Source organism: Schistocerca gregaria, chromosome 3 (genome assembly GCF_023897955.1).
Source record: "Schistocerca gregaria isolate iqSchGreg1 chromosome 3, iqSchGreg1.2, whole genome shotgun sequence".
Classification (NCBI taxonomy): Eukaryota; Metazoa; Arthropoda; class Insecta; order Orthoptera; family Acrididae; genus Schistocerca; species Schistocerca gregaria.
Genome location: NC_064922.1, coordinates 66,477,992 through 66,622,170, shown reverse-complemented (window position 1 = coordinate 66,622,170; position 144,179 = coordinate 66,477,992). Strand labels below are relative to the sequence as shown.

The 144,179-nt window shown below is 27.1% G+C and overlaps 5 protein-coding genes, 1 long non-coding RNA gene and 3 pseudogenes across 6 annotated transcripts; 3 read left to right on the top strand and 6 right to left on the bottom strand.

Moving 5' to 3' along the window:
* The first annotated feature begins 28,000 nt into the window (after positions 1-28,000).
* Positions 28,001-98,092, top strand: LOC126353970 (NADH-ubiquinone oxidoreductase chain 5-like; annotated as a pseudogene).
* Positions 40,970-42,383, bottom strand: LOC126353969 (NADH-ubiquinone oxidoreductase chain 5-like). The gene has a single exon (XM_050003275.1). It carries the CDS (start codon positions 41,848-41,850, stop codon positions 41,455-41,457), a length of 396 nt encoding a protein of 131 aa, XP_049859232.1. The 5' UTR covers positions 41,851-42,383; the 3' UTR covers positions 40,970-41,454.
* LOC126353973 (NADH-ubiquinone oxidoreductase chain 5-like) lies at positions 52,328-64,829 on the bottom strand. The gene is made up of 2 exons (XM_050003279.1): positions 64,540-64,829; positions 52,328-53,147 (listed from the first exon to the last, which is right to left on the bottom strand). Exons 1-2 carry the CDS (start codon positions 64,637-64,639, stop codon positions 52,897-52,899), a joined length of 351 nt encoding a protein of 116 aa, XP_049859236.1. The 5' UTR covers positions 64,640-64,829; the 3' UTR covers positions 52,328-52,896.
* On the bottom strand, positions 67,000-68,413 carry LOC126353971 (NADH-ubiquinone oxidoreductase chain 5-like). The gene has a single exon (XM_050003276.1). It carries the CDS (start codon positions 67,950-67,952, stop codon positions 67,602-67,604), a length of 351 nt encoding a protein of 116 aa, XP_049859233.1. The 5' UTR covers positions 67,953-68,413; the 3' UTR covers positions 67,000-67,601.
* LOC126353975 (NADH-ubiquinone oxidoreductase chain 5-like) lies at positions 72,027-73,242 on the bottom strand. The gene has a single exon (XM_050003281.1). It carries the CDS (start codon positions 72,976-72,978, stop codon positions 72,628-72,630), a length of 351 nt encoding a protein of 116 aa, XP_049859238.1. The 5' UTR covers positions 72,979-73,242; the 3' UTR covers positions 72,027-72,627.
* Positions 85,830-86,673, bottom strand: LOC126353983 (NADH-ubiquinone oxidoreductase chain 5-like; annotated as a pseudogene).
* Positions 97,878-99,064, bottom strand: LOC126353976 (NADH-ubiquinone oxidoreductase chain 5-like). Its single transcript, XM_050003282.1, has one exon. The coding sequence runs from the start codon at positions 98,834-98,836 to the stop codon at positions 98,486-98,488; it is 351 nt and encodes a 116-aa protein (XP_049859239.1). The 5' UTR covers positions 98,837-99,064; the 3' UTR covers positions 97,878-98,485.
* Positions 99,065-106,578: 7,514 nt separating this feature from the next.
* Positions 106,579-115,623, top strand: LOC126354180 (NADH-ubiquinone oxidoreductase chain 5-like; annotated as a pseudogene).
* A 9,005-nt stretch (positions 115,624-124,628) lies between these two features.
* On the top strand, positions 124,629-143,365 carry LOC126353984 (uncharacterized). Its single transcript, XR_007565249.1, has 2 exons — positions 124,629-125,120; positions 142,976-143,365. It is a non-coding gene; the product is annotated as an uncharacterized LOC126353984 (long non-coding RNA).
* The last annotated feature ends 814 nt before the right edge of the window (positions 143,366-144,179 follow it).

The following is a 144,179-nucleotide window of genomic DNA, read 5'->3' as shown; positions in this document are numbered from 1 at the left end:
TGGTTGAAATTATATTTATTATTATGATTTTATTTCTAATTCTTTTGAAATAAAGCTCATTACTATATTAATTGTTTTAGTAGCTATAACTAAGAGAGCTCAGATTCCTTTCTCTTCATGACTTCCTGCTGCTATAGCAGCTCCTACTCCTGCTTCTGCTTTAGTTCATTCTTCTACTCTTGTTACTGCTGGTGTTTATTTATTAATTCGTTTTAGACCAATATTGGATACTTATAATTGTGGTTGATTTTTACTTTTAATTGGTTGTATAACTATATTTATGGCTGGATTGGGCGCTAATTTTGAGTTTGATTTAAAGAAGATTATTGCTCTTTCTACTTTAAGACAACTTGGTTTAATAATAAGAATTTTGGCTATAGGTTATCCAAAGCTTGCATTTTTTCATTTATTGGCTCATGCTTTATTTAAGGCATTATTATTTATATGTGCAGGTTCAATAATTCATAATTTGAAGGATTCTCAGGATATTCGTTTTATAGGATCAATTGTTAATTTCATACCTTTAACTTCAGTTTGTTTTAATGTTTCTAGTTTATCTTTGTGTGGAATACCTTTTTTAGCGGGATTTTATTCAAAGGATTTAATTCTTGAGATGGTTTGTTTAAGATGAATTAATTGTTTATTTTTTTTTCTTTATTTTTTTTTCTACTGGTTTAACTGCTTCTTATTCTTTTCATTTGTTTTATTATTCAATATCTGGTGATAATAATTTTTATTCTAGATTTTCTTTTGATGATAAGGGTTATTATATTTCATTTGGAATAATTGGTCTATTGTTTGTTGCTGTTTTTGGTGGTAGTCTTTTATCTTGATTAATTTTTCCTATTCCTCATGTGATTGCTTTACCTTATTATTTAAAGTTTTTAACTATTACAGTTGTTATTTTAGGTGCTTATTTAGGTTATCTTATTTCTAATTTTGATTTTTCTCATAATTTATTTTCTTTAAGTATACTTTCTTTTGTTAGATTTGCTGGTTCTATATGATTTATACCTTTTCTTTCAACTAAGTTTATTAGATATATTCCTTTAAAAATAGGTTATATTCATCTAAGTCATTTGATTATGGTTGAGGTGAATTACTTGGTGGTCAAGGTTTATATAGATTATTTATTTATTTAATTGGTTATATTCAAGGTTGATATGATTCTAATTTCAAGATTTATCTTTTAACTTTTATTTTTTGAATATTTATTTTGGTAATATTGTTTTTCGTTTACTTAAATAGCTTATAATTAGAGCGTGACACTGAAGATGTTAAGGGAGTATTTTTACTTTTAAGTATTTATAAATATAGATATATTATTTTTACAGTGAAAATGTAATGTTTTATTTAAACTATATAAATTTTAGAAATGTTAACGGAGTTTAACCGCTAATATAAAAAGTTAGCAGCTTTCATATTGGCTTTACATTTCCTTAATTGGAACTATTATAGTTCAATTATATTATTAACAGTAATACGCCTCTTTTTGGCTTCAATTAATAAGAATAATGGTAGTACATACCAATCTTCCAGGTCGAAACTGACTGCAATATTTCGCTTCTTATTCTATTTAAGGTTGATTGATAATATCAATACTTTTTGAATGCAACCCAAATGTTATATTTAACTACAACCCTTTATTCTGCTCATTGTAATGCTCCTTGGTTTCATTCATGGTATAGTCCTCCTAATAGAACTAGAATAAAAAATATTGTTGATACTGTTCAGATTATAATGTCTGAAGTTTTAAAAATAATTACAATTGGTAGAATTAGTGCAATTTCTACATCAAAAATTAAAAAGATTACTACGATTAGGAAGAATCGTATTGAGAATGGTATTCGTGCTGATCTTTTTGGATCAAACCCACATTCAAATGGTGATCTTTTTCCTCGATCATTAATTAATTTTTTTGATAGTGTTGTTGCCAGGATTATAACAATTATTGGAATAATAAATCTAATGAAAACTCTTGTTGATAGAATTAGAATTGTTTTTCTTGATTTATATCAAGCTTTCTGATTGGAAGTCAAATGTACTATTTATACTAGAAAAACAATTATCTACCTCATCAATAAATAGAGATATATAAGAATAATCATACTACGTCTACGAAGTGTCAGTATCATGCTGCTGCTTCAAATCCAAAGTGATGTCTTGGTGAAAATTGATTTATTGAGTGTCGAAGTAGACATGTTGATAAAAAGATTGTTCCAATAATTACGTGTAAACCATGGAATCCTGTTGCAACAAAGAATGTTGATCCATAAACTGCATCTGCAATGGTAAAAGGTGCTTCTCAATATTCATATGCTTGAAGTATTGTAAAGTATAGTCCTAATAACACTGTGAAGAATAATCCTTGTAGTGCTTGAGTATGATTAGATTCCATTAAACTATGATGTGCTCATGTTACTGTTACTCCTGATGCTAAAAGAATAGCTGTATTAAGTAATGGAATTTGTATAGGGTTAAAGGGTTGAATTCCTATTGGAGGTCATAGTATTCCTAGTTCAATTGTTGGTGCTAATCTTCTTCTAAAGAATGCTCAAAAAAAAAGAAACGAAAAATAATACCTCTGATGCAATAAATAAAATTATTCCTCATCGTAATCCAATTGATACAAATCCTGTATGTAATCCTTGATATGTTCCTTCTCGTACTACATCTCGTCATCATTGAATTATAGTTAGTAGGGTAATTCCAAATCCAATTATGAATAAGTTAATATTAAATAGGTGGAATCATTTTGCTAGTCCTGATACTAGGACTATTGCTCCAATTGCTCCTGTTAATGGTCAAGGTCTATAGTCTACTAAGTGGAATGGGTGGTTTGAGTGAGTTGTTAACATAGGTTTAATATACTTCTCTAGAATATAGAGTTCTTAGAATTGAGAAAACATAGGCTTGAATTATTGCTACTGCTGATTCTAGAATTAATAGAAGTATTTGTCCAATAATTAGTAATGAGATTAAGTTTATTGCTATAGATGGTCCTGTGTTTCCTAATAAGGTTAATAATAAGTGTCCTGCAATTATATTTGCTGCCAACCGTACTGCTAATGTACCTGGTCGAATAACATTACTAATTGTTTCAATTAGTACTATAAATGATATTAATGCAGGCGGTGTACCTTGTGGTACAAGGTGTGTAAATATATGATTAGTATGGTTAATTCATCCAAATAATATAAATCTTAGCCATATAGGTAGGGCAATTGCAAATGTTAATGCTAAATGTCTTGTTCTAGTAAAAATATAAGGGAATAATCCTATGAAATTGTTAAATAATATTATAATAAAAATTGAGATGAAAATGAATGTTGTTCCATTAAATGATTTTGGTCCAAGAAGTGTTTTAAATTCATTATGTAAGGTTAAATTTAGTTTATTTCAGATAATGTTAATTTGTGATGGTGTAAGTCAAAATAGTGATGGGATTAATAATAGTCCTAGAAATGTTCTAGTTCAATTTAATGATAAATTAAAGATGTTAGTTGATGGGTCAAATGTTGAGAATAGATTTGTTATCATTTTCAATTTAAGTTTTTTATTTCAATTGTTCCTTTTTCTGCTCTTTTAATAAGGTTAGGTTTAAATGAGAAGAAGTTTATTTGATTAAACAAGATTAATGTAGCTGAAAATATAATGAATAGTGAGAATCATATAAGAGGGGATATTTGAGGGATTTGGATATAATTTCCCCATCAGAAGTAGTCGTTAATTTACTATTATTTGGTTTAAGAGACCATTACTTACTTTCAGTCATCTGATGAATTTCAAGGTGTACTAATTTTTTTTAGTTACTTTAGATTGACACTCTAATGTTATTTATTTTAACTAACTCCTTAAATTATCTTAGATAATCACTTAATAAATAAATTTACTGAAGTTCTTTCAATTACAATTGGTATAAATCTGTGGTTTGCTCCACAGATTTCTGAGCATTGTCCAAAGAATAATCCAGGTCGATTTATTGTGAATGTTCCTTGATTTAACCGACCTGGCGTTGCATCAATTTTAACCCCTAATGCAGGAACTGCTCATGAGTGTAGAACATCTGATGCTCTTGTTAATACTCGTACTTCTGGAGTGCAAGCTTTCACAGAAGTACGAGTCTTCAGTTAAAACTTCTGGGCTGAGAGGCCGTGGTCGATGTATAAAATTTCCACCTGACGTTTCGTCTCCAGTTGCGGGAGACATCTTCCGAGGTCGTCCGGCTACTGCCACTGAGGCTCCAGGTACTCTCGCATTTTGTTGAACACCGAAGATTATCACAAGAAGATTAGTGACCTTTTGGATCCCACTACGTATAAAAAGCTTCAGAAGGATCCTACAAACAAAATTTTGAGAAATACCAATCAACTGGTAAAACAATCTTCTCTTTCTTCGGATGATAAAAAACAACTCTGCAAAACGGAAGCTTATCCTCCCAGGCTATATGGACTCCCGAAGGTACATAAAGCACAGGTACCGTTAAGACCGATTGTGAGTGCTATAGGATCTCCAACACAAGAGGTGGCCAGATATCTCGCCTGCTTGCTGCAACCATACATTGGCAGAACTGACAGTTATATTAAAAACTCGGCACATTTTATTGAAAAACTGAGGGAGATTAACGTTAGCTCAAGTGATATTCTTGTGAGCTTCGATGTAGTGTCATTGTTCACCATGGTGCCTGTAAACGAAGCTATTTCATATATAGCAGATATTTTCCCGACTGACTTAGTGGCTTTATTTAGACACTGCCTGACGACAACTTATTTCCAGTACAACAACGAGTTTTACGAACAGATCGACGGGGTGGCGATGGGAAGCCCTCTCAGCCCAGCAGTTGCCAATTTATTTATGGAGATCTTCGAACAGCGAGCGCTGCAGACTGCCAGTAAAAAGCCAGCTAAATGGTACCGCTATGTTGATGACACATTTGTAGTGTGGACTCATGGTGAAGAAGAGCTGGATGTCTTCTTGGTGCACCTGAACAGTATTAACCCGAAGATACAGTTTACGATGGAGAAAGAGAGCAACGGTCAACTCAATTTCCTGGATGTGTCGGTAATTAAACGGGTGGATGGGACGCTGGGCCACAAGGTATATAGAAAGAACACTCACACGGATCGATACCTCCACAAGGAATCAAACCATCATCCTAGGCAAAAGAGAGGTGTCATGAAAACCTTGGTGGACAGAGCCAACAAAATCTGCGAGCCGGCTTACTTGCAAGACGAATTATATCACTTACGTTCGGCCTTCATGAAAAACGGATATACCAGCAAGGAAATTGATCGAGCGCTCCATCAAAGGAGAAAAGAAGCCAGAATTCCAGAGCAACAACGGTCACCTACTGGAAAAGTTTTCTTACCGTTCATTAATAAAGTCACGGACCGCATCGGCAAAGTTTTGGCTAAACATGGGATCGAAACTATCTTCAGACCCACCAAGAAGATTAAGGAATATTTAAGAACTGCAAAAGACGCTCGACACCCCCTAGCAACACCTGGGGTATACAAAATTCCATGCAGTTGTGGACAAGTATACATTGGAACAACAACAAGAAGTGTAAACACCCGCTTAGCCGAACATAAGAGAAACTGTCGCTTAGGACACATCGAAAAATCGGCCGTAGCTGAGCATGTTTTTCGAGATGGGAACCACGAAATTAAATTTAATGAGACTAGCGTTCTAGCACGAACATCCCATTATCATGCACGCATGTATAGGGAAGCAATAGAGATCCACAAACACCACAACAATTTTAATAGAAAAGAGGAAGTTTTAAAATTGGACAAAATATGGATGTCGACGTTGCGCAAGAAGAATGACAATCGATTACTCTTAATCGAGAATAATGACGCCTCCAAAGATAGGCATACTGTCGGCATCACGTGACGAATGGTGGTGCCCTCTATGCCCTCTATAAATGCGAGAGTACCTGGAGCCTCAGTGGCAGTAGCCGGACGACCTCGGAAGATGTCTCCCGCAGCTGCAGACGAAACGTCAGGTGGAAATTTTATACATCGACCACGGCCTCTCAGCCCGGAAGTTTTAACTGAAGACTCGTACTTCTGTATTTATTGGTAGGATTGTTCGGTTATCTACATCTAGTAGTCGGAATCCATCATTTTCTAGGTCTTGTTCTGGTGTTATATAAGTGTCAAATTCTACGTCTATGAAGTCTGAATATTCATATCTTTAATATCATTGTCGTCCTATGGTTTTAATTGTAATTATTGCATCTACTGAATCATCAAGTAAATATAATAGTCATAATGATGGAAGGGCAATAAAAATTAATGTAATTGCTGGTAAAGCTGTTCAGATTGTTTCAATTAAATGTCCATGAAGTATATTACGGTTAGTATAGGCAATAAATAATATATAACTTAGGGCATAACCTACAATTACTGTAATTAATAATAATACGACCATAGTATGATCATGAAAGAATGATAATTGCTCCATTAATGGTGAAGCTCCATCTTGAAGAGATAAATTTGATCATGTTGCCATTAATAAATATTTTCTAATAAAAGGTCAAACCTTTATTTGTAGAGCTTAAATCTACTGCACTAATCTGCCATATTAGAATCTAGAGATAAATGGTAATTCTGAGTAACTATGTTCTGCAGGAGGGTTATTTTGTAGTCATTCTGTTGATCTTCTTATGTTAGCTCTAAATATAATTGCTCGGTTTGTAATCATTCTTTCTCATATAATTACAATGAATATAATGATTCCTACAATAGAAATTGTAGACCCAATTCTCGATACTACGTTTCATGATGTATATGCGTCTGGGTAGTCAGAGTATCGTCGAGGTATTCCTGCTAATCCTAGGAAGTGTTGAGGAAAGAATGTTAAATTTACTCCAATGAATATAATTGTAAATTGGATTTTTAATCATGTATTATTTATAGTTAATCCTGTAAATAGTGGATATCATTGAATGACACCTCCTATAATTGCAAATACTGCTCCTATAGATAATACATAATGAAAGTGGGCTACTACATAATATGTATCATGTAATACAATATCAAGTGATGAATTTGCTAATACTAATCCTGTTAATCCACCAATTGTAAATAGGAAAATAAATCCTAGAGCTCATAATAATGGTGGATTGAACTTGAATTTAGTTCCATATAATGTAGCTAATCATCTAAATACCTTAATTCCTGTAGGTACAGCAATAATTATTGTTGCTGATGTAAAATATGCTCGTGTGTCAACATCCATTCCTACTGTAAATATATGATGTGCTCATACAATAAATCCTATTAGTCCAATTGATAGTATAGCATAAATTATACCTAATGTTCCAAATGATTCAATTTTTCCTCTTTCTTGACATACAATATGTGAAATAATTCCGAACCCCGGTAGAATTAAAATATAAACTTCTGGGTGTCCAAAGAATCAAAATAGATGTTGATATAGAATTGGGTCACCCCCTCCTGCAGGGTCAAAGAATGATGTATTTAAATTTCGATCTGTTAATAATATAGTAATAGCTCCTGCTAAAACTGGAAGTGAAAGAAGGAGAAGTAATGCTGTAATAGCTACAGATCATACAAATAAAGGTGTTTGATCTAAAGTTATACTTTCTGATCGTATATTAATTGCTGTTGTAATGAAATTCACTGCACCAAGAATAGACGATACACCTGCTAAGTGCAGTGAAAAAATAGCTAGATCTACAGATGCACCCCCGTGTGCAATAGCTCCTGCTAGAGGAGGGTAAACTGTTCATCCTGTACCAGCACCATTATCTACTATAGAAGATGTAAGAAGAAGGGTTAGTGAAGGTGGTAGTAATCAAAAACTTATATTATTTATTCGTGGAAATGCTATATCTGGTGCACCAATTATTAGTGGAACAAGTCAATTACCAAATCCACCAATTATAATAGGTATTACTATAAAGAAAATTATTACAAATGCGTGAGCTGTAATAATAACATTATAAATCTGGTCATCCCCAATTAGAGATCCGGGTTGGCCAAGTTCAGCACGAATAAGTATTCTTATTGATGTTCCTACTATTCCTGCTCATGCTCCAAATATGAAGTATAAAGTACCAATGTCCTTATGGTTTGTTGAGAATAATCATTTTTGCGGTAAGATGGCTGAATTTTAGGTGGTAGACTGTAAATCTACTTATGAGATGTTTTCTCTCTTATCATATTTAGGTCTTATATTCAATTATGATTCTAGACTGCAGTTCTAGAGGTGTAAAATTTTACTAAGGCCTAAAAGATTATTCTTTTAATTATAACTTTGAAGGTTATTAGTTTGATTAACTTAAGTCCTTAGTATAATGAAATTGAGGTTGATGTTGAAATCAATAGTATTGTTGAAATTATTACTGTTATAGGAAGAATGATTCTTGATTTTTGGGACTTTATCTTTATAGATCACGAATTTTCTGTGTATGATATAATTAGAGCTGAGAATCTAATACGTATATAGTAGTAGAGTGTAATTGTAGTTAATACAACTATAATAGTTATAATAGTTGTTATATTGTTTTCTATTAATGATTGTATTACAATTCATTATGGTAAGAATCCAAGGAATGGTGGTAGTCCACCTAAAGATAATAAAGATAAGAATATTATGAATTTAATTTCGGTTTTTATATTTCTGGCTGAATAAATTTGATTTATGAAAAATATATAGGAGGTATATATTTATAATAATATTAAATATTAAATTACATATTATTATATATATTATATTATAATAACCTATTTTAAGCTAAAAACATAAGTAGCTATAATCCTAGGTAAATAATTGCATTAAAATAATCAATTGATAATGGTAAGATGAACTTATAATACTTTAATTTCAATTAAATGTAATATATTAATATAAATTATTTAATATATATATATATATATAAAAAATAAAATTAGCAGGATAAATTAATCCTAATTAAACAAAATAATACATAAAAGAATTTCAAAAAATAACTTTCGATTTATATATTAAATAAATGAAGTGCCTGATTAAAGGGTTACCTTGATAGGGTAAATAAAGTAAATAAAATTACCTTCATTAAAATTACATAAGATAGAATTAATCTACCTCCTTTAGTATCAAAAACTAACGTGCATCATACACCTTAATGTAAAAAGGTAAGCTAAACAAGCTAATGGGTTCATACCCCATTTATAGAGGTATCAATCCTCTCCTTTTTAATGACCAACAACTCTACAAAACTTCTCTTCCTATCAACATTAATGATAGGAACGATCCTGTCCATTTCATCAAATTCCTGTTTTGGGGTTTGAATAGGACTTGAGATCAACTTACTTTCATTTATTCCGCTCCTAACAAGAAATAAAAATATAATAATAAATGAATCATCAATTAAATATTTTATTGTCCAAGCAATAGCATCGACAATATTATTATTTTCAATTTTGCTGATTCAAATAAAATATCCCATGGGATGGGAAACAGAATTTATCCCATCAATAATAATTAGATCTAGACTATTATTAAAGATTGGAGCTGCACCTTTCCATTTCTGATTTCCAGAAGTTATAGGAGCATCAAGATGAAATAATTGTTTAACATTAATAACATGACAAAAAATCGCCCCAATAATGGTCTTATCTTATTGTATTCAATTAAGAACTTTTATTTGAACAATTATTATCTTAAGAATTATTATTGGGGCAATAGGAGGTTTAAATCAAACATCCTTACGACAACTTTTAGCATATTCATCAATCAGACATCTAGGTTGAATAATTAGATCATTAACAGTCAGAGAAAACATCTGAGAACTATACTTCATTATTTACTCACTATTAAGATTAATTATAGTTTTATTATTTAAGCAAATAAATTTATTTTTCATAAATCAAATTTATTCAGCCAGAAATATAAAAACCGAAATTAAATTCATAATATTCTTATCTTTATTATCTTTAGGTGGACTACCACCATTCCTTGGATTCTTACCAAAATGAATTGTAATACAATCATTAATAGAAAACAGTATAACAACTATTATAACTATTATAGTTGTATTAACTACAATTACACTCTACTACTATATACGTATTAGATTCTCAGCTCTAATTATATCATACACAGAAAATTCGTGATCTATAAAGATAAAGTCCCAAAAATCAAGAATCATTCTTCCTATAACAGTAATAATTTCAACAATAGGATTGATTTCAACATCAACCTTAATTTCATTATACTAAGGACTTAAGTTAATCAAACTAATAACCTTCAAAGTTATAATTAAAAGAATAATCTTTTAGGCCTTAGTAAAATTTTACACCTCTAGAATTGCAGTCTAGAATCATAATTGAATATAAGACCTAAATATGATAAGAGAGAAAACATCTCATAAGTAGATTTACAGTCTACCACCTAAAATTCAGCCATCTTACTGCAAAAATGATTATTCTCAACAAACCATAAGGACATTGGTACTTTATACTTCATATTTGGAGCATGAGCAGGAATAGTAGGAACATCAATAAGAATACTTATTCGTGCTGAACTTGGCCAACCCGGATCTCTAATTGGGGATGACCAGATTTATAATGTTATTATTACAGCTCACGCATTCGTAATAATTTTCTTTATAGTAATACCTATTATAATTGGTGGATTTGGTAATTGACTTGTTCCACTAATAATTGGTGCACCAGATATAGCATTTCCACGAATAAATAATATAAGTTTTTGATTACTACCACCTTCACTAACCCTTCTTCTTACATCTTCTATAGTAGATAATGGTGCTGGTACAGGATGAACAGTTTACCCTCCTCTAGCAGGAGCTATTGCACACGGGGGTGCATCTGTAGATCTAGCTATTTTTTCACTGCACTTAGCAGGTGTATCATCTATTCTTGGTGCAGTGAATTTCATTACAACAGCAATTAATATACGATCAGAAAGTATAACTTTAGATGAAACACCTTTATTTGTATGATCTGTAGCTATTACAGCATTACTTCTCCTTCTTTCACTTCCAGTTATAGCAGGAGCTATTACTATATTATTAACAGATCGAAATTTAAATACATCATTCTTTGACCCTGCAGGAGGGGGTGACCCAATTCTATATCAACATCTATTTTGATTCTTTGGACACCCAGAAGTTTATATTTTAATTCTACCGGGGTTCGGAATTATTTCACATATTGTATGTCAAGAAAGAGGAAAAATTGAATCATTTGGAACATTAGGTATAATTTATGCTATACTATCAATTGGACTAATAGGATTTATTGTATGAGCACATCATATATTTACAGTAGGAATGGATGTTGACACACGAGCATATTTTACATCAGCAACAATAATTATTGCTGTACCTACAGGAATTAAGGTATTTAGATGATTAGCTACATTATATGGAACTAAATTCAAGTTCAATCCACCATTATTATGAGCTCTAGGATTTATTTTCCTATTTACAATTGGTGGATTAACAGGATTAGTATTAGCAAATTCATCACTTGATATTGTATTACATGATACATATTATGTAGTAGCCCACTTTCATTATGTATTATCTATAGGAGCAGTATTTGCAATTATAGGAGGTGTCATTCAATGATATCCACTATTTACAGGATTAACTATAAATAATACATGATTAAAAATCCAATTTACAATTATATTCATTGGAGTAAATTTAACATTCTTTCCTCAACACTTCCTAGGATTAGCAGGAATACCTCGACGATACTCTGACTACCCAGACGCATATACATCATGAAACGTAGTATCGAGAATTGGGTCTACAATTTCTATTGTAGGAATCATTATATTCATTGTAATTATATGAGAAAGAATGATTACAAACCGAGCAATTATATTTAGAGCTAACATAAGAAGATCAACAGAATGACTACAAAATAACCCTCCTGCAGTACATAGTTACTCAGAATTACCATTTATCTCTAGATTCTAATATGGCAGATTAGTGCAGTAGATTTAAGCTCTACAAATAAAGGTTTGACCTTTTATTAGAAAATATTTATTAATGGCAACATGATCAAATTTATCTCTTCAAGATGGAGCTTCACCATTAATGGAGCAATTATCATTCTTTCATGATCATACTATGGTCGTATTATTATTAATTACAGTAATTGTAGGTTATGCCCTAAGTTATATATTATTTATTGCCTATACTAACCGTAATATACTTCATGGACATTTAATTGAAACAATCTGAACAGCTTTACCAGCAATTACATTAATTTTTATTGCCCTTCCATCATTACGACTATTATATTTACTTGATGATTCAGTAGATGCAATAATTACAATTAAAACCATTGGACGACAATGATATTGAAGATATGAATATTCAGACTTCATAGACGTAGAATTTGACACTTATATAACACCAGAACAAGACCTAGAAAATGATGGATTCCGACTACTAGATGCAGATAACCGAACAATCCTACCAATAAATACAGAAGTACGAGTATTAACAAGAGCATCAGATGTTCTACACTCATGAGCAGTTCCTGCATTAGGGGTTAAAATTGATGCAACGCCAGGTCGGTTAAATCAAGGAACATTCACAATAAATCGACCTGGATTATTCTTTGGACAATGCTCAGAAATCTGTGGAGCAAACCACAGATTTATACCAATTGTAATTGAAAGAACTTCAGTAAATTTATTTATTAAGTGATTATCTAAGATAATTTAAGGAGTTAGTTAAAATAAATAACATTAGAGTGTCAATCTAAAGTAACTAAAAAAAATTAGTACAGCTTGAAATTCATCAGATGACTGAAAGTAAGTAATGGTCTCTTAAACCAAATAATAGTAAATTAACGACTACTTCTGATGGGGAAATTATATCCAAATCCCTCAAATATCCCCTCTTATATGATTCTCACTATTCATTATATTTTCAGCTACATTAATCTTGTTTAATCAAATAAACCTCTTCTCATTTAAACCTAACCTTATTAAAAGAGCAGAAAAAGGAACAATTGAAATAAAAAACTTAAATTGAAAATGATAACAAATCTATTCTCAACATTTGACCCATCAACTAACATCTTTAATTTATCATTAAATTGAACTAGAACATTTCTAGGACTATTATTAATCCCATCACTATTTTGACTTACACCATCATGAATTAACATTATCTGAAATAAACTAAATTTAACCTTACATAATGAATTTAAAACACTTCTTGGACCAAAATCATTTAATGGAACAACATTCATTTTCATCTCAATTTTTATTATAATATTATTTAACAATTTCATAGGATTATTCCCTTATATTTTTACTAGAACAAGACATTTAGCATTAACATTTGCAATTGCCCTACCTATATGGCTATGATTTATATTATTTGGATGAATTAACCATACTAATCATATATTTACACACCTTGTACCACAAGGTACACCGCCTGCATTAATATCATTTATAGTACTAATTGAAACAATTAGTAATGTTATTCGACCAGGTACATTAGCAGTACGGTTGGCAGCAAATATAAGTGCAGGACACTTATTATTAACCTTATTAGGAAACACAGGACCATCTATAGCAATAAACTTAATCTCATTACTAATTATTGGACAAATACTTCTATTAATTCTAGAATCAGCAGTAGCAATAATTCAAGCCTATGTTTTCTCAATTCTAAGAACTCTATATTCTAGAGAAGTATATTAAACCTATGTTAACAACTCACTCAAACCACCCATTCCACTTAGTAGACTATAGACCTTGACCATTAACAGGAGCAATTGGAGCAATAGTCCTAGTATCAGGACTAGCAAAATGATTCCACCTATTTAATATTAACTTATTCATAATTGGATTTGGAATTACCCTACTAACTATAATTCAATGATGACGAGATGTAGTACGAGAAGGAACATATCAAGGATTACATACAGGATTTGTATCAATTGGATTACGATGAGGAATAATTTTATTTATTGCATCAGAGGTATTATTTTTCGTTTCTTTTTTTTGAGCATTCTTTAGAAGAAGATTAGCACCAACAATTGAACTAGGAATACTATGACCTCCAATAGGAATTCAACCCTTTAACCCTATACAAATTCCATTACTTAATACAGCTATTCTTTTAGCCTCAGGAGTAACAGTAACATGAGCACATCATAGTTTAATGGAATCTAATCATACTCAAGCACTACAAGGATTATTCTTCACAGTGTTATTAGGACTATACTTTACAATACTTCAAGCATATGAATATTGAGAAGCACCTTTTACCATTGCAGATGCAGTTTATGGATCAACATTCTTTGTTGCAACAGGATTCCATGGTTTACACGTAATTATTGGAACAATCTTTTTATCAACATGTCTACTTCGACACTCAATAAATCAATTTTCACCAAGACATCACTTTGGATTTGAAGCAGCAGCATGATACTGACACTTCGTAGACGTAGTATGATTATTCTTATATATCTCTATTTATTGATGAGGTACATAATTGTTTTTCTAGTATAAATAGTACATTTGACTTCCAATCAGAAAGCTTGATATAAATCAAGAAAAACAATTCTAATTCTATCAACAAGAGTTTTCATTAGATTTATTATTCCAATAATTGTTATAATCCTGGCAACAACACTATCAAAAAAATTAATTAATGATCGAGAAAAAAGATCACCATTTGAATGTGGGTTTGATCCAAAAAGATCAGCACGAATACCATTCTCAATACGATTCTTCCTAATCGCAGTAATCTTTTTAATTTTTTATGTAGAAATTGCACTAATTCTACCAATTGTAATTATTTTTAAAACTTCAGACATTATAATCTGAACAGTATCAACAATATTTTTTATTCTAGTTCTATTAGGAGAACTATACCATGAATGAAACCAAGGAGCATTACAATGAGCAGAATAAAGGGTTGTAGTTAAATATAACATTTGGGTTGCATTCAAAAAGTATTGATATTATCAATCAACCTTAAATAGAATAAGAAGCGAAATATTGCAGTCAGTTTCGACCTGGAAGATTGGTATGTACTACCCTTATTCTTATTAATTGAAGCCAAAAAGAGGCATATTACTGTTAATAATATAATTGAACTATAATAGTTCCAATTAAGGAAATGTAAAGCCAATATGAAAGCTGCTAACTTTTTATATTAGCGGTTAAACTCCGTTAACATTTCTAAAATTTATATAGTTTAAATAAAACATTACATTTTCACTGTAAAAATAATATATCTATATTTATAAATACTTAAAAGTAAAAATACTTCCTTAACATCTTCAGTGTCACGCTCTAATTATAAGCTATTTAAGTAAACGAAAAACAATATTACCAAAATAAATATTCAAAAAATAAAAGTTAAAAGATAAATCTTGAAATTAGAATCATATCAACCTTGAATATAACCAATTAAATAAATAAATAATCTATATAAACCTTGACCACCAAGTAATTCACCTCAACCATAATCAAATGACTTAGATGAATAATAACCTATTTTTAAAGGAATATATCTAATAAACTTAGTTGAAAGAAAAGGTATAAATCATATAGAACCAGCAAATCTAACAAAAGAAAGTATACTTAAAGAAAATAAATTATGAGAAAAATCAAAATTAGAAATAAGATAACCTAAATAAGCACCTAAAATAACAACTGTAATAGTTAAAAACTTTAAATAATAAGGTAAAGCAATCACATGAGGAATAGGAAAAATTAATCAAGATAAAAGACTACCACCAAAAACAGCAACAAACAATAGACCAATTATTCCAAATGAAATATAATAACCCTAACATCAAAAGAAAATCTAGAATAAAAATTATTATCACCAGATATTGAATAATAAAACAAACGAAAAGAATAAGAAGCAGTTAAACCAGCAGAAAAAAAATAAAGAAAAAAAATTAAACAATTAATTCATCTTAAACTAACCATCTCAAGAATTAAATCCTTTGAATAAAATCCCGCTAAAAAAGGTATTCCACACAAAGATAAACTAGAAACATTAAAACAAACTGAAGTTAAAGGTATGAAATTAACAATTGATCCTATAAAACGAATATCCTGAGAATCCTTCAAATTATGAATTATTGAACCTGCACATATAAATAATAATGCCTTAAATAAAGCATGAGCCAATAAATGAAAAAATGCAAGCTTTGGATAACCTATAGCCAAAATTCTTATTATTAAACCAAGTTGTCTTAAAGTAGAAAGAGCAATAATCTTCTTTAAATCAAACTCAAAATTAGCGCCCAATCCAGCCATAAATATAGTTATACAACCAATTAAAAGTAAAAATCAACCACAATTATAAGTATCCAATATTGGTCTAAAACGAATTAATAAATAAACACCAGCAGTAACAAGAGTAAAAGAATGAACTAAAGCAGAAACAGGAGTAGGAGCTGCTATAGCAGCAGGAAGTCATGAAGAGAAAGGAATCTGAGCTCTCTTAGTTATAGCTGCTAAAACAATTAATATAGTAATGAGCTTTATTTCAAAAGAATTAGAAATAAAATCATAATAATAAATATAATTTCAACCACCAAAATTTAACATTCATGCAATAGAAATTAAAATAGCAACATCACCAATACGATTAGAAAGTGCAGTTAATATACCAGCACTATAAGATTTTACATTTTGATAATAAATAACCAAACAATAAGAAACTAAACCTAAACCATCTCAACCTAATAAAATTCTAATTAAATTAGGACTAATAATTAAGAAACCTATAGAAAGAATAAATATTAAAACAAAAATTTTAAAACGATTTATATTCTTTTCACCAGATATATAATCATCTCTATAATAAATAACCAAAGAAGAAATATATATAACAAAAGATATAAAAATAAGAGATATTCAATCCAAAATTAAAGTTATAACAACTATAGAACCATTTAAATTGAAAAGCTCTCACTCAACAAAAACTCTATAATCAATTATTAAATAATAAATACCTAAAATAAAAATTATAGTTCTCGAAATAAACAAAGAAAAAAAACTCAAAGAACAAACAGAAAATAAATTCACGGCCTAAGATGAAAAACTTCATATCATTGATTCCACAAAACAATATTTTTAATTAAAATACTTAAGCAAACTAAACAAAGAAATATTCACCCTTTAAACAGAGAATATTTAAAGGCAATCAATGTAAAAGTAAAAGATGATATTCACGAAAATAACCAAGAGGACAAGTATAAACACCAGAATAATAATTCCCATGCTGAGAATAAGAATATATATACAAAGTATAAACAGCTCTAAAAAAAGATAAAAAAACCAAAGCAAAGGATCTAAAAGAAGATCAAGATATAATTCTATTTAATAATCTAATTTCACCTACCAAATTTAAAGAAGGAGGAGCAGCCATATTTGATGATCTTAAAAGAAATCGTCATAAAGCCATTCTTGGCATCAAATTAATTATACTCTTGTTAATTAATAATCTTCGTCTACCTAAACGTTCATAAATAATATTAGATAAACAAAATAAACCAGAAAAACATAAACCATGACCAACCATTAGAGAAAGAGAACCTACACAACCTCATCAATTCATAGTCATCAATCCACCAATAACCATTCTTATATGAGCAACAGAAGAATATGCAATTAAAGACTTTAAATCAACCTGACGAAAACAAATAAATCTTACAATAACACCCCCAGATAAACCTAAAGACAATCAAAAATAATTAAACTTTAAACCCAAATAAGAAATAACCTTTATAACACGAAAAATACCATAACCACCTAACTTTAATAAAACACCAGCAAGAATTATTCTACCTGAAATAGGGGCCTCTACATGAGCCTTAGGAAGTCATAAATGAACCAAAAACATAGGTATCTTAACTAAAAGAGCCAAAATTATAAATACATAAAACATAAAATAATAAGAACCAAAATCAACCAATAAAGGAAAATATAAAGTATTAGAAAAATCATAAAACTAATAATAAAACTAATAATAAAGGTAATCTAGCAACCAAAGTATAAAAAATTAAATAAACACCAGCCTGCAAACGCTCAGGTTGATAACCCCAACCCAAAATTAAAAGTAAAGTAGGAACTAATCTAGCCTCAAAAAAAATATAAAAAGAAAGAAGACTTAATCTAGCAAATGAACAATAAAGCATAATTATTAAAATCAAAACCATAAAAACAAAAAAATTAGAATGATATGAACTTAAATAAACTGAACCTCTAGCAGTGATTATTAAAGAACAAATCCAAAAACTAAGTAAAATTAAACTAAAAGAAAAATAATCAATACCAAAATAATATCTAATTATATTCAAATCAGCATATGAATAAACACAAATTATAAAAACAAAACCCGACAGAAACATTAAAGAATGAACCAACCAACAACAATTATTTAATAAACAAAGAGGGATCAAAAAAAAAGTTATAAATAAATACTGTAACATAAAGATAAACCAAAAGAATTAAAAAAATCATTACCATGAGAACGAATTATTGAAACTAAAATAGAAAGACCTAAAGCACCCTCACAAACAGAAAAAACTAAAAAAATAACAGGAAAAAAATAATCATAATCAAACTCAATAAGAAAAACAATAACTAACATAAATAAAGAAAGAACAATATATTCTAATCTCAAAAGAACCATTAATAAATGTTTACGTTTAGAAGAAAAAACATAACACCAGCAAAATAAATCAATAAAGAAGTAAAAATAGAGAATATAAACATTAGTTTTAATAGTTTAAAAAAAACGCCGGTCTTGTAAACCGGAAATAAGTCCAGCCCCCACTTTTAAAACTTCAGAGGTGGAAAAGCTTCCATCATCGGTCCCCAAAACCGGTATTTTAAATAAACTAACCCCTGAAATGATCAAAATAATAATTATATCATTATCAAATGTAATAAATATTAATTTTTTAAATTAAGACACCCAATATCAATAATGCTTTTTATTATCCTTCAAACCTTCCTAGTTGGATTAATAACAGGAACAATAATAGAAAGATATTGATTATCATATATTTTATTTTTAACATTTCTTGGTGGTATACTAGTATTATTTATTTACATTACAAGAATTGCATCAAACGAAATATTTCAGCCTAAATCAATCACTATAATTATTACATTAATAATGTGAGTATTTATCATATTAATATTAATTATTCTAGATATATCTATATTTATTGACTTTTTCAAAAACACCGAAACTATAAATATTGATAATTCAATCAATTATCAAGAAATAACAAAATCTTTAGAAAAATTATATAATAGACCAACATTCATTATTACAATAATAATAATAATTTATTTATTTTTAGCACTACTAGCAGTTGTTAAAATCACCAATATTAATCAGGGACCAATCTGTAAAATAAGATAATTACTAATGAATAAACCCTTACAATTAAGACATCCTTTAATTAAATTTATTAATAACTCTTTAATTGACTTACCTGCCCCAACAAATATTTCATTTTGATGAAATTTTGGATCCGTATTAGGGTTATGTTTGGTAATTCAAATCGTAACTGGACTATTTTTAGCTATACATTATACATCAAATATTGAAATAGCATTCAGTAGTGTAGTACACATCTGCCGAGACGTAAATAATGGTTGAATTATCCGAACCTTACATCAAATGGAGCATCTATATTTTTTATTTGTATTTACTTACATGTAGGACGGGGAATTTACTATGGATCTTATATATATATATATATACATACCTGAATAATTGGTACAGTGATTTTATTTTTAGTTATAGCAACTGCATTTATAGGATATGTCTTACCCTGAGGCCAAATATCTTTTTGAGGTACAACAGTAATTACTAATTTATTATCAGCAATCCCATACTTAGGAACAGATTTAGTCCAATGAGTATGAGGAGGATTCGCTGTTGATAATGCAACATTAAATCGATTCTTCACATTCCATTTTGTATTACCATTTATTATTGCTGCTATAGCAGCAATTCATTTATTTTTTCTTCACCAAACAGGATCTAATAATCCTCTTGGACTAAATGGAGATATTGAAAAAATTCCATTCCATCCATACTTTACCTTTAAGGATTCTATTACATTTGTAATAATAACATCATTATTAATTATACTATGTTTAATTAATCCTTGCCTATTAGGAGATCCAGATAACTTTGTACCTGCCAACCCATTAGTAACACCAGTTCACATTCAACCAGAATGATATTTCCTATTTGCATATGCAATTCTACGATCTATCCCTAATAAGTTAGGAGGTGTTATTGCATTATTTTTATCAATTAGAATCTTAATAATTTTACCATTTTATAATAAAACACCATTCCGAGGCATTCAATTTTACCCTATTAATCAAATTTTATTCTGAATTATAGTAGTTGTTGTATGCTTACTAACGTGAATTGGTAAACGACCTGTTGAAGAACCTTATATTATAACAGGTCAAATCTTAACAATTATTTACTTCACATATTTCTTAATTAATGTCCATGTCGCAAACGCATGAGATAAATTAATTAAGGAATAAAGTTAATTAGCTTAGGAAAAGCATATGTTTTGAAAACATAAAATTAGAAGTTTAACTCTTCTATTAACTTTTCTCAAAAAATTTCACTAAACAAATGAGATAAATAAAATCTTTAAACCAACAAAGAAAATAAAAAAATTCAAAGATAAAGGTAAAAAACTTTTTCAAGCTAAGTGCATTAATTTATCATAACGGAACCGTGGTAATGTTCCACGAACCCAAATTAAACCAAAAGATATAATAGCAAGCTTAATAAAAAATATAAAAGAATAAAAATCACCGCCCAAAAAAATTAAAGCCAATAACATTCTTATGAAGACAATTCTAGTATATTCAGCTAAAAAAATTAAAGTAAAACCACCCGCACCATACTCAATATTAAATCCTGAAACTAACTCAGATTCCCCTTCAGCAAAATCAAAAGGAGTACGATTAGTTTCAGCTAAGCAAGAAGCAAAACAAGCTAAAGCTAAAGGAAAAGAAATAATAATAAATCAACAATAAAGCTGATAGTTTATAAAATCAAACATATTAAAACTACCAATTAAAATAATTAAAGACAATAAAATTAAAGCTAAACTAACTTCATAAGAAATTGTTTGAGCAACAGAACGAAGAGAACCTAATAATGAATAATTTGAATTAGAAGATCAACCAGCAATTATAACAGTATAAACACCTAATCTAGTACAACATAAAAAAAATAAAAATCCATAAGAAAAAGAACACATATAAGTTAAATAAGGAAAAATTACTCAAACGGCTAAAGAAATCATTAAATTAAAAACAGGGGAAAAATAATAAAGTAGGTAATTAGATATAATAGGAATTGGCTGCTCCTTACAAATTAACTTAATAGCATCTCTAAATGGCTGAGGAATTCCAACAAAACCTACCTTATTTGGACCCTTTCGAATCTGAATATAACCTAAAACCTTACGCTCTAATAAAGTTAAAAAGGCAACACTAATTAAAACACAAATAACCAATAAAAGAAAATTCAAAATAAATATAAATAAATCATAAAGTATCAATACTATTTGTAGAAAAAATCTACATAAATGAATTCTAAATTCAACACATTAATCTGTCAAAATAGTAAATAAATTAATATTAATCAATATAACAAAAAATATTTTAACCATATGGTCCTTTCGTACTAATATGGATTAACAATCTTAGGATAGAAACCGACCTGGCTCACGCCGGTCTGAACTCAGATCATGTAAGAATTTAAAGGTCGAACAGACCTAATCATTGGGCTCCTGCACCCAAAATTTTTCTTAATCCAACATCGAGGTCGCAATCTGCTTTGCCGATATGAGCTCTCAAAAACAATTACGCTGTTATCCCTAAGGTAACTTAATCTTATGATCATAAATTATGGATCAAAATAACAAACATAAATAAATGATATAATAATGAAGAGTTTATCTATTCTTCATGTCACACCAACAAAACATCATCATTAAATATAGAAAGACAAACAAAAAACTGTATAAAAGTAAAATGTCAAGCTCTATAGGGTCTTCTCGTCCTAAAGAAGAATTTAAGCCTTTTGACTCAAAAGTTAAATTCAAAAATTTATTAAGAGACAGTTGATTTCTCGTCAAGCCATTCATTCCAGCCACTAATTAAGAGACTAATGATTATGCTACCTTTGCACGGTCAAAATACCGCGGCTCTTTAAAAATACGCTCAGTGAGCAGGCCAGACCTCAAAATATAAACAAGAGGACATGTTTTTGATAAACAGGCGGAAATCAATTTTGCCTAGTTCCTTATAATAAGTTCACAAGGTAAAAATTTCACACAAATAAATATACTAATTCTATCATTATTACAAAAATTTTGAAATTAAATTAATAATCTTAATAAAAAACCTAAAATATTTATAAAATCAAAATAAAAAATAATGAACTAAAACGTAATCTTAAAGACAGCTGGTTTAAAGCTTACTATTATATTTCAATAAAATAAATTATAGGTTATTAACTTCAAAGCTTATCCCTTAAAGAATAAATAAGTTAATATTTTTACTTAAAAAATTAAATAAAAACAAATAACTTTAAAAAATTAAATTTTTTCTTAAGAAACTAGATATCTTGGGAAACGATTAACATCTCTTTTCTATAAATAATTTAATAATAATTATGATACATTAACTATAAATTATTTATAAATCAACCCAAATCGAGACAAGTAAAATAAATACTAAAATTTTGATAAACCCTGATACAAAAGGTACAATAAATAAAATCTACTTAAAAAAATGTAAAATAATATTTCATAAAACACTTACATTACCAATAAACTATAATTTAAAAAATCAATTCTATAAAATATACTAAGACAAAAATACAATAAAATTATTTATATTAAATAATTAAATAAACAAAAAATAAATATAATAAAATAAATAATCAAGATATCCTGATTTGCACAGAAAAATTTTCAGTGTAAATGAAACACTTTACTAATAAGTTATATCTTGAAACTCTTCCTAGATACACTTTCCAGTACATCTACTATGTTACGACTTATCTCATCTAAATTGAAGCTACTTTAAAATAAAATAGAATAATCAATAATGAGAGCGACGGGCGATGTGTACACATCTCAGAGCCAATATCAGTTAAATTAAATAAATTAAATTACTATCAAATCCACCTTCATTAACAGTATTTCACTATCAAATCCGTTATAAACAAAAATCTATTGTAACCCACCTCCTCTTAACTATAAGCTGCACCTTGACCTGAAATATTTTATAATTATAAATCTTGAGAATTATAACTCTAAAAAGATTCTCTGATAACGGAGATATACAAACAAATAAATTAAGTAGAGTAAATCGTGTATTATCAATCATGGGGTAGGTTCCTCTGAATGGAATGAGATACCGCCAAATTCTTTGGGTTTAAAGACCTTAACTAATAGTACCCTGGTAAATATAATTAACATTTAAAATAATAGGGTATCTAATCCTAGTTTATTATTTAAATTTCACAGATTCATAAAAAGGGCCACAAATAAATTTTAACATTTCACCTTACAAATTTATATTTCAACCCTAATAATATAAACAACTGTTTTAACCAATAATATTCACTTGTATCAATCGTATAACCGCGGCTGCTGGCACGAATTATGCCGATACTAAATCAATTGCTAAATCCAAAATCACTTGATAATTAAATCAAATTACTGCAAAAAGAACATTTAGTCTAACAAAACTTACATATAATACAAAGATAAAGTGAATAAACAAGCAAGAATAAAACTTTTAAAAATAAAAAATAAGAAAATTTTAAATCTATTAATTCAGGAAAAAATAAAAGATTCAAATATTTAAAGAAAAAAAAGAAAAAAACCACAAACATTAGCAAAAAATAAAAGAAACGCCCCTATGTATGACCACAACAACTTCTCTATTATGTATAATTAAAGATTAATATGGAACATGTATAGCAATAAATGTATTATATTCTTTCTTATTTAATCTTTCTTTTCACTAATAAATAAAGAAAGATTAAATAATATAATAAATATATTTTATACAATTATGTAATTTAATATAATATGTTATTAATATGAATTCTTTTTTTTATATTAGTTAACTTTCATATATATTAGTTAAATAATCTAATTATAGATAATTTACATAATTATATTATTATAATTAATATAATTAGATGTCTGATTGATGAATATGCTAAAAGTTGTCGTAAGGATGTTTGATTTAAACCTCCTATTGCCCCAATAATAATTCTTAAGATAATAATTGTTCAAATAAAAGTTCTTAATTGAATACAATAAGATAAGACCATTATAGGGGCGATTTTTTGTCATGTTATTAATGTTGAACAATTATTTCATCTTGATGCTCCTATAACTTCTGGAAATCAGAAATGGAAAGGTGCAGCTCCAATCTTTAATAATAGTGTAGATCTAATTATTATTGATGGGATAAATTCTGTTTCCCATCCCATGGGATATTTTTTTTGAATCAGCAAAATTGAAAATAATAATATTGTCGATGCAATTGCTTGGACAATAAAATATTTAATTGATGATTCATTTATTATTATATTTTTATTTCTTGTTATAACTAATAATAAAATCACTGTACCAATTATTCAGGTATGTATATATATATATAAGATCCATAGTAAATTCCCCGTCCTACATGTAAGTAAATACAAATAAAAAATATAGATGCTCCATTTGCGTGTAAGGTTCGGATAATTCAACCATTATTTACGTCTCGGCAGATGTGTACTACACTACTGAATGCTATTTCAATATTTGATGTATAATGTATAGCTAAAAATAGTCCAGTTATGATTTGAATTACCAAACATAACCCTAATACGGATCCAAAATTTCATCAAAATGAAATATTTGTTGGGGCAGGTAAGTCAATTAAAGAGTTATTAATAATTTTAATTAAAGGATGTCTTAATCGTAAGGGTTTATTCATTAGTAATTATCTTATTTTACGAATAGGTCCCTGATTAATATTGGTGATTTTAACAACTGCTAGTAGTGCTAAAAATAAATAAATTATTATTATTATTGTAATAATGAATGTTGGTCTATTATATAATTTTTCTAAAGATATTGTTATTTCTTGATAATTGATTGAATTATCAATATTTATAGTTTCGGTGTTTTTGAAAAAGTCTATAAATATAGATATATCTAGAATAATTAATATTAATATGATAAATACTCACATTATTAATGTAATAATTATAGTGATTGATTTAGGCTGAAATATTTCGTTTGATGCAATTCGTGTAATGTAAATAAATAATACTAGTATACCACCAAGAAATGTTAAAAATAAAATATATGATAATCAATATCTTTCTATTATTGTTCCTGTTATTAATCCAACTAGGAAGGTTTGAAGGATAATAAAAAGCATTATTGATATTGGGTGTCTTAATTTAATAAAATTAATATTTATTACATTTGATAATGATATAATTATTATTTTGATCATTTCAGGGGTTAGTTTATTTAAAATACCGGTTTTGGGGACCGATGATGGAAGCTTTTCCACCTCTAAAGTTTTAAAAGTGGGGGCTGGACTTATTTCCGGTTTACAAGACCGGCGTTTTTTTTAAACTATTAAAACTAATGTTTATATTCTCTATTTTTACTTCTTTATTGATTTATTTTGCTGGTGTTTATGTTTTTTCTTCTAAACGTAAACATTTATTAATGGTTCTTTTGAGATTAGAATATATTGTTCTTTCTTTATTTATGTTAGTTATTGTTTTTCTTATTGAGTTTGATTATGATTATTTTTTTCCTGTTATTTTTTTAGTTTTTTCTGTTTGTGAGGGTGCTTTAGGTCTTTCTATTTTAGTTTCAACAATTCGTTCTCATGGTAATGATTTTTTTAATTCTTTTGGTTTATCTTTATGTTAAAGTATTTATTTATAACAATTTTTTGATCCCTCTTTGTTTATTAAATAATTGTTGATGGTTGGTTCATTCTTTAATGTTTCTGTCGGGTTATGTTTTTATAATTTGTGTTTATTCATATGCTGATTTGAATATAATTAGATATTATTTTGGTATTGATTATTTTTCTTTTAGTTTAATTTTACTTAGTTTTTGGATTTGTTCTTTAATAATCACTGCTAGAGGTTCAGTTTATTTAAGTTAATATCATTCTAATTTTTTTGTTTTTATGGTTTTGATTTTAATAATTATGCTTTATTGTTCATTTGCTAGATTAAGTCTTCATTCTTTTTATATTCTTTTTGATGCTAGATTAGTTCCTACTTTACTTTTAATTTTGGGTTGGGGTTATCAACCTGAGCGTTTGCAGGCTGGTGTTTATTTAATTTTTTATACTTTGGTTGCTAGATTACCTTTATTAATAGTTTTATTTAAGGTTTATGATTTTTCTAATACTTTATATTTTCCTTTATTGGTTGATTTTGGTTCTTATTATTTTATGTTTTATGTATTTATAATTTTGGCTCTTTTAGTTAAGATACCTATGTTTTTGGTTCATTTATGACTTCCTAAGGCTCATGTAGAGGCCCCTATTTCAGGTAGAATAATTCTTGCTGGTGTTTTATTAAAGTTAGGTGGTTATGGTATTTTTCGTGTTATAAAGGTTATTTCTTATTTGGGTTTAAAGTTTAATTATTTTTGATTGTCTTTAGGTTGATCTGGGGGTGTTATTGTAAGATTTATTTGTTTTCGTCAGGTTGATTTAAAGTCTTTAATTGCATATTCTTCTGTTGCTCATATAAGAATGGTTATTGGTGGATTGATGACTATGAATTGAAGAGGTTGTGTAGGTTCTCTTTCTCTAATGGTTGGTCATGGTTTATGTTCTTCTGGTTTATTTTGTTTATCTAATATTATTTATGATCGTTTAGGTAGACGAAGATTATTAATTAACAAAGGTATAATTAATTTGATGCCAAGAATGGCTTTATGATGATTTCTTTTAAGATCATCAAATATGGCTGCTCCTCCTTCTTTAAATTTGGTAGGTGAAATTAGATTATTAAATAGAATTATATCTTGATCTTCTTTTAGATTCTTTGCTTTGATTTTTTTATCTTTTTTTAGAGCTGTTTATACTTTGTATATATATTCTTATTCTCAGCATGGGAATTATTATTCTGGTGTTTATACTTGTTCTCTTGGTTATTTTCGTGAATATCATCTTTTACTTTTACATTGATTGCCTTTAAATATTCTCTGTTTAAAGGGTGAATATTTCTTTGTTTAGTTTGCTTAAGTATTTTAATTAAAAATATTGTTTTGTGGAATCAATGATATGAAGTTTTTCATCTTAGGCCGTGAATTTATTTTCTATTTGTTCTTTGAGTTTTTTTTCTTTGTTTATTTCGAGAACTATAATTTTTATTTTAGGTATTTATTATTTAATAATTGATTATAGAGTTTTTGTTGAGTGAGAGCTTTTCAATTTAAATGGTTCTATAGTTGTTATAACTTTAATTTTGGATTGAATGTCTCTTATTTTTATATCTTTTGTTATATATATTTCTTCTTTGGTTATTTATTATAGAGAGGATTATATATCTGGTGAAAAGAATATAAATCGTTTTATTATTATTGTTTTAATATTTATTCTTTCTATAGGTTTTTTAATTATTAGTCCTAATTTAATTAGAATTTTATTAGGTTGAGATGGTTTAGGTTTAGTTTCTTATTGTTTAGTTATTTATTATCAAAATGTAAAATCTTATAGTGCTGGTATATTAACTGCACTTTCTAATCGTATTGGTGATGTTGCTATTTTAATTTCTATTGCATGAATGTAAAATTTTGGTGGTTGAAATTATATTTATTATTATGATTTTATTTCTAATTCTTTTGAAATAAAGCTCATTACTATATTAATTGTTTTAGCAGCTATAACTAAGAGAGCTCAGATTCCTTTCTCTTCATGACTTCCTGCTGCTATAGCAGCTCCTACTCCTGTTTCTGCTTTAGTTCATTCTTCTACTCTTGTTACTGCTGGTGTTTATTTATTAATTCGTTTTAGACCAATATTGGATACTTATAATTGTGGTTGATTTTTACTTTTAATTGGTTGTATAACTATATTTATGGCTGGATTGGGCGCTAATTTTGAGTTTGATTTAAAGAAGATTATTGCTCTTTCTACTTTAAGACAACTTGGTTTAATAATAAGAATTTTGGCTATAGGTTATCCAAAGCTTGCATTTTTTCATTTATTGGCTCATGCTTTATTTAAGGCATTATTATTTATATGTGCAGGTTCAATAATTCATAATTTGAAGGATTCTCAGGATATTCGTTTTATAGGATCAATTGTTAATTTCATACCTTTAACTTCAGTTTGTTTTAATGTTTCTAGTTTATCTTTGTGTGGAATACCTTTTTTAGCGGGATTTTATTCAAAGGATTTAATTCTTGAGATGGTTGGTTTAAGATGAATTAATTGTTTAATTTTTTTTCTTTATTTTTTTTCTACTGGTTTAACTGCTTCTTATTCTTTTCGTTTGTTTTATTATTCAATATCTGGTGATAATAATTTTTATTCTAGATTTTCTTTTGATGATAAGGGTTATTATATTTCATTTGGAATAATTGGTCTATTGTTTGTTGCTGTTTTTGGTGGTAGTCTTTTATCTTGATTAATTTTTCCTATTCCTCATGTGATTGCTTTACCTTATTATTTAAAGTTTTTAACTATTACAGTTGTTATTTTAGGTGCTTATTTAGGTTATCTTATTTCTAATTTTGATTTTTCTCATAATTTATTTTCTTTAAGTATACTTTCTTTTGTTAGATTTGCTGGTTCTATATGATTTATACCTTTTCTTTCAACTAAGTTTATTAGATATATTCCTTTAAAAATAGGTTATTATTCATCTAAGTCATTTGATTATGGTTGAGGTGAATTACTTGGTGGTCAAGGTTTATATAGATTATTTATTTATTTAATTGGTTATATTCAAGGTTGATATGATTCTAATTTCAAGATTTATCTTTTAACTTTTATTTTTTGAATATTTATTTTGGTAATATTGTTTTTCGTTTACTTAAATAGCTTATAATTAGAGCGTGACACTGAAGATGTTAAGGAAGTATTTTTACTGTTAAGTATTTATAAATATAGATATATTATTTTTACAGTGAAAATTTAATGTTTTATTTAAACTATATAAATTTTAGAAATGTTAACGGAGTTTAACCGCTAATATAAAAAGTTAGCAGCTTTCATATTGGCTTTACATTTCCTTAATTGAAACTATTATAGTTCAATTATATTATTAACAGTAATACGCCTCTTTTTGGCTTCAATTAATAAGAATAAGGGTAGTACATACCAATCTTCCAGGTCGAAACTGACTGCAATATTTCGCTTCTTATTCTATTTAAGGTTGATTGATAATATCAATACTTTTTGAATGCAACCCAAATGTTATATTTAACTACAACCCTTTATTCTGCTCATTGTAATGCTCCTTGGTTTCATTCATGGTATAGTCCTCCTAATAGAACTAGAATAAAAAATATTGTTGATACTGTTCAGATTATAATGTCTGAAGTTTTAAAAATAATTACAATTGGTAGAATTAGTGCAATTTCTACATCAAAAATTAAAAAGATTACTGCGATTAGGAAGAATCGTATTGAGAATGGTATTCGTGCTGATCTTTTTGGATCAAACCCACATTCAAATGGTGATCTTTTTTCTCGATCATTAATTAATTTTTTTGATAGTGTTGTTGCCAGGATTATAACAATTATTGGAATAATAAATCTAATGAAAACTCTTGTTGATAGAATTAGAATTGTTTTTCTTGATTTATATCAAGCTTTCTGATTGGAAGTCAAATGTACTATTTATACTAGAAAAACAATTATCTACCTCATCAATAAATAGAGATATATAAGAATAATCATACTACGTCTACGAAGTGTCAGTATCATGCTGCTGCTTCAAATCCAAAGTGATGTCTTGGTGAAAATTGATTTATTGAGTGTCGAAGTAGACATGTTGATAAAAAGATTGTTCCAATAATTACGTGTAAACCATGGAATCCTGTTGCAACAAAGAATGTTGATCCATAAACTGCATCTGCAATGGTAAAAGGTGCTTCTCAATATTCATATGCTTGAAGTATTGTAAAGTATAGTCCTAATAACACTGTGAAGAATAATCCTTGTAGTGCTTGAGTATGATTAGATTCCATTAAACTATGATGTGCTCATGTTACTGTTACTCCTGATGCTAAAAGAATAGCTGTATTAAGTAATGGAATTTGTATAGGGTTAAAGGGTTGAATTCCTATTGGAGGTCATAGTATTCCTAGTTCAATTGTTGGTGCTAATCTTCTTCTAAAGAATGCTCAAAAAAAAGAAACGAAAAATAATACCTCTGATGCAGTAAATAAAATTATTCCTCATCGTAATCCAATTGATACAAATCCTGTATGTAATCCTTGATATGTTCCTTCTCGTACTACATCTCGTCATCATTGAATTATAGTTAGTAGGGTAATTCCAAATCCAATTATGAATAAGTTAATATTAAATAGGTGGAATCATTTTGCTAGTCCTGATACTAGGACTATTGCTCCAATTGCTCCTGTTAATGGTCAAGGTCTATAGTCTACTAAGTGGAATGAGTGGTTTGAGTGAGTTGTTAACATAGGTTTAATATACTTCTCTAGAATATAGAGTTCTTAGAATTGAGAAAACATAGGCTTGAATTATTGCTACTGCTGATTCTAGAATTAATAGAAGTATTTGTCCAATAATTAGTAATGAGATTAAGTTTATTGCTATAGATGGTCCTGTGTTTCCTAATAAGGTTAATAATAAGTGTCCTGCAATTATATTTGCGGCCAACCGTACTGCTAATGTACCTGGTCGAATAACATTACTAATTGTTTCAATTAGTACTATAAATGATATTAATGCAGGCGGTGTACCTTGTGGTACAAGGTGTGTAAATATATGATTAGTATGGTTAATTCATCCAAATAATATAAATCTTAGCCATATAGGTAGGGCAATTGCAAATGTTAATGCTAAATGTCTTGTTCTAGTAAAAATATAAGGGAATAATCCTATGAAATTGTTAAATAATATTATAATAAAAATTGAGATGAAAATGAATGTTGTTCCATTAAATGATTTTGGTCCAAGAAGTGTTTTAAATTCATTATGTAAGGTTAAATTTAGTTTATTTCAGATAATGTTAATTCGTGATGGTGTAAGTCAAAATAGTGATGGGATTAATAATAGTCCTAGAAATGTTCTAGTTCAATTTAATGATAAATTAAAGATGTTAGTTGATGGGTCAAATGTTGAGAATAGATTTGTTATCATTTTCAATTTAAGTTTTTTATATCAATTGTTCCTTTTTCTGCTCTTTTAATAAGGTTAGGTTTAAATGAGAAGAAGTTTATTTGATTAAACAAGATTAATGTAGCTGAAAATATAATGAATAGTGAGAATCATATAAGAGGGGATATTTGAGGGATTTGGATATAATTTCCCCATCAGAAGTAGTCGTTAATTTACTATTATTTGGTTTAAGAGACCATTACTTACTTTCAGTCATCTGATGAATTTCAAGGTGTACTAATTTTTTTAGTTACTTTAGATTGACACTCTAATGTTATTTATTTTAACTAACTCCTTAAATTATCTTAGATAATCACTTAATAAATAAATTTACTGAAGTTCTTTCAATTACAATTGGTATAAATCTGTGGTTTGCTCCACAGATTTCTGAGCATTGTCCAAAGAATAATCCAGGTCGATTTATTGTGAATGTTCCTTGATTTAACCGACCTGGCGTTGCATCAATTTTAACCCCTAATGCAGGAACTGCTCATGAGTGTAGAACATCTGATGCTCTTGTTAATACTCGTACTTCTGTATTTATTGGTAGGATTGTTCGGTTATCTACATCTAGTAGTCGGAATCCATCATTTTCTAGGTCTTGTTCTGGTGTTATATAAGTGTCAAATTCTACGTCTATGAAGTCTGAATATTCATATCTTCAATATCATTGTCGTCCAATGGTTTTAATTGTAATTATTGCATCTACTGAATCATCAAGTAAATATAATAGTCGTAATGATGGAAGGGCAATAAAAATTAATGTAATTGCTGGTAAAGCTGTTCAGATTGTTTCAATTAAATGTCCATGAAGTATATTACGGTTAGTATAGGCAATAAATAATATATAACTTAGGGCATAACCTACAATTACTGTAATTAATAATAATACGACCATAGTATGATCATGAAAGAATGATAATTGCTCCATTAATGGTGAAGCTCCATCTTGAAGAGATAAATTTGATCATGTTGCCATTAATAAATATTTTCTAATAAAAGGTCAAACCTTTATTTGTAGAGCTTAATTCTACTGCACTAATCTGCCATATTAGAATCTAGAGATTAATGGTAATTCTGAGTAACTATGTTCTGCAGGAGGGTTATTTTGTAGTCATTCTGTTGATCTTCTTATGTTAGCTCTAAATATAATTGCTCGGTTTGTAATCATTCTTTCTCATATAATTACAATGAATATAATGATTCCTACAATAGAAATTGTAGACCCAATTCTTGATACTACGTTTCATGATGTATATGCGTCTGGGTAGTCAGAGTATCGTCGAGGTATTCCTGCTAATCCTAGGAAGTGTTGAGGAAAGAATGTTAAATTTACTCCAATGAATATAATTGTAAATTGGATTTTTAATCATGTATTATTTATAGTTAATCCTGTAAATAGTGGATATCATTGAATGACACCTCCTATAATTGCAAATACTGCTCCTATAGATAATACATAATGAAAGTGGGCTACTACATAATATGTATCATGTAATACAATATCAAGTGATGAATTTGCTAATACTAATCCTGTTAATCCACCAATTGTAAATAGGAAAATAAATCCTAGAGCTCATAATAATGGTGGATTGAACTTGAATTTAGTTCCATATAATGTAGCTAATCATCTAAATACCTTAATTCCTGTAGGTACAGCAATAATTATTGTTGCTGATGTAAAATATGCTCGTGTGTCAACATCCATTCCTACTGTAAATATATGATGTGCTCATACAATAAATCCTATTAGTCCAATTGATAGTATAGCATAAATTATACCTAATGTTCCAAATGATTCAATTTTCCCTCTTTCTTGACATACAATATGTGAAATAATTCCGAACCCCGGTAGAATTAAAATATAAACTTCTGGGTGTCCAAAGAATCAAAATAGATGTTGATATAGAATTGGGTCACCCCCTCCTGCAGGGTCAAAGAATGATGTATTTAAATTTCGATCTGTTAATAATATAGTAATAGCTCCTGCTAAAACTGGAAGTGAAAGAAGGAGAAGTAATGCTGTAATAGCTACAGATCATACAAATAAAGGTGTTTGATCTAAAGTTATACTTTCTGATCGTATATTAATTGCTGTTGTAATGAAATTCACTGCACCAAGAATAGATAATACACCTGCTAAGTGCAGTGAAAAAATAGCTAGATCTACAGATGCACCCCCGTGTGCAATAGCTCCTGCTAGAGGAGGGTAAACTGTTCATCCTGTACCAGCACCATTATCTACTATAGAAGATGTAAGAAGAAGGGTTAGTGAAGGTGGTAGTAATCAAAAACTTATATTATTTATTCGTGGAAATGCTATATCTGGTGCACCAATTATTAGTGGAACAAGTCAATTACCAAATCCACCAATTATAATAGGAATTCAACCCTTTAACCCTATACAAATTCCATTACTTAATACAGCTATTCTTTTAGCATCAGGAGTAACAGTAACATGAGCACATCATAGTTTAATGGAATCTAATCATACTCAAGCACTACAAGGATTATTCTTCACAGTGTTATTAGGACTATACTTTACAATACTTCAAGCATATGAATATTGAGAAGCACCTTTTACCATTGCAGATGCAGTTTATGGATCAACATTCTTTGTTGCAACAGGATTCCATGGTTTACACGTAATTATTGGAACAATCTTTTTATCAACATGTCTACTTCGACACTCAATAAATCAATTTTCACCAAGACATCACTTTGGATTTGAAGCAGCAGCATGATACTGACACTATATTAATTATAATATTTTATATTTAAATTAATAATTTTATTTATTATATCCAATTATAATAATATTTAATATTAAATTACATATTATTATATATATTATATTACAATAACCTATTTTAAGCTAAAAACATAAGTAGCTATAATCCTAGGTAAATAATTGCATTAAAATAATCAATTGATAATGGTAAGATGAACTTATAATACTTTAATTTCAATTAAATGTAATATATTAATATAAATTATTTATTATATATATATATATAAAAAATAAAATGAGCAGGATAAATTAATCCTAATTAAACAAAATAATACATAAAAGAATTTAAAAAAAAACTTTCGATTTATATATTAAATAAATGAAGTGCCTGATTAAAGGGTTACCTTGATAGGGTAAATAAAGTAAATAAAATTACCTTCATTAAAATTACATAAGATAGAATTAAACTACCTCCTTTAGTATCAAAAACTAACGTGCATCATACACCTTAATGTAAAAAGGTAAGCTAAACAAGCTAATGGGTTCATACCCCATTTATAGAGGTATCAATCCTCTCCTTTTTAATGACCAACAACTCTACAAAACTTCTCTTCCTATCAACATTAATGATAGGAACGATCCTGTCCATTTCATCAAATTCCTGATTTGGGGTTTGAATAGGACTTGAGATCAACTTACTTTCATTTATTCCACTCCTAACAAGAAATAAAAATATAATAATAAATGAATCATCAATTAAATATTTTATTGTCCAAGCAATAGCATCGACAATATTATTATTTTCAATTTTGCTGATTCAAATAAAATATCCCATGGGATGGGAAACAGAATTTATCCCATCAATAATAATTAGATCTAGACTATTATTAATGATTGGAGCTGCACCTTTCCATTTCTGATTTCCAGAAGTTATAGGAGCATCAAGATGAAATAATTGTTTAACATTAATAACATGACAAAAAATCGCCACAATAATGGTCTTATCTTATTGTATTCAATTAAGAACTTTTATTTGAACAATTATTATCTTAAGAATTATTATTGGGGCAATAGGAGGTTTAAATCAAACATCCTTACGACAACTTTTAGCATATTCATCAATCAGACATCTAGGTTGAATAATTAGATCATTAACAGTCAGAGAAAACATCTGAGAACTATACTTCATTATTTACTCACTATTAAGATTAATTATAGTTTTATTATTTAAGCAAATAAATTTATTTTTCATAAATCAAATTTATTCAGCCAGAAATATAAAAACCGAAATTAAATTCATAATATTCTTATCTTTATTATCTTTAGGTGGACTACCACCATTCCTTGGATTCTTACCAAAATGAATTGTAATACAATCATTAATAGAAAACAATATAACAACTATTATAACTATTATAGTTGTATTAACTACAATTACACTCTACTACTATATACGTATTAGATTCTCAGCTCTAATTATATCATACACAGAAAATTCGTGATCTATAAAGATAAAGTCCCAAAAATCAAGAATCATTCTTCCTATAACAGTAATAATTTCAACAATAGGATTGATTTCAACATCAACCTTAATTTCATTATACTAAGGACTTAAGTTAATCAAACTAATAACCTTCAAAGTTATAATTAAAAGAATAATCTTTTAGGCCTTAGTAAAATTTTACACCTCTAGAATTGCAGTCTAGAATCATAATTGAATATAAGACCTAAATATGATAAGAGAGAAAACATCTCATAAGTAGATTTACAGTCTACCACCTAAAATTCAGCCATCTTACCGCAAAAATGATTATTCTCAACAAACCATAAGGACATTGGTACTTTATACTTCATATTTGGAGCATGAGCAGGAATAGTAGGAACATCAATAAGAATACTTATTCGTGCTGAACTTGGCCAACCCGGATCTCTAATTGGGGATGACCAGATTTATAATGTTATTATTACAGCTCACGCATTCGTAATAATTTTCTTTATAGTAATACCTATTATAATTGGTGGATTTGGTAATTGACTTGTTCCACTAATAATTGGTGCACCAGATATAGCATTTCCACGAATAAATAATATAAGTTTTTGATTACTACCACCTTCACTAACCCTTCTTCTTACATCTTCTATAGTAGATAATGGTGCTGGTACAGGATGAACAGTTTACCCTCCTCTAGCAGGAGCTATTGCACACGGGGGTGCATCTGTAGATCTAGCTATTTTTTCACTGCACTTAGCAGGTGTATCATCTATTCTTGGTGCAGTGAAATTCATTACAACAGCAATTAATATACGATCAGAAAGTATAACTTTAGATCAAACACCTTTATTTGTATGATCTGTAGCTATTACAGCATTACTTCTCCTTCTTTCACTTCCAGTTTTAGCAGGAGCTATTACTATATTATTAACAGATCGAAATTTAAATACATCATTCTTTGACCCTGCAGGAGGGGGTGACCCAATTCTATATCAACATCTATTTTGATTCTTTGGACACCCAGAAGTTTATATTTTAATTCTACCGGGGTTCGGAATTATTTCACATATTGTATGTCAAGAAAGAGGAAAAATTGAATCATTTGGAACATTAGGTATAATTTATGCTATACTATCAATTGGACTAATAGGATTTATTGTATGAGCACATCATATATTTACAGTAGGAATGGATGTTGACACACGAGCATATTTTACATCAGCAACAATAATTATTGCTGTACCTACAGGAATTAAGGTATTTAGATGATTAGCTACATTATATGGAACTAAATTCAAGTTCAATCCACCATTATTATGAGCTCTAGGATTTATTTTCCTATTTACAATTGGTGGATTAACAGGATTAGTATTAGCAAATTCATCACTTGATATTGTATTACATGATACATATTATGTAGTAGCCCACTTTCATTATGTATTATCTATAGGAGCAGTATTTGCAATTATAGGAGGTGTCATTCAATGATATCCACTATTTACAGGATTAACTATAAATAATACATGATTAAAAATCCAATTTACAATTATATTCATTGGAGTAAATTTAACATTCTTTCCTCAACACTTCCTAGGATTAGCAGGAATACCTCGACGATACTCTGACTACCCAGACGCATATACATCATGAAACGTAGTATCAAGAATTGGGTCTACAATTTCTATTGTAGGAATCATTATATTCATTGTAATTATATGAGAAAGAATGATTACAAACCGAGCAATTATATTTAGAGCTAACATAAGAAGATCAACAGAATGACTACAAAATAACCCTCCTGCAGAACATAGTTACTCAGAATTACCATTAATCTCTAGATTCTAATATGGCAGATTAGTGCAGTAGATTTAAGCTCTACAAATAAAGGTTTGACCTTTTATTAGAAAATATTTATTAATGGCAACATGATCAAATTTATCTCTTCAAGATGGAGCTTCACCATTAATGGAGCAATTATCATTCTTTCATGATCATACTATGGTCGTATTATTATTAATTACAGTAATTGTAGGTTATGCCCTAAGTTATATAATATTTATTGCCTATACTAACCGTAATATACTTCATGGACATTTAATTGAAACAATCTGAACAGCTTTACCAGCAATTACATTAATTTTTATTGCCCTTCCATCATTACGACTATTATATTTACTTGATGATTCAGTAGATGCAATAATTACAATTAAAACCATTGGACGACAATGATATTGAAGATATGAATATTCAGACTTCATAGACGTAGAATTTGACACTTATATAACACCAGAACAAGACCTAGAAAATGATGGATTCCGACTACTAGATGTAGATAACCGAACAATCCTACCAATAAATACAGAAGTACGAGTATTAACAAGAGCATCAGATGTTCTACACTCATGAGCAGTTCCTGCATTAGGGGTTAAAATTGATGCAACGCCAGGTCGGTTAAATCAAGGAACATTCACAATGAATCGACCTGGATTATTCTTTGGACAATGCTCAGAAATCTGTGGAGCAAACCACAGATTTATACCAATTGTAATTGAAAGAACTTCAGTAAATTTATTTATTAAGTGATTATCTAAGATAATTTAAGGAGTTAGTTAAAATAAATAACATTAGAGTGTCAATCTAAAGTAACTAAAAAAAATTAGTACACCTTGAAATTCATCAGATGACTGAAAGTAAGTAATGGTCTCTTAAACCAAATAATAGTAAATTAACGACTACTTCTGATGGGGAAATTATATCCAAATCCCTCAAATATCCCCTCTTATATGATTCTCACTATTCATTATATTTTCAGCTACATTAATCTTGTTTAATCAAATAAACTTCTTCTCATTTAAACCTAACCTTATTAAAAGAGCAGAAAAAGGAACAATTGAAATAAAAAACTTAAATTGAAAATGATAACAAATCTATTCTCAACATTTGACCCATCAACTGACATCTTTAATTTATCATTAAATTGAACTAGAACATTTCTAGGACTATTATTAATCCCATCACTATTTTGACTTACACCATCACGAATTAACATAATCTGAAATAAACTAAATTTAACCTCACATAATGAATTTAAAACACTTCTTGGACCAAAATCATTTAATGGAACAACATTCATTTTCATCTCCATTTTTATTATAATATTATTTAACAATTTCATAGGATTATTCCCTTATATTTTTACTAGAACAAGACATTTAGCATTAACATTTGCAATTGCCCTACCTATATGGCTAAGATTTATATTATTTGGATGAATTAACCATACTAATCATATATTTACACACCTTGTACCACAAGGTACACCGCCTGCATTAATATCATTTATAGTACTAATTGAAACAATTAGTAATGTTATTCGACCAGGTACATTAGCAGTACGGTTGGCAGCAAATATAATTGCAGGACACTTATTATTAACCTTATTAGGAAACACAGGACCATCTATAGCAATAAACTTAATCTCATTACTAATTATTGGACAAATACTTCTATTAATTCTAGAATCAGCAGTAGCAATAATTCAAGCCTATGTTTTCTCAATTCTAAGAACTCTATATTCTAGAGAAGTATATTAAACCTATGTTAACAACTCACTCAAACCACCCATTCCACTTAGTAGACTATAGACCTTGACCATTAACAGGAGCAATTGGAGCAATAGTCCTAGTATTAGGACTAGCAAAATGATTCCACCTATTTAATATTAACTTATTCATAATTGGATTTGGAATTACCCTACTAACTATAATTCAATGATGACGAGATGTAGTACGAGAAGGAACATATCAAGGATTACATACAGGATTTGTATCAATTGGATTACGATGAGGAATAATTTTATTTATTGCATCAGAGGTATTATTTTTCGTTTCTTTTTTTTGAGCATTCTTTAGAAGAAGATTAGCACCAACAATTGAACTAGGAATACTATGACCTCCAATAGGAATTCAACCCTTTAACCCTATACAAATTCCGTTACTTAATACAGCTATTCTTTTAGCATCAGGAGTAACAGTAACATGAGCACATCATAGTTTAATGGAATCTAATCATACTCAAGCACTACAAGGATTATTCTTCACAGTGTTATTAGGACTATACTTTACAATACTTCAAGCATATGAATATTGAGAAGCACCTTTTACCATTGCAGATGCAGTTTATGGATCAACATTCTTTGTTGCAACAGGATTCCATGGTTTACACGTAATTATTGGAACAATCTTTTTATCAACATGTCTACTTCGACACTCAATAAATCAATTTTCACCAAGACATCACTTTGGATTTGAAGCAGCAGCATGATACTGACACTTCGTAGACGTAGTATGATTATTCTTATATATCTCTATTTATTGATGAGGTAGATAATTGTTTTTCTAGTGTAAATAGTACATTTGACTTCCAATCAGAAAGCTTGATATAAATCAAGAAAAACAATTCTAATTCTATCAACAAGAGTTTTCATTAGATTTATTATTCCAATAATTGTTATAATCCTGGCAACAACACTATCAAAAAAATTAATTAATGATCGAGAAAAAAGATCACCATTTGAATGTGGGTTTGATCCAAAAAGATCAGCACGAATACCATTCTCAATACGATTCTTCCTAATCGCAGTAATCTTTTTAATTTTTGATGTAGAAATTGCACTAATTCTACCAATTGTAATTATTTTTAAAACTTCAGACATTATAATCTGAACAGTATCAACAATATTTTTTATTCTAGTTCTATTAGGAGGACTATACCATGAATGAAACCAAGGAGCATTACAATGAGCAGAATAAAGGGTTGTAGTTAAATATAACATTTGGGTTGCATTCAAAAAGTATTGATATTATCAATCAACCTTAAATAGAATAAGAAGCGAAATATTGCAGTCAGTTTCGACCTGGAAGATTGGTATGTACTACCCTTATTCTTATTAATTGAAGCCAAAAAGAGGCGTATTACTGTTAATAATATAATTGAACTATAATAGTTCCAATTAAGGAAATGTAAAGCCAATATGAAAGCTGCTAACTTTTTATATTAGCGGTTAAACTCCGTTAACATTTCTAAAATTTATATAGTTTAAATAAAACATTACATTTTCACTGTAAAAATAATATATCTATATTTATAAATACTTAAAAGTAAAAATACTTCCTTAACATCTTCAGTGTCACGCTCTAATTATAAGCTATTTAAGTAAACGAAAAACAATATTACCAAAATAAATATTCAAAAAATAAAAGTTAAAAGATAAATCTTGAAATTAGAATCATATCAACCTTGAATATAACCAATTAAATAAATAAATAATCTATATAAACCTTGACCACCAAGTAATTCACCTCAACCATAATCAAATGACTTAGATGAATAATAACCTATTTTTAAAGGAATATATCTAATAAACTTAGTTGAAAGAAAAGGTATAAATCATATAGAACCAGCAAATCTAACAAAAGAAAGAATACTTAAAGAAAATAAATTATGGGAAAAATCAAAATTAGAAATAAGATAACCTAAATAAGCACCTAAAATAACAACTGTAATAGTTAAAAACTTTAAATAATAAGGTAAAGCAATCACATGAGGAATAGGAAAAATTAATCAAGATAAAAGACTACCACCAAAAACAGCAACAAACAATAGACCAATTATTCCAAATGAAATATAATAACCCTTATCATCAAAAGAAAATCTAGAATAAAAATTATTATCACCAGATATTGAATAATAAAACAAACGAAAAGAATAAGAAGCAGTTAAACCAGTAGAAAAAAATAAAGAAAAAAAATTAAACAATTAATTCGTCTTAAACAAACCATCTCAAGAATTAAATCCTTTGAATAAAATCCCGCTAAAAAAGGTATTCCACACAAAGATAAACTAGAAACATTAAAACAAACTGAAGTTAAAGGTATGAAATTAACAATTGATCCTATAAAACGAATATCCTGAGAATCCTTCAAATTATGAATTATTGAACCTGCACATATAAATAATAATGCCTTAAATAAAGCATGAGCCAATAAATGAAAAAATGCAAGCTTTGGATAACCTATAGCCAAAATTCTTATTATTAAACCAAGTTGTCTTAAAGTAGAAAGAGCAATAATCTTCTTTAAATCAAACTCAAAATTAGCACCCAATCCAGCCATAAATATAGTTATACAACCAATTAAAAGTAAAAATCAACCACAATTATAAGTATCGAATATTGGTCTAAAACGAATTAATAAATAAACACCAGCAGTAACAAGAGTAGAAGAATGAACTAAAGCAGAAACAGGAGTAGGAGCTGCTATAGCAGCAGGAAGTCATGAAGAGAAAGGAATCTGAGCTCTCTTAGTTATAGCTGCTAAAACAATTAATATAGTAATGAGCTTTATTTCAAAAGAATTAGAAATAAAATCATAATAATAAATATAATTTCAACCACCAAAATTTAACATTCATGCAATAGAAATTAAAATAGCAACATCACCAATACGATTAGAAAGTGCAGTTAATATACCAGCACTATAAGATTTTACATTTTGATAATAAATAACTAAACAATAAGAAACTAAACCTAAACCATCTCAACCTAATAAAATTCTAATTAAATTAGGACTAATAATTAAAAAACCTATAGAAAGAATAAATATTAAAACAATAATAATAAAACGAGTTATATTCTTTTCACCAGATATATAATCCTCTCTATAATAAATAACCAAAGAAGAAATATATATAACAAAAGATATAAAAATAAGAGATATTCAATCCAAAATTAAAGTTATAACAACTATAGAACCATTTAAATTGAAAAGCTCTCACTCAACAAAAACTCTATAATCAATTATTAAATAATAAATACCTAAAATAAAAATTATAGTTCTCGAAATAAACAAAGAAAAAAAACTCAAAGAACAAATAGAAAATAAATTCACGGCCTAAGATGAAAAACTTCATATCATTGATTCCACAAAACAATATTTTTAATTAAAATACTTAAGCAAACTAAACAAAGAAATATTCACCCTTTAAACAGAGAATATTTAAAGGCAATCAATGTAAAAGTAAAAGATGATATTCACGAAAATAACCAAGAGAACAAGTATAAACACCAGAATAATAATTCCCATGCTGAGAATAAGAATATATATACAAAGTATAAACAGCTCTAAAAAAAGATAAAAAAATCAAAGCAAAGAATCTAAAAGAAGATCAAGATATAATTCTATTTAATAATCTAATTTCACCTACCAAATTTAAAGAAGGAGGAGCAGCCATATTTGATGATCTTAAAAGAAATCATCATAAAGCCATTCTTGGCATCAAATTAATTATACCCTTGTTAATTAATAATCTTCGTCTACCTAAACGTTCATAAATAATATTAGATAAACAAAATAAACCAGAAGAACATAAACCATGACCAACCATTAGAGAAAGAGAACCTACACAACCTCATCAATTCATAGTCATCAATCCACCAATAACCATTCTTATATGAGCAACAGAAGAATATGCAATTAAAGACTTTAAATCAACCTGACGAAAACAAATAAATCTTACAATAACACCCCCAGATAAACCTAAAGACAATCAAAAATAATTAAACTTTAAACCCAAATAAGAAATAACCTTTATAACACGAAAAATACCATAACCACCTAACTTTAATAAAACACCAGCAAGAATTATTCTACCTGAAATAGGGGCCTCTACATGAGCCTTAGGAAGTCATAAATGAACCAAAAACATAGGTATCTTAACTAAAAAAGCCAAAATTATAAATACATAAAACATAAAATAATAAGAACCGAAATCAACCAAGAAAGGAAAATATAAAGTATTAGAAAAATCATAAACCTTAAATAAAACTAATAATAAAGGTAATCTAGCAACCAAAGTATAAAAAATTAAATAAACACCAGCCTGCAAACGCTCAGGTTGATAACCCCAACCCAAAATTAAAAGTAAAGTAGGAACTAATCTAGCCTCAAAAAAAATATAAAAAGAAAGAAGACATAATCTAGCAAATGAACAATAAAGCATAATTATTAAAATCAAAACCATAAAAACAAAAAAATTAGAATGATATGAACTTAAATAAACTGAACCTCTAGCAGTGATTATTAAAGAACAAATCCAAAAACTAAGTAAAATTAAACTAAAAGAAAAATAATCAATACCAAAATAATATCTTATTATATTCAAATCAGCATATGAATAAACACAAATTATAGAAACAAAACCCGACAGCAACATTAAAGAATGAACCAACCATCAACAATTATTTAATAAACAAAGAGGGATCAAAAAAATAGTTATAAATAAATACTTTAACATAAAGATAAACCAAAAGAATTAAAAAAATCATTACCTAGAGAACGAATTATTGAAACTAAAATAGAAAGACCTAAAGCACCCTCACAAACAGAAAAAACTATAAAAATAACAGGAAAAAAATAATCATAATCAAACTCAATAAGAAAAACAATAACTAACATAAATAAAGAAAGAACAATATATTCTAATCTCAAAAGAACCATTAATAAATGTTTACGTTTAGAAGAAAAAACATAAACACCAGCAAAATAAATCAATAAAGAAGTAAAAATAGAGAATATAAACATTAGTTTTAATAGTTTAAAAAAAACGCCGGTCTTGTAAACCGGAAATAAGTCCAGCCCCCACTTTTAAAACTTCAGAGGTGGAAAAGCTTCCATCATCGGTCCCCAAAACCGGTATTTTAAATAAACTAACCCCTGAAATGATCAAAATAATAATTATATCATTATCAAATGTAATAAATATTAATTTTATTAAATTAAGACACCCAATATCAATAATGCTTTTTATTATCCTTCAAACCTTCCTAGTTGGATTAATAACAGGAACAATAATAGAAAGATATTGATTATCATATATTTTATTTTTAACATTTCTTGGTGGTATACTAGTATTATTTATTTACATTACAAGAATTGCATCAAACGAAATATTTCAGCCTAAATCAATCACTATAATTATTACATTAATAATGTGAGTATTTATCATATTAATATTAATTATTCTAGATATATCTATATTTATAGACTTTTTCAAAAACACCGAAACTATAAATATTGATAATTCAATCAATTATCAAGAAATAACAATATCTTTAGAAAAATTATATAATAGACCAACATTCATTATTACAATAATAATAATAATTTATTTATTTTTAGCACTACTAGCAGTTGTTAAAATCACCAATATTAATCAGGGACCTATTCGTAAAATAAGATAATTACTAATGAATAAACCCTTACGATTAAGACATCCTTTAATTAAAATTATTAATAACTCTTTAATTGACTTACCTGCCCCAACAAATATTTCATTTTGATGAAATTTTGGATCCCTATTAGGGTTATGTTTGGTAATTCAAATCGTAACTGGACTATTTTTAGCTATACATTATACATCAAATATTGAAATAGCATTCAGTAGTGTAGTACACATCTGCCGAGACGTAAATAATGGTTGAATTATCCGAACCTTACACGCAAATGGAGCATCTATATTTTTATTTGTATTTACTTACATGTAGGACGGGGAATTTACTATGGATCTTATATATATATATACATACCTGAATAATTGGTACAGTGATTTTATTTTTAGTTATAGCAACTGCATTTATAGGATATGTCTTACCCTGAGGCCAAATATCTTTTTGAGGTGCAACAGTAATTACTAATTTATTATCAGCAATCCCATACTTAGGAACAGATTTAGTCCAATGAGTATGAGGATGATTCGCTGTTGATAATGCAACATTAAATCGATTCTTCACAATCCATTTTGTATTACCATTTATTATTGCTGCTATAGCAGCAATTCATTTATTTTTTCTTCACCAAACAGGATCTAATAATCCTCTTGGACTAAATGGAGATATTGAAAAAATTCCATTCCATCCATACTTTACCTTTAAGGATTCTATTACATTTGTAATAATAACATCATTATTAATTATACTATGTTTAATTAATCCTTACCTATTAGGAGATCCAGATAACTTTGTACCTGCCAACCCATTAGTAACACCAGTTCACATTCAACCAGAATGATATTTCCTATTTGCATATGCAATTCTACGATCTATCCCTAATAAGTTAGGAGGTGTTATTGCATTATTTTTATCAATTAGAATCTTAATAATTTTACCATTTTATAATAAAACACCATTCCGAGGCATTCAATTTTACCCTATTAATCAAATTTTATTCTGAATTATAGTAGTTGTTGTATGCTTACTAACGTGAATTGGTAAACGACCTGTTGAAGAACCTTATATTATAACAGGTCAAATCTTAACAATTATTTACTTCACATATTTCTTAATTAATGTCCATGTCGCAAACGCATGAGATAAATTAATTAAGGAATAAAGTTAATTAGCTTAGGAAAAGCATATGTTTTGAAAACATAAAATTAGAAGTTTAACTCTTCTATTAACTTTTCTCAAAAAATTTCACTAAACAAATGAGATAAATAAAATCTTTAAACCAACAAAGAAAATAAAAAAATTCAAAGATAAAGGTAATAAACTTTTTCAAGCTAAGTACATTAATTTATCATAACGGAACCGTGGTAATGTTCCACGAACCCAAATAAAACCAAAAGATATAATAGCAAGCTTAATAAAAAATATAAAAGAATAAAAATCAACGCCCAAAAAAATTAAAGCCAATAACATTCTTATGAAGACAATTCTAGTATATTAAGCTAAAAAAATTAAAGTAAAACCACCCGCACCATACTCAATATTAAATCCTGAAACTAACTCAGATTCCCCTTCAGCAAAATCAAAAGGAGTACGATTAGTTTCAGCTAAGCAAGAAGCAAAACAAGCTAAAGCTAAAGGAAAAGAAATAATAATAAATCAACAATAAAGCTGATAGTTTATAAAATCAAACATATTAAAACTACCAATTAAAATAATTAAAGACAATAAAATTAAAGCTAAACTAACTTCATAAGAAATTGTTTGAGCAACAGAACGAAGAGAACCTAATAATGAATAATTTGAATTAGAAGATCAACCAGCAATTATAACAGTATAAACACCTAATCTAGTACAACATAAAAGAAATAAAAATCCATAAGAAAAAGAACACATATAAGTTAAATAAGGAAAAATTACTCAAACGGCTAAAGAAATCATTAAATTAAAAACAGGGGAAAAATAATAAAGTAGGTAATTAGATATAATAGGAATTGGCTGCTCCTTACAAATTAACTTCATAGCATCTCTAAATGGCTGAGGAATTCCAACAAAACCTACCTTATTTGGACCCTTTCGAATCTGAATATAACCTAAAACCTTACGCTCTAATAAAGTTAAAAAGGCAACACTAATTAAAACACAAATAACCAATAAAAGAAAATTCAAAATAAATATAAATAAATCATAAAGTATCAATACTATTTGTAGAAAAAATCTACATAAATGAATTCTAAATTCAACACATTAATCTGTCAAAATAGTAAATAAATTAATATTAATCAATATAACAAAAAATATTTTAACCATATGGTCCTTTCGTACTAATATGGATTAACAATCTTAGGATAGAAACCGACCTGGCTCACGCCGGTCTGAACTCAGATCATGTAAGAATTTAAAGGTCGAACAGACCTAATCATTGGGCTCCTGCACCCAAAATTTTTCTTAATCCAACATCGAGGTCGCAATCTGCTTTGTCGATATGAGCTCTCAAAAACAATTACGCTGTTATCCCTAAGGTAACTTAATCTTATGATCATAAATTAAGGATCAAAATAACAAACATAAATAAATGATATAATAATGAAGAGTTTATCTATTCTTCATGTCACCCCAACAAAACATCATCATTAAATATAGAAAGACAAACAAAAAACTATATAAAAGAACTAATAATTGGTGCAGCAGATATAGCATTTCCACGAATAAATAATATAAGTTTTTGATTACTACCACCTTCACTAACCCTTCTTCTTACATCTTCTATAGTAGCTAATGGTGCTGGTACAGGATGAACAGTTTACCCTCCTCTAGCAGGAGCTATTGCACACGGGGGTGCATCTGTAGATCTAGCTATTTTTTCACTGCACTTAGCAGGTGTATCATCTATTCTTGGTGCAGTGAATTTCATTACAACAGCAATTAATATACGATCAGAAAGTATAACTTTAGATCAAACACCTTTATTTGTATGATCTGTAGCTATTACAGCATTACTTCTCCTTCTTTCACTTCCAGTTTTAGCAGGAGCTATTACTATATTATTAACAGATCGAAATTTAAATACATCATTCTTTGACCCTGCAGGAGGGGGTGACCCAATTCTATATCAACATCTATTTTGATTCTTTGGACACCCAGAAGTTTATATTTTAATTCTACCGGGGTTCGGAATTATTTCACATATTGTATGTCAAGAAAGAGGAAAAATTGAATCATTTGGAACATTAGGTATAATTTATGCTATACTATCAATTGGACTAATAGGATTTATTGTATGAGCACATCATATATTTACAGTAGGAATGGAAGTTGACACACGAGCATATTTTACATCAGCAACAATAATTATTGCTGTACCTACAGGAATTAAGGTATTTAGATGATTAGCTACATTATATGGAACTAAATTCAAGTTCAATCCACCATTATTATGAGCTCTAGGATTTATTTTCCTATTTACAATTGGTGGATTAACAGGATTAGTATCAGCAAATTCATCACTTGATATTGTATTACATGATACATATTATGTAGTAGCCCACTTTCATTATGTATTATCTATAGGAGCAGTATTTGCAATTATAGGAGGTGTCATTCAATGATATCCACTATTTACAGGATTAACTATAAATAATACATGATTAAAAATCCAATTTACAATTATATTCATTGGAGTAAATTTAACATTCTTTCCTCAACACTTCCTAGGATTAGCAGGAATACCTCGACGATACTCTGACTACCCAGACGCATATACATCATGAAACGTAGTATCAAGAATTGGGTCTACAATTTCTATTGTAGGAATCATTATATTCATTGTAATTATATGAGAAAGAATGATTACAAACCGAGCAATTATATTTAGAGCTAACATAAGAAGATCAACAGAATGACTACAAAATAACCCTCCTGCAGAACATAGTTACTCAGAATTACCATTAATCTCTAGATTCTAATATGGCAGATTAGTGCAGTAGATTTAAGCTCTACAAATAAAGGTTTGACCTTTTATTAGAAAATATTTATTAATGGCAACATGATCAAATTTATCTCTTCAAGATGGAGCTTCACCATTAATGGAGCAATTATCATTTCATGATCATACTATGGTCGTATTATTATTAATTACAGTAATTGTAGGTTATGCCCTAAGTTATATATTATTTATTGCCTATACTAACCGTAATATACTTCATGGACATTTAATTGAAACAATCTGAACAGCTTTACCAGCAATTACATTAATTTTTATTGCCCTTCCATCATTATGACTATTATATTTACTTGATGATTCAGTAGATGCAATAATTACAATTAAAACCATTGGACGACAATGATATTGAAGATATGAATATTCAGACTTCATAGACGTAGAATTTGACACTTATATAACACCAGAACAAGACCTAGAAAATGATGGATTCCGACTACTAGATGTAGATAACCGAACAATCCTACCAATAAATACAGAAGTACGAGTATTAACAAGAGCATCAGATGTTCTACACTCATGAGCAGTTCCTGCATTAGGGGTTAAAATTGATGCAACGCCAGGTCGGTTAAATCAAGGAACATTCACAATAAATCGACCTGGATTATTCTTTGGACAATGCTCAGAAATCTGTGGAGCAAACCACAGATTTATACCAATTGTAATTGAAAGAACTTCAGTAAATTTATTTATTAAGTGATTATCTAAGATAATTTAAGGAGTTAGTTAAAATAAATAACATTAGAGTGTCAATCTAAAGTAACTAAAAAAAATTAGTACACCTTGAAATTCATCAGATGACTGAAAGTAAGTAATGGTCTCTTAAACCAAATAATAGTAAATTAACGACTACTTCTGATGGGGAAATTATATCCAAATCCCTCAAATATCCCCTCTTATATGATTCTCACTATTCATTATATTTTCAGCTACATTAATCTTGTTTAATCAAATAAACTTCTTCTCATTTAAACCTAACCTTATTAAAAGAGCAGAAAAAGGAACAATTGAAATAAAAAACTTAAATTGAAAATGATAACAAATCTATTCTCAACATTTGACCCATCAACTAACATCTTTGATTTATCATTAAATTGAACTAGAACATTTCTAGGACTATTATTAATCCCATCACTATTTTGACTTACACCATCACGAATTAACATTATCTGAAATAAACTAAATTTAACCTTACATAATGAATTTAAAACACTTCTTGGACCAAAATCATTTAATGGAACAACATTCATTTTCATCTCAATTTTTATTATAATATTATTTAACAATTTCATAGGATTATTCCCTTATATTTTTACTAGAACAAGACATTTAGCATTAACATTTGCAATTGCCCTACCTATATGGCTATGATTTATATTATTTGGATGAATTAACCATACTAATCATATATTTACACACCTTGTACCACAAGGTACACCGCCTGCATTAATATCATTTATAGTACAAATTGAAACAATTAGTAATGTTATTCGACCAGGTACATTAGCAGTACGGTTGGCAGCAAATATAATTGCAGGACACTTATTATTAACCTTATTAGGAAACACAGGACCATCTATAGCAATAAACTTAATCTCATTACTAATTATTGGACAAATACTTCTATTAATTCTAGAATCAGCAGTAGCAATAATTCAAGCCTATGTTTTCTCAATTCTAAGAACTCTATTTTCTAGAGAAGTATATTAAACCTATGTTAACAACTCACTCAAACCACCCATTCCTCTTAGTAGACTATAGACCTTGACCATTAACAGGAGCAATTGGAGCAATAGTCCTAGTATCAGGACTAGCAAAATGATTCCACCTATTTAATATTAACTTATTCATAATTGGATTTGGAATTACCCTACTAACTATAATTCAATGATGACGAGATGTAGTACGAGAAGGAACATATCAAGGATTACATACAGGATTTGTATCAATTGGATTACGATGAGGAATAATTTTATTTATTGCATCAGAGGTATTATTTTTCGTTTCTTTTTTTTGAGCATTCTTTAGAAGAAGATTAGCACCAACAATTGAACTAGGAATACTATGACCTCCAATAGGAATTCAACCCTTTAACCCTATACAAATTCCATTACTTAATACAGCTATTCTTTTAGCATCAGGAGTAACAGTAACATGAGCACATCATAGTTTAATGGAATCTAATCATACTCAAGCACTACAAGGATTATTCTTCACAGTGTTATTAGGACTATACTTTACAATACTTCAAGCATATGAATATTGAGAAGCACCTTTTACCATTGCAGATGCAGTTTATGGATCAACATTCTTTGTTGCAACAGGATTCCATGGTTTACACGTAATTATTGGAACAATCTTTTTATCAACATGTCTACTTCGACACTCAATAAATCAATTTTCACCAAGACATCACTTTGGATTTGAAGCAGCAGCATGATACTGACACTTCGTAGACGTAGTATGATTATTCTTATATATCTCTATTTATTGATGAGGTAGATAATTGTTTCTCTAGTATAAATAGTACATTTGACTTCCAATCAGAAAGCTTGATATAAATCAAGAAAAACAATTCTAATTCTATCAACAAGAGTTTTCATTAGATTTATTATTCCAATAATTGTTATAATCCTGGCAACAACACTATCAAAAAAATTAATTAATGATCGAGAAAAAAGATCACCATTTGAATGTGGGTTTGATCCAAAAAGATCAGCACGAATACCATTCTCAATACGATTCTTCCTAATCGCAGTAATCTTTTAATTTTTGATGTAGAAATTGCACTAATTCTACCAATTGTAATTATTTTTAAAACTTCAGACATTATAATCTGAACAGTATCAACAATATCTTTTATTCTAGTTCTATTAGGAGGACTATACCATGAATGAAACCAAGGAGCATTACAATGAGCAGAATAAAGGGTTGTAGTTAAATATAACATTTGGGTTGCATTCAAAAAGTATTGATATTATCAATCAACCTTAAATAGAATAAGAAGCGAAATATTGCAGTCAGTTTCGACCTGGAAGATTGGTATGTACTACCCTTATTCTTATTAATTGAAGCCAAAAAGAGGCGTATTACTGTTAATAATATAATTGAACTATAATAGTTCCAATTAAGGAAATGTAAAGCCAATATGAAAGCTGCTAACTTTTTATATTAGCGGTTAAACTCCGTTAACATTTCTAAAATTTATATAGTTTAAATAAAACATTACATTTTCACTGTAAAAATAATATATCTATATTTATAAATACTTAAAAGTAAAAATACTTCCTTAACATCTTCAGTGTCACGCTCTAATTATAAGCTATTTAAGTAAACGAAAAACAATATTACCAAAATAAATATTCAAAAAATAAAAGTTAAAAGATAAATCTTGAAATTAGAATCATATCAACCTTGAATATAACCAATTAAATAAATAAATAATCTATATAAACCTTGACCACCAAGTAATTCACCTCAACCATAATCAAATGACTTAGATGAATAATAACCTATTTTTAAAGGAATATATCTAATAAACTTAGTTGAAAGAAAAGGTATAAATCATATAGAACCAGCAAATCTAACAAAAGAAAGTATACCTAAAGAAAATAAATTATGAGAAAAATCAAAATTAGAAATAAGATAACCTAAATAAGCACCTAAAATAACAACTGTAATAGTTAAAAACTTTAAATAATAAGGTAAAGCAATCACATGAGGAATAGGAAAAATTAATCAAGATAAAAGACTACCACCAAAAACAGCAACAAACAATAGACCAATTATTCCAAATGAAATATAATAACCCTTATCATCAAAAGAAAATCTAGAATAAAAATTATTATCACCAGATATTGAATAATAAAACAAACGAAAAGAATAAGAAGCAGTTAAACCAGTAGAAAAAAAATAAAGAAAAAAAATTAAACAATTAATTCATCTTAAACAAACCATCTCAAGAATTAAATCCTTTGAATAAAATCCCGCTAAAAAAGATATTCCACTCAAAGATAAACTAGAAACATTAAAACAAACTGAAGTTAAAGGTATGAAATTAACAATTGATCCTATAAAACGAATATCCTGAGAATCCTTCAAATTATGAATTATTGAACCTGCACATATAAATAATAATGCCTTAAATAAAGCATGAGCCAATAAATAAAAAAATGCAAGCTTTGGATAACCTATAGTCAAAATTCTTATTATTAAACCAAGTTGTCTTAAAGTAGAAAGAGCAATAATCTTCTTTAAATCAAACTCAAAATTAGCGCCCAATCCAGCCATAAATATAGTTATACAACCAATTAAAAGTAAAAATCAACCACAATTATAAGTATCCAATATTGGTCTAAAACGAATTAATAAATAAACACCAGCAGTAACAAGAGTAGAAGAATGAACTAAAGCAGAAACAGGAGTAGGAGCTGCTATAGCAGCAGGAAGTCATGAAGAGAAAGGAATCTGAGCTCTCTTAGTTATAGCTGCTAAAACAATTAATATAGTAATGAGCTTTATTTCAAAAGAATTAGAAATAAAATCATAATAATAAATATAATTTCAACCACCAAAATTTAACATTCATGCAATAGAAATTAAAATAGCAACATCACCAATACGATTAGAAAGTGCAGTTAATATACCAGCACTATAAGATTTTACATTTTGATAATAAATAACTAAACAATAAGAAACTAAACCTAAACCATCTCAACCTAATAAAATTCTAATTAAATTAGGACTAATAATTAAAAAACCTATAGAAAGAATAAATATTAAAACAATAATAATAAAACGATTTATATTCTTTTCACCAGATATATAATCCTCTCTATAATAAATAACCAAAGAAGAAATATATATAACAAAAGATATAAAAATAAGAGATATTCAATCCAAAATTAAAGTTATAACAACTATAGAACCATTTAAATTGAAAAGCTCTCACTCAACAAAAACTCTATAATCAATTATTAAATAATAAATACCTAAAATAAAAATTATAGTTCTCGAAATAAACAAAGAAAAAAAACTCAAAGAACAAATAGAAAATAAATTCACGGCCTAAGATGAAAAACTTCATATCATTGATTCCACAAAACAATATTTTTAATTAAAATACTTAAGCAAACTAAACAAAGAAATATTCACCCTTTAAACAGAGAATATTTAAAGGCAATCAATGTAAAAGTAAAAGATGATATTCACGAAAATAACCAAGAGAACAAGTATAAACACCAGAATAATAATTCCCATGCTGAGAATAAGAATATATATACAAAGTATAAACAGCTCTAAAAAAAGATAAAAAAATCAAAGCAAAGAATCTAAAAGAAGATCAAGATATAATTCTATTTAATAATCTAATTTCACCTACCAAATTTAAAGAAGGAGGAGCAGCCATATTTGATGATCTTAAAAGAAATCATCATAAAGCCATTCTTGGCATCAAATTAATTATACCCTTGTTAATTAATAATCTTCGTCTACCTAAACGTTCATAAATAATATTAGATAAACAAAATAAACCAGAAGAACATAAACCATGACCAACCATTAGAGAAAGAGAACCTACACAACCTCATCAATTCATAGTCATCAATCCACCAATAACCATTCTTATATGAGCAACAGAAGAATATGCAATTAAAGACTTTAAATCAACCTGACGAAAACAAATAAATCTTACAATAACACCCCCAGATAAACCTAAAGACAATCAAAAATAATTAAACTTTAAACCCAAATAAGAAATAACCTTTATAACACGAAAAATACCATAACCACCTAACTTTAATAAAACACCCTCAAGAATTATTCTACCTGAAATAGGGGCCTCTACATGAGCCTTAGGAAGTCATAAATGAACCAAAAACATAGGTATCTTAACTAAAAAAGCCAAAATTATAAATACATAAAACATAAAATAATAAGAACCGAAATCAACCAAGAAAGGAAAATATAAAGTATTAGAAAAATCATAAACCTTAAATAAAACTAATAATAAAGGTAATCTAGCAACCAAAGTATAAAAAATTAAATAAACACCAGCCTGCAAACGCTCAGGTTGATAACCCCAACCCAAAATTAAAAGTAAAGTAGGAACTAATCTAGCCTCAAAAAAAATATAAAAAGAAAGAAGACATAATCTAGCAAATGAACAATAAAGCATAATTATTAAAATCAAAACCATAAAAACAAAAAAATTAGAATGATATGAACTTAAATAAACTGAACCTCTAGCAGTGATTATTAAAGAACAAATCCAAAAACTAAGTAAAATTAAACTAAAAGAAAAATAATCAATACCAAAATAATATCTTATTATATTCAAATCAGCATATGAATAAACACAAATTATAAAAACAAAACCCGACAGCAACATTAAAGAATGAACCAACCATCAACAATTATTTAATAAACAAAGAGGGATCAAAAAAATAGTTATAAATAAATACTTTAACATAAAGATAAACCAAAAGAATTAAAAAAATCATTACCATGAGAACGAATTATTGAAACTAAAATAGAAAGACCTAAAGCACCCTCACAAACAGAAAAAACTAAAAAAATAACAGGAAAAAAATAATCATAATCAAACTCAATAAGAAAAACAATAACTAACATAAATAAAGAAAGAACAATATATTCTAATCTCAAAAGAACCATTAATAAATGTTTACGTTTAGAAGAAAAAACATAAACACCAGCAAAATAAATCAATAAAGAAGTAAAAATAGAGAATATAAACATTAGTTTTAATAGTTTAAAAAAAACGCCGGTCTTGTAAACCGGAAATAAGTCCAGCCCCCACTTTTAAAACTTCAGAGGTGGAAAAGCTTCCATCATCGGTCCCCAAAACCGGTATTTTAAATAAACTAACCCCTGAAATGATCAAAATAATAATTATATCATTATCAAATGTAATAAATATTAATTTTATTAAATTAAGACACCCAATATCAATAATGCTTTTTATTATCCTTCAAACCTTCCTAGTTGGATTAATAACAGGAACAATAATAGAAAGATATTGATTATCATATATTTTATTTTTAACATTTCTTGGTGGTATACTAGTATTATTTATTTACATTACAAGAATTGCATCAAACGAAATATTTCAGCCTAAATCAATCACTATAATTATTACATTAATAATGTGAGTATTTATCATATTAATATTAATTATTCTAGATATATCTATATTTATAGACTTTTTCAAAAACACCGAAACTATAAATATTGATAATTCAATCAATTATCAAGAAATAACAATATCTTTAGAAAAATTATATAATAGACCAACATTCATTATTACAATAATAATAATAATTTATTTATTTTTAGCACTACTAGCAGTTGTTAAAATCACCAATATTAATCAGGGACCTATTCGTAAAATAAGATAATTACTAATGAATAAACCCTTACGATTAAGACATCCTTTAATTAAAATTATTAATAACTCTTTAATTGACTTACCTGCCCCAACAAATATTTCATTTTGATGAAATTTTGGATCCCTATTAGGGTTATGTTTGGTAATTCAAATCGTAACTGGACTATTTTTAGCTATACATTATACATCAAATATTGAAATAGCATTCAGTAGTGTAGTACACATCTGCCGAGACGTAAATAATGGTTGAATTATCCGAACCTTACACGCAAATGGAGCATCTATATTTTTATTTGTATTTACTTACATGTAGGACGGGGAATTTACTATGGATCTTATATATATATATACATACCTGAATAATTGGTACAGTGATTTTATTTTTAGTTATAGCAACTGCATTTATAGGATATGTCTTACCCTGAGGCCAAATATCTTTTTGAGGTGCAACAGTAATTACTAATTTATTATCAGCAATCCCATACTTAGGAACAGATTTAGTCCAATGAGTATGAGGATGATTCGCTGTTGATAATGCAACATTAAATCGATTCTTCACAATCCATTTTGTATTACCATTTATTATTGCTGCTATAGCAGCAATTCATTTATTTTTTCTTCACCAAACAGGATCTAATAATCCTCTTGGACTAAATGGAGATATTGAAAAAATTCCATTCCATCCATACTTTACCTTTAAGGATTCTATTACATTTGTAATAATAACATCATTATTAATTATACTATGTTTAATTAATCCTTACCTATTAGGAGATCCAGATAACTTTGTACCTGCCAACCCATTAGTAACACCAGTTCACATTCAACCAGAATGATATTTCCTATTTGCATATGCAATTCTACGATCTATCCCTAATAAGTTAGGAGGTGTTATTGCATTATTTTTATCAATTAGAATCTTAATAATTTTACCATTTTATAATAAAACACCATTCCGAGGCATTCAATTTTACCCTATTAATCAAATTTTATTCTGAATTATAGTAGTTGTTGTATGCTTACTAACGTGAATTGGTAAACGACCTGTTGAAGAACCTTATATTATAACAGGTCAAATCTTAACAATTATTTACTTCACATATTTCTTAATTAATGTCCATGTCGCAAACGCATGAGATAAATTAATTAAGGAATAAAGTTAATTAGCTTAGGAAAAGCATATGTTTTGAAAACATAAAATTAGAAGTTTAACTCTTCTATTAACTTTTCTCAAAAAATTTCACTAAACAAATGAGATAAATAAAATCTTTAAACCAACAAAGAAAATAAAAAAATTCAAAGATAAAGGTAATAAACTTTTTCAAGCTAAGTACATTAATTTATCATAACGGAACCGTGGTAATGTTCCACGAACCCAAATAAAACCAAAAGATATAATAGCAAGCTTAATAAAAAATATAAAAGAATAAAAATCAACGCCCAAAAAAATTAAAGCCAATAACATTCTTATGAAGACAATTCTAGTATATTAAGCTAAAAAAATTAAAGTAAAACCACCCGCACCATACTCAATATTAAATCCTGAAACTAACTCAGATTCCCCTTCAGCAAAATCAAAAGGAGTACGATTAGTTTCAGCTAAGCAAGAAGCAAAACAAGCTAAAGCTAAAGGAAAAGAAATAATAATAAATCAACAATAAAGCTGATAGTTTATAAAATCAAACATATTAAAACTACCAATTAAAATAATTAAAGACAATAAAATTAAAGCTAAACTAACTTCATAAGAAATTGTTTGAGCAACAGAACGAAGAGAACCTAATAATGAATAATTTGAATTAGAAGATCAACCAGCAATTATAACAGTATAAACACCTAATCTAGTACAACATAAAAGAAATAAAAATCCATAAGAAAAAGAACACATATAAGTTAAATAAGGAAAAATTACTCAAACGGCTAAAGAAATCATTAAATTAAAAACAGGGGAAAAATAATAAAGTAGGTAATTAGATATAATAGGAATTGGCTGCTCCTTACAAATTAACTTAATAGCATCTCTAAATGGCTGAGGAATTCCAACAAAACCTACCTTATTTGGACCCTTTCGAATCTGAATATAACCTAAAACCTTACGCTCTAATAAAGTTAAAAAGGCAACACTAATTAAAACACAAATAACCAATAAAAGAAAATTCAAAATAAATATAAATAAATCATAAAGTATCAATACTATTTGTAGAAAAAATCTACATAAATGAATTCTAAATTCAACACATTAATCTGTCAAAATAGTAAATAAATTAATATTAATCAATATAACAAAAAATATTTTAACCATATGGTCCTTTCGTACTAATATGGATTAACAATCTTAGGATAGAAACCGACCTGGCTCACGCCGGTCTGAACTTAGATCATGTAAGAATTTAAAGGTCGAACAGACCTAATCATTGGGCTCCTGCACCCAAAATTTTTCTTAATCCAACATCGAGGTCGCAATCTGCTTTGTCGATATGAGCTCTCAAAAACAATTACGCTGTTATCCCTAAGGTAACTTAATCTTATGATCATAAATTATGGATCAAAATAACAAACATAAATAAATGATATAATAATGAAGAGTTTATCTATTCTTCATGTCACCCCAACAAAACATCATCATTAAATATAGAAAGACAAACAAAAAACTATATAAAAGAAATAATAATTGGTGCAGCAGATATAGCATTTCCACGAATAAATAATATAAGTTTTTGATTACTACCACCTTCACTAACCCTTCTTCTTACATCTTCTATAGTAGATAATGGTGCTGGTACAGGATGAACAGTTTACCCTCCTCTAGCAGGAGCTATTGCACACGGGGGTGCATCTGTAGATCTAGCTATTTTTTCACTGCACTTAGCAGGTGTATCATCTATTCTTGGTGCAGTGAATTTCATTACAACAGCAATTAATATACGATCAGAAAGTATAACTTTAGATCAAACACCTTTATTTGTATGATCTGTAGCTATTACAGCATTACTTCTCCTTCTTTCACTTCCAGTTTTAGCAGGAGCTATTACTATATTATTAACAGATCGAAATTTAAATACATCATTCTTTGACCCTGCAGGAGGGGGTGACCCAATTCTATATCAACATCTATTTTGATTCTTTGGACACCCAGAAGTTTATATTTTAATTCTACCGGGGTTCGGAATTATTTCACATATTGTATGTCAAGAAAGAGGAAAAATTGAATCATTTGGAACATTAGGTATAATTTATGCTATACTATCAATTGGACTAATAGGATTTATTGTATGAGCACATCATATATTTACAGTAGGAATGGATGTTGACACACGAGCATATTTTACATCAGCAACAATAATTATTGCTGTACCTACAGGAATTAAGGTATTTAGATGATTAGCTACATTATATGGAACTAAATTCAAGTTCAATCCACCATTATTATGAGCTGTAGGATTTATTTTCCTATTTACAATTGGTGGATTAACAGGATTAGTATTAGCAAATTCATCACTTGATATTGTATTACATGATACATATTATGTAGTAGCCCACTTTCATTATGTATTATCTATAGGAGCAGTATTTGCAATTATAGGAGGTGTCATTCAATGATATCCACTATTTACAGGATTAACTATAAATAATACATGATTAAAAATCCAATTTACAATTATATTCATTGGAGTAAATGTAACATTCTTTCCTCAACACTTCCTAGGATTAGCAGGAATACCTCGACGATACTCTGACTACCCAGACGCATATACATCATGAAACGTAGTATCAAGAAATGGGTCTACAATTTCTATTGTAGGAATCATTATATTCATTGTAATTATATGAGAAAGAATGATTACAAACCGAGCAATTATATTTAGAGCTAACATAAGAAGATCAACAGAATGACTACAAAATAACCCTCCTGCAGAACATAGTTACTCAGAATTACCATTAATCTCTAGATTCTAATATGGCAGATTAGTGCAGTAGATTTAAGCTCTACAAATAAAGGTTTGACCTTTTATTAGAAAATATTTATTAATGGCAACATGATCAAATTTATCTCTTCAAGATGGAGCTTCACCATTAATGGAGCAATTATCATTCTTTCATGATCATACTATGGTCGTATTATTATTAATTACAGTAATTGTAGGTTATGCCCTAAGTTATATATTATTTATTGCCTATACTAACCGTAATATACTTCATGGACATTTAATTGAAACAATCTGAACAGCTTTACCAGCAATTACATTAATTTTTATTGCCCTTCCATCTTTACGACTATTATATTTACTTGATGATTCAGTAGATGCAATAATTACAATTAAAACCATTGGACGACAATGATATTGAAGATATGAATATTCAGACTTCATAGACGTAGAATTTGACACTTATATAACACCAGAACAAGACCTAGTAAATGATGGATTCCGACTACTAGATGTAGATAACCGAACAATCCTACCAATAAATACAGAAGTACGAGTATTAACAAGAGCATCAGATGTTCTACACTCATGAGCAGTTCCTGCATTAGGGGTTAAAATTGATGCAACGCCAGGTCGGTTATATCAAGGAACATTCACAATAAATCGACCTGGATTATTCTTTGGACAATGCTCAGAAATCTGTGGAGCAAACCACAGATTTATACCAATTGTAATTGAAAGAACTTCAGTAAATTTATTTATTAAGTGATTATCTAAGATAATTTAAGGAGTTAGTTAAAATAAATAACATTAGAGTGTCAATCTAAAGTAACTAAAAAAAATTAGTACACCTTGAAATTCATCAGATGACTGAAAGTAAGTAATGGTCTCTTAAACCAAATAATAGTAAATTAACGACTACTTCTGATGGGGAAATTATATCCAAATCCCTCAAATATCCCCTCTTATATGATTCTCACTATTCATTATATTTTCAGCTACATTAATCTTGTTTAATCAAATAAACTTCTTCTCATTTAAACCTAACCTTATTAAAAGAGCAGAAAAAGGAACAATTGAAATAAAAAACTTAAATTGAAAATGATAACAAATCTATTCTCAACATTTGACCCATCAACTAACATCTTTAATTTATCATTAAATTGAACTAGAACATTTCTAGGACTATTATTAATCCCATCACTATTTTGACTTACACCATCACGAATTAACATTATCTGAAATAAACTAAATTTAACCTTACATAATGAATTTAAAACACTTCTGGGACCAAAATCATTTAATGGAACCACATTCATTTTCATCTCAATTTTTATTATAATATTATTTAACAATTTCATAGGATTATTCCCTTATATTTTTACTAGAACAAGACATTTAGCATTAACATTTGCAATTGCCCTACCTATATGGCTAAGATTTATATTATTTGGATGAATTAACCATACTAATCATATATTTACACACCTTGTACCACAAGGTACACCGCCTGCATTAATATCATTTATAGTACTAATTGAAACAATTAGTAATGTTATTCGACCAGGTACATTAGCAGTACGGTTGGCAGCAAATATAATTGCAGGACACTTATTATTAACCTTATTAGGAAACACAGGACCATCTATAGCAATAAACTTAATCTCATTACTAATTATTGGACAAATACTTCTATTAATTCTAGAATCAGCAGTAGCAATAATTCAAGCCTATGTTTTCTCAATTCTAAGAACTCTATATTCTAGAGAAGTATATTAAACCTATGTTAACAACTCACTCAAACCACCCATTCCACTTAGTAGACTATAGACCTTGACCATTAACAGGAGCAATTGGAGCAATAGTCCTAGTATCAGGACTAGCAAAATGATTCCACCTATTTAATATTAACTTATTCATAATTGGATTTGGAATTACCCTACTAACTATAATTCAATGATGACGAGATGTAGTACGAGAAGGAACATATCAAGGATTACATACAGGATTTGTATCAATTGGAGGAATAATTTTAGTTATTGCATCAGAGGTATTATTTTTCGTTTCTTTTTTTTGAGCATTCTTTAGAAGAAGATTAGCACCAACAATTGAACTAGGAATACTATGACCTCCAATAGGAATTCAACCCTTTAACCCTATACAAATTCCATTACTTAATACAGCTATTCTTTTAGCATCAGGAGTAACAGTAACATGAGCACATCGTAGTTTAATGGAATCTAATCATACTCAAGCACTACAAGGATTATTCTTCACAGTGTTATTAGGACTATACTTTACAATACTTCAAGCATATGAATATTGAGAAGCACGTTTTACCATTGCAGATGCAGTTTATGGATCAACATTCTTTGTTGCAACAGGATTCCATGGTTTACACGTAATTATTGGAACAATCTTTTTATCAACATGTCTACTTCGACACTCAATAAATCAATTTTCACCAAGACATCACTTTGGATTTGAAGCAGCAGCATGATACTGACACTTCGTAGACGTAGTATGATTATTCTTATATATCTCTATTTATTGATGAGGTAGATAATTGTTTTTCTAGTATAAATAGTACATTTGACTTCCAATCAGAAAGCTTGATATAAATCAAGAAAAACAATTCTAATTCTATCAACAAGAGTTTTCATTAGATTTATTATTCCAATAATTGTTATAATCCTGGCAACAACACTATCAAAAAAATTAATTAATGATCGAGAAAAAAGATCACCATTTGAATGTGGGTTTGATCCAAAAAGATCAGCACGAATACCATTCTCAATACGATTCTTCCTAATCGCAGTAATCTTTTTAATTTTTGATGTAGAAATTGCACTAATTCTACCAATTGTAATTATTTTTAAAACTTCAGACATTATAATCTGAACAGTATCAACAATATTTTTTATTCTAGTTCTATTAGGAGGACTATACCATGAATGAAACCAAGGAGCATTACAATGAGCAGAATAAAGGGTTGTAGTTAAATATAACATTTGGGTTGCATTCAAAAAGTATTGATATTATCAATCAACCTTAAATAGAATAAGAAGCGAAATATTGCAGTCAGTTTCGACCTGGAAGATTGGTATGTACTACCCTTATTCTTATTAATTGAAGCCAAAAAGAGGCGTATTACTGTTAATAATATAATTGAACTATAATAGTTCCAATTAAGGAAATGTAAAGCCAATATGAAAGCTGCTAACTTTTTATATTAGCGGTTAAACTCCGTTAACATTTCTAAAATTTATATAGTTTAAATAAAACATTACATTTTCACTGTAAAAATAATATATCTATATTTATAAATACTTAAAAGTAAAAATACTTCCTTAACATCTTCAGTGTCACGCTCTAATTATAAGCTATTTAAGTAAACGAAAAACAATATTACCAAAATAAATATTCAAAAAATAAAAGTTAAAAGATAAATCTTGAAATTAGAATCATATCAACCTTGAATATAACCAATTAAATAAATAAATAATCTATATAAACCTTGACCACCAAGTAATTCACCTCAACCATAATCAAATGACTTAGATGAATAATAACCTATTTTTAAAGGAATATATCTAATAAACTTAGTTGAAAGAAAAGGTATAAATCATATAGAACCAGCAAATCTAACAAAAGAAAGTATACTTAAAGAAAATAAATTATGAGAAAAATCAAAATTAGAAATAAGATAACCTAAATAAGCACCTAAAATAACAACTGTAATAGTTAAAAACTTTAAATAATAAGGTAAAGCAATCACATGAGGAATAGGAAAAATTAATCAAGATAAAAGACTACCACCAAAAACAGCAACAAACAATAGACCAATTATTCCAAATGAAATATAATAACCCTTATCATCAAAAGAAAATCTAGAATAAAAATTATTATCACCAGATATTGAATAATAAAACAAACGAAAAGAATAAGAAGCAGTTAAACCAGTAGAAAAAAAATAAAGAAAAAAAATTAAACAATTAATTCATCTTAAACAAACCATCTCAAGAATTAAATCCTTTGAATAAAATCCCGCTAAAAAAGGTATTCCACACAAAGATAAACTAGAAACATTAAAACAAACTGAAGTTAAAGGTATGAAATTAACAATTGATCCTATAAAACGAATATCCTGAGAATCCTTCAAATTATGAATTATTGAACCTGCACATATAAATAATAATGCCTTAAATAAAGCATGAGCCAATAAATGAAAAAATGAAAGCTTTGGATAACCTATAGCCAAAATTCTTATTATTAAACCAAGTTGTCTTAAAGTAGAAAGAGCAATAATCTTCTTTAAATCAAACTCAAAATTAGCGCCCAATCCAGCCATAAATATAGTTATACAACCAATTAAAAGTAAAAATCAACCACAATTATAAGTATCTAATATTGGTCTAAAACGAATTAATAAATAAACACCAGCAGTAACAAGAGTAGAAGAATGAACTAAAGCAGAAACAGGAGTAGGAGCTGCTATAGCAGCAGGAAGTCATGAAGAGAAAGGAATCTGAGCTCTCTTAGTTATAGCTGCTAAAACAATTAATATAGTAATGAGCTTTATTTCAAAAGAATTAGAAATAAAATCATAATAATAAATATAATTTCAACCACCAAAATTTAACATTCATGCAATAGAAATTAAAATAGCAACATCACCAATACGATTAGAAAGTGCAGTTAATATACCAGCACTATAAGATTTTACATTTTGATAATAAATAACTAAACAATAAGAAACTAAACCTAAACCATCTCAACCTAATAAAATTCTAATTAAATTAGGACTAATAATTAAAAAACCAATAGAAAGAATAAATACTAAAACAATAATAATAAAACGATTTATATCATTAAAAAGGAGAGGATTGATACCTCTATAAATGGGGTATGAACCCATTAGCTTGTTTAGCTTACCTTTTTACATTAAGGTGTATGATGCACATTAGTTTTTGATACTAAAGGAGGTAGTTTAATTCTATCTTATGTAATTTTAATGAAGGTAATTTTATTTACTTTATTTACCCTATCAAGGTAACCCTTTAATCAGGCACTTCATTTATTTAATATATAAATCGAAAGTTTTTTTGAAATTCTTTTATGTATTATTTTGTTTAATTAGGATTAATTTATCCTACACATTTTATTTTTTTTATATATATATGTAATAAATAATTTATATTAATATATTACATTTAATTGAAATTAAAGTATTATAAGTTCAACTTACCATTATCAATTGATTATTTTAATGCAATTATTTACCTAGGATTATAGCTACTTATGTTTTTAGCTTAAAATAGGTTATTATAATATAATATATATAATAATTTGTAATTTAATATTTAATATTATTATAATTGGATATAATAAATAAAATTATTAATTTAAATATAAAATATTATAATTAATATAATTATTTATATCCAATAGGAATTCAACCCTTTAACCCTATACAAATTCCATTACTTAATACAGCTATTCTTTTAGCATCAGGAGTAACAGTAACATGAGCACATCATAGTTTAATGGAATATAATCATACTCAAGCACTACAAGGATTATTCTTCACAGTGTTATTAGGACTATACTTTACAATACTTCAAGCATATGAATATTGAGAAGCACCTTTTACCATTGCAGATGCAGTTTATGGATCAACATTCTTTGTTGCAACAGGATTCCATGGTTTACACGTAATTATTGGAACAATCTTTTTATCAACATGTCTACTTCGACACTCAATAAATCAATTTTCACCAAGACATCACTTTGGATTTGAAGCAGCAGCATGATACTGACACTTCGTAGACGTAGTATGATTATTCTTATATATCTCTATTTATTGATGAGGTAGATAATTGTTTTTCTAGTATAAATAGTACATTTGACTTCCAATCAGAAAGCTTGATATAAATCAAGAAAAACAATTCTAATTCTATCAACAAGAGTTTTCGTTAGATTTATTATTCCAATAATTGTTATAATCCTGGCAACAACACTATCAAAAAAATTAATTAATGATCGAGAAAAAAGATCACCATTTGAATGTGGGTTTGATCCAAAAAGATCAGCACGAATACCATTCTCAATACGATTCTTCCTAATCGCAGTAATCTTTTTAATTTTTGATGTAGAAATTGCACTAATTCTACCAATTGTAATTATTTTTAAAACTTCAGACATTATAATCTGAACAGTATCAACAATATTTTTTATTCTAGTTCTATTAGGAGGACTATACCATGAATGAAACCAAGGAGCATTACAATGAGCAGAATAAAGGGTTGTAGTTAAATATAACATTTGGGTTGCATTCAAAAAGTATTGATATTATCAATCAACCTTAAATAGAATAAGAAGCGAAATATTGCAGTCAGTTTCGACCTGGAAGATTGGTATGTACTACCCTTATTCTTATTAATTGAAGCCAAAAAGAGGCGTATTACTGTTAATAATATAATTGAACTATAATAGTTCCAATTAAGGAAATGTAAAGCCAATATGAAAGCTGCTAACTTTTTATATTAGCGGTTAAACTCCGTTAACATTTCTAAAATTTATATAGTTTAAATAAAACATTACATTTTCACTGTAAAAATAATATATCTATATTTATAAATACTTAAAAGTAAAAATACTTCCTTAACATCTTCAGTGTCACGCTCTAATTATAAGCTATTTAAGTAAACGAAAAACAATATTACCAAAATAAATATTCAAAAAATAAAAGTTAAAAGATAAATCTTGAAATTAGAATCATATCAACCTTGAATATAACCAATTAAATAAATAAATAATCTATATAAACCTTGACCACCAAGTAATTCACCTCAACCATAATCAAATGACTTAGATGAATAATAACCTATTTTTAAAGGAATATATCTAATAAACTTAGTTGAAAGAAAAGGTATAAATCATATAGAACCAGCAAATCTAACAAAAGAAAGTATACTTAAAGAAAATAAATTATGAGAAAAATCAAAATTAGAAATAAGATAACCTAAATAAGCACCTAAAATAACAACTGTAATAGTTAAAAACTTTAAATAATAAGGTAAAGCAATCACATGAGGAATAGGAAAAATTAATCAAGATAAAAGACTACCACCAAAAACAGCAACAAACAATAGACCAATTATTCCAAATGAAATATAATAACCCTTATCATCAAAAGAAAATCTAGAATAAAAATTATTATCACCAGATATTGAATAATAAAACAAACGAAAAGAATAAGAAGCAGTTAAACCAGTAGAAAAAAAATAAAGAAAAAAAATTAAACAATTAATTCATCTTAAACAAACCATCTCAAGAATTAAATCCTTTGAATAAAATCCCGCTAAAAAAGGTATTCCACACAAAGATAAACTAGAAACATTAAAACAAACTGAAGTTAAAGGTATGAAATTAACAATTGATCCTATAAAACGAATATCCTGAGAATCCTTCAAATTATGAATTATTGAACCTGCACATATAAATAATAATGCCTTAAATAAAGCATGAGCCAATAAATGAAAAAATGCAAGCTTTGGATAACCTATAGCCAAAATTCTTATTATTAAACCAAGTTGTCTTAAAGTAGAAAGAGCAATAATCTTCTTTAAATCAAACTCAAAATTAGCGCCCAATCCAGCCATAAATATAGTTATACAACCAATTAAAAGTAAAAATCAACCACAATTATAAGTATCCAATATTGGTCTAAAACGAATTAATAAATAAACACCAGCAGTAACAAGAGTAGAAGAATGAACTAAAGCAGAAACAGGAGTAGGAGCTGCTATAGCAGCAGGAAGTCATGAAGAGAAAGGAATCTGAGCTCTCTTAGTTATAGCTGCTAAAACAATTAATATAGTAATGAGCTTTATTTCAAAAGAATTAGAAATAAAATCATAATAATAAATATAATTTCAACCACCAAAATTTAACATTCATGCAATAGAAATTAAAATAGCAACATCACCAATACGATTAGAAAGTGCAGTTAATATACCAGCACTATAAGATTTTACATTTTGATAATAAATAACTAAACAATAAGAAACTAAACCTAAACCATCTCAACCTAATAAAATTCTAATTAAATTAGGACCAATAATTAAAAAACCAATAGAAAGAGTAAATATTAAAACAATAATAATAAAACGATTTATATCATTAAAAAGGAGAGGATTGATACCTCTATAAATGGGGTATGAACCCATTAGCTTGTTTAGCTTACCTTTTTACATTAAGGTGTATGATGCATATTAGTTTTTGATACTAAAGGAGGTAGTTTAATTCTATCTTATGTAATTTTAATGAAGGTAATTTTATTTACTTTATTTACCCTATCAAGGTAACCCTTTAATCAGGCACTTCATTTATTTAATATATAAATCGAAAGTTTTTTTTGAAATTCTTTTATGTATTATTTTGTTTAATTAGGATTAATTTATCCTGCACATTTTTTTTATATATATATGTAATAAATAATTTATATTAATATATTACATTTAATTGAATTTAAAGTATTATAAGTTCATCTTACCATTATCAATTGATTATTTTAATGCAATTATTTACCTAGGATTATAGCTACTTATGTTTTTAGCTTAAAATAGGTTATTATAATATAATATATATAATAATTTGTAATTTAATATTTAATATTATTATAATTGGATATAATAAATAAAATTATTAATTTAAATATAAAATATTATAATTAATATAATTATTTATATCCAATAGGAATTCAACCCTTTAACCCTATACAAATTCCATTACTTAATACAGCTATTCTTTTAGCATCAGGAGTAACAGTAACATGAGCACATCATAGTTTAATGGAATATAATCATACTCAAGCACTACAAGGATTATTCTTCACAGTGTTATTAGGACTATACTTTACAATACTTCAAGCATATGAATATTGAGAAGCACCTTTTACCATTGCAGATGCAGTTTATGGATCAACATTCTTTGTTGCAACAGGATTCCATGGTTTACACGTAATTATTGGAACAATCTTTTTATCAACATGTCTACTTCGACACTCAATAAATCAATTTTCACCAAGACATCACTTTGGATTTGAAGCAGCAGCATGATACTGACACTTCGTAGACGTAGTATGATTATTCTTATATATCTCTATTTATTGATGAGGTAGATAATTGTTTTTCTAGTATAAATAGTACATTTGACTTCCAATCAGAAAGCTTGATATAAATCAAGAAAAACAATTCTAATTCTATCAACAAGAGTTTTCGTTAGATTTATTATTCCAATAATTGTTATAATCCTGGCAACAACACTATCAAAAAAATTAATTAATGATCGAGAAAAAAGATCACCATTTGAATGTGGGTTTGATCCAAAAAGATCAGCACGAATACCATTCTCAATACGATTCTTCCTAATCGCAGTAATCTTTTTAATTTTTGATGTAGAAATTGCACTAATTCTACCAATTGTAATTATTTTTAAAACTTCAGACATTATAATCTGAACAGTATCAACAATATTTTTTATTCTAGTTCTATTAGGAGGACTATACCATGAATGAAACCAAGGAGCATTACAATGAGCAGAATAAAGGGTTGTAGTTAAATATAACATTTGGGTTGCATTCAAAAAGTATTGATATTATCAATCAACCTTAAATAGAATAAGAAGCGAAATATTGCAGTCAGTTTCGACCTGGAAGATTGGTATGTACTACCCTTATTCTTATTAATTGAAGCCAAAAAGAGGCGTATTACTGTTAATAATATAATTGAACTATAATAGTTCCAATTAAGGAAATGTAAAGCCAATATGAAAGCTGCTAACTTTTTATATTAGCGGTTAAACTCCGTTAACATTTCTAAAATTTATATAGTTTAAATAAAACATTACATTTTCACTGTAAAAATAATATATCTATATTTATACATACTTAAAAGTAAAAATACTTCCATAACATCTTCAGTGTCACGCTCTAATTATAAGCTATTTAAGTAAACGAAAAACAATATTACCAAAATAAATATTCAAAAAATAAAAGTTAAAAGATAAATCTTGAAATTAGAATCATATCAACCTTGAATATAACCAATTAAATAAATAAATAATCTATATAAACCTTGACCACCAAGTAATTCACCTCAACCATAATCAAATGACTTAGATGAATAATAACCTATTTTTAAAGGAATATATCTAATAAACTTAGTTGAAAGAAAAGGTATAAATCATATAGAACCAGCAAATCTAACAAAAGAAAATATACTTAAAGAAAATAAATTTTGAGAAAAATCAAAATTAGAAATAAGATAACCTAAATAAGCACCTAAAATAACAACTGTAATAGTTAAAAACTTTAAATAATAAGGTAAAGCAATCACATGAGGAATAGGAAAAATTAATCAAGATAAAAGACTACCACCAAAAACAGCAACAAACAATAGACCAATTATTCCAAATGAAATATAATAACCCTTATCATCAAAAGAAAATCTAGAATAAAAATTATTATCATCAGATATTGAATAATAAAACAAACGATAAGAATAAGAAGCAGTTAAACCAGTAGAAAAAAAATAAAGAAAAAAAATTAAACAATTAATTCATCTTAAACAAACCATCTCAAGAATTAAATCCTTTGAATAAAATCCCGCTAAAAAAGGTATTCCACACAAAGATAAACTAGAAACATTAAAACAAACTGAAGTTAAAGGTATGAAATTAACAATTGATCCTATAAAACGAATATCCTGAGAATCCTTCAAATTATGAATTATTGAACCTGCACATATAAATAATAATGCCTTAAATAAAGCATGAGCCAATAAATGAAAAAATGCAAGTATGATTATTCTTATATATCTCTATTTATTGATGAGGTAGATAATTGTTTTTCTAGTATAAATAGTACATTTGACTTCCAATCAGAAAGCTTGATATAAATCAAGAAAAACAATTCTAATTCTATCAACAAGAGTTTTCGTTAGATTTATTATTCCAATAATTGTTATAATCCTGGCAACAACACTATCAAAAAAATTAATTAATGATCGAGAAAAAAGATCACCATTTGAATGTGGGTTTGATCCAAAAAGATCAGCACGAATACCATTCTCAATACGATTCTTCCTAATCGCAGTAATCTTTTTAATTTTTGATGTAGAAATTGCACTAATTCTACCAATTGTAATTATTTTTAAAACTTCAGACATTATAATCTGAACAGTATCAACAATATTTTTTATTCTAGTTCTATTAGGAGGACTATACCATGAATGAAACCAAGGAGCATTACAATGAGCAGAATAAAGGGTTGTAGTTAAATATAACATTTGGGTTGCATTCAAAAAGTATTGATATTATCAATCAACCTTAAATAGAATAAGAAGCGAAATATTGCAGTCAGTTTCGACCTGGAAGATTGGTATGTACTACCCTTATTCTTATTAATTGAAGCCAAAAAGAGGCGTATTACTGTTAATAATATAATTGAACTATAATAGTTCCAATTAAGGAAATGTAAAGCCAATATGAAAGCTGCTAACTTTTTATATTAGCGGTTAAACTCCGTTAACATTTCTAAAATTTATATAGTTTAAATAAAACATTACATTTTCACTGTAAAAATAATATATCTATATTTATAAATACTTAAAAGTAAAAATACTTCCTTAACATCTTCAGTGTCACGCTCTAATTATAAGCTATTTAAGTAAACGAAAAACAATATTACCAAAATAAATATTCAAAAAATAAAAGTTAAAAGATAAATCTTGAAATTAGAATCATATCAACCTTGAATATAACCAATTAAATAAATAAATAATCTATATAAACCTTGACCACCAAGTAATTCACCTCAACCATAATCAAATGACTTAGATGAATAATAACCTATTTTTAAAGGAATATATCTAATAAACTTAGTTGAAAGAAAAGGTATAAATCATATAGAACCAGCAAATCTAACAAAAGAAAGTATACTTAAAGAAAATAAATTATGAGAAAAATCAAAATTAGAAATAAGATAACCTAAATAAGCACCTAAAATAACAACTGTAATAGTTAAAAACTTTAAATAATAAGGTAAAGCAATCACATGAGGAATAGGAAAAATTAATCAAGATAAAAGACTACCACCAAAAACAGCAACAAACAATAGACCAATTATTCCAAATGAAATATAATAACCCTTATCATCAAAAGAAAATCTAGAATAAAAATTATTATCACCAGATATTGAATAATAAAACAAACGAAAAGAATAAGAAGCAGTTAAACCAGTAGAAAAAAATAAAGAAAAAAAATTAAACAATTAATTCATCTTAAACAAACCATCTCAAGAATTAAATCCTTTGAATAAAATCCCGCTAAAAAAGGTATTCCACACAAAGATAAACTAGAAACATTAAAACAAACTGAAGTTAAAGGTATGAAATTAACAATTGATCCTATAAAACGAATATCCTGAGAATCCTTCAAATTATGAATTATTGAACCTGCACATATAAATAATAATGCCTTAAATAAAGCATGAGCCAATAAATGAAAAAATGCAAGCTTTGGATAACCTATAGCCAAAATTCTTATTATTAAACCAAGTTGTCTTAAAGTAGAAAGAGCAATAATCTTCTTTAAATCAAACTCAAAATTAGCGCCCAATCCAGCCATAAATATAGTTATACAACCAATTAAAAGTAAAAATCAACCACAATTATAAGTATCCAATATTGGTCTAAAACGAATTAATAAATAAACACCAGCAGTAACAAGAGTAGAAGAATGAACTAAAGCAGAAACAGGAGTAGGAGCTGCTATAGCAGCAGGAAGTCATGAAGAGAAAGGAATCTGAGCTCTCTTAGTTATAGCTGCTAAAACAATTAATATAGTAATGAGCTTTATTTCAAAAGAATTAGAAATAAAATCATAATAATAAATATAATTTCAACCACCAAAATTTAACATTCATGCAATAGAAATTAAAATAGCAACATCACCAAGATATATAATCCTCTCTATAATAATAAATAACCAAAGAAGAAATATATATAACAAAAGATATAAAAATAAGAGATATTCAATCCAAAATTAAAGTTATAACAACTATAGAACCATTTAAATTGAAAAGCTCTCACTCAACAAAAACTCTATAATCAATTATTAAATAATAAATACCTAAAATAAAAATTATAGTTCTCGAAATAAACAAAGAAAAAAAACTCAAAGAACAAATAGAAAATAAATTCACGGCCTAAGATGAAAAACTTCATATCATTGATTCCACAAAACAATATTTTTAATTAAAATACTTAAGCAAACTAAACAAAGAAATATTCACCCTTTAAACAGAGAATATTTAAAGGCAATCAATGTAAAAGTAAAAGATGATATTCACGAAAATAACCAAGAGAACAAGTATAAACACCAGAATAATAATTCCCATGCTGAGAATAAGAATATATATACAAAGTATAAACAGCTCTAAAAAAAGATAAAAAAATCAAAGCAAAGAATCTAAAAGAAGATCAAGATATAATTCTATTTAATAATCTAATTTCACCTACCAAATTTAAAGAAGGAGGAGCAGCCATATTTGATGATCTTAAAAGAAATCATCATAAAGCCATTCTTGGCATCAAATTAATTATACCCTTGCTAATTAATAATCTTCGTCTACCTAATCGTTCATAAATATTATTAGATAAACAAAATAAACCAGAAGAACATAAACCATGACCAACCATTAGAGAAAGAGAACCTACACAACCTCATCAATTCATAGTCATCAATCCACCAATAACCATTCTTATATGAGCAACAGAAGAATATGCAATTAAAGACTTTAAATCAACCTGACGAAAACAAATAAATCTTACAATAACACCCCCAGATAAACCTAAAGACAATCAAAAATAATTAAACTTTAAACCCAAATAAGAAATAACCTTTATAACACGAAAAATACCATAACCACCTAACTTTAATAAAACACCAGCAAGAATTATTCTACCTGAAATAGGGGCCTCTACATGAGCCTTAGGAAGTCATAAATGAACCAAAAACATAGGTATCTTAACTAAAAAAGCCAAAATTATAAATACATAAAACATAAAATAATAAGAACCAAAATCAACCAATAAAGGAAAATATAAAGTATTAGAAAAATCATAAACCTTAAATAAAACTAATAATAAAGGTAATCTAGCAACCAAAGTATAAAAAATTAAATAAACACCAGCCTGCAAACGCTCAGGTTGATAACCCCAACCCAAAATTAAAAGTAAAGTAGGAACTAATCTAGCCTCAAAAAAAATATAAAAAGAAAGAAGACTTAATCTAGCAAATGAACAATAAAGCATAATTATTAAAATCAAAACCATAAAAACAAAAAAATTAGAATGATATGAACTTAAATAAACTGAACCTCTAGCAGTGATTATTAAAGAACAAATCCAAAAACTAAGTAAAATTAAACTAAAAGAAAAATAATCAATACCAAAATAATATCTAATTATATTCAAATCAGCATATGAATAAACACAAATTATAAAAACAAAACCCGACAGAAACATTAAAGAATGAACCAACCATCAACAATTATTTAATAAACAAAGAGGGATCAAAAAATAGTTATAAATAAATACTTGAAAATAAAGATAAACCAAAAGAATTAAAAAAATCATTACCATGAGAACGAATTATTGAAACTAAAATAGAAAGACCTAAAGCACCCTCACAAACAGAAAAAACTAAAAAAATAACAGGAAAAAAATAATCATAATCAAACTCAATAAGAAAAACAATAACTAACATAAATAAAGAAAGAACAATATATTCTAATCTCAAAAGAACCATTAATAAATGTTTACGTTTAGAAGAAAAAACATAAACACCAGCAAAATAAATCAATAAAGAAGTAAAAATAGAGAATATAAACATTAGTTTTAATAGTTTAAAAAAAACGCCGGTCTTGTAAACCGGAAATAAGTCCAGCCCCCACTTTTAAAACTTCAGAGGTGGAAAAGCTTCCATCATCGGTCCCCAAAACCGGTATTTTAAATAAACTAACCCCTGAAATGATCAAAATAATAATTATATTATTATCAAATGTAATAAATATTAATTTTATTAAATTAAGACACCCAATATCAATAATGCTTTTTATTATCCTTCAAACCTTCCTAGTTGGATTAATAACAGGAGCAATAATAGAAAGATATTGATTATCATATATTTTATTTTTAACATTTCTTGGTGGTATACTAGTATTATTTATTTACATTACAAGAATTGCATCAAACGAAATATTTCAGCCTAAATCAATCACTATAATAATTACATTAATAATGTGAGTATTTATCATATTAATATTAATTATTCTAGATATATCTATATTTATAGACTTTTTCAAAAACACCGAAACTATAAATATTGATAATTCAATCAATTATCAAGAAATAACAATATCTTTAGAAAAATTATATAATAGACCAACATTCATTATTACAATAATAATAATAATTCATTTATTTGTAGCACTACTAGCAGTTGTTAAAATCACCAATATTAATCAGGGACCTATTCGTAAAATAAGATAATTACTAATGAATAAACCCTTACGATTAAGACATCCTTTAATTAAAATTATTAATAACTCTTTAATTGACTTACCTGCCCCAACAAATATTTCATTTTGATGAAATTTTGGATCCCTATTAGGGTTATGTTTGGTAATTCAAATCGTAACTGGACTATTTTTAGCTATACATTATACATCAAATATTGAAATAGCATTCAGTAGTGTAGTACACATCTGCCGAGACGTAAATAATGGTTGAATTATCCGAACCTTACACGCAAATGGAGCATCTATATTTTTTATTTGTATTTACTTACATGTAGGACGGGGAATTTACTATGGATCTTATATATATATATATATATACATACCTGAATAATTGGTACAGTGATTTTATTTTTAGTTATAGCAACTGCATTTATAGGATATGTCTTACCCTGAGGCCAAATATCTTTTTGAGGTGCAACAGTAATTACTAATTTATTATCAGCAATCCCATACTTAGGAACAGATTTAGTCCAATGAGTATGAGGAGGATTCGCTGTTGATAATGCAACATTAAATCGATTCTTCACATTCCATTTTGTATTACCATTTATTATTGCTGCTATAGCAGCAATTCATTTATTTTTTCTTCACCAAACAGGATCTAATAATCCTCTTGGACTAAATGGAGATATTGAAAAAATTCCATTCCATCCATACTTTACCTTTAAGGATTCTATTACATTTGTAATAATAACATCATTATTAATTATACTATGTTTAATTAATCCTTACATATTAGGAGATCCAGATAACTTTGTACCTGCCAACCCATTAGTAACACCAGTTCACATTCAACCAGAATGATATTTCCTATTTGCATATGCAATTCTACGATCTATCCCTAATAAGTTAGGAGGTGTTATTGCATTATTTTTATCAATTAGAATCTTAATAATTTTACCATTTTATAATAAAACACCATTCCGAGGCATTCAATTTTACCCTATTAATCAAATTTTATTCTGAATTATAGTAGTTGTTGTATGCTTACTAACGTGAATTGGTAAACGACCTGTTGAAGAACCTTATATTATAACAGGTCAAATCTTAACAATTATTTACTTCACATATTTCTTAATTAATGTCCATGTTGCAAACGCATGAGATAAATTAATTAAGGAATAAAGTTAATTAGCTTAGGAAAAGCATATGTTTTGAAAACATAAAATTAGAAGTTTAACTCTTCTATTAACTTTTCTCAAAAAAATTCACTAAACAAATGAGATAAGTAAAATCTTTAAACCAACAAAGAAAATAAAAAAATTCAAAGATAAAGGTAAAAAACTTTTTCAAGCTAAGTACATTAATTTATCATAACGGAACCGTGGTAATGTTCCACGAACCCAAATAAAACCAAAAGATATAATAGTAAGCTTAATAAAAAATATAAAAGAATAAAAATCACTGCCCAAAAAAATTAAAGCCAATAACATTCTTATGAAGACAATTCTAGTATATTCAGCTAAAAAAATTAAAGTAAAACCACCCGCACCATACTCAATATTAAATCCTGAAACTAACTCAGATTCCCCTTCAGCAAAATCAAAAGGAGTACGATTAGTTTCAGCTAAGCAAGAAGCAAAACAAGCTAAAGCTAAAGGAAAAGAAATAATAATAAATCAAAAATGAAGCTGATAGTTTATAAAATCAAACATATTAAAACTACCAATTAAAATAATTAAAGACAATAAAATTAAAGCTAAACTAACTTCATAAGAAATTGTTTGAGCAACCGAACGAAGAGAACCTAATAATGAATAATTTGAATTAGAAGATCAACCAGCAATTATAACAGTATAAACACCTAATCTAGTACAACATAAAAAAAATAAAAATCCATAAGAAAAAGAACACATATAAGTTAAATAAGGAAAAATTACTCAAATGGCTAAAGAAATCATTAAATTAAAAACAGGGGAAAAATAATAAAGTAGGTAATTAGATATAATAGGAATTGGCTGCTCCTTACAAATTAACTTAATAGCATCTCTAAATGGCTGAGGAATTCCAACAAAACCTGCCTTATTTGGACCCTTTCGAATCTGAATATAACCTAAAACCTTACGCTCTAATAAAGTTAAAAAGGCAACACTAATTAAAACACAAATAACCAATAAAAGAAAATTCAAAATAAATATAAATAAATCATAAAGTATCAATACTATTTGTAGAAAAAATCTACATAAATGAATTCTAAATTCAACACATTAATCTGTCAAAATAGTAAATAAATTAATATTAATCAATATAACAAAAAATATTTTAACCATATGGTCCTTTCGTACTAATATGGATTAACAATCTTAGGATAGAAACCGACCTGGCTCACGCCGGTCTGAACTCAGATCATGTAAGAATTTAAAGGTCAAACAGACCCAATCATTGGGCTCCTGCACCCAAAATTTTTCTTAATCCAACATCGAGGTCGCAATCTATTTTGTCGATATGAGCTCTCAAAAACAATTACGCTGTTATCCCTAAGGTAACTTAATCTTATGATCATAAATTATGGATCAAAATAACAAACATAAATAAATGATATAATAATGAAGAGTTTATCTATTCTTCATGTCACCCCAACAAAACATCATCATTAAATATAGAAAGACAAACAAAAAACTATATAAAAGTAAAATGTCAAGCTCTATAGGGTCTTCTCGTCCTAAAGAAGAATTTAAGCCTTTTGACTCAAAAGTTAAATTCAAAAATTTATTAAGAGACAGTTGATTTCTCGTCAAGCCATTCATTCCAGCCACTAATTAAGAGACTAATGATTATGCTACCTTTGCACGGTCAAAATACCGCGGCTCTTTAAAAATACGCTCAGTGAGCAGGCCAGACCTCAAAATATAAACAAGAGGACATGTTTTTGATAAACAGGCGGAAATCAATTTTGCCTAGTTCCTTATAATAAGTTCACAAGGTAAAAATTTCATACAAATAAATATACTAATTCTATCATTATTACAAAAATTTTAAAATTAAATTAATAATCTTAATAAAAAACCTAAAATATTTATAAAATCAAAATAAAAAATAATGAACTAAAACGTAATCTTAAAGATAGCTGGTTTAAAGCTTACTATTATATTTCTATAAAATAAATTATAGGTTATTAACTTCAAAGCTTATCCCTTAAAGAATAAATAAGTTAATATTTTTACTTAAAAAATTAAATAAAAACAAATAACTTTAAAAAATTAAATTTTTTCTTAAGAAACTAGATATCTGGGGAAACGATTAACATCTCATTTCTATAAATAATTTAATAATAATTATGATACATTAACTATAAATTATTTATAAATCAACCCAAATCGAGACAAGTAAAATAAATACTAAAATTTTGATAAACCCTGATACAAAAGGTACAATAAATAAAATCTACTTAAAAAAATGTAAAATAATATTTCATAAAACACTTACATTACCAATAAACTATAATTTAAAAAATCAATTCTTTAAAATATACTAAGACAAAAATACAATAAAATTATTTATATTAAATAATTAAATAAACAAAAAATAAATATAATAAAATAAATAATCAAGATATCCTGATTTGCACAGAAAAATTTTCAGTGTAAATGAAACACTTTACTAATAAGTTATATCTTGAAACTCTTCCTAGATACACTTTCCAGTACATCTACTATGTTACGACTTATCTCATCTAAATTGAAGCTACTTTAAAATAAAATAGAAGAATCAATAATGAGAGCGACGGGCGATGTGTACACATCTCAGAGCCAATATCAGTTAAATTAAATATATTAAATTACTATCAAATCCACCTTCATTAACAGTATTTCACTATCAAATCCGTTATAAACAAAAATCTATTGTAACCCACCTCCTCTTAACTATAAGCTGCACCTTGACCTGAAATATTTTATAATTATAAATCTTGAGAATTATAACTCTAAAAAGATTCTCTGATAACGGAGATATACAAACAAATAAATTAAGTAGAGTAAATCGTGTATTATCAATCATGGGGTAGGTTCCTCTGAATGGAATGAGATACCGCCAAATTCTTTGGGTTTAAAGACCTTAACTAATAGTACCCTGGTAAATATAATTAACATTTAAAATAATAGGGTATCTAATCCTAGTTTATTATTTAAATTTCACAGATTCATAAAAAGGGCCACAAATAAATTTTAACATTTCACCTTACAAATTTATATTTCAACCCTAATAATATAAAAAACTGTTTTAACCAATAATATTCACTTGTATCAATCGTATAACCGCGGCTGCTGGCACGAATTATGCCGATACTAAATCAATTGCTAAATCCAAAATCACTTGATAATTAAATCAAATTACTGCAAAAAGAACATTTAGTCTAACAAAACTTACATATAATACAAAGAAAAAGTGAATAAACAAGCAAGAATAAAACTTTTAAAAATAAAAAATAAGAAAATTTTAAATCTATTAATTCAGGAAAAAATAAAAGAATCAAATATTTAAAGAAAAAAAAAAGAAAAAAACCACAAACATTAACAAAAAAAAAAGAAACGCCCCTATGTATGACCACAACAACTTCTCTATTATATATAATTAAAGATTAATATGGAACATGTATAGCAATAAATGTATTATATTCTTTCTTATTTAATCTTTCTTTTCACTAATAAATAAAGAAAGATTAAATAATATAATAAATATATTTTATACAATTATGTAATTTAATATAATAAGTTATTAATATGAATTCTTTTTTTATATTAAGTTAACTTTCATATATATTAGTTAAATAATCTAATTATAGATAATTTACATAATTATATTATTATAATTAATATAATTATTTATATTAATTATAATATTTTATATTTAAATTAATAATTTTATTTATTATATCCAATTATAATAATATTAAGTATGAAATTACATATTATTATATATATTATATTATAATAACCTATTTTAAGCTAAAAACATAAGTAGCTATAATCCTAGGTAAATATTTGCATTAAAATAATCAATTGATAATGGTAAGATGAACTTATAATACTTTAATTTCAATTAAATGTAATATTTTAATATAAATTATTTATTATATATATATATAAAAAAATAAAATGACCAGGATAAATTAATCCTAATTAAACAAAATAATACATAAAAGAATTTCAAAAAAAAACTTTCGATTTATATATTAAATAAATGAAGTGCCTGATTAAAGGGTTACCTTGATAGGGTAAATAAAGTAAATAAAATTACCTTCATTAAAATTACATAAGATAGAATTAAACCATCTCCTTTAGTATCAAAAACTAACGTGCATCATACACCTTAATGTAAAAAGGTAAGCTAAACAAGCTAATGGGTTCATACCCCATTTATAGAGGTATCAATCCTCTCCTTTTTAATGACCAACAACTCTACAAAACTTCTCTTCCTATCAACATTAATGATAGGAACGATCCTGTCCATTTCATCAAATTCCTGATTTGGGGTTTGAATAGGACTTGAGATCAACTTACTTTCATTTATTCCGCTCCTAACAAGAAATAAAAATATAATAATAAATGAATCATCAATTAAATATTTTATTGTCCAAGCAATAGCATCGACAATATTATTATTTTCAATTTTGCTGATTCAAATAAAATATCCCATGGGATGGGAAACAGAATTTATCCCATCAATAATAATTAGATCTAGACTATTATTAAAGATTGGAGCTGCACCTTTCCATTTCTGATTTCCAGAAGTTATAGGAGCATCAAGATGAAATAATTGTTTAACATTAATAACATGACAAAAAATCGCCCCAATAATGGTCTTATCTTATTGTATTCAATGAAGAACTTTTATTTGAACAATTATTATCTTAAGAATTATTATTGGGGCAATAGGAGGTTTAAATCAAACATCCTTACGACAACTTTTAGCATATTCATCAATCAGACATCTAGGTTGAATAATTAGATCATTAACAGTCAGAGAAAACATCTGAGGACTATACTTCATTATTTACTCACTATTAAGATTAATTATAGTTTTATTATTTAAGCAAATAAATTTATTTTTCATAAATCAAATTTATTCAGCCAGAAATATAAAAACCGAAATTAAATTAATAATATTCTTATCTTTATTATCTTTAGGTGGACTACCACCATTCCTTGGATTCTTACCAAAATGAATTGTAATACAATCATTAATAGAAAACAATATAACAACTATTATAACTATTATAGTTGTATTAACTACAATTACACTCTACTACTATATACGTATTAGATTCTCAGCTCTAATTATATCATACACAGAAAATTCATGATCTATAAAGATAAAGTCCCAAAAATCAAGAATCATTCTTCCTATAACAGTAATAATTTCAACAATAGGATTGATTTCAACATCAACCTTAATTTCATTATACTAAGGACTTTAGACGTAGAATTTGACACTTATATAACACCAGAACAAGACCTAGAAAATGATGGATTCCGACTACTAGATGTAGATAACCGAACAATCCTACCAATAAATACAGAAGTACGAATATTAACAAGAGCATCAGATGTTCTACACTCATGAGCAGTTCCTGCATTAGGGGTTAAAATTGATGCAACGCCAGGTCGGTTAAATCAAGGAACATTCACAATAAATCGACCTGGATTATTCTTTGGACAATGCTCAGAAATCTGTGGAGCAAACCACAGACTTATACCATTTGTAATTGAAAGAACTTCAGTAAATTTATTTATTAAGTGATTATCTAAGATAATTTAAGGAGTTAGATAAAATAAATAACATTAGAGTGTCAATCTAAAGTAACTAAAAAAAATTAGTACACCTTGAAATTCATCAGATGACTGAAAGTAAGTAATGGTCTCTTAAACCAAATAATAGTAAATTAACGACTACTTCTGATGGGGAAATTATATCCAAATCCCTCAAATATCCCCTCTTATATGATTCTCACTATTCATTATATTTTCAGCTACATTAATCTTGTTTAATCAAATAAACTTCTTCTCATTTAAACCTAACCTTATTAAAAGAGCAGAAAAAGGAACAATTGAAATAAAAAACTTAAATTGAAAATGATAACAAATCTATTCTCAACATTTGACCCATCAACTAACATCTTTAATTTATCATTAAATTGAACTAGAACACTCCTAGGACTATTATTAATCCCATCACTATTTTGACTTACACCATCACGAATTAACATTATCTGAAATAAACTAAATTTAACCTTACATAATGAATTTAAAACACTTCTTGGACCAAAATCATTTAATGGAACAACATTCATTTTCATCTCAATTTTTATTATAATATTATTTAACAATTTCATAGGATTATTCCCTTATATTTTTACTAGAACAAGACATTTAGCATTAACATTTGCAATTGCCCTACCTATATGGCTAAGATTTATATTATTTGGATGAATTAACCATACTAATCATATATTTACACACCTTGTACCACAAGGTACACCGCCTGCATTAATATCATTTATAGTACTAATTGAAACAATTAGTAATGTTATTCGACCAGGTACATTAGCAGTACGGTTGGCAGCAAATATAATTGCAGGACACTTATTATTAACCTTATTAGGAAACACAGGACCATCTATAGCAATAAACTTAATCTCATTACTAATTATTGGACAAATACTTCTATTAATTCTAGAATCAGCAGTAGCAATAATTCAAGCCTATGTTTTCTCAATTCTAAGAACTCTATATTCTAGAGAAGTATATTAAACCTATGTTAACAACTCACTCAAACCACCCATTCCACTTAGTAGACTATAGACCTTGACCATTAACAGGAGCAATTGGAGCAGTAGTCCTAGTATCAGGACTAGCAAAATGATTCCACCTATTTAATATTAACTTATTCATAATTGGATTTAAAAATTACCCTACTAACTATAATTCAATGATGACGAGATGTAGTACGAGAAGGAACATATCAAGGATTACATACAGGATTTGTATCAATTGGATTACGATGAGGAATAATTTTATTTATTGCATCAGAGGTATTATTTTTCGTTTCTTTTTTTTTGAGCATTCTTTAGAAGAAGATTAGCACCAACAATTGAACTAGGAATACTATGACCTCCAATAGGAATTCAACCCTTTAACCCTATACAAATTCCATTACTTAATACAGCTATTCTTTTAGCATCAGGAGTAACAGTAACATGAGCACATCATAGTTTAATGGAATCTAATCATACTCAAGCACTACAAGGATTATTCTTCACAGTGTTATTAGGACTATACTTTACAATACTTCAAGCATATGAATATTGAGAAGCACCTTTTACCATTGCAGATGCAGTTTATGGATCAACATTCTTTGTTGCAACAGGATTCCATGGTTTACACGTAATTATTGGAACAATCTTTTTATCAACATGTCTACTTCGACACTCAATAAATCAATTTGCACCAAGACATCACTTTGGATTTGAAGCAGCAGCATGATACTGACACTTCGTAGACGTAGTATGATTATTCTTATATATCTCTATTTATTGATGAGGTAGATAATTGTTTTTCTAGTATAAATAGTACATTTGACTTCCAATCAGAAAGCTTGATATAAATCAAGAAAAACAATTCTAATTCTATCAACAAGAGTTTTCATTAGATTTATTATTCCAATAATTGTTATAATCCTGGCAACAACACTATCAAAAAATTAATTAATGATCGAGAAAAAAGATCACCATTTGAATGTGGGTTTGATCCAAAAAGATCAGCACGAATACCATTCTCAATACGATTCTTCCTAATCGCAGTAATCTTTTTAATTTTTGATGTAGAAATTGCACTAATTCTACCAATTGTAATTATTTTTAAAACTTCAGACATTATAATCTGAACAGTATCAACAATATTTTTTATTCTAGTTCTATTAGGAGGACTATACCATGAATGAAACCAAGGAGCATTACAATGAGCAGAATAAAGGGTTGTAGTTAAATATAACATTTGGGTTGCATTCAAAAAGTATTGATATTATCAATCAACCTTAAATAGAATAAGAAGCGAAATATTGCAGTCAGTTTCGACCTGGAAGATTGGTATGTACTACCCTTATTCTTATTAATTGAAGCCAAAAAGAGGCGTATTACTGTTAATAATATAATTGAACTATAACAGTTCCAATTAAGGAAATGTAAAGCCAATATGAAAGCTGCTAACTTTTTATATTAGCGGTTAAACTCCGTTAACATTTCTAAAAATTATATATAGTTTAAATAAAACATTACATTTTCACTGTAAAAATAATATATCTATATTTATAAATACTTAAAAGTAAAAATACTTCCTTAACATCTTCAGTGTCACGCTCTAATTATAAGCTATTTAAGTAAACGAAAAACAATATTACCAAAATAAATATTCAAAAAATAAAAGTTAAAAGATAAATCTTGAAATTAGAATCATATCAACCTTGAATATAACCAATTAAATAAATAAATAATCTATATAAACCTTGACCACCAAGTAATTCACCTCAACCATAATCAAATGACTTAGATGAATAATAACCTATTTTTAAAGGAATATATCTAATAAACTTAGTTGAAAGAAAAGGTATAAATCATATAGAACCAGCAAATCTAACAAAAGAAAGTATACTTAAAGAAAATAAATTATGAGAAAAATCAAAATTAGAAATAAGATAACCTAAATAAGCACCTAAAATAACAACTGTAATAGTTAAAAACTTTAAATAATAAGGTAAAGCAATCACATGAGGAATAGGAAAAATTAATCAAGATAAAAGACTACCACCAAAAACAGCAACAAACAATAGACCAATTATTCCAAATGAAATATAATAACCCTTATCATCAAAAGAAAATCTAGAATAAAAATTATTATCACCAGATATTGAATAATAAAACAAACGAAAAGAATAAGAAGCAGTTAAACCAGTAGAAAAAAAAATAAAGAAAAAAAAATTAAACAATTAATTCATCTTAAACAAACCATCTCAAGAATTAAATCCTTTGAATAAAATCCCGCTAAAAAAGGTATTCCACACAAAGATAAACTAGAAACATTAAAACAAACTGAAGTTAAAGGTATGAAATTAACAATTGATCCTATAAAACGAATATCCTGAGAATCCTTCAAATTATGAATTATTGAACCTGCACATATAAATAATAATGCCTTAAATAAAGCATGAGCCAATAAATGAAAAAATGCAAGCTTTGGATAACCTATAGCCAAAATTCTTATTATTAAACCAAGTTGTCTTAAAGTAGAAAGAGCAATAATCTTCTTTAAATCAAACTCAAAATTAGCGCCCAATCCAGCCATAAATATAGTTATACAACCAATTAAAAGTAAAAATCAACCACAATTATAAGTATCCAATATTGGTCTAAAATGAATTAATAAATAAACACCAGCAGTAACAAGAGTAGAAGAATGAACTAAAGCAGAAACAGGAGTAGGAGCTGCTATAGCAGCAGGAAGTCATGAAGAGAAAGGAATCTGAGCTCTCTTAGTTATAGCTGCTAAAACAATTAATATAGTAATGAGCTTTATTTCAAAAGAATTAGAAATAAAATCATAATAATAAATATAATTTCAACCACCAAAATTTAACATTCATGCAATAGAAATTAAAATAGCAACATCACCAATACGATTAGAAAGTGCAGTTAATATACCAGCACTATAAGATTTTACATTTTGATAATAAATAACTAAACAATAAGAAACTAAACCTAAACCATCTCAACCTAATAAAATTCTAATTAAATTAGGACTAATAATTAAAAAACCTATAGAAAGAATAAATATTAAAACAATAATAATAAAACGATTTATATTCTTTTCACCAGATATATAATCCTCTCTATAATAAATAACCAAAGAAGAAATATATATAACAAAAGATATAAAAATAAGAGATATTCAATCCAAAATTAAAGTTATAACAACTATAGAACCATTTAAATTGAAAAGCTCTCACTCAACAAAAACTCTATAATCAATTATTAAATAATAAATACCTAAAATAAAAATTATAGTTCTCGAAATAAACAAAGAAAAAAAACTCAAAGAACAAATAGAAAATAAATTCACGGCCTAAGATGAAAAACTTCATATCATTGATTCCACAAAACAATATTTTTAATTAAAATACTTAAGCAAACTAAACAAAGAAATATTCACCCTTTAAACAGAGAATATTTAAAGGCAATCAATGTAAAAGTAAAAGATGATATTCACGAAAATAACCAAGAGAACAAGTATAAACACCAGAATAATAATTCCCATGCTGAGAATAAGAATATATATACAAAGTATAAACAGCTCTAAAAAAAGATAAAAAAATCAAAGCAAAGAATCTAAAAGAAGATCAAGATATAATTCTATTTAATAATCTAATTTCACCTACCAAATTTAAAGAAGGAGGAGCAGCCATATTTGATGATCTTAAAAGAAATCATCATAAAGCCATTCTTGGCATCAAATTAATTATACCCTTGTTAATTAATAATCTTCGTCTACCTAAACGTTCATAAATAATATTAGATAAACAAAATAAACCAGAAGAACATAAACCATGACCAACCATTAGAGAAAGAGAACCTACACAACCTCATCAATTCATAGTCATCAATCCACCAATAACCATTCTTATATGAGCAACAGAAGAATATGCAATTAAAGACTTTAAATCAACCTGACGAAAACAAATAAATCTTACAATAACACCCCCAGATAAACCTAAAGACAATCAAAAATAATTAAACTTTAAACCCAAATAAGAAATAACCATAAAAACAAAAAAATTAGAATGATATGACCTTAAATAAACTGAACCTCTAGCAGTGATTATTAAAGAACAAATCCAAAAACTAAGTAAAATTAAACTAAAAGAAAAATAATCAATACCAAAATAATATCTAATTATATTCAAATCAGCATATGAATAAACACAAATTATAAAAACAAAACCCGAAAGAAACATTAAAGAATGAACCAACCATCAACAATTATTTAATAAACAAAGAGGGATCAAAAAAATAGTTATAAATAAATACTTTAACATAAAGATAAACCAAAAGAATTAAAAAAATCATTACCATGAGAACGAATTATTGAAACTAAAATAGAAAGACCTAAAGCACCCTCACAAACAGAAAAAACTAAAAAAATAACAGGACAAAAATAATCATAATCAAACTCAATAAGAAAAACAATAACTAACATAAATAAAGAAAGAACAATATATTCTAATCTCAAAAGAACCATTAATAAATGTTTACGTTTAGAAGAAAAAACATAAACACCAGCAAAATAAATCAATAAAGAAGTAAAAATAGAGAATATAAACATTATTTTTAATAGTTTAAAAAAAACGCCGGTCTTGTAAACCGGAAATAAGTCCAACCCCCACTTTTAAAACTTCAGAGGTGGAAAAGCTTCCATCATCGGTCCCCAAAACCGGTATTTTAAATAAACTAACCCCTGAAATGATCAAAATAATAATTATATCATTATCAAATGTAATAAATATTAATTTTATTAAATTAAGACACCCAATATCAATAATGCTTTTTATTATCCTTCAAACCTTCCTAGTTGGATTAATAACAGGAACAATAATAGAAAGATATTGATTATCATATATTTTATTTTTAACATTTCTTGGTGGTATACTAGTATTATTTATTTACATTACAAGAATTGCATCAAACGAAATATTTCAGCCTAAATCAATCACTATAATTATTACATTAATAATGTGAGTATTGATCATATTAATATTAATTATTCTAGATATATCTATATTTATAGACTTTTTCAAAAACACCGAAACTATAAATATTGATAATTCAATCAATTATCAAGAAATAACAATATCTTTAGAAAAATTATATAATAGACCAACATTCATTATTACAATAATAATAATAATTTATTTATTTTTAGCACTACTAGCAGTTGTTAAAATCACCAATATTAATCAGGGACCTATTCGTAAAATAAGATAATTACTAATGAATAAACCCTTACGATTAAGACATCCTTTAATTAAAATTATTAATAACTCTTTAATTGACTTACCTGCCCCAACAAATATTTCATTTTGATGAAATTTTGGATCCCTATTAGGGTTATGTTTGGTAATTCAAATCGTAACTGGACTATTTTTAGCTATACATTATACATCAAATATTGAAATAGCATTCAGTAGTGTAGTACACATCTGCCGAGACGTAAATAATGGTTGAATTATCCGAACCTTACACGCAAATGGAGCATCTATATTTTTTATTTGTATTTACTTACATGTAGGACGGGGAATTTACTATGGACCTTATATATATATACATACCTGAATAATTGGTACAGTGATTTTATTTTTAGTTATAGCAACTGCATTTATAGGATATGTCTTACCCTGAGGCCAAATATCTTTTTGAGGTACAACAGTAATTACTAATTTATTATCAGCAATCCCATACTTAGGAACAGATTTAGTCCAATGAGTATGAGGAGGATTCGCTGTTGATAATGCAACATTGAATCGATTCTTCACATTCCATTTTGTATTACCATTTATTATTGCTGCTATAGCAGCAATTCATTTATTTTTTCTTCACCAAACAGGATCTAATAATCCTCTTGGACTAAATGGAGATATTGAAAAAATTCCATTCCATCCATACTTTACCTTTAAGGATTCTATTACATTTGTAATAATAACATCATTATTAATTATACTATGTTTAATTAATCCTTACCTATTAGGAGATCCAGATAACTTTGTACCTGCCAACCCATTAGTAACACCAGTTCACATTCAACCAGAATGATATTTCCTATTTGCATATGCAATTCTACAATCTATCCCTAATAAGTTAGGAGGTGTTATTGCATTATTTTTATCAATTAGAATCTTAATAATTTTACCATTTTATAATAAAACACCATTCCGAGGCATTCAATTTTACCCTATTAATCAAATTTTATTCTGAATTATAGTAGTTGTTGTATGCTTACTAACGTGAATTGGTAAACGACCTGTTGAAGAACCTTATATTATAACAGGTCAAATCTTAACAATTATTTACTTCACATATTTCTTAATTAATGTCCATGTCGCAAACGCATGAGATAAATTAATTAAGGAATAAAGTTAATTAGCTTAGGAAAAGCATATGTTTTGAAAACATAAAATTAGAAGTTTAACTCTTCTATTAACTTTTCTCAAAAAATTTCACTAAACAAATGAGATAAATAAAATCTTTAAACCAACAAAGAAAATAAAAAAATTCAAAGATAAAGGTAAAAACTTTTTCAAGCTAAGTACATTAATTTATCATAACGGAACCGTGGTAATGTTCCACGAACCCAAATAAAACCAAAAGATATAATAGCAAGCTTAATAAAAAATATAAAAGAATAAAAATCACCGCCCAAAAAAATTAAAGCCAATAACATTCTTATGAAGACAATTCTAGTATATTCAGCTAAAAAAATTAAAGTAAAACCACCCGCACCATACTCAATATTAAATCCTGAAACTAACTCAGATTCCCCTTCAGCAAAATCAAAAGGAGTACGATTAGTTTCAGCTAAGCAAGAAGCAAAACAAGCTAAAGCTAAAGGAAAAGAAATAATAATAAATCAACAATAAAGCTGATAGTTTATAAAATCAAACATATTAAAACTACCAATTAAAATAATTAAAGACAATAAAATTAAAGCTAAACTAACTTCATAAGAAATTGTTTGAGCAACAGAACGAAGAGAACCTAATAATGAATAATTTGAATTAGAAGATCAACCAGCAATTATAACAGTATAAACACCTAATCTAGTACAACATAAAAAAATAAAAATCCATAAGAAAAAGAACACATATAAGTTAAATAAGGAAAAATTACTCAAACGGCTAAAGAAATCATTAAATTAAAAACAGGGGAAAAATAATAAAGTAGGTAATTAGATATAATAGGAATTGGCTGCTCCTTACAAATTAACTTAATAGCATCTCTAAATGGCTGAGGAATTCCAACAAAACCTACCTTATTTGGACCCTTTCGAATCTGAATATAACCTAAAACCTTACGCTCTAATAAAGTTAAAAAGGCAACACTAATTAAAACACAAATAACCAATAAAAGAAAATTCAAAATAAATATAAATAAATCATAAAGTATCAATACTATTTGTAGAAAAAATCTACATAAATGAATTCTAAATTCAACACATTAATCTGTCAAAATAGTAAATAAATTAATATTAATCAATATAACAAAAAATATTTTAACCATATGGTCCTTTCGTACTAATATGGATTAACAATCTTAGGATAGAAACCGACCTGGCTCACGCCGGTCTGAACTCAGATCATGTAAGAATTTAAAGGTCGAACAGACCTAATCATTGGGCTCCTGCACCCAAAATTTTTCTTAATCCAACATCGAGGTCGCAATCTGCTTTGTCGATATGAGCTCTCAAAAACAATTACGCTGTTATCCCTAAGGTAACTTAATCTTATGATCATAAATTATGGATCAAAATAACAAACATAAATAAATGATATAATAATGAAGAGTTTATCTATTCTTCATGTCACCCCAACAAAACATCATCATTAAATATAGAAAGACAAACAAAAAACTATATAAAAGTAAAATGTCAAGCTCTATAGGGTCTTCTCGTCCTAAAGAAGAATTTAAGCCTTTTGACTCAAAAGTTAAATTCAAAAATTTATTAAGAGACAGTTGATTTCTCGTCAAGCCATTCATTCCAGCCACTAATTAAGAGACTAATGATTATGCTACCTTTGCACGGTCAAAATACCGCGGCTCTTTAAAAATACGCTCAGTGAGCAGGCCAGACCTCAAAATATAAACAAGAGGACATGTTTTTGATAAACAGGCGGAAATCAATTTTGCCTAGTTCCTTATAATAAGTTCACAAGGTAAAAATTTCATACAAATAAATATACTAATTCTATCATTATTACAAAAATTTTAAAATTAAATTAATAATCTTAATAAAAAACCTAAAATATTTATAAAATCAAAATAAAAAATAATGAACTAAAACGTAATCTTAAAGATAGCTGGTTTAAAGCTTACTATTATATTTCTATAAAATAAATTATAGGTTATTAACTTCAAAGCTTATCCCTTAAAGAATAAATAAGTTAATATTTTTACTTAAAAAATTAAATAAAAACAAATAACTTTAAAAAATTAAATTTTTTCTTAAGAAACTAGATATCTTGGGAAACGATTAACATCTCATTTCTATAAATAATTTAATAATAATTATGATACATTAACTATAAATTATTTATAAATCAACCCAAATCGAGACAAGTAAAATAAATACTAAAATTTTGATAAACCCAGATACAAAAGGTACAATAAATAAAATCTACTTAAAAAAATTTAAAATAATATTTCATAAAACACTTACATTACCAATAAACTATAATTTAAAAAATCAATTCTATAAAATATACTAAGACAAAAATACAATAAAATTATTTATATTAAATAATTAAATAAACAAAAATAATTAAATAATTAAATAAACGAAAATGAATTGTAATACAAACATTAATAGAAAACAATATAACAACTATTATAACTATTATAGTTGTATTTACTACAATTACACTCTACTACTATATACGTATTAGATTCTCAGCTCTAATTATATCATACACAGAAAATTCGTGATCTATAAAGATAAAGTCCCAAAAATCAAGAATCATTCTTCCTATAACAGTAATAATTTCAACAATAGGATTGATTTCAACATCAACCTTAATTTCATTATACTAAGGACTTAATTTAATCAAACTAATAACCTTCAAAGTTATAATTAAAAGAATAAATTTTTAGGCCTTAGTAAAATTTTACACCTCTATAATTGCAGTCTAGAATCATAATTGAATATAAGACCTAAATATGATAAGAGAGAAAACATCTCATAAGTAGATTTACAGTCTACCACCTAAAATTCAGCCATCTTACCGCAAAAATGATTATTCTCAACAAACCATAAGGACATTGGTACTTTATACTTCATATTTGGAGCATGAGCAGGAATAGTAGGAACATCAATAAGAATACTTATTCGTGCTGAACTTGGCCAACCCGGATCTCTAATTGGGGATGACCAGATTTATAATGTTATTATTACAGCTCACGCATTCGTAATAATTTTCTTTATAGTAATACCTATTATAATTGGTGGATTTGGTAATTGACTTGTTCCACTAATAATTGGTGCACCAGATATAGCATTTCCACGAATAAATAATATAAGTTTTTGATTACTACCACCTTCACTAACCCTTCTTCTTACATCTTCTATAGTAGATAATGGTGCTGGTACAGGATGAACAGTTTACCCTCCTCTAGCAGGAGCTATTGCACACGGGGGTGCATCTGTAGATCTAGCTATTTTTTCACTGCACTTAGCAGGTGTATCATCTATTCTTGGTGCAGTGAATTTCATTACAACAGCAATTAATATACGATCAGAAAGTATAACTTTAGATCAAACACCTTTATTTGTATGATCTGTAGCTATTACAGCATTACTTCTCCTTCTTTCACTTCCAGTTTTAGCAGGAGCTATTACTATATTATTAACAGATCGAAATTTAAATACATCATTCTTTGACCCTGCAGGAGGGGGTGACCCAATTCTATATCAACATCTATTTTGATTCTTTGGACACCCAGAAGTTTATATTTTAATTCTACCGGGGTTCGGAATTATTTCACATATTGTATGTCAAGAAAGAGGAAAAATTGAATCATTTGGAACATTAGGTATAATTTATGCTATACTATCAATTGGACTAATAGGATTTATTGTATGAGCACATCATATATTTACAGTAGGAATGGATGTTGACACACGAGCATATTTTACATCAGCAAAAATAATTATTGCTGTACCTACAGGAATTAAGGTATTTAGATGATTAGCTACATTATATGGAACTAAATTCAAGTTCAATCCACCATTATTATGAGCTCTAGGATTTATTTTCCTATTTACAATTGGTGGATTAACAGGATTAGTATTAGCAAATTCATCACTTGATATTGTATTACATGATACATATTATGTAGTAGCCCACTTTCATTATGTATTATCTATAGGAGCAGTATTTGCAATTATAGGAGGTGTCATTCAATGATATCCACTATTTACAGGATTAACTATAAATAATACATGATTAAAAATCCAATTTACAATTATATTCATTGGAGTAAATTTAACATTCTTTCCTCAACACTTCCTAGCATTAGCAGGAATACCTCGACGATACTCTGACTACCCAGACGCATATACATCATGAAACGTAGTATCAAGAATTGGGTCTACAATTTCTATTGTAGGAATCATTATATTCATTGTAATTATATGAGAAAGAATGATTACAAACCGAGCAATTATATTTAGAGCTAACATAAGAAGATCAACAGAATGACTACAAAATAACCCTCCTGCAGAACATAGTTACTCAGAATTACCATTAATCTCTAGATTCTAATATGGCAGATTAGTGCAGTAGATTTAAGCTCTACAAATAAAGGTTTGACCTTTTATTAGAAAATATTTATTAATGGCAACATGATCAAATTTATCTCTTCAAGATGGAGCTTCACCATTAATGGAGCAATTATCATTCTTTCATGATCATACTATGGTCGTATTATTATTAATTACAGTAATTGTAGGTTATGCCCTAAGTTATATATTATTTATTGCCTATACTAACCGTAATATACTTCATGGACATTTAATTGAAACAATCTGAACAGCTTTACCAGCAATTACATTAATTTTTATTGCCCTTCCATCATTACGACTATTATATTTACTTGATGATTCAGTAGATGCAATAATTACAATTAAAACCATTGGACGACAATGATATTGAAGATATGAATATTCAGACTTCATAGACGTAGAATTTGACACTTATATAACACCAGAACAAGACCTAGAAAATGATGGATTCCGACTACTAGATGTAGATAACCGAACAATCCTACCAATAAATACAGAAGTACGAGTATTAACAAGAGCATCAGATGTTCTACACTCATGAGCAGTTCCTGCATTAGGGGTTAAAATTGATGCAACGCCAGGTCGGTTAAATCAAGGAACATTCACAATAAATCGACCTGGATTATTCTTTGGACAATGCTCAGAAATCTGTGGAGCAAACCACAGATTTATACCAATTGTAATTGAAAGAACTTCAGTAAATTTATTTATTAAGTGATTATCTAAGATAATTTAAGGAGTTAGTTAAAATAAATAACATTAGAGTGTCAATCTAAAGTAACTAAAAAAAATTAGTACACCTTGAAATTCATCAGATGACTGAAAGTAAGTAATGGTCTCTTAAACCAAATAATAGTAAATTAACGACTACTTCTGATGGGGAAATTATATCCAAATCCCTCAAATATCCCCTCTTATATGATTCTCACTATTCATTATATTTTCAGCTACATTAAACTTGTTTAATCAAATAAACTTCTTCTCATTTAAACCTAACCTTATTAAAAGAGCAGAAAAAGGAACAATTGAAATAAAAAACTTAAATTGAAAATGATAACAAATCTATTCTCAACATTTGACCCATCAACTAACATCTTTAATTTATCATTAAATTGAACTAGAACATTTCTAGGACTATTATTAATCCCATCACTATTTTGACTTACACCATCACGAATTAACATTATCTGAAATAAACTAAATTTAACCTTACATAATGAATTTAAAACACTTCTTGGACCAAAATCATTTAATGGAACAACATTCATTTTCATCTCAATTTTTATTATAATATTATTTAACAATTTCATAGGATTATTCCCTTATATTTTTACTAGAACAAGACATTTAGCATTAACATTTGCAATTGCCCTACCTATATGGCTAAGATTTATATTATTTGGATGAATTAACCATACTAATCATATATTTACACACCTTGTACCACAAGGTACACCGCCTGCATTAATATCATTTATAGTACTAATTGAAACAATTAGTAATGTTATTCGACCAGGTACATTAGCAGTACGGTTGGCAGCAAATATAATTGCAGGACACTTATTATTAACCTTATTAGGAAACACAGAACCATCTATAGCAATAAACTTAATCTCATTACTAATTATTGGACAAATACTTCTATTAATTCTAGAATCAGCAGTAGCAATAATTCAAGCCTATGTTTTCTCAATTCTAAGAACTCTATATTCTAGAGAAGTATATTAAACCTATGTTAACAACTCACTCAAACCACCCATTCCACTTAGTAGACTATAGACCTTGACCATTAACAGGAGCAATTGGAGCAATAGTCCTAGTATCAGGACTAGCAAAATGATTCCACCTATTTAATATTAACTTATTCATAATTGGATTTGGAATTACCCTACTAACTATAATTCAATGATGACGAGATGTAGTACGAGAAGGAACATATCAAGGATTACATACAGGACTTGTATCAATTGGATTACGATGAGGAATAATTTTATTTATGGCATCAGAGGTATTATTTTTCGTTTCTTTTTTTTGAGCATTCTTTAGAAGAAGATTAGCACCAACAATTGAACTAGGAATACTATGACCTCCAATAGGAATTCAACCCTTTAACCCTATACAAATTCCATTACTTAATACAGCTATTCTTTTAGCATCATGAGTAACAGTAACATGAGCACATCATAGTTTAATGGAATCTAATCATACTCAAGCACTACAAGGATTATTCTTCACAGTGTTATTAGGACTATACTTTACAATACTTCAAGCATATGAATATTGAGAAGCACCTTTTACCATTGCAGATGCAGTTTATGGATCAACATTCTTTGTTGCAACAGGATTCCATGGTTTACACGTAATTATTGGAACAATCTTTTTATCAACATGTCTACTTCTACACTCAATAAATCAATTTTCACCAAGACATCACTTTGGATTTGAAGCAGCAGCATGATACTGACACTTCGTAGACGTAGTATGATTATTCTTATTTATCTCTATTTATTGATGAGGTAGATAATTGTTTTTCTAGTATAAATAGTACATTTGACTTCCAATCAGAAAGCTTGATATAAATCAAGAAAAACAATTCTAATTCTATCAACAAGAGTTTTCATTAGATTTATTATTCCAATAATTGTTATAATCCTGGCAACAACACTATCAAACAAATTAATTAATGATCGAGAAAAAAGATCACCATTTGAATGTGGGTTTGATCCAAAAAGATCAGCACGAATACCATTCTCAATACGATTCTTCCTAATCGCAGTAATCTTTTTAATTTTTGATGTAGAAATTGCACTAATTCTACCAATTGTAATTATTTTTAAAACTTCAGACATTATAATCTGAACAGTATCAACAATATTTTTTATTCTAGTTCTATTAGGAGGACTATACCATGAATGAAACCAAGGAGTATTACAATGAGCAGAATAAAGGGTTGTAGTTAAATATAACATTTGGGTTGCATTCAAAAAGTATTGATATTATCAATCAACCTTAAATAGAATAAGAAGCGAAATATTGCAGTCAGTTTCGACCTGGAAGATTGGTATGTACTACCCTTATTCTTATTAATTGAAGCCAAAAAGAGGCGTATTACTGTTAATAATATAATTGAACTATAATAGTTCCAATTAAGGAAATGTAAAGCCAATATGAAAGCTGCTAACTTTTTATATTAGCGGTTAAACTCCGTTAACATTTCTAAAATTTATATAGTTTAAATAAAACATTACATTTTCACTGTAAAAATAATATATCTATATTTATAAATACTTAAAAGTAAAAATACTTCCTTAACATCTTCAGTGTCACGCTCTAATTATAAGCTATTTAAGTAAACAAAAAACAATATTACCAAAATAAATATTCAAAAAATAAAAGTTAAAAGATAAATCTTGAAATTAGAATCATATCAACCTTGAATATAACCAATTAAATAAATAAATAACCTATATAAACCTTGACCACCAAGTAATTCACCTCAACCATAATCAAATGACTTAGATGAATTATAACCTATTTTTAAAGGAATATATCTAATAAACTTAGTTGAAAGAAAAGGTATAAATCATATAGAACCAGCAAATCTAACAAAAGAAAGTATACTTAAAGAAAATAAATTATGAGAAAAATCAAAATTAGAAGTAAGATAACCTAAATAAGCACCTAAAATAACAACTGTAATAGTTAAAAACTTTAAATAATAAGGTAAAGCAATCACATGAGGAATAGGAAAAATTAATCAAGATAAAAGACTACCACCAAAAACAGCAACAAACAATAGACCAATTATTCCAAATGAAATATAATAACCCTTATCATCAAAAGAAAATCTAGAATAAAAATTATTATCACCAGATATTGAATAATAAAACAAACGAAAAGAATAAGAAGCAGTTAAACCAGTAGAAAAAAAATAAAGAAAAAAAATTAAACAATTAATTCATCTTAAACAAACCATCTCAAGAATTAAATCCTTTGAATAAAATCCCGCTAAAAAAGGTATTCCACACAAAGATAAACTAGAAACATTAAAACAAACTGAAGTTAAAGGTATGAAATTAACAATTGATCCTATAAAACGAATATCCTGAGAATCCTTCAAATTATGAATTATTGAACCTGCACATATAAATAATAATGCCTTAAATAAAGCATGAGCCAATAAATGAAAAAATGCAAGCTTTGGATAACCTATAGCCAAAATTCTTATTATTAAACCAGGTTGTCTTAAAGTAGAAAGAGCAATAATCTTCTTTAAATCAAACTCAAAATTAGCGCCCAATCCAGCCATAAATATAGTTATACAACCAATTAAAAGTAAAAATCAACCACAATTATAAGTATACAATATTGGTCTAAAACGAAGTAATAAATAAACACCAGCAGTAACAAGAGTAGAAGAATGAACTAAAGCAGAAACAGGAGTAGGAGCTGCTATAGCAGCAGGAAGTCATGAAGAGAAAGGAATCTGAGCTCTCTTAGTTATAGCTGCTGAAACAATTAATATAGTAATGAGCTTTATTTCAAAAGAATTAGAAATAAAATCATAATAATAAATATAATTTCAACCACCAAAATTTAACATTCATGCAATAGAAATTAAAATAGCAACATCACCAATACGATTAGAAAGTGCAGTTAATATACCAGCACTATAAGATTTTACATTTTGATAATAAATAACTAAACAATAAGAAACTAAACCTAAACCATCTCAACCTAATAAAATTCTAATTAAATTAGGACTAATAATTAAAAAACCTATAGAAAGAATAAATATTAAAAAAATAATAATAAAACGATTTATATTCTTTTCACCAGATATATAATCCTCTCTATAATAAATAACCAAAGAAGAAATATATATAAAAAAAGATATAAAAATAAGAGATATTCAATCCAAAATTAAAGTTATAACAACTATAGAACCATTTAAATTGAAAAGCTCTCACTCAACAAAAACTCTATAATCAATTCTTAAATAATAAATACCTAAAATAAAAATTATAGTTCTCGAAATAAACAAAGAAAAAAAACTCAAAGAACAAATAGAAAATAAATTCACGGCCTAAGATGAAAAACTTCATATCATTGATTCCACAAAACAATATTTTTAATTAAAATACTTAAGCAAACTAAACAAAGAAATATTCACCCTTTAAACAGAGAATATTTAAAGGCAATCAATGTAAAAGTAAAAGATGATATTCACGAAAATAACCAAGAGAACAAGTATAAACACCAGAATAATAATTCCCATGCTGAGAATAAGAATATATATACAAAGTATAAACAGCTCTAAAAAAAGATAAAAAAATCAAAGCAAAGAATCTAAAAGAAGATCAAGATATAATTCTATTTAATAATCTAATTTCACCTACCAAATTTAAAGAAGGAGGAGCAGCCATATTTGATGATCTTAAAAGAAATCATCATAAAGCCATTCTTGGCATCAAATTAATTATACCCTTGTTAATTAATAATCTTCGTCTACCTAAACGTTCATAAATAATATTAGATAAACAAAATAAACCAGAAGAACATAAACCATGACCAACCATTAGAGAAAGAGAACCTACACAACCTCATCAATTCATAGTCATCAATCCACCAATAACCATTCTTATATGAGCAACAGAAGAATATGCAATTAAAGACTTTAAATCAACCTGACGAAAACAAATAAATCTTACAATAACACCCCCAGATAAACCTAAAGACAATCAAAAATAATTAAACTTTAAACCCAAATAAGAAATAACCTTTATAACACGAAAAATACCATAACCACCTAACTTTAATAAAACACCAGCAAGAATTATTCTACCTGAAATAGGGGCCTCTACATGAGCCTTAGGAAGTCATAAATGAACCAAAAACATAGGTATCTTAACTAAAAAAGCCAAAATTATAAATACATAAAACATAAAATAATAAGAACCATAATCAACCAATAAAGGAAAATATAAAGTATTAGAAAAATCATAAACCTTAAATAAAACTAATAATAAAGGTAATCTAGCAACCAAAGTATAAAAAATTAAATAAACACCAGCCTGCAAACGCTCAAGTTGATAACCCCAACCCAAAATTAAAAAATATAAAAAGAAAGAAGACTTAATCTAGCAAATGAACAATAAAGCATAATTATTAAAATCAAAACCATAAAAACAAAAAAATTAGAATGATATGAACTTAAATAAACTGAACCTCTAGCAGTGATTATTAAAGAACAAATCCAAAAACTAAGTAAAATTAAACTAAAAGAAAAATAATCAATACCAAAATAATATCTAATTATATTCAAATCAGCATATGAATAAACACAAATTATAAAAACAAAACCCGACAGAAACATTAAAGAATGAACCAACCATCAACAATTATTTAATAAACAAACAGGGATCAAAAAAATAGTTATAAATAAATACTTTAACATAAAGATAAACCAAAAGAATTAAAAAAATCATTACCATGAGAACGAATTATTGAAACTAAAATAGAAAGACCTAAAGCACCCTCACAAACAGAAAAAACTAAAAAAATAAAAGGAAAAAAATAATCATAATCAAACTCAATAAGAAAAACAATAACTAGGATAAATAAAGAAAGAACAATATATTCTAATCTCAAAAGAACCGTTAATAAATGTTTACGTTTACAAGAAAAAACATAAACACCAGCAAAATAAATCAATAAAGAAGTAAAAATAGAGAATATAAACATTAGTTTTAATAGTTTAAAAAAAACGCCGGTCTTGTAAACCGGAAATAAGTCCAGCCCCCACTTTTAAAACTTCAGAGGTGGAAAAGCTTCCATCATCGGTCCCCAAAACCGGTATTTTAAATAAACTAACCCCTGAAATGATCAAAATAATAATTATATCATTATCAAATGTAATAAATATTAATTTTATTAAATTAAGACACCCAATATCAATAATGCTTTTTATTATCCTTCAAACCTTCCTAGTTGGATTAATAACAGGAACAATAATAGAAAGATATTGATTATCATATATTTTATTTTTAACATTTCTTGGTGGTATACTAGTATTATTTATTTACATTACAAGAATTGCATCAAACGAAATATTTCAGCCTAAATCAATCACTATAATTATTACATTAATAATGTGAGTATTTATCATATTAATATTAATTATTCTAGATATATATATACATACCTGAATAATTGGTACAGTGATTTTATTTTTACTTATAGCAACTGCATTTATAGGATATGTCTTACCCTGAGGCCAAATATCTTTTTGAGGTGCAACAGTAATTACTAATTTATTATCAGCAATCCCATACTTAGGAACAGATTTAGTCCAATGAGTATGAGGAGGATTCGCTGTTGATAATGCAACATTAAATCGATTCTTCACATTCCATTTTGTATTACCATTTATTATTGCTGCTATAGCAGCAATTCATTTATTTTTTCTTCACCAAACAGGATCTAATAATCCTCTTGGACTAAATGGAGATATTGAAAAAATTCCATTCCATCCATACTTTACCTTTAAGGATTCTATTACATTTGTAATAATAACATCATTATTAATTATACTATGTTTAATTAATCCTTACCTATTAGGAGATCCAGATAACTTTGTACCTGCCAACCCATTAGTAACACCAGTTCACATTCAACCAGAATGATATTTCCTATTTGCATATGCAATTCTACGATCTATCCCTAATAAGTTAGGAGGTGTTATTGCATTATTTTTATCAATTAGAATCTTAATAATTTTACCATTTTATAATAAAACACCATTCCGAGGCATTCAATTTTACCCTATTAATCAAATTTTATTCTGAATTATAGTAGTTGTTGTATGCTTACTAACGTGAATTGGTAAACGACCTGTTGAAGAACCTTATATTATAACAGGTCAAATCTTAACAATTATTTACTTCACATATTTCTTAATTAATGTCCATGTCGCAAACACATGAGATAAATTAATTAAGGAATAAAGTTAATTAGCTTAGGAAAAGCATATGTTTTGAAAACATAAAATTAGAAGTTTAACTCTTCTATTAACTTTTCTCAAAAAATTTCACTAAACAAATGAGATAAATAAAATCTTTAAACCAACAAAGAAAATAAAAAAATTCAAAGATAAAGGTAAAAAACTTTTTCAAGCTAAGTACATTAATTTATCATAACGGAACCGTGGTAATGTTCCACGAACCCAAATAAAACCAAAAGATATAATAGCAAGCTTAATAAAAAATATAAAAGAATAAAAATCACCGCCCAAAAAAATTAAAGCCAATAACATTCTTATGAAGACAATTCTAGTATATTCAGCTAAAAAAATTAAAGTAAAACCACCCGCACCATACTCAATATTAAATCCTGAAACTAACTCAGATTCCCCTTCAGCAAAATCAAAAGGAGTACGATTAGTTTCAGCTAAGCAAGAAGCAAAACAAGCTAAAGCTAAAGGAAAAGAAATAATAATAAATCAACAATAAAGCTGATAGTTTATAAAATCAAACATATTAAAACTACCAATTAAAATAATTAAAGACAATAAAATTAAAGCTAAACTAACTTCATAAGAAATTGTTTGAGCAACAGAACGAAGAGAACCTAATAATGAATAATTTGAATTAGAAGATCAACCAGCAATTATAACAGTATAAACACCTAATCTAGTACAACATAAAAAAAATAAAAATCCATAAGAAAAAGAACACATATAAGTTAAATAAGGAAAAATTACTCAAACGGCTAAAGAAATCATTAAATTAAAAACAGGGGAAAAATAATAAAGTAGGTAATTAGATATAATAGGAATTGGCTGCTCCTTACAAATTAACTTAATAGCATTTCTAAATGGCTGAGGAATTCCAACAAAACCTACCTTATTTGGACCCTTTCGAATCTGAATATAACCTAAAACCTTACGCTCTAATAAAGTTAAAAAGGCAACACTAATTAAAACACAAATAACCAATAAAAGAAAATTCAAAATAAATATAAATAAATCATAAAGTATCAATACTATTTGTAGAAAAAATCTACATAAATGAATTCTAAATTCAACACATTAATCTGTCAAAATAGTAAATAAATTAATATTAATCAATATAACAAAAAATATTTTAACCATATGGTCCTTTCGTACTAATATGGATTAACAATCTTAGGATAGAAACCGACCTGGCTCACGCCGGTCTGAACTCAGATCATGTAAGAATTTAAAGGTCGAACAGACCTAATCATTGGGCTCCTGCACCCAAAATTTTTCTTAATCCAACATCGAGGTCGCAATCTGCTTTGTCGATATGAGCTCTCAAAAACAATTACGCTGTTATCCCTAAGGTAACTTAATCTTATGATCATAAATTATGGATCAAAATAACAAACATAAATAAATGACATAATAATGAAGAGTTTATCTATTCTTCATGTCACCCCAACAAAACATCATCATTAAATATAGAAAGACAAACAAAAAACTATATAAAAGTAAAATGTCAAGCTCTATAGGGTCTTCTCGTCCTAAAGAAGAATTTAAGCCTTTTGACTCAAAAGTTAAATTCAAAAATTTATTAAGAGACAGTTGATTTCTCGTCAAGCCATTCATTCCAGCCTTAATTAAGAGACTAATGATTATGCTACCTTTGCACGGTCAAAATACCGCGGCTCTTTAAAAATACGCTCAGTGAGCAGGCCAGACCTCAAAATATAAACAAGAGGACATGTTTTTGATAAACAGGCTGAAATCAATTTTGCCTAGTTCACAAGGTAAAAATTTCATACAAATAAATATACTAATTCTATCATTATTACAAAAATTTTAAAATTAAATTAATAATCTTAATAAAAAACCTAAAATATTTATAAAATCAAAATAAAAAATAATGAACTAAAACGTAATCTTAAAGATAGCTGGTTTAATGCTTTCTATTATATTTCTATAAAATAAATTATAGGTTATTAACTTCAAAGCTTATCCCTTAAAGAATAAATAAGTTAATATTTTTACTTAAAAAATTAAATAAAAACAAATAACTTTAAAAAATTAAATTTTTTGTTAAGAAACTAGATATATTGGGAAACGATTAACATCTCATTTCTATAAATATTTTAATAATAATTATGATACATTAACTATAAATTATTTATAAATCAACCCAAATCGAGACAAGTAAAATAAATACTAAAATTTTGATAAACCCTGATACAAAAGGTACAATAAATAAAATCTACTTAAAAAAATTTAAAATAATATTTCATAAAACACTTACATTACCAATAAACTATAATTTAAAAAATCAATTCTATAAAATATACTAAGACAAAAATACAATAAAATTATTTATATTAAATAATTAAATAAACAAAAAATAAATATAATAAAATAAATAATCAAGATATCCTGATTTGCACAGAAAAATTTTCAGTGTAAATGAAACACTTTACTAATAAGTTATATCTTGAAACTCTTCCTAGATACACTTTCCAGTACATCTACTATGTTACGACTTATCTCATCTAAATTGAAGCTACTTTAAAATAAAATAGAATAATCAATAATGAGAGCGACGGGCGATGTGTACACATCTCAGAGCCAATATCAGTTAAATTAAATAAATTAAATTACTATCAAATCCACCTTCATTAACAGTATTTCACTATCAAATCCGTTATAAACAAAAATCTATTGTAACCCACCTCCTCTTAACTATAAGCTGCACCTTGACCTGAAATATTTTATAATTATAAATCTTGAGAATTATAACTCTAAAAAGATTCTCTGATAACGGAGATATACAAACAAATAAATTAAGTAGAGTAAATCGTGTATTATCAATCATGGGGTAGGTTCCTCTGAATGGAATGAGATACCGCCAAATTCTTTGGGTTTAAAGACCTTAACTAATAGTACCCTGGTAAATATAATTAACATTTAAAATAATAGGGTATCTAATCCTAGTTTATTATTTAAATTTCACAGATTCATAAAAAGGGCCACAAATAAATTTTAACATTTCACCTTACAAATTTATATTTCAACCCTAATAATATAAACAACTGTTTTAACCAATAATATTCACTTGTATCAATCGTATAACCGCGGCTGCTGGCACGAATTATGCCGATACTATATCAATTGCTAAATCCAAAATCACTTGATAATTAAATCAAATTACTGCAAAAAGAACATTTAGTCTAACAAAACTTACATATAATACAAAGAAAAAGTGAATAAACAAGCAAGAATAAAAGTTTTAAAAATAAAAAATAAGAAAATTTTAAATCTATTAATTCAGGAAAAAATAAAAGATTCAAATATTTAAAGAAAAAAAAAGAAAAAAACCACAAACATTAACAAAAAAAAAAGAAACGCCCCTATGTATGACCACAACAACTTCTCTATTATATATAATTAAAGATTAATATGGAACATGTATAGCAATAAATGTATTATATTCTTTCTTATTTAATCTTTCTTTTCACTAATAAATAAAGAAAGATTAAATAATATAATAAATATATTTTATACAATTATGTAATTTAATATAATATGTTATTAATATGAATTCTTTTTTTTATATTAAGTTAACTTTCATATATATTAGTTAAATAATCTAATTATAGATAATTTATATAATTATATTATTATAATTAATATAATTATTTATATTAATTAAATTTTTTTATATAATTTAATTAATAATTTTATTTATTATATCCAATTATAATAATATTAAATATTACAATACATATTATTATATATATTATATTATAATTGCCTATTTTAAGCTAAAAACATAAGTAGCTATAATCCTAGGTAAATAATTGCATTAAAATAATCAATTGATAATGGTAAGATGAACTTATAATACTTTAATTTCAATTACATGTAATATATTAATATAAATTATTTATTATATATATATATATATATATATATAAAAATGAGCAGGATAAATTAATCCTAATTAAACAAAATAATACATAAAAGAATTTCAAAAAAAAACTTTCGATTTATATATTAAATAAATGAAGTGCCTGATTAAAGGGTTACCTTGATAGGGTAAATAAAGTAAATAAAATTACCTTCATTAAAATTACATAAGATAGAATAAAACTACCTCCTTTAGTATCAAAAACTAACGTGCATCATACACCTTAATGTAAAAAGGTAAGCTAAACAAGCTAATGGGTTCACACCCCATTTATAGAGGTATCAATCCTCTCCTTTTTAATGACCAACAACTCTACAAAACTTCTCTTCCTATCAACATTAATGATAGGAACGATCCTGTCCATTTCATCAAATTCCTGATTTGGGGTTTGAATAGGACTTGAGATCAACTTACTTTCATTTATTCCGCTCCTAACAAGAAATAAAAATATAATAATAAATGAATCATCAATTAAATATTTTATTGTCCAAGCAATAGCATCGACAATATTATTATTTTCAATTTTGCTGATTCAAATAAAATATCCCATGGGATGGGAAACAGAATTTATCCCATCAATAATAATTAGATCTAGACTATTATTAAAGATTGGAGCTGCACCTTTCCATTTCTGATTTCCAGAAGTTATAGGAGCATCAAGATGAAATAATTGTTTAACATTAATAACATGACAAAAAATCGCCCCCATTATGGTCTTATCTTATTGTATTCAATTAAGAACTTTTATTTGAACAATTATTATCTTAAGAATTATTATTGGGGCAATAGGAGGTTTAAATCAAACATCCTTACGACAACTTTTAGCATATTCATCAATCAGACATCTAGGTTGAATAATTAGATCATTAACAGTCAGAGAAAACATCTGAGAACTATACTTCATTATTTACTCACTATTAAGATTAATTATAGTTTTATTATTTAAGCAAATAATTTAATTTTTCATATCTCAAATTTATTCAGCCAGAAATATAAAAACCGAAATTAAATTCATAATATTCTTATCTTTATTATCTTTAGGTGGACTACCACCATTCCTTGGATTCTTACCAAAATGAATTGTAATACAATCATTAATAGAAAACAATATAACAACTATTATAACTGTATTAATCTTTAATTATATATAATAGAGAAGTTGTTGTGGTCATACATAGGGGCGTTTCTTTTTTTTTTGTTAATGTTTGTGGTTTTTTTCTTTTTTTTCTTTAAAAATTTGATTCTTTTATTTTTTCCTGAATTAATAGATTTAAAATTTTCTTATTTTTTAATTTTAAAAGTTTTATACTTGCTTGTTTATTCACTTTTTCTTTGTTTTATATGTAAGTTTTGTTAGACTAAATGTTCTTTTTGCAGTAATTTGGTTTAATTATCAAGTGATTTTGGATTTAGCAATTGATTTAGTATCGGCATAATTCGTGCCAGCAGCCGCGGTTATACGATTGATACAAGTGAATATTATTGGTTAAAACAGTTGTTTATATTATTAGGGTTGAAATATAAATTTGTAAGGTGAAATGTTAAAATTTATTTGTGGCCCTTTTTATGAATCTGTGAAATTTAAATAATAAACTAGGATTAGATACCCTATTATTTTAAATGTTAATTATATTTACCAGGGTACTATTAGTTAAGGTCTTTAAACCCAAAGAATTTGGCGGTATCTCATTCCATTCAGAGGAACCTACCCCATGAATGATAATACACGATTTACTCTACTTAATTTATTTGTTTGTATATCTCCGTTATCAGAGAATCTTTTTAGAGTTATAATTCTCAAGATTTATAATTATAAAATATTTCAGGTCAAGGTGCAGCTTATAGTTAAGAGGAGGTGGGTTACAATAGATTTTTGTTTATAACGGATTTGATAGTGAAATACTGTTAATGAAGGTGGATTTGATAGTAATTTAATTTATTTAATTTAACTGATATTGGCTCTGAGATGTGTACACATCGCCCGTCGCTCTCATTATTGATTATTCTATTTTATTTTAAAGTAGCTTCAATTTAGATGAGATAAGTCGTAACATAGTAGATGTACTGGAAAGTGTATCTAGGAAGAGTTTCAAGATATAACTTATTAGTTAAGTGTTTCATTTACACTGAAAATTTTTCTGTGCAAATCAGGATATCTTGATTATTTATTTTATTATATTTATTTTTTGTTTATTTAATTATTTAATATAAATAATTTTATTGAATTTTTGTCTTAGTATATTTATAGAATTGATTTTTTAAATTATAGTTTATTGGTAATGTAAGTGTTTTATGAAATATTATTTTAAATTTTTTTAAGTAGATTTTATTTATTGTACCTTTTGTATCAGGGTTTATCAAAATTTTAGTATTTATTTTACTTGTCTCGATTTGGGTTGATTTATAAATAATTTATAGTTAATGTATCATAATTATTATTAAAATATTTATAGAAATGAGATGTTAATCGTTTCCCAATATATCTAGTTTCTTAACAAAAAATTTAATTTTTTAAAGTTATTTGTTTTTATTTAATTTTTTAAGTAAAAATATTAACTTATTTATTCTTTAAGGGATAAGCTTTGAAGTTAATAACCTATAATTTATTTTATAGAAATATAATAGTAAGCATTAAACCAGCTATCTTTAAGATTACGTTTTAGTTCATTATTTTTTATTTTGATTTTATAAATATTTTAGGTTTTTTATTAAGATTATTAATTTAATTTTAAAATTTTTGTAATAATGATAGAATTAGTATATTTATTTGTATGAAATTTTTACCTTGTGAACTAGGCAAAATTGATTTCAGCCTGTTTATCAAAAACATGTCCTCTTGTTTATATTTTGAGGTCTGGACTGCTCACTGAGCGTATTTTTAAAGAGCCGCGGTATTTTGACCGTGCAAAGGTAGCATAATCATTAGTCTCTTAATTAGTGGCTGGAATGAATGGCTTGACGAGAAATCAACTGTTTCTTAATAAATTTTTGAATTTAACCTTTGAGTCAAAAGGCTTAAATTCTTCTTTAGGACGAGAAGACCCTATAGAGCTTGACATTTTACTTTTATATAGTTTTTTGTTTGTCTTTCTATATTTAATGATGATGTTTTGTTGGGGTGACATGAAGAATAGATAAACTCTTCATTATTATATCATTTATTTATGTTTGTTATTTTGATCCATAATTTATGATCATAAGATTAAGTTACCTTAGGGATAACAGCGTAATTGTTTTTGAGAGCTCATATCGACAAAGCAGATTGCGACCTCGATGTTGGATTAAGAAAAATTTTGGGTGCAGGAGCCCAATGATTAGGTCTGTTCGACCTTTAAATTCTTACATGATCTGAGTTCAGACCGGCGTGAGCCAGGTCGGTTTCTATCCTAAGATTGTTAATCCATATTAGTACGAAAGGACCATATGGTTAAAATATTTTTTGTTATATTGATTAATATTAATTTATTTACTATTTTGACAGATTAATGTGTTGAATTTAGAATTCATTTATGTAGATTTTTTCTACAAATAGTATTGATACTTTATGATTTATTTATATTTATTTTGAATTTTCTTTTATTGGTTATTTGTGTTTTAATTAGTGTTGCCTTTTTAACTTTATTAGAGCGTAAGGTTTTAGGTTATATTCAGATTCGAAAGGGTCCAAATAAGGTAGGTTTTGTTGGAATTCCTCAGCCATTTAGAGATGCTATTAAGTTAATTTGTAAGGAGCAGCCAATTCCTATTATATCTAATTACCTACTTTATTATTTTTCCCCTGTTTTTAATTTAATGATTTCTTTAGCCGTTTGAGTAATTTTTCCTTATTTAACTTATATGTGTTCTTTTTCTTATGGATTTTTATTTTTTTTATGTTGTACTAGATTAGGTGTTTATACTGTTATAATTGCTGGTTGATCTTCTAATTCAAATTATTCATTATTAGGTTCTCTTCGTTCTGTTGCTCAAACAATTTCTTATGAAGTTAGTTTAGCTTTAATTTTATTGTCTTTAATTATTTTAATTGGTAGTTTTAATATGTTTGATTTTATAAACTATCAGCTTTATTGTTGATTTATTATTATTTCTTTTCCTTTCCTTTTGATTTTGCTGAAGGGGAATCTGAGTTAGTTTCAGGATTTAATATTGAGTATGGTGCGGGTGGTTTTACTTTAATTTTTTTAGCTGAATATACTAGAACTGTCTTCATAAGAATGTTATTGGCTTTAATTTTTTTGGGCGGTGATTTTTATTCTTTTATATTTTTTATTAAGCTTGCTATTATATCTTTTGGTTTTATTTGGGTTCGTGGAACATTACCACGGTTCCGTTATGATAAATTAATGTACTTAGCTTGAAAAAGTTTTTTACCTTTATCTTTGAATTTTTTTATTTTCTTTGTTGGTTTAAAGATTTTATTTATCTCATTTGTTTAGTGAAATTTTTTGAGAAAAGTTAATAGAAGAGTTAAACTTCTAATTTTATGTTTTCAAAACATATGCTTTTCCTAAGCTAATTAACTTTATTCCTTAATTAATTTATCTCATGCGTTTGCGACATGGACATTAATTAAGAAATATGTGAAGTAAATAATTGTTAAGATTTGACCTGTTATAATATAAGGTTCTTCAACAGGTCGTTTACCAATTCACGTTAGTAAGCATACAACAACTACTATAATTCAGAATAAAATTTGATTAATAGGGTAAAATTGAATGCCTCGGAATGGTGTTTTATTATAAAATGGTAAAATTATTAAGATTCTAATTGATAAAATAATGCAATAACACCTCCTAACTTATCAAGGATAGATCGTAGAATTGCATATGCAAATAGGAAATATCATTCTGGTTGAATGTGAACTGGTGTTACTAATGGGTTGGCAGGTACAAAGTTATCTGGATCTCCTAATAGGTAAGGATTAATTAAACATAGTATAATTAATAATGATATTATTACAAATGTAATAGAATCCTTAAAGGTAAAGTATGGATGGAATGGAATTTTTTCAATATCTCCATTTAGTCCAAGAGGATTATTAGATCCTGTTTGGTGAAGAAAAAATAAATGAATTGCTGCTATAGCAGCAATAATAAATGGTAATACAAAATGGAATGTGAAGAATCGATTTAATGTTGCATTATCAACAGCGAATCCTCCTCATACTCATTGGACTAAATCTGTTCCTAAGTATGGGATTGCTGATAATAAATTAGTAATTACTGTTGCACCTCAAAAAGATATTTGGCCTCAGGGTAAGACATATCCTATAAATGCAGTTGCTATAAGTAAAAATAAAATCACTGTACCAATTATTCAGGTATGTATATATATATAAGATCCATAGTAAATTCCCTGTCCTACATGTAAGTAAATACAAATAAAAAATATTGATGCTCCATTTGCGTGTAAGGTTCGGATAATTCAACCATTATTTACGTCTCGGCAGATGTGTACTACACTACTGAATGCTATTTCAATATTTGATGTATAATGTATAGCTAAAAATAGTCCAGTTACGATTTGAATTACCAAACATAACCCTAATAGGGATCCAAAATTTCATCAAAATGAAATATTTGTTGGGGCAGGTAAGTCAATTAAAGAGTTATTAATAATTTTAATTAAAGGACGTCTTAATCGTAAGGGTTTATTCATTAGTAATTATCTTATTTTACGAATAGGTCCCTGATTAATATTGGTGATTTTAACAACTGCTAGTAGTGCCAAAAATAAATAAATTATTATTATAATTGTAATAATGAATGTTGGTCTATTATATAATTTTTCTAAAGATATTGTTATTTCTTGATAATTGATTGAATTATCAATATTTATAGTTTCGGTGTTTTTGAAAAAGTCTATAAATATAGATATATCTAGAATAATTAATATTAATATGATAAATACTCACATTATTAATGTAATAATTATAGTGATTGATTTAGGCTGAAATATTTCGTTTGATGCAATTCTTGTAATGTAAATAAATAATACTAGTATACCACCAAGAAATGTTAAAAATAAAATATATGATAATCAATATCTTTCTATTATTGTTCCTGTTATTAATCCAACTAGAAAGGTTTGAAGGATAATAAAAAGCATTATTGATATTGGGTGTCTTAATTTAATAAAATTAATATTTATTACATTTGATAATGATATAATTATTATTTTGATCATTTCAGGGGTTAGTTTATTTAAAATACCGGTTTTGGAGACCGATGATGGAAGCTTTTCCACCTCTGAAGTTTTAAAAGTGGGGGCTGGACTTATTTCCGGTTTACAAGACCGGCGTTTTTTTTAAACTATTAAAACTAATGTTTATATTCTCTATTTTTACTTCTTTATTGATTTATTTTGCTGGTGTTTATGTTTTTTCTTCTAAACGTAAACATTTATTAATGGTTCTTTTGAGATTAGAATATATTGTTATTTCTTTATTTATGTTAGTTATTGTTTTTCTTATTGAGTTTGATTATGATTATTTTTTTCCTGTTATTTTTTTAGTTTTTTCTGTTTGTGAGGGTGCTTTAGGTCTTTCTATTTTAGTTTCAATAATTCGTTCTCATGGTAATGATTTTTTTAATTCTTTTGGTTTATCTTTATGTTAAAGTATTTATTTATAACTATTTTTTTGATCCCTGTTTGTTTATTAAATAATTGTTGATGGTTGGTTCATTCTTTAATGTTTCTGTCGGGTTTTGTTTTTATAATTTGTGTTTATTCATATGCTGATTTGAATATAATTAGATATTATTTTGGTATTGATTATTTTTCTTTTAGTTTAATTTTACTTAGTTTTTGGATTTGTTCTTTAATAATCACTGCTAGAGGTTCAGTTTATTTAAGTTCATATCATTCTAATTTTTTTGTTTTTATGGTTTTGATTTTAATAATTATGCTTTATTGTTCATTTGCTAGATTAAGTCTTCTTTCTTTTTATATTTTTTTTGAGGCTAGATTAGTTCCTACTTTACTTTTAATTTTGGGTTGGGGTTATCAACCTGAGCGTTTGCAGGCTGGTGTTTATTTAATTTTTTATACTTTGGTTGCTAGATTACCTTTATTATTAGTTTTATTTAAGGTTTATGATTTTTCTAATACTTTATATTTTCCTTTATTGGTTGATTTTGGTTCTTATTATTTTATGTTTTATGTATTTATAATTTTGGCTTTTTTAGTTAAGATACCTATGTTTTTGGTTCATTTATGACTTCCTAAGGCTCATGTAGAGGCCCCTATTTCAGGTAGAATAATTCTTGCTGGTGTTTTATTAAAGTTAGGTGGTTATGGTATTTTTCGTGTTATAAAGGTTATTTCTTATTTGGGTTTAAAGTTTAATTATTTTTGATTGTCTTTAGGTTTATCTGGGGGTGTTATTGTAAGATTTATTTGTTTTCGTCAGGTTGATTTAAAGTCTTTAATTGCATATTCTTCTGTTGCTCATATAAGAATGGTTATTGGTGGATTGATGACTATGAATTGATGAGGTTGTGTAGGTTCTCTTTCTCTAATGGTTGGTCATGGTTTATGTTCTTCTGGTTTATTTTGTTTATCTAATATTATTTATGAACGTTTAGGTAGACGAAGATTATTAATTAACAAGGGTATAATTAATTTGATGCCAAGAATGGCTTTATGATGATTTCTTTTAAGATCATCAAATATAGCTGCTCCTCCTTCTTTAAATTTGGTAGGTGAAATTAGATTATTAAATAGAATTATATCTTGATCTTCTTTTAGATTCTTTGCTTTGATTTTTTTATCTTTTTTTAGAGCTGTTTATACTTTGTATATATATTCTTATTCTCAGCATGGGAATTATTATTCTGGTGTTTATACTTGTTCTCTTGGTTATTTTCGTGAATATCATCTTTTACTTTTACATTGATTGCCTTTAAATATTCTCTGTTTAAAGGGTGAATATTTCTTTGTTTAGTTTGCTTAAGTATTTTAATTAAAAATATTGTTTTGTGGAATCAATGATATGAAGTTTTTCATCTTAGGCCGTGAATTTATTTTCTATTTGTTCTTTGAGTTTTTTTTCTTTGTTTATTTCGAGAACTATACTTTTATTTTAGGTATTTATTATTTAATAATTGATTATAGAGTTTTTGTTGAGTGAGAGCTTTTCAATTTAAATGGTTCTATAGTTGTTATAACTTTAATTTTGGATTGAATATCTCTTATTTTTATATCTTTTGTTATATATATTTCTTCTTTGGTTATTTATTATAGAGAGGATTATATATCTGGTGAAAAGAATATAAATCGTTTTATTATTATTGTTTTAATATTTATTCTTTCTATAGGTTTTTTAATTATTAGTCCTAATATAATTAGAATTTTATTAGGTTGAGATGGTTTAGGTTTAGTTTCTTATTGTTTAGTTATTTATTATCAAAATGTAAAATCTTATAGTGCTGGTATATTAACTGCACTTTCTAATCGTATTGGTAATGTTGCTATTTTAATTTCTATTGCATGAATGTTAAATTTTGGTGGTTGAAATTATATTTATTATTATGATTTTATTTCTAATTCTTTTGAAATAAAGCTCATTACTATATTAATTGTTTTAGCAGCTATAACTAAGAGAGCTCAGATTCCTTTCTCTTCATGACTTCCTGCTGCTATAGCAGCTCCTACTCCTGTTTCTGCTTTAGTTCATTCTTCTACTCTTGTTACTGCTGGTGTTTATTTATTAATTCGTTTTAGACCAATATTGGATACTTATAATTGTGGTTGATTTTTACTTTTAATTGGTTGTATAACTATATTTATGGCTGGATTGGGCGCTAATTTTGAGTTTGATTTAAAGAAGATTATTGCTCTTTCTACTTTAAGACAACTTGGTTTAATAATAAGAATTTTGGCTATAGGTTATCCAAAGCTTGCATTTTTTCATTTATTGGCTCATGCTTTATTTAAGGCATTATTATTTATATGTGCAGGTTCAATAATTCATAATTTGAAGGATTCTCAGGATATTCGTTTTATAGCATCAATTGTTAATTTCATACCTTTAACTTCAGTTTGTTTTAATGTTTCTAGTTTATCTTTGTGTGGAATACATTTTTTAGCGGGATTTTATTCAAAGGATTTAATTCTTGAGATGGTTTGTTTAAGATGAATTAATTGTTTAACGTTTTTTCTTTTTTTTCTACTGGTTTAACTGCTTCTTATTCTTTTCGTTTGTTTTATTATTCAATATCTGGTGATAATAATTTTTATTCTAGATTTTCTTTTGATGATAAGGGTTATTATATTTCATTTGGAATAATTGGTCTATTGTTTGTTGCTGCTTTTGGTGGTAGTCTTTTATCTTGATTAATTTTTCCTATTCCTCATGTGATTGCTTTACCTTATTATTTAAAGTTTTTAACTATTACAGTTGTTATTTTAGGTGCTTATTTAGGTTATCTTATTTCTAATTTTGATTTTTCTCATAATTTATTTTCTTTAAGTATACTTTCTTTTGTTAGATTTGCTGGTTCTATATGATTTATACCTTTTCTTTCAACTAAGTTTATTAGATATATTCCTTTAAAAATAGGTTATTATTCATCTAAGTCATTTGATTATGGTTGAGGTGAATTACTTGGTGGTCAAGGTTTATATAGATTATTTATTTATTTAATTGGTTATATTCAAGGTTGATATGATTCTAATTTCAAGATTTATCTTTTAACTTTTATTTTTTGAATATTTATTTTGGTAATATTGTTTTTCGTTTACTTAAATAGCTTATAATTAGAGCGTGACACTGAAGATGTTAAGGAAGTATTTTTACTTTTAAGTATTTATAAATATAGATATATTATTTTTACAGTGAAAATGTAATGTTTTATTTAAACTATATAAATTTTAGAAATGTTAACGGAGTTTAACCGCTAATATAAAAAGTTAGCAGCTTTCATATTGGCTTTACATTTCCTTAATTGGAACTATTATAGTTCAATTATATTATTAACAGTAATACGCCTCTTTTTGGCTTCAATTAATAAGAATAAGGGTAGTACATACCAATCTTCCAGGTCGAAACTGACTGCAATATTTCGCTTCTTATTCTATTTAAGGTTGATTGATAATATCAATACTTTTTGAATGCAACCCAAATGTTATATTTAACTACAACCCTTTATTCTGCTCATTGTAATGCTCCTTGGTTTCATTCATGGTATAGTCCTCCTAATAGAACTAGAATAAAAAATATTGTTGATACTGTTCAGATTATAATGTCTGAAGTTTTAAAAATAATTACAATTGGTAGAATTAGTGCAATTTCTACATCAAAAATTAAAAAGATTACTGCGATTAGGAAGAATCGTATTGAGAATGGTATTCGTGCTGATCTTTTTGGATCAAACCCACATTAGAATGGTGATCTTTTTTCTCGATCATTAATTAATTTTTTTGATAGTGTTGTTGCCAGGATTATAACAATTATTGGAATAATAAATCTAATGAAAACTCTTGTTGATAGAATTAGAATTGTTTTTCTTGATTTATATCAAGCTTTCTGATTGGAAGTCAAATGTACTATTTATACTAGAAAAACAATTATCTACCTCATCAATAAATAGAGATATATAAGAATAATCATACTACGTCTACGAAGTGTCAGTATCATGCTGCTGCTTCAAATCCAAAGTGATGTCTTGGTGAAAATTGATTTATTGAGTGTCGAAGTAGACATGTTGATAAAAAGATTGTTCCAATAATTACGTGTAAACCATGGAATCCTGTTGCAACAAAGAATGTTGATCCATAAACTGCATCTGCAATGGTAAAAGGTGCTTCTCAATATTCATATGCTTGAAGTATTGTAAAGTATAGTCCTAATAACACTGTGAAGAATAATCCTTGTAGTGCTTGAGTATGATTAGATTCCATTAAACTATGATGTGCTCATGTTACTGTTACTCATGATGCTAAAAGAATAGCTGTATTAAGTAATGGAATTTGTATAGGGTTAAAGGGTTGAATTCCTATTGGAGGTCATAGTATTCCTAGTTCAATTGTTGGTGCTAATCTTCTTCTAAAGAATGCTCAAAAAAAAGAAACGAAAAATAATACCTCTGATGCCATAAATCAAATTATTCCTCATCGTAATCCAATTGATACAAGTCCTGTATGTAATCCTTGATATGTTCCTTCTCGTACTACATCTCGTCATCATTGAATTATAGTTAGTAGGGTAATTCCAAATCCAATTATGAATAAGTTAATATTAAATAGGTGGAATCATTTTGCTAGTCCTGATACTAGGACTATTGCTCCAATTGCTCCTGTTAATGGTCAAGGTCTATAGTCTACTAAGTGGAATGGGTGGTTTGAGTGAGTTGTTAACATAGGTTTAATATACTTCTCTAGAATATAGAGTTCTTAGAATTGAGAAAACATAGGCTTGAATTATTGCTACTGCTGATTCTAGAATTAATAGAAGTATTTGTCCAATAATTAGTAATGAGATTAAGTTTATTGCTATAGATGGTTCTGTGTTTCCTAATAAGGTTAATAATAAGTGTCCTGCAATTATATTTGCTGCCAACCGTACTGGTAATGTACCTGGTCGAATAACATTACTAATTGTTTCAATTAGTACTATAAATGATATTAATGCAGGCGGTGTACCTTGTGGTACAAGGTGTGTAAATATATGATTAGTACGGTTAATTCATCCAAATAATATAAATCTTAGCCATATAGGTAGGGCAATTGCAAATGTTAATGCTAAATGTCTTGTTCTAGTAAAAATATAAGGGAATAATCCTATGAAATTGTTAAATAATATTATAATAAAAATTGAGATGAAAATGAATGTTGTTCCATTAAATGATTTTGGTCCAAGAAGTGTTTTAAATTCATTATGTAAGGTTAAATTTAGTTTATTTCAGGTAATGTTAATTCGTGATGGTGTAAGTCAAAATAGTGATGGGATTAATAATAGTCCTAGAAATGTTCTAGTTCAATTTAATGATAAATTAACGATGTTAGTTGATGGGTCAAATGTTGAGAATAGATTTGTTATCATTTTCAATTTAAGTTTTTTATTTCAAGTGTTCCTTTTTCTGCTCTTTTAATAAGGTTAGGTTTAAATGAGAAGAAGTTTATTTGATTAAACAAGATTAATGTAGCTGAAAATATAATGAATAGTGAGAATCTTATAAGAGGGGATATTTGAGGGATTTGGATATAATTTCCCCATCAGAAGTAGTCGTTAATTTACTATTATTTGGTTTAAGAGACCATTACTTACTTTCAGTCATCTGATGAATTTCAAGGTGTACTAATTTTTTTAGTTACTTTAGATTGTCACTCTAATGTTATTTATTTTAACTAACTCCTTAAATTATCTTAGATAATCACTTAATAAATAAATTTACTGAAGTTCTTTCAATTACAATTGGTATAAATCTGTGGTTTGCTCCACAGATTTCTGAGCTTTGTCCAAAGAATAATCCAGGTCGATTTATTGTGAATGTTCCTTGATTTAACCGACCTGGCGTTGCATCAATTTTAACCCCTAATGCAGGAACTGCTCATGAGTGTAGAACATCTGATGCTCTTGTTAATACTCGTACTTCTGTATTTATTGGTAGGATTGTTCGGTTATCTACATCTAGTAGTCGGAATCCATCATTTTCTAGGTCTTGTTCTGGTGTTATATAAGTGTCAAATTCTACGTCTATGAAGTCTGAATATTCATATCTTCAATATCATTGTCGTCCAATGGTTTTAATTGTAATTATTGCATCTACTGAATCATCAAGTAAATATAATAGTCGTAATGATGGAAGGGCAATAAAAATTAATGTAATTGCTGGTAAAGCTGTTCAGATTGTTTCAATTAAATGTCCATGAAGTATATTACGGTTAGTATAGGCAATAAATAATATATAACTTAGGGCATAACCTACAATTACTGTAATTAATAATAATACGACCATAGTATGATCATGAAAGAATGATAATTGCTCCATTAATGGTGAAGCTCCATCTTGAAGAGATAAATTTGATCATGTTGCCATTAATAAATATTTTCTAATAAAAGGTCAAACCTTTATTTGTAGAGCTTAAATCTACTGCACTAATCTGCCATATTAGAATCTAGAGATTAATGGTAATTCTGAGTAACTATGTTCTGCAGGAGGGTTATTTTGTAGTCATTCTGTTGATCTTCTTATGTTAGCTCTAAATATAATTGCTCGGTTTGTAATCATTCTTTCTCATATAATTACAATGAATATAATGATTCCTACAATAGAAATTGTAGACCCAATTCTTGATACTACGTTTCATGATGTATATGCGTCTGGGTAGTCAGAGTATCGTCGAGGTATTCCTGCTAATGCTAGGAAGTGTTGAGGAAAGAATGTTAAATTTACTCCAATGAATATAATTGTAAATTGGATTTTTAATAATGTATTATTTATAGTTAATCCTGTAAATAGTGGATATCATTGAATGACACCTCCTATAATTGCAAATACTGCTCCTATAGATAATACATAATGAAAGTGGGCTACTACATAATATGTATCATGTAATACAATATCAAGTGATGAATTTGCTAATACTAATCCTGTTAATGCACCAATTGTAAATAGGAAAATAAATCCTAGAGCTCATAATAATGGTGGATTGAACTTGAATTTAGTTCCATATAATGTAGCTAATCATCTAAATACCTTAATTCCTGTAGGTACAGCAATAATTATTGTTGCTGATGTAAAATATGCTCGTGTGTCAACATCCATTCCTACTGTAAATATATGATGTGCTCATACAATAAATCCTATTAGTCCAATTGATAGTATAGCATAAATTATACCTAATGTTCCAAATGATTCAATTTTTCCTCTTTCTTGACATACAATATGTGAAATAATTCCGAACCCCGGTAGAATTAAAATATAAACTTCTGGGTGTCCAAAGAATCAAAATAGATGTTGATATAGAATTGGGTCACCCCCTCCTGCAGGGTCAAAGAATGATGTATTTAAATTTCGATCTGTTAATAATATAGTAATAGCTCCTGCTAAAACTGGAAGTGAAAGAAGGGGAAGTAATGCTGTAATAGCTACAGATCATACAAATAAAGGTGTTTGATCTAAAGTTATACTTTCTGATCGTATATGAATTGCTGTTGTAATGAAATTCACTGCACCAAGAATAGATGATACACCTGCTAAGTGCAGTGAAAAAATAGCTAGATCTACAGATGCACCCCCGTGTGCAATAGCTCCTGCTAGAGGAGGGTAAACTGTTCATCCTGTACCAGCACCATTATCTACTATAGAAGATGTAAGAAGAAGGGTTAGTGAAGGTGGTAGTAATCAAAAACTTATATTATTTATTCGTGGAAATGCTATATCTGGTGCACCAATTATTAGTGGAACAAGTCAATTACCAAATCCACCAATTATAATAGGTATTACTATAAAGAAAATTATTACGAATGCGTGAGCTGTAATAATAACATTATAAATCTGGTCATCCCCAATTAGAGATCCGGGTTGGCCATGTTCAGCACGAATAAGTATTCTTATTGATGTTCCTACTATTCCTGCTCATGCTCCAAATATGAAGTATAAAGTACCAATGTCCTTATGGTTTGTTTAGAATAATCATTTTTGCGGTAAGATGACTGAATTTTAGGTGGTAGACTGTAAATCTACTTATGAGATGTTTTCTCTCTTATCATATTTAGGTCTTATATTCAATTATGATTCTAGACTGCAATTCTAGAGGTGTAAAATTTTACTAAGGCCTAAAAGATTATTCTTTTAATTATAACTTTGAAGGTTATTAGTTTGATTAACTTAAGTCCTTAGTATAATGAAATTAAGGTTGATGTTGAAATCAATCCTATTGTTGAAATTATTACTGTTATAGGAAGAATGATTCTTGATTTTTGGGACTTTATCTTTATAGATCACGAATTTTCTGTGTATGATATAATTAGAGCTGAGAATCTAATACGTATATAGTAGTAGAGTGTAATTGTAGTTAATACAACTATAATAGTTATAATAGTTGTTATATTATTTTCTATTAATGATTGTATTACAATTCATTTTGGTAAGAATCCAAGGAATGGTGGTAGTCCACCTAAAGATAATAAAGATAAGAATATTATGAATTTAATTTCGGTTTTTATATTTCTGGCTGAATAAATTTGATTTATGAAAAATAAATTTATTTGCTTAAATAATAAAACTATAATTAATCTTAATAGTGAGTAAATAATGAAGTATAGTTCTCAGATGTTTTCTCTGACTGTTAATGATCTAATTATTCAACCTAGATGTCTGATTGATGAATATGCTAAAAGTTGTCGTAAGGATGTTTGATTTAAACCTCCTATTGCCCCAATAATAATTCTTAAGATAATAATTGTTCAAATAAAAGTTCTTAATTGAATACAATAAGATAAGACCATTATTGGGGCGATTTTTTGTCATGTTATTAATGTTAAACAATTATTTCATCTTGATGCTCCTATAACTTCTGGAAATCAGAAATGGAAAGGTGCAGCTCCAATCTTTAATAATAGTCTAGATCTAATTATTATTGATGGGATAAATTCTGTTTCCCATCCCATGGGATATTTTATTTGAATCAGCAAAATTGAAAATAATAATATTGTCGATGCTATTGCTTGGACAATAAAATATTTAATTGATGATTCATTTATTATTATATTTTTATTTCTTGTTAGGAGCGGAATAAATGAAAGTAAGTTGATCTCAAGTCCTATTCAAACCCCAAATCAGGAATTTGATGAAATGGACAGGATCGTTCCTATCATTAATGTTGATAGGAAGAGAAGTTTTGTAGAGTTGTTGGTCATTAAAAAGGAGAGGATTGATACCTCTATAAATGGGGTATGAACCCATTAGCTTGTTTAGCTTACCTTTTTACATTAAGGTGTATGATGCACGTTAGTTTTTGATACTAAAGGAGGTAGTTTAATTCTATCTTATGTAATTTTTATGAAGGTAATTTTATTTACTTTATTTACCCTATCAAGGTAACCCTTTAATCAGGCACTTCATTTATTTAATATATAAATGGAAAGTTATTTTTTGAAATTCTTTTATGTATTATTTTGTTTAATTAGGATTAATTTATCCTGCTCATTTTATTTTTTTTATATATATATATAATAAATAATTTATATTAATATATTACATTTAATTGAAATTAAAGTATTATAAGTTCATCTTACCATTATCAATTGATTATTTTAATGCAATTATTTACCTAGGATTATAGCTACTTATGTTTTTAGCTTAAAATAGGTTATTATAATATAATATATATAATAATATGTAATTTAATATTTAATATTATTATAATTGGATATAATAAATAAAATTATTAATTTAAATATAAAATATTATAATTAATATAAATAATTATATTAATTATAATAATATAATTATATAAATTATCTATAATTAGATTATTTAACTAATATATATGAAAGTTAACTTAATATAAAAAAAAGAATTCATATTAATAACATATTATATTAAATTACATAATTGTATAAAATATATTTATTATATTATTTAATCTTTCTTTATTTATTAGTGAAAAGAAAGATTAAATAAGAAAGAATATAATACATTTATTGCTATACATGTTCCATATTAATCTTTAATTATATATAATAGAGAAGTTGTTGTGGTCATACATAGGGGCGTTTCTTTTTTTTTTTGTTAATGTTTGTGGTTTTTTTCTTTTTTTTCTTTAAATATTTGAATCTTTTATTTTTTCCTGAATTAATAGATTTAAAATTTTCTTATATTTTATTTTTAAAAGTTTTATTCTTGCTTGTTTATTCACTTTTTCTTTGTATTATATGTAAGTTTTGTTAGACTAAATGTTCTTTTTGCAGTAATTTGATTTTATTATCAAGTGATTTTGGATTTAGCAATTGATTTAGTATCGGCATAATTCGTGCCAGCAGCCGCGGTTATACGATTGATACAAGTGAATATTATTGGTTAAAACAGTTGTTTATATTATTAGGGTTGAAATATAAATTTGTAAGGTGAAATGTTAAAATTTATTTGTGGCCCTTTTTATGAATCTGTGAAATTTAAATAATAAACTAGGATTAGATACCCTATTATTTTAAATGTTAATTATATTTACCAGGGTACTATTAGTTAAGGTCTTTAAACCCAAAGAATTTGGCGGTATCTCATTCCATTCAGAGGAATCTACCCCATGATTGATAATACACGATTTACTCTACTTAATTTATTTGTTTGTATATCTCCGTTATCAGAGAATCTTTTTAGAGTTATAATTCTCAAGATTTATAATTATAAAATATTTCAGGTCAAGGTGCAGCTTATAGTTAAGAGGAGGTGGGTTACAATAGATTTTTGTTTATAACGGATTTGATAGTGAAATACTGTTAATGAAGGTGGATTTGATAGTAATTTAATTTATTTAATTTAACTGATATTGGCTCTGAGATGTGTACACATCGCCCGTCACTCTCATTATTGATTATTCTATTTTATTTTAAAGTAGCTTCAATTTAGATGAGATTAGTCGTAACATAGTAGATGTACTGGAAAGTGTATCTAGGAAGAGTTTCAAGATATAACTTATTAGTAAAGTGTTTCATTTACACTGAAAATTTTTCTGTGCAAATCAGGATATCTTGATTATTTATTTTATTATATTTATTTTTTGTTTATTTAATTATTTAATATAAATAATTTTATTGTATTTTTGTCTTAGTATATTTTATAGAATTGATTTTTTAAATTATAGTTTATTGGTAATGTAAGTGTTTTATGAAATATTATTTTAAATTTTTTTAAGTAGATTTTATTTATTGTACCTTTTGTATCAGGGTTTATCAAAATTTTAGTAATTATTTTACTTGTCTCGATTTGGGTTGATTTATAAATAATTTATAGTTAATGTATCATAATTATTATTAAATTATTTATAGAAATGAGATGTTAATCGTTTCCCAAGATATCTAGTTTCTTAAGAAAAAATTTAATTATTTAAAGTTATTTGTTTTTATTTAATTTTTTAACTAAAAATATTAACTTATTTATTCTTTAAGGGATGAGCTTTGAAGTTAATATCCTATAATTTATTTCATAGAAATATAATAGTAAGCTTTAAACCAGCTATCTTTAAGATTACGTTTTAGTTCATTATTTTTTATTTTGATTTTATAAATATTTTAGGTTTTTTATTAAGATTATTAATTTAATTTTAAAATTTTTGTAATAATGATAGAATTAGTATATTTATTTGTATGAAATTTTTACCTTGTGAACTTATTATAAGGAACTAGGCAAAATAGATTTCCGCCTGTTTATCAAAAACATGTCCTCTTGTTTATATTTTGAGGTCTGGCCTGCTCACTGAGCGTATTTTTAAAGAGCCGCGGTATTTTGACCGTGCAAAGGTAGCATAATCATTAGTCTCTTAATTAGTGGCTGGAATGAATGGCTTGACGAGAAATCAACTGTCTCTTAATAAATTTTTGAATTTAACTTTTGAGTCAAAAGGCTTAAATTCTTCTTTAGGACGAGAAGACCCTATAGAGCTTGACATTTTACTTTTATATAGTTTTTTGTTTGTCTTTCTATATTTAATGATGATGTTTTGTTGGGGTGACATGAAGAATAGATAAACTCTTCATTATTATATAATTTATTTATGTTTGTTATTTTGATCCATAATTTATGATCATAAGATTAAGTTACCTTAGGGATAACAGCGTAATTGTTTTTGAGAGCTCATATCGACAAAGCAGATTGCGACCTCGATGTTGGATTAGGAAAATTTTGGGTGCAGGAGCCCAATGATTAGGTCTGTTCGACCTTTAAATTCTTACATGATCTGAGTTCAGACCGGCGTGAGCCAGGTCGGTTTCTATCCTAAGATTGTTAATCCATATTAGTACGAAAGGACCATATGGTTAAAATATTTTTTGTTATATCGATTAATATTAATTTATTTACTATTTTGACAGAATAATGTGTTGAATTTAGAATTCATTTATGTAGTTTTTTTCTACAAATAGTATTGATACTTTATGATTTATTTATATTCATTTTGAATTTTCTTTTATTGGTTATTTGTGTTTTAATTAGTGTTGCCTTTTTAACTTTATTAGAGCGTAAGGTTTTAGGTTATATTCAGATTCGAAAGGGTCCAAATAAGGTAGGTTTTGTTGGAATTCCTCAGCCATTTAGAGATGCTATTAAGTTAATTTGTAAGGAGCAGCCAATTCCTATTATATCTAATTACCTACTTTATTATTTTTCCCCTGTTTTTAATTTAATGATTTCTTTAGCCGTTTGAGTAATTTTTCCTTATTTAACTTATATGTGTTCTTTTTCTTATGGATTTTTATTTTTTTTATGTTGTACTAGATTAGGTGTTTATACTGTTATTATTGCTGGTTGATCTTCTAATTCAAATTATTCATTATTAGGTTCTCTTCGTTCTGTTGCTCAAACAATTTCTTATGAAGTTAGTTTAGCTTTAATTTTATTGTCTTTAATTATTTTAATTGGTAGTTTTAATATGTTTGATTTTATAAACTATCAGCTTTATTGTTGATTTATTATTATTTCTTTTCCTTTAGCTTTAGCTTGTTTTGCTTCTTGCTTAGCTGAAACTAATCGTACTCCTTTTGATTTTGCTGAAAGGGAATCTGAGTTAGTTTCAGGATTTAATATTGAGTATGGTGCGGGTGGTTTTACTTTAATTTTTTTAGCTGAATATACTAGAATTGTCTTCATAAGAATGTTATTGGCTTTAATTTTTTTGGGCGGTGATTTTTATTCTTTTATATTTTTTATTAAGCTTGCTATTATATCTTTTGGTTTTATTTGGGTTCGTGGAACATTACCACGGTTCCGTTATGATAAATTAATGTACTTAGCTTGAAAAAGTTTTTTACCTTTATCTTTGAATTTTTTTATTTTCTTTGTTGGTTTAAAGATTTTATTTATCTCATTTGTTTAGTGAAATTTTTTGAGAAAAGTTAATAGAAGAGTTAAACTTCTAATTTTATGTTTTCAAAACATATGCTTTTCCTAAGCTAATTAACTTTATTCCTTAATTAATTTATCTCATGCGTTTGCGACATGGACATTAATTAAGAAATATGTGAAGTAAATAATTGTTAAGATTTGACCTGTTATAATATAAGGTTCTTCAACAGGTCGTTTACCAATTCACGTTAGTAAGCATACAACAACTACTATAATTCAGAATAAAATTTGATTAATAGGGTAAAATTGAATGCCTCGGAATGGTGTTTTATTATAAAATGGTAAAATTATTAAGATTCTAATTGATAAAAATAATGCAATAACACCTCCTAACTTATTAGGGATAGATCGTAGAATTGCATATGCAAATAGGAAATATCATTCTGGTTGAATGTGAACTGGTGTTACTAATGGGTTGGCAGGTACAAAGTTATCTGGATCTCCTAATAGGTAAGGATTAATTAAACATAGTATAATTAATAATGATGTTATTATTACAAATGTAATAGAATCCTTAAAGGTAAAGTATGGATGGAATGGAATTTTTTCAATATCTCCATTTAGTCCAAGAGGATTATTAGATCCTGTTTGGTGAAGAAAAAATAAATGAATTGCTGCTATAGCAGCAATAATAAATGGTAATACAAAATGGAATGTGAAGAATCGATTTAATGTTGCATTATCAACAGCGAATCCTCCTCATACTCATTGGACTAAATCTGTTCCTAAGTATGGGATTGCTGATAATAAATTAGTAATTACTGTTGTACCTCAAAAAGATATTTGGCCTCAGGGTAAGACATATCCTATAAATGCAGTTGCTATAACTAAAAATAAAATCACTGTACCAATTATTCAGGTATGTATATATATATATAAGATCCATAGTAAATTCCCCATCCTACATGTAAGTAAATACAAATAAAAAATATAGATGCTCCATTTGCGTGTAAGGTTCGGATAATTCAACCATTATTTACGTCTCGGCAGATGTGTACTACACTACTGAATGCTATTTCAATATTTGATGTATAATGTATAGCTAAAAATAGTCCAGTTACGATTTGAATTACCAAACATAACCCTAATAGGGATCCAAAATTTCATCAAAATGAAATATTTGTTGGGGCAGGTAAGTCAATTAAAGAGTTATTAATAATTTTAATTAAAGGATGTCTTAATCGTAAGGGTTTATTCATTAGTAATTATCTTATTTTACGAATAGGTCCCTGATTAATATTGGTGATTTTAACAACTGCTAGTAGTGCTAAAAATAAATAAATTATTATTATTATTATTGTAATAATGAATGTTGGTCTATTATATAATTTTTCTAAAGATATTGTTATTTCTTGATAATTGATTGAATTATCAATATTTATAGTTTCGGTGTTTTTGAAAAAGTCTATAAATATAGATATATCTAGAATAATTAATATTAATATGATAAATACTCACATTATTAATGTAATAATTATAGTGATTGATTTAGGCTGAAATATTTCGTTTGATGCAATTCTTGTAATGTAAATAAATAATACTAGTATACCACCAAGAAATGTTAAAAATAAAATATATGATAATCAATATCTTTCTATTATTGTTCCTGTTATTAATCCAACTAGGAAGGTTTGAAGGATAATAAAAAGCATTATTGATATTGAGTGTCTTAATTTAATAAAATTAATATTTATTACATTTGATAATGATATAATTATTATTTTGATCATTTCAGGGGTTAGTTTATTTAAAATACCGGTTTTGGGGACCGATGATGGAAGCTTTTCCACCTCTGAAGTTTTGAAAGTGGGGGCTGGACTTATTTCCGGTTTACAAGACCGGCGTTTTTTTTAAACTATTAAAACTAATGTTTATATTCTCTATTTTTACTTCTTTATTGATTTATTTTGCTGGTGTTTATGTTTTTTCTTCTAAACGTAAACATTTATTAATGGTTCTTTTGAGATTAGAATATATTGTTCTTTCTTTATTTATGTTAGTTATTGTTTTTCTTATTGAGTTTGATTATGATTATTTTTTTCCTGTTATTTTTTTAGTTTTTTCTGTTTGTGAGGGTGCTTTAGGTCTTTCTATTTTAGTTTCAATAATTCGTTCTCATGGTAATGATTTTTTTAATTCTTTTGGTTTATCTTTATGTTAAAGTATTTATATATAACTATTTTTTGATCCCTCTTTGTTTATTAAATAATTGTTGATGGTTGGTTCATTCTTTAATGTTTCTGTCGGGTTTTGTTTTTATAATTTGTGTTTATTCATATGCTGATTTGAATATAATTAGATATTATTTTGGTATTGATTATTTTTCTTTTAGTTTAATTTTACTTAGTTTTTGGATTTGTTCTTTAATAATCACTGCTAGAGGTTCAGTTTATTTAAGTTCATATCATTCTAATTTTTTTGTTTTTATGGTTTTGATTTTAATAATTATGCTTTATTGTTCATTTGCTAGATTAAGTCTTCTTTCTTTTTATATTTTTTTTGAGGCTAGATTAGTTCCTACTTTACTTTTAATTTTGTGTTGGGGTTATCAACCTGAGCGTTTGCAGGCTGGTGTTTATTTAATTTTTTATACTTTGGTTGCTAGATTACCTTTATTATTAGTTTTATTTAAGGTTTATGATTTTTCTAATACTTTATATTTTCCTTTATTGGTTGATTTTGGTTCTTATTATTTTATGTTTTATGTATTTATAATTTTGGCTTTTTTAGTTAAGATACCTATGTTTTTGGTTCATTTATGACTTCCTAAGGCTCATGTAGAGGCCCCTATTTCAGGTAGAATAATTCTTGCTGGTGTTTTATTAAAGTTAGGTGGTTATGGTATTTTTCGTGTTATAAAGGTTATTTCTTATTTGGGTTTAAAGTTTAATTATTTTTGATTGTCTTTAGGTTTATCTGGGGGTGTTATTGTAAGATTTATTTGTTTTCGTCAGGTTGATTTAAAGTCTTTAATTGCATATTCTTCTGTTGCTCATATAAGAATGGTTATTGGTGGATTGATGACTATGAATTGATGAGGTTGTGTAGGTTCTCTTTCTCTAATGGTTGGTCATGGTTTATGTTCTTCTGGTTTATTTTGTTTATCTAATATTATTTATGAACGTTTAGGTAGACGAAGATTATTAATTAACAAGGGTATAATTAATTTGATGCCAAGAATGGCTTTATGATGATTTCTTTTAAGATCATCAAATATGGCTGCTCCTCCTTCTTTAAATTTGGTAGGTGAAATTAGATTATTAAATAGAATTATATCTTGATCTTCTTTTAGATTCTTTGCTTTGATTTTTTTATCTTTTTTTAGAGCTGTTTATACTTTGTATATATATTCTTATTCTCAGCATGGGAATTATTATTCTGGTGTTTATACTTGTTCTCTTGGTTATTTTCGTGAATATCATCTTTTACTTTTACATTGATTGCCTTTAAATATTCTCTGTTTAAAGGGTGAATATTTCTTTGTTTAGTTTGCTTAAGTATTTTAATTAAAAATATTGTTTTGTGGAATCAATGATATGAAGTTTTTCATCTTAGGCCGTGAATTTATTTTCTATTTGTTCTTTGAGTTTTTTTTCTTTGTTTATTTCGAGAACTATAATTTTTATTTTAGGTATTTATTATTTAATAATTGATTATAGAGTTTTTGTTGAGTGAGAGCTTTTCAATTTAAATGGTTCTATAGTTGTTATAGCTTTAATTTTGGATTGAATATCTCTTATTTTTATATCTTTTGTTATATATATTTCTTCTTTGGTTATTTATTATAGAGAGGATTATATATCTGGTGAAAAGAATATAAATCGTTTTATTATTATTGTTTTAATATTTATTCTTTCTATAGGTTTTTTAATTATTAGTCCTAATTTAATTAGAATTTTATTAGGTACAGATGGTTTAGGTTTAGTTTCTTATTGTTTAGTTATTTATTATCAAAATGTAAAATCTTATAGTGCTGGTATATTAACTGCACTATCTAATCGTATTGGTGATGTTGCTATTTTAATTTCTATTGCATGAATGTTAAATTTTGGTGGTTGAAATTATATTTATTATTATGATTTTATTTCTAATTCTTTTGAAATAAAGCTCATTACTATATTAATTGTTTTAGCAGCTATAACTAAGAGAGCTCAGATTCCTTTCTCTTCATGACTTCCTGCTGCTATAGCAGCTCCTACTCCTGTTTCTGCTTTAGTTCATTCTTCTACTCTTGTTACTGCTGGTGTTTATTTATTAATTCGTTTTAGACCAATATTGGATATTTATAATTGTGGTTGATTTTTACTTTTAATTGGTTGTATAACTATATTTATGGCTGGATTGGGCGCTAATTTTGAGTTTGATTTAAAGAAGATTATTGCTCTTTCTACTTAAAGACAACTTGGTTTAATAATAAGAATTTTGGCTATAGGTTATCCAAAGCTTGCATTTTTTCATTTATTGGCTCATGCTTTATTTAAGGCATTATTATTTATATGTGCAGGTTCAATAATTCATAATTTGAAGGATTCTCAGGATATTCGTTTTATAGGATCAATTGTTAATTTCATACCTTTAACTTCAGTTTGTTTTAATGTTTCTAGTTTATCTTTGTGTGGAATACCTTTTTTAGCGGGATTTTATTCAAAGGATTTAATTCTTGAGATGGTTTGTTTAAGATGAATTAATTGTTTAATTTTTTTTCTTTTTTTTTCTACTGGTTTAACTGCTTCTTATTCTTTTCGTTTGTTTTATTATTCAATATCTGGTGATAATAATTTTTATTCTAGATTTTCTTTTGATGATAAGGGTTATTATATTTCATTTGGAATAATTGGTCTATTGTTTGTTGCTGCTTTTGGTGGTAGTCTTTTATCTTGATTAATTTTTCCTATTCCTCATGTGATTGCTTTACCTTATTATTTAAAGTTTTTAACTATTACAGTTGTTATTTTAGGTGCTTATTTAGGTTATCTTATTTCTAATTTTGATTTTTCTCATAATTTATTTTCTTTAAGTATACTTTCTTTTGTTAGATTTGCTGGTTCTATATGATTTATACCTTTTCTTTCAACTAAGTTTCTTAGATACATTCCTTTAAAAATAGGTTATTATTCATCTAAGTCATTTGATTATGGTTGAGGTGAATTACTTGGTGGTCAAGGTTTATATAGATTATTTATTTATTTAATTGGTTATATTCAAGGTTGATATGATTCTAATTTCAAGATTTATCTTTTAACTTTTATTTTTTGAATATTTATTTTGGTAATATTGTTTTTCGTTTACTTAAATAGCTTATAATTAGAGCGTGACACTGAAGATGTTAAGGAAGTATTTTTACTTTTAAGTATATATAAATATAGATATATTATTTTTACAGTGAAAATGTAATGTTTTATTTAAACTATATAAATTTTAGAAATGTTAACGGAGTTTAACCGCTAATATAAAAAGTTAGCAGCTTTCATATTGGCTTTACATTTCCTTAATTGGAACTATTATAGTTCAATTATATTATTAACAGTAATACGCCTCTTTTTGGCTTCAATTAATAAGAATAAGGGTAGTACATACCAATCTTCCAGGTCGAAACTGACTGCAATATTTCGCTTCTTATTCTATTTAAGGTTGATTGATAATATCAATACTTTTTGAATGCAACCCAAATGTTATATTTAACTACAACCCTTTATTCTGCTCATTGTAATGCTCCTTTATTTCATTCATGGTATAGTCCTCCTAATAGAACTAGAATAAAAAATATTGTTGATACTGTTCAGATTATAATGTCTGAAGTTTTAAAAATAATTAAAATTGGTAGAATTAGTGCAATTTCTACATCAAAAATTAAAAAGATTACTGCGATTAGGAAGAATCGTATTGAGAATGGTATTCGTGCTGATCTTTTTGGATCAAACCCACATTCAAATGGTGATCTTTTTTCTCGATCATTAATTAATTTTTTTGATAGTGTTGTTGCCAGGATTATAACAATTATTGGAATAATAAATCTAATGAAAACTCTTGTTGATAGAATTAGAATTGTTTTTCTTGATTTATATCAAGCTTTCTGATTGGAAGTCAAATGTACTATTTATACTAGAAAAACAATTATCTACCTCATCAATAAATAGAGATATATAAGAATAATCATACTACGTCTACGAAGTGTCAGTATCATGCTGCTGCTTCAAATCCAAAGTGATGTCTTGGTGAAAATTGATTTATTGAGTGTCGAAGTAGACATGTTGATAAAAAGATTGTTCCAATAATTACGTGTAAACCATGGAATCCTGTTGCAACAAAGAATGTTGATCCATAAACTGCATCTGCAATGGTAAAAGGTGCTTCTCAATATTCATATGCTTGAAGTATTGTAAAGTATAGTCCTAATAACACTGTGAAGAATAATCCTTGTAGTGCTTGAGTATGATTAGATTCCATTAAACTATGATGTGCTCATGTTACTGTTACTCCTGATGCTAAAAGAATAGCTGTATTAAGTAATGGAATTTGTATAGGGTTAAAGGGTTGAATTCCTATTGGAGGTCATAGTATTCCTAGTTCAATTGTTGGTGCTAATCTTCTTCTAAAGAATGCTCAAAAAAAAGAAACGAAAAATAATACCTCTGATGCAATAAATAAAATTATTCCTCATCGTAATCCAATTGATACAAATCCTGTATGTAATCCTTGATATGTTCCTTCTCGTACTACATCTCGTCATCATTGAATTATAGTTAGTAGGGTAATTCCAAATCCAATTATGAATAAGTTAATATTAAATAGGTGGAATCATTTTGCTAGTCCTGATACTAGGACTATTGCTCCAATTGCTCCTGTTAATGGTCAAGGTCTATAGTCTACTAAGTGGAATGGGTGGTTTGAGTGAGTTGTTAACATAGGTTTAATATACTTCTCTAGAATATAGAGTTCTTAGAATTGAGAAAACATAGGCTTGAATTATTGCTACTGCTGATTCTAGAATTAATAGAAGTATTTGTCCAATAATTAGTAATGAGATTAAGTTTATTGCTATAGATGGTCCTGTGTTTCCTAATAAGGTTAATAATAAGTGTCCTGCAATTATATTTGCTGCCAACCGTACTGCTAATGTACCTGGTCGAATAACATTACTAATTGTTTCAATTAGTACTATAAATGATATTAATGCAGGCGGTGTACCTTGTGGTACAAGGTGTGTAAATATATGATTAGTATGGTTAATTCATCCAAATAATATAAATCTTAGCCATATAGGTAGGGCAATTGCAAATGTTAATGCTAAATGCCTTGTTCTAGTAAAAATATAAGGGAATAATCCTATGAAATTGTTAAATAATATTATAATAAAAATTGAGATGAAAATGAATGTTGTTCCATTAAATGATTTTGGTCCAAGAAGTGTTTTAAATTCATTATGTAAGGTTAAATTTAGTTTATTTCAGATAATGTTAATTCGTGATGGTGTAAGTCAAAATAGTGATGGGATTAATAATAGTCCTAGAAATGTTCTAGTTCAATTTAATGATAAATTAAAGATGTTAGTTGATGGGTCAAATGTTGAGAATAGATTTGTTATCATTTTCAATTTAAGTTTTTTATTTCAATTGTTCCTTTTTCTGCTCTTTTAATAAGGTTAGGTTTAAATGAGAAGAAGTTTATTTGATTAAACAAGATTAATGTAGCTGAAAATATAATGAATAGTGAGAATCATATAAGAGGGGATATTTGAGGGATTTGGATATAATTTCCCCATCAGAAGTAGTCGTTAATTTACTATTATTTGGTTTAAGAGACCATTACTTACTTTCAGTCATCTGATGAATTTCAAGGGGTACTAATTTTTTTTAGTTACTTTAGATTGACACTCTAATGTTATTTATTTTAACTAACTCCTTAAATTATCTTAGATAATCACTTAATAAATAAATTTACTGAAGTTCTTTCAATTACAATTGGTATAAATCTGTGGTTTGCTCCACAGATTTCTGAGCATTGTCCAAAGAATAATCCAGGTCGATTTATTGTGAATGTTCCTTGATTTAACCGACCTGGCGTTGCATCAATTTTAACCCCTAATGCAGGAACTGCTCATGAGTGTAGAACATCTGATGCTCTTGTTAATACTCGTACTTCTGTATTTATTGGTAGGATTGTTCGGTTATCTACATCTAGTAGTCGGAATCCATCATTTTCTAGGTCTTGTTCTGGTGTTATATAAGTGTCAAATTCTACGTCTATGAAGTCTGAATATTCATATCTTCAATATCATTGTCGTCCAATGGTTTTAATTGTAATTATTGCATCTACTGAATCATCAAGTAAATATAATAGTCGTAATGATGGAAGGGCAATAAAAATTAATGTAATTGCTGGTAAAGCTGTTCAGATTAGCTATACATAATACATCAAATATTGAAATAGCATTCAGTAGTGTAGTACACATCTGCCGAGACGTAAATAATGGTTGAATTATCCGAACCTTACACGCAAATGGAGCATCTATATTTTTTATTTGTATTTACTTACATGTAGGACGGGGAATTTACTATGGATCTTATATATATATATACATACCTGAATAATTGGTACAGTGATTTTATTTTTAGTTATAGCAACTGCATTTATAGGATATGTCTTACCCTGAGGCCAAATATCTTTTTGAGGTGCAACAGTAATTACTAATTTATTATCAGATATCCCATACTTAGGAACAGATTTAGTCCAATGAGTATGAGGAGGATTCGCTGTTGATAATGCAACATTAAATCGATTCTTCACATTCCATTTTGTATTACCATTTATTATTGCTGCTATAGCAGCAATTCATTTATTTTTTCTTCACCAAACAGGATCTAATAATCCTCTTGGACTAAATGGAGATATTGAAAAAATTCCATTCCATCCATACTTTACCTTTAAGGATTCTATTACATTTGTAATAATAACATCATTATTAATTATACTATGTTTAATTAATCCTTACCTATTAGGAGATCCAGATAACTTTGTACCTGCCAACCCATTAGTAACACCACTTCACATTCAACCAGAATGATATTTCCTATTTGCATATGCAATTCTACGATCTATCCCTAATAAGTTAGGAGGTGTTATTGCATTATTTTTATCAATTAGAATCTTAATAATTTTACCATTTTATAATAAAACACCATTCCGAGGCATTCAATTTTACCCTATTAATCAAATTTTATTCTGAATTATAGTAGTTGTTGTATGCTTACTAACGTGAATTGGTAAACGACCTGTTGAAGAACCTTATATTATAACAGGTCAAATCTTAACAATTATTTACTTCACATATTTCTTAATTAATGTCCATGTCGCAAACACATGAGATAAATTAATTAAGGAATAAAGTTAATTAGCTTAGGAAAAGCATATGTTTTGAAAACATAAAATTAGAAGTTTAACTCTTCTATTAACTTTTCTCAAAAAATTTCACTAAACAAATGAGATAAATAAAATCTTTAAACCAACAAAGAAAATAAAAAAATTCAAAGATAAAGGTAAAAAACTTTTTCAAGCTAAGTACATTAATTTATCATAACGGAACCGTGGTAATGTTCCACGAACCCAAATAAAACCAAAAGATATAATAGCAAGCTTAATAAAAAATATAAAAGAATAAAAATCACCGCCCAAAAAAATTAAAGCCAATAACATTCTTATGAAGACAATTCTAGTATATTCAGCTAAAAAAATTAAAGTAAAACCACCCGCACCATACTCAATATAAAATCCTGAAACTAACTCAGATTCCCCTTCAGCAAAATCAAAAGGAGTACGATTAGTTTCAGCTAAGCAAGAAGCAAAACAAGCTAAAGCTAAAGGAAAAGAAATAATAATAAATCAACAATAAAGCTGATAGTTTATAAAATCAAACATATTAAAACTACCAATTAAAATAATTAAAGACAATAAAATTAAAGCTAAACTAACTTCATAAGAAATTGTTTGAGCAACAGAACGAAGAGAACCTAATAATGAATAATTTGAATTAGAAGATCAACCAGCAATTATAACAGTATAAACACCTAATCTAGTACAACATAAAAAAAATAAAATCCATAAGAAAAAGAACACATATAAGTTAAATAAGGAAAAATTACTCAAACGGCTAAAGAAATCATTAAATTAAAAACAGGGGAAAAATAATAAAGTAGGTAATTAGATATAATAGGAATTGGCTGCTCCTTACGAATTAACTTAATAGCATCTCTAAATGGCTGAGGAATTCCAACAAAACCTACCTTATTTGGACCCTTTCGAATCTGAATATAACCTAAAACCTTACGCTCTAATAAAGTTAAAAAGGCAACACTAATTAAAACACAAATAACCAACAAAAGAAAATTCAAAATAAATATAAATAAATCATAAAGTATCAATACTATTTGTAGAAAAAATCTACATAAATGAATTCTAAATTCAACACATTAATCTGTCAAAATAGTAAATAAATTAATATTAATCAATATAACAAAAAATATTTTAACCATATGGTCCTTTCGTACTAATATGGATTAACAATCTTAGGATAGAAACCGACCTGGCTCACGCCGGTCTGAACTCAGATCATGTAAGAATTTAAAGGTCGAACAGACCTAATCATTGGGCTCCTGCACCCAAAATTTTTCTTAATCCAACATCGAGGTCGCAATCTGCTTTGTCGATATGAGCTCTCAAAAACAATTACGCTGTTATCCCTAAGGTAACTTAATCTTATGATCATAAATTATGGATCAAAATAACAAACATAAATAAATGATATAATAATGAAGAGTTTATCTATTCTTCATGTCACCCCAACAAAACATCATCATTAAATATAGAAAGACAAACAAAAAACTATATAAAAGTAAAATGTCAAGCTCTATAGGGTCTTCTCGTCCTAAAGAAGAATTTAAGCCTTTTGACTCAAAAGTTAAATTCAAAAATTTATTAAGAGACAGTTGATTTCTCGTCAAGCCATTCATTCCAGCCACTAATTAAGAGACTAATGATTATGCTACCTTTGCACGGTCAAAATACCGCGGCTCTTTAAAAATACGCTCAGTGAGCAGGCCAGACCTCAAAATATAAACAAGAGGACATGTTTTTGATAAACAGGCGGAAATCAATTTTGCCTAGTTCCTTATAATAAGTTCACAAGGTAAAAATTTCATACAAATAAATATACTAATTCTATCATTATTACAAAAATTTTAAAATTAAATTAATAATCTTAATAAAAAACCTAAAATATTTATAAAATCAAAATAAAAAATAATGAACTAAAACTTAATCTTAAAGATAGCTGGTTTAAAGCTTACTATTATATTTCTATAAAATAAATTATAGGTTATTAACTTCAAAGCTTAACCCTTAAAGAATAAATAAGTTAATATTTTTACTTAAAAAATTAAATAAAAACAAATAACTTTAAAAAATTAAATTTTTTCTTAAGAAACCAGATATCTTGGGAAACGATTAACATCTCATTTCTATAAATAATTTAATAATAATTATGATACATTAACTATAAATTATTTATAAATCAACCCAAATCGAGACAAGTAAAATAAATACTAAAATTTTGATAAACCCTGATACAAAAGGTACAATAAATAAAATCTACTTAAAAAAATTTAAAATAATATTTCATAAAACACTTACATTACCAATAAACTATAATTTAAAAAATCAATTCTATAAAATATACTAAGACAAAAATACAATAAAATAATTTATATTAAATAATTAAATAAACAAAAAATCAATATAATAAAATAAATAATCAAGATATCCTGATTTGCACAGAAAAATTTTCAGTGTAAATGAAACACTTTACTAATAAGTTATATCTTGAAACTCTTCCTAGATACACTTTCCAGTACATCTACTATGTTACGACTTATCTCATCTAAATTGAAGCTACTTTAAAATAAAATAGAATAATCAATAATGAGAGCGACGGGCGATGTGTACACATCTCAGAGCCAATATCAGTTAAATTAAATAAATTAAATTACTATCAAATCCACCTTCATTAACAGTATTTCACTATCAAATCCGTTATAAACAAAAATCTATTGTAACCCACCTCCTCTTAACTATAAGCTGCACCTTGACCTGAAATATTTTATAATTATAAATCTTGAGAATTATAACTCTAAAAAGATTCTCTGATAACGGAGATATACAAACAAATAAATTAAGTAGAGTAAATCGTGTATTATCAATCATGGGGTAGGTTCCTCTGAATGGAATGAGATACCGCCAAATTCTTTGGGTTTAAAGACCTTAACTAATAGTACCCTGGTAAATATAATTAACATTTAAAATAATAGGGTATCTAATCCTAGTTTATTATTTAAATTTCACAGATTCATAAAAAGGGCCACAAATAAATTTTAACATTTCACCTTACAAATTTATATTTCAACCCTAATAATATAAACAACTGTTTTAACCAATAATATTCACTTGTATCAATCGTATAACCGCGGCTGCTGGCACGAATTATGCCAATACTAAATCAATTGCTAAATCCAAAATACTTGATAATTAAATCAAATTACTGCAAAAAGAACATTTAGTCTAACAAAACTTACATATAATACAAAGAAAAAGTGAATAAACAAGCAAGAATAAAACTTTTAAAAATAAAAAATAAGAAAATTTTAAATCTATTAATTCAGGAAAAAATAAAAGATTCAAATATTTAAAGAAAAAAAAAGAAAGGAACCACAAACATTAACAAAAAAAAAAGAAACGCCCCTATGTATGACCACAACAACTTCTATTATATATAATTAAAGATTAATATGGAACATGTATAGCAATAAATGTATTATATTCTTTCTTATTTAATCTTTCTTTTCACTAAAAAATAAAGAAAGATTTAATAATATAATAAATATATTTTATACAATTATGTAATTTAATATAATATGTTATTAATATGAATTCTTTTTTTATATTAAGTTAACTTTCATATATATTAGTTAAATAATCTAATTATAGATAATTTACATAATTATATTATTATAATTAATATAATTATTTATATTAATTATAATATTTTATATTTAAATTAATAATTTTATTCATTATATCCAATTATAATAATATTAAATATTAAATTACATATTATTATATATATTATATTATAATAACCTATTTTAAGCTAAAAACATAAGTAGCTATAATCCTAGGTAAATAATTGCATTAAAATAATCAATTGATAATGGTAAGATGAACTTATAATACTTTAATTTCAATTAAATGTAATATATTAATATAAATTATTTATTATATATATATATAAAAAAATAAAATGAGCAGGATAAATTAATCCTAATTAAACAAAATAATACATAAAAGAATTTCAAAAAAAACTTTCGATTTATATATTAAATAAATGAAGTGCCTGATTAAAGGGTTACCTTGATAGGGTAAATAAAGTAAATAAAATTACCTTCATTAAAATTACATAAGATAGAATTAAACTACCTCCTTTAGTATCAAAAACTAACGTGCATCATACACCTTAATGTAAAAAGGTAAGCTAAACAAGCTAATGGGTTCATACCCCATTTATAGAGGTATCAATCCTCTCCTTTTTAATGACCAACAACTCTACAAAACTTCTCTTCCTATCAACATTAATGATAGGAACGATCCTGTCCATTTCATCAAATTCCTGATTTGGGGTTTGAATAGGACTTGAGATCAACTTACTTTCATTTATTCCGCTCCTAACAAGAAATAAAAATATAATAATAAATGAATCATCAATTAAATATTTTATTGTTCAAGCAATAGCATCGACAATATTATTATTTTCAATTTTGCTGATTCAAATAAAATATCCCATGGGATGTGAAACAGAATTTATCCCATCAATAATAATTAGATCTAGACTATTATTAAAGATTGGAGCTGCACCTTTCCATTTCTGATTTCCAGAAGTTATAGGAGCATCAAGATGAAATAATTGTTTAACATTAATAACATGACAAAAAATCGCCCCAATAATGGTCTTATCTTATTGTATTCAATTAAGAACTTTTATTTGAACAATTATTATCTTAAGAATTATTATTGGGGCAATAGGAGGTTTAAATCAAACATCCTTACGACAACTTTTAGCATATTCATCAATCAGACATCTAGGTTGAATAATTAGATCATTAACAGTCAGAGAAAACATCTGAGAACTATACTTCATTATTTACTCACTATTAAGATTAATTATAGTTTTATTATTTAAGCAAATAAATTTATTTTTCATAAATCAAATTTATTCAGCCAGAAATATAAAAACCGAAATTAAATTCATAATATTCTTATCTTTATTATCTTTAGGTGGACTACCACCATTCCTTGGATTCTTACCAAAATGAATTGTAATACAATCATTAATAGAAAACAATATAACAACTATTATAACTGTATTAATCTCTAATTATATATAATAGAGAAGTTGTTGCGGTCATACATAGGGGCGTTTCTTTTTTTTTTGTTAATGTTTGTGGTTTTTTTCTTTTTTTTTCTTTAAATATTTGAATCTTTTATTTTTTCCTGAATTAATAGATTTAAAATTTTCTTATTTTTTATTTTTAAAAGTTTTATTCTTGCTTGTTTATTCACTTTTTCTTTGTATTATATGTAAGTTTTGTTAGACTAAATGTTCTTTTTGCAGTAATTTGATTTAATTATCAAGTGATTTTGGATTTAGCAATTGATTTAGTATCGGCATAATTCGTGCCAGCAGCCGCGGTTATACGATTGATACAAGTGAATATTATTGGTTAAAACAGTTGTTTATATTATTAGGGTTGAAATATAAATTTGTAAGGTGAAATGTTAAAATTTATTTGTGGCCCTTTTTATGAATCTGTGAAATTTAAATAATAAACTAGGATTAGATACCCTATTATTTTAAATGTTAATTATATTTACCAGGGTACTATTAGTTAAGGTCTTTAAACCCAAAGAATTTGGCGGTATCTCATTCCATTCAGAGGAACCTACCCCATGTTTGATAATACACGATTTACTCTACTTAATTTATTTGTTTGTATATCTCCGTTATCAGAGATTCTTTTTAGAGTTATAATTCTCAAGATTTATAATTATAAAATATTTCAGGTCAAGGTGCAGCTTATAGTTAAGAGGAGGTGGGTTACAATAGATTTTTGTTTATAACGGATTTGATAGTGAAATACTGTTAATGAAGGTGGATTTGATAGTAATTTAATTTATTTAATTTAACTGATATTGGCTCTGAGATGTGTACACATCGCCCGTCGCTCTCATTATTGATTATTCTATTTTATTTTAAAGTAGCTTCAATTTAGATGAGATAAGTCGTAACATAGTAGATGTACTGGAAAGTGTATCTAGGAAGAGTTTCAAGATATAACTTATTAGTAAAGTGTTTCATTTACACTGAAAATTTTTCTGTGCAAATCAGGATATCTTGATTATTTATTTTATTATATTTATTTTTTGTTTATTTAATTATTTAATATAAATAATTTTATTGTATTTTTGTCTTAGTATATTTTATAGAATTGATTTTTTAAATTATAGTTTATTGGTAATGTAAGTGTTTTATGAAATATTATTTTAAATTTTTTTAAGTAGATTTTATTTATTGTACCTTTTGTATCAGGGTTTATCAAAATTTTAGTATTTATTTTACTTGTCTCGATTTGGGTTGATTTATAAATAATTTATAGTTAATGTATCATAATTATTATTAAATTATTTATAGAAATGAGATGTTAATCGTTTCCCAAGATATCTAGTTTCTTAAGAAAAAATTTAATTTTTTAAAGTTATTTGTTTTTATTTAATTTTTTAAGTAAAAATATTAACTTATTTATTCTTTAAGGGATAAGCTTTGAAGTTAATAACCTATAATTTATTTTATAGAAATATAATAGTAAGCTTTAAACCAGCTATCTTTAAGATTACGTTTTAGTTCATTATTTTTTATTTTGATTTTATAAATATTTTAGGTTTTTTATTAAGATTATTAATTTAATTTTAAAATTTTTGTAATAATGATAGAATTAGTATATTTATTTGTATGAAATTTTTACCTTGTGAACTTATTATAAGGAACTAGGCAAAATTGATTTCCGCCTGTTTATCAAAAACATGTCCTCTTGTTTATATTTTGAGGTCTGGCCTGCTCACTGAGCGTATTTTTAAAGAGCCGCGGTATTTTGACCGTGCAAAGGTAGCATAATCATTAGTCTCTTAATTAGTGGCTGGAATGAATGGCTTGACGAGAAATCAACTGTCTCTTAATAAATTTTTGAATTTAACTTTTGAGTCAAAAGGCTTAAATTCTTTAGGACGAGAAGACCCTATAGAGCTTGACATTTTACTTTTATATAGTTTTTGTCTTTCTATATTTAATGATGATGTTTTGTTGGGGTGACATGAAGAATAGATAAACTCTTCATTATTATATCATTTATTTATGTTTGTTATTTTGAAACATAATTTATGATCATAAGATTAAGTTACCTTAGGGATAACAGCGTAATTGTTTTTGAGAGCTCATATCGACAAAGCAGATTGCGACCTCGATGTTGGATTAAGAAAAATTTTGGGTGCAGGAGCCCAATGATTAGGTCTGTTCGACCTTTAAATTCTTACATGATCTGAGTTCAGACCGGCGTGAGCCAGGTCGGTTTCTATCCTAAGATTGTTAATCCATATTAGTACGAAAGGACCATATGGTTAAAATATTTTTTGTTATATTGATTAATATTAATTTATTTACTATTTTGACAGATTAATGTGTTGAATTTAGAATTCATTTATGTAGATTTTTTCTACAAATAGTATTGATACTTTATGATTTATTTATATTTATTTTGAATTTTCTTTTATTGGTTATTTGTGTTTTAATTAGTGTTGCCTTTTTAACTTTATTAGAGCGTAAGGTTTTAGGTTATATTCAGATTCGAAAGGGTCCAAATAAGGTAGGTTTTGTTGGAATTCCTCAGCCATTTAGAGATGCTATTAAGTTAATTTGTAAGGAGCAGCCAATTCCTATTATATCTAATTACCTACTTTATTATTTTTCCCCTGTTTTTAATTTAATGATTTCTTTAGCCGTTTTAGTAATTTTTCCTTATTTAACTTATATGTGTTCTTTTTCTTATGGATTTTTATTTTTTTATGTTGTACTAGATTAGGTGTTTATACTGTTATAATTGCTGGTTGATCTCCTAATTCAAATTATTCATTATTAGGTTCTCTTCGTTCTGTTGCTCAAACAATTTCTTATGAAGTTAGTTTAGCTTTAATTTTATTGTCTTTAATTATTTTAATTGGTAGTTTTAATATGTTTGATTTTATAAACTATCAGCTTTATTGTTGATTTATTATTATTTCTTTTCCTTTAGCTTTAGCTTGTTTTGCTTCTTGCTTAGCTGAAACTAATCGTACTCCTTTTGATTTTGCTGAAGGGGAATCTGAGTTAGTTTCAGGATTTAATATTGAGTATGGTGCGGGTGGTTTTACTTTAATTTTTTTAGCTGAATATACTAGAATTGTCTTCATAAGAATGTTATTGGCTTTAATTTTTTTG

Bases quoted from the DNA above. Each gene is read 5' to 3' on its own strand.
- LOC126353971 (XM_050003276.1), bottom strand. From the start codon at position 67,952: ATGGCTGGATTGGGCGCTAATTTTGAGTTTGATTTAAAGAAGATTATT.
- LOC126353976 (XM_050003282.1), bottom strand. From the start codon at position 98,836: ATGGCTGGATTGGGCGCTAATTTTGAGTTTGATTTAAAGAAGATTATT.
- LOC126353973 (XM_050003279.1), bottom strand. From the start codon at position 64,639: ATGGCTGGATTGGGCGCTAATTTTGAGTTTGATTTAAAGAAGATTATT. The intron at 53,148-64,539 runs GTTATCCAAAGC...TTTTGACTATAG, and splicing joins AATAAGAATTTTGGCTATAG to GTTATCCAAAGCTTGCATTT.
- LOC126353975 (XM_050003281.1), bottom strand. From the start codon at position 72,978: ATGGCTGGATTGGGCGCTAATTTTGAGTTTGATTTAAAGAAGATTATT.
- LOC126353969 (XM_050003275.1), bottom strand. From the start codon at position 41,850: ATGGCTGGATTGGGTGCTAATTTTGAGTTTGATTTAAAGAAGATTATT.